The sequence below is a fragment of the Tamandua tetradactyla genome, chromosome 17 (assembly GCF_023851605.1).
Source record: "Tamandua tetradactyla isolate mTamTet1 chromosome 17, mTamTet1.pri, whole genome shotgun sequence".
Classification (NCBI taxonomy): Eukaryota; Metazoa; Chordata; class Mammalia; order Pilosa; family Myrmecophagidae; genus Tamandua; species Tamandua tetradactyla.
Window position 1 is genome coordinate 66,252,728 of NC_135343.1, and position 144,179 is coordinate 66,396,906.

The following is a 144,179-nucleotide window of genomic DNA, read 5'->3' on the forward strand; positions in this document are numbered from 1 at the left end:
CCCATTATCTGTCTTCCTCAGATGTATATTAGTTCTTCTCTCTGTGCACCTCCCTATATCCTCTATGTCTGTGAGGTTTTTTTCCATATTTTTTTCCCAGTATTATATTTTTGGAATGCTTCTTCTGCTATAAATTTTCTACTTCTCTCAATAGCCTACATTCAGTTTTCAATTTTGGTTTTCCTTATATAACATCTAGAAACTTTGATTTGGTTATGTTTCAGAGTATAAAGTCATCATTAAAATTTAGCTTTCTCTCTATATATATTATCATATTTGTTATTCATTCCTTTAAGTAAACTCTGTGATAGTTTCAAAATCTGAAGTATAAGGAGAAATACTGTTGTCATTTTCACTATCATTCATGCTGTACATGTACCTTCAGAATTTCCCACCTGGATGGGCTCTGGGCTCTCATTGCCATCACGTTTGCATGGATCTGGAGTCCAGGCACATATTTGCAGTGTCCTTAAGATGTTTTCAGGACAATGCTCCTTGCTATTAAAATATTTTCAGTTACTGGTAATCCTATATCCTTCCAGATCATGAATTTCATTAAGGAGATACACACATTCAATATGAGGTTCTTATTTTGATTGTCCTGTATTGTTGATTGCATCTTGTGTAACAAGAGAATGTTATCCATTTTGAATATATTTTTATTTTGAAATTAATTATTGCAGATTCCATTTTTGAAATTGATTACTACATGTTTCATGGTGAATAAGTCACATTTTCTCTGATGATATTTTTGGCATACAACATTATGTCCTTCCACAATCCACAATGCAATTTCCTTGTATGAACACTACCTGCTTTGCACAAGTCCCTATGGCACTGCCCAGCTGCTCATAGGTTTCTGAGCTGGCTCTGTGCATTGGTGATGTGAAAAGGGCTACAATTGACAGGGCAAAGGAACTGATCATGTCAAATACTACCTCTTTCTGATTTTGCTGCTCTGGGACTCTTGTTGAAGGTGTAAAATGAGCTCAATCAAACAAGATTTGAATCTTTCTAGATCAGGAAAAACTACTTTAGAAGCACACTGAAATAGCTGTAATTCCTGAACCATTACATTCAATATTACATTCAATATTGAATGTAATAGTCCTCTGAGATATGTATAACCACAAGGAAACAAAGAGGGGACAAACTGTTTTTGAATTTGTTGGCATAATCTGTGCATCTGTGTTAATGGTTCATTCTGATTGCAGGTGACCCAGGGGAACATGTGAAGTCTGAGTCTCCAGTCTCCCTGGCTGTGTGTCCACTTCTGAGTTTAGACATCAGCACCATGTCCAGCCCCAGTATTTTATCCAGTCTCAACCACAAGAACTTCTTAGCCTAGTCCCAGCATGTGTTAGTTTGCAAGTTCCCATAATGAGATATACCAGAACTAGAATGGCTTTTTAAAAAGAGAATTTAAAAAGTTACAGTTTTACAGTTCTAAACCATAAAAAATCCAAGCTAAGGCCTCCAAGGAAAGATACCTTTGTTCAAGGAAGGCTGATGGATCAGGAACACATCTGTCCACTTGTCATTCACATGGCTTGCATCTGCTGGGCTCCATTGCTTTCAGTGTCTCTTCCTGTGGTAAAGGGGGATGTCCTCATTTTGCTTCTCCAGGGCTGGTTGTCATCTCTTGGCTTCCCTTATCTTTCTCCAGGGGCTGGCTTCTTAACACCTCATGGTGATGTCTGTAGGCTCCAAGCATCTCCAAATATTCGTGTCTGTGTTCTCCATGTGTCAGCTTCTGTGTCAGTTCTGGGCTCTGTTGGCTCTGAGGGCTCTGTTCTCCAAAATGTTTCCTCTTTTAAAGGTTTCCAGTGAAATAATCAAGACCCACCTCTAATGGGTGGAGTGACATCACCATCTAATGAAAAGTTTACACCCACAATTGGGTATGCCACATTTCCATGGAGATAATCTAATCAAATTCCAATCTGCAATATTGAAACAGGATTAACAGAAACAGCTGCTCCTACAAGATTGGATCAGGAATAAAACATGGCTTTTCTTGGGTTCATAAGACTTTTAAACCTGTATACAGCAGAAGCCAGGACAGTTCCCCAACTGCTCATCTCCTTGGCATGTCCTATTTACCTGGAGTCCCAGACAGTTCCTCATCAGTTGATAACAACAGACTTCCTTCTCAGCATTAGTGGGCTCCAGGCTGAAGACGGGCAGATTACTCTGTCTGAAGTATTATGACTTTCCTTCCATTGTGATTCACTGTTGAATAGAGTATTCTCCTCTGTGCTGCTTGTCAGTGAGTCTCTTATGAAATAGCTGTTTCCTGGATTTACCTACCTCCTCTATCTTCCTCAGAGATTGCCTAGTGATTTTTTTCAAGAAGGTTTTTAGGGTCTAGAAGATAGTAGGGGATATGGTCTCTTTATTCCTTTTTTGTGGTGGTCAAGTAGGATAATGGTGTAAAGATCTCTATTTTCATTTCCTACTGCTCCTTTAAAAATTCCCACAAACATTAGAAATGTCTCATTTACAGTTCTGCCAATCATTTGAGCAAAATGGATCTCACTCAGCTAAAATCACTGTGTTGCACTGTCCCCTTGTGGTAACCTCAGGGGAGAAGCTTCCTCTTGCCCTTGCTAGCTTGTCGTGACCTCCCAATTCCCTGGCTGTCGCACCCCTTCATTGTTCTTCATGGTAATCAACACTTCATCTCCTGACCCTGCTTCTGTCTTCACATGTTTCTCTGACCACAGTCCTGAGAGGTTGTTTCCCTTTTAAGTCCTCATCTATTTTCCCAGGGGCACCTAGATAATGCAGGGTAATTTCCCATCTCAGCATCTGTGTACATCCTCTTTGCCACATTTGGTAGCAGGATGCAGTCTTTTCTTCAGTGATTATTAATCTGATTTCTTAATCCTTCCTTTTCCTTACATCATCAGTTCCATTGTCAGTACATTCTCTCCAGATGGATACACATGACTGAAGTAAGCAAAGCTCACACGGCACCGACTGGTTAGAGGTGCAGCGAGATTTATACACTGATGAATCAATATTAAACTTTCCTATTCTAATTCTTTCTCAATCTCCTACTCTTCCACTGTTCTCCATCATTTTCTTCAACATCAAAGTTTTTTTAAGATATAGTCCACACCACTTCAGGTTAAATATCCCCACCACTGACTCTGTCCTGCCTCTCACCCATCCTCCCTCTGGGACCCTCTTTCTAGCCAGGACTGTCTGCTCATTATTTTCTGATCATAGTTGTTTCTAGTCAGGCTCAGTTTCTTTGCTCAATTCTGCCTTTTCTTCTAAAAAGGAAAGAAAGCAAAACCAAAATGCTAGGAAGTCATTTATCTCATTTATAATCCTTCTAAGGACCTTTCTCTAATTTTTTAAACTTAAGTATCTGCAAATGCTGTTTTAGAGATGTTATGTACCCCAATAAAGGCCATATTCTTTTAATTCATTCTTGTGGGGTTAGACCTATTGCACATTGGGCTTTTTGGTTAGGATATTTCAGTTGAGATGAGACACAGTCCTTTCAAGGTGGGTCGTATTCCTTCATTGGAGTTCTTTACAAGATGTTAAAAGGTATGTGTGCTGGTTTGAGTCTGTCTTGGACCACAGAAAAGCCATGTGCTTTAATCCTCATTTAATATTATTGATTGGTAGCTATTGGATAGTTCACATATAGATGTGTCTCCAATCACTCAAAGAGCCTTGCTTACTGGAGCCCTTTAAGAGGGAACTATATTGGAAAACCCTTTAGAGCTGATGCAGCCAGAGACCTTTGAAGATGAAGAAGGAAAATGCACCCATGAGAGCTTCATGAAACAAGAAGCATGAAGAGAAAGCTAGCAGATGTGGCCCTGTGTGCCTTTCCAGTTGAAAGAGAAACTGTGGTTGTCATTGACCTGCTTAAAGCAGGGTATCTTCTCTGGATGCTTTAGATTGGACACTGTTACAGGCTTGCTGTAATTTGGACATTTTCACAGCCTTGGAACATGTAAACTTGTACCTTAATGATCAATTCCCCTTTGTAAAAGTTGTTCTGTTTCTGGTATATCATATTCAGTAGCTTGCAATCTACAGAGCAGGGAAAGAAGGAGAACAAAGATACATTTTGGATGCAGCCATTGAAACCAGTGTCAGTAACGAAGGACAAAGAGACATCACCATATGTGGTGTCATGTGACAGAGAAACTCTGGATGACAGCACCCTTTCCTCAGAGAGGATTTCTTCCTCTTGATGTCTTAATTTGTACATTTTCATGGCCTTGAAACTGTAAATTTGTAACCTAATCATACCTGAAATGAAACTAAACCTATTTCTGGTATATGGCACTCTGATGTCTTTAGAAAACCAAAATACCATAAATGAATACACATTGTTCCCTAAAGTATGAAATTTATTTTGTACTGTTCTGACCATTGCTTGTTCTGGGAACTTTGTTATTTTACTACTCTATGACTTGTTTTCACATACATATAATGGCTGAAATAATTTTTTAATGGAAATAAATCTATTTTATAGAATTGTCATGAGGCCCAATAAACCAATACATGTGAATGCATCAAGCACTTCCTTGCACCTGGACCACATTTGGGTGCTGCCATTATTTCCATGCTGCACATGTGCCTCTTTTTCCTCACTCTATTATATCTCCAATTTTTACCAAAATATAACTATATCCTCCAACCTCAGAGTCCTCTGGTTACTACCTAACATTTGTGTTGCCACATGTTGCTTGAACAGTGGACACTGTGGTGTTTTTCCACACACTGCACCTCACAGTGAATTCAGCCATGGATTTTTAATTTCTGTATTGAATAGTCATGCTTCAATCATTAGCCAAGTTGCCAATACTTTAATATATAGGTAATTATGTTAATGACTAATATCTATGATATGATTCAAATACTTCCTTTAATAGTCACTTAAATCAAGTGAAATAATGTTTATTGTTGTCCCCAATATTGCTGGGAACTGCTTATGTGCTGTAGAGTTCATTTTAAATGCTCACTAACTGGTGAGACAGGATATAAAAAAAAATCTTTAGGTTTTACTGAAATGCAGATACACAAACCCCCATTCTGGGAATTTGAAACTGTTTCTATTGTACCTCAACAGTCATATTTTGAATGTTTCAAATCAAATTCTAATATGCAGCTCATCTGGGAAACGATGATTCTTGCAGAAGATGTGTCCTTGTGTCATTTCATTTGATGGGTGAATTTTTTCCTAAATAGGGTAACTTTTGTCTTTATGCCATTCTGAAACAGTGCTGTCTTTATAGTTTTTCTGAGATAACTGTCCAGTTGAGCATGTTTCTGTTTTTAAAAATTTTCCCTTAAAGTGTCACTAATCGCTGCACTTGAAAATCATGGGGGATTTCAAAACATTTCATTTAATAATATTTTACTCTTTCTGTCTGATACAATTAGTTAGGGAATCAAAGTTTGGTGAAGAGATCACTCTCTAAAATGCAGCTCAATCTGAGGAGAACTGCAATCATATTTCTTCTGTTGCTCACCATTTCCCTTTATATTTTGGGACAGCCAGATCCTTCTGCTTGATGCATCTGTCCCTGCAGCCTCTTGGCACACTGTCCACGTGTGCTTTGGTCTGTGCTGTGCACTCCTTGGTGCATGAAGTGAGCAGTTACACTCAACAATGGGTACAGTGTTAATGTTGGAAATTATAAGTTATTTATTTGAAAAAAACATTTTTATTGGAAAAAAATGCTCAGGAGTCCTGATAGAAACTTTGCAAGTAATAGAGGACAGTTTGTTTTTTACTACAGTGGTTTATTTTCTTCCATTTAATATAGGTGTATATTGTGACAATATTGTTTCATAATAGTTTGTTTTTAAATTTTATGGCACCTTTTTAGGATGCAATACAGTAAACCAATAAAATTGAGTGCAAAACAAACAATCACTTGCCGAATTTTTCTTTCTCAATAAGTCCTAGATGACAAATGTGTAACTTACATAAAACATTTGCTGTTGTTTACCATATATATGTCTTGGGGCTGAACACATGAAAACTAGAAATTGTTCACCTGTTAAAAGATGTTTACATCCATTTCTTAAGGAAAGATTTATTTAAACAATGCTGGTCCAACAGCAATTTGCCAATTATATCTCCTGAAGAGTTAAATTTCACTCTGACGTGTGGTTTTTCTTTAGATACTCTGAGGTTTCTTCTAAATTTGTTTTCCTTATCTTCGATTCCATGTTTTCTTGGGCAAATATGAAATTTAAACTGGCACATCTTTAGCTTGGCATGATTAACAGAAAAATAATTTTGCAAACAATTTAATAGTGCCTATTTTATATGAATAAACTCACATGATTCAAAACAACATATTTCAATTCCAATAATGATTTGAATTTTCTTCATCAAATTTATAATATCAAAGAAAAACTTCTGGAATAGATCATAACATTATGCAGGAAAAGAAGAAATTAAAGAAGAACTCCAGCAATGACTTAAACTTTCAAATTCCATAACTGCATTCTGGAATGTTTGGGCAGATAATTCAATTAGATCCTCCTTCACTTTTGTTAAATGCAAAACATTGGGCACAACAGGACTGTTTCCACCTGTGAATTTATTCATTTTCTTAATGTCCATCCAAAGGGAGTGAGAATCATCCCTTCATTTGATGCTGCAGAGGTTCTGGTTCCCAAGGAAATATCTGTGGTGAGATGAGTGCTGGAACCTAGTTCTGTATTAAAGAAACAAAGGTTGACAATTAACATGGAGATGGAAGGAGTGTCAGCAGCACAACTGGGCTGTTCTTCCCCTTACCCATTTTAGGAAAGAGTTTGCACAAGACAAAATGATCTGAAATTTAATTGCATTAAAGCTCTTTATGGACATGAACCTCTGAGATAACTTTGGTGTCACCCAGAGGGACATTTACCCAGGTTTGAGAGGGTTGCTCTGAGTGATTGAGTGAGGAAAATCAAGTGTCAAAGAAGAATATTTTGCAAATACTGTCAGGTCTCACTTGCAAGGAGAGACTGAATATCTAGAACAGTAGCTACAATGTCACTCCAGATGGGATCTCACTTTTAGGAAAGGTTACCTTACATTATGTCATTTATGACATACTCCCCTGGCCCCATTCAATATTCACTCAGCTATACTAAGGAATCCTAACCTGTGCTTCTAAAATTGCTTTAATTTTAGAATAACTTAATTTTTTTTTTGTAAAGAGGCAAAAATTGTACAATGTTCCTATACATGCTCAACCACTTGCCCCTAAATTTCATATTACATAATAACGGCACATTTATCAAACTAAGAAATTTACATTGGCACACTCATATTCACTAAAATCAACACTTTATTCAGGCTAACCTTTGTTTTCTCATGCCCTTTTCCTTTTGTAGGATCCAATCCAGGACACCACATTGCACATGCTTTCCATGAATTTGTTACAGAAAATTATGATCTTTAGAGAAGAATGTCATGGTCGCTGCTAATGTGCTCTAATTTTACATGAATTGAATAAAATTGTATTCTTCACATCAACATTTTATGAGTTTGTCCACCAAAAAAAATCATTATTTCATGATTACTGATGAACTTTTGCCTCTATGTTAACAGTCATCTAACTCATTACATTCACTCATTCTTACAAAGAAGTAGTTGGGCATCTTCATCTCCCTCCTACAGTGAGGAAAGAGAATACCACACACCGTGAACAGTTATTTGAGCAACTAACACATGGTAAAGGTGGCTGCATGTGACTCTTTCCTTACCACTCACTCAGTCTGATGATATATCTGCAACAGGGACCCTGTGTTGAGTGTTCCAGGTAAGAGCATGAGGCAGTGTGAGCTGTGCCAAATAAATGGATAAGGTTGGGTCAAGTAGAATTTTATCTGTAATTTGGAGAGTAGTCTCATGTTAATCTTGGCAGTATCTAGTAAATAACCTGTCTAGAATTACACATTCTAAAAGAAATTGAAGAATAGTAGTGTTTATCAAGATGAAGACAAACTACAAACACTTATATAATGCCCCAGAGTGAAGGAAACATCCATATCAGTGTATCTGACACTTTCTCACACTTAATAAATCCACTTTTTAAAAGCCAAATCCATATCTGGTACATTCATTCTGACAGTATTAACGAGCTGAGACACATGCTGAAATGATTTGGCAGAATCACTTCTTTAGGTGGTAGGACTGAGATCCTTTTTCCTCTTCCTGAAGATATACCAATAATTTTATGAACAAAAATAAAGTGAGAAAAGGGCATAATGGAAGAATATCTGACAACTGAGAGGTAATTAATAATGTGTGACATGTATAATATGAATACCAAATCGACAAGGAAGAAAATGAGAGAAGAAATATTTGATGAAATAATGGCTGAAAAATTGTCCAAAATTAGTGAAAAACATGAGGCTTCAGATCTACGAGCTCAGAGAATACCAGGAAGCATAAATGTCCCTCATGTACAGCCATGTATATTACATTTGAACTGCAAAAAAAATCAAAAACAAAGAGAAGATTTTAAAAAGACAAAAGGACAAAGAAATCCTACCTTGACAGAAACAGAGATACTATTACATTGGGCATCTATTCATAATCCATGCAAGCATGAAGAGTTGAGTGAAATATTTAATGTAAGAAAAAAAACACCCATACAAATTTGGGATTCTAGATCCAGAACTACCCTTTAAACTGACAGAGAAATAAAGACTATCTCAGAAAAACAAACCCTGGGCAGCATTTGCAATTTTTTTCTTGCAAGAAATGGTAAACAAAGTTATTGAGAGAGAAAGGAAATGATAGAAGTTGGAAATGCAGATGTATCTAGAGAAAGGAAAAGCATTTGAGAATGAATAAATATAGGTAAAGTAGAATCTCTTATGTTTCTTGTCCTTAATTGATATAGCAGATAACAGTTTTAAAATTATTTTTCATAATAAATATTATTTATTTAATAATGTTTTATTATTTTTAATAATAGCAACACTATTTTGGATAATTCATGGCTAAGTGACTTGAAACAATGTTGTATTATAAAATAATAAAGCAAAACAAGAAAATAATGTTACAATAGCTAGGGGGAAAAATTGGGAGGACTCATGTTACCTGCACTACATGTGAAGTGCAAAAGTGTAGTCTAAAAAGACATATAGATAAGTTGTAAAGTCGAAGGCAACTGGTAAAATAATTTTAAAAAGAATGTAATCGCTACATATAAAGATAAGGCAAAATCAAATTATTTATATCACCAAAAGAAAACTAGAGAAGGCAAGAAAATAATGGAAAAATAAAGCACAATGAAATAAAAGCAAAAGATAAAATGTACAGGAGCAATGAATATAAAACAGCAATATCTCTTACAGTTTCTTCTTTGATGGAAAATTGTTTAAGAGCATGTTGTGGACCCTCCATATATTAGTGAAGTTTCCTGTTCTTCAACTGTTATTGATTTCCTCCTTCATTCCAATATGATCAGAGAAAGCACTTTCTACAATGTCAATAGTTTCAAATTTATTAAGACCTGTTTGTCCCCCAGCATGTGGTCTATCTTGGAGAATTTTCCATGAGCACTTAGAAGAATGTTTATAGTGCTGTTTTTGGATTCAATGTTCTCTATATGTCTGCTAGATCTAACTTATTTATCATATTATTTAGGTTCACTTTATCCTTCTTGATCCTCTTTAGATGCTCTAATGCAGAGAGTGGTGCATTGACATTTCCCTCTATTATTGTAGAGAAACCTATTTCTCAACTTCAGTTTTGCCATGTGTTCTAGATTGCTAGCTGCTGGAATGCAATATACCAGAAATGGAATGGCTTTCTAAAGGGGAATTTAATAAGTTGTGAGTTTACAGCTCTAAGGCCAAGAAAGTCCCAATTAGAATAAGTCTATAGAAATGTCCATCCAAAGGCATCCATCCAAGTAAAGATAACTTGGTTCAAGAAGGCCAATGAAGTTCAGGGTTTCTCTCAAGTGGAAGGGCATGTGGTGAACACAGTCAGGGTTTCTCTCTCATCTTGTAGAGCACGTGGCAAATGCAGTGTCACCTGCTAACTTCTTCTCCTGTCTTCCTGTTTCATGAATCTCCACAGGAGGTGTTTTCCTCCCTTATCTCCAAAGGTCACTGGCTGGTGGACTCCGCTTTGTGGTGTTACAGCATTCTCTGCTCTCTCTGAATCTCTCCTTACCCAAAATGCTTCCTCTTTTATAGGACTCAAGTAATTAATCAAGACCCACCCAAATGGGTGGAGACATGTCTCCAGCTAATCCAGTTTAACAAGCACTCTTGATCAAATCACATCTCCAGGGAGATGATCTAATTACAGTTTTAAACATTCAATACTGAGTAGGGATTAGAATAAATTACTGCCTTTACAAAATGGGATTAGGATTAAAACGTGGCTTTTCTAGGGTACATACATCATTTCAAACCAGTACACCGTGGTTTGGCTCATGAATTTGGGCCACCTTGATAAGGTATATACGTATTTATGAATGCTATTCCTTCCTAATGAAGTTTACCTTCACTTTCCCTATTAGTAAGTTAGGAAATTTCCCTATTAGTAAGTTTCCCTTTACTAATATATATAATGTCCTTTTTTTAATCCCTTAAAGCATATTTTTGCATTTAAAGTTTATTTTTTTCTGGTATTAGTATAGCTTCCCCAGCTTTTATTTCATTACCGCTTGTGTGGAATATCATTTTCTGTCCTTATACTTTCAATTTATTTTTATCCTTTTCTCTAAAATGAGTTACTTTTTAAAAGCCTATAGTTTGATCATATATTTTATCTATCATGCCAATATGTGTTTTTTTCTTGAGGAGTTTAATCCATTAGCGTTCAAGGTTATTACTGTGAAAGTCATCCTTACTTCATCTATTTTATCCTTTGACTTTAAATTGTCAGATCTATTACTTATCTCTCTGTTTATTCTTTGTTTAAGATAATAAAAGGTGTGCAGGTTTTAATCTGTTATGTACCCCAGCAAAGTTATGCTCTTTTAATCTGTTATTGTGTGTGGGACATTCTTGATTAGATTGTCTCCATGGGAATAGGACCCACGCAATTCAAAGTTGTTATTAGTCATCTTTTTTGAAGTCTTTTAAGAGAGGATAAAAGGCACAGATATTTTGGAGAGAGCTCAAATACAGAAATGCCCAGGGAGACACAAGCAAGGACACAAAGAAACTCAGAGAGAAGAGCCAGCAGACATCACCATGTGCCTTCAAATGTGACAGAAATATAGATGCCATAGTCCTTCTTCAGAGTCAGGGTGTCTTTGTCTGGATGTTTTCATTTGAACATTCTTTCATGTTTAGAATGTAAGGTTGTAACTTAATAAATCCCCTTGGTAAGAGCCAATCCATTTCTTGTATATTGCATTCTGGAAGCTTTAGCAAACTGAAAGAGTTGGGCATCTTTGATTTGCATATTTTTGCCTTTTATGTGGATGGGAAATTTTTAGCCAAATGTTCACAGTATTCTTCCTTGCCCTTTACCCTTCTCCCCTCCTTCTGGGACACCTATGATGCAAACATTTATATGCTGTGCTTTGGCAATCATTTCCCTGAGGCCCAGATGAAATTTTTCCATATTTTACTCCAGTTTATCTTCTACATGTTTACATTGTTATGTCCTCTAATTCACTGATCCTTTCTTCTGCCTCTTCAAAATCTGCAGTTGTGCTTCTAGAATATTTTTAAATTCATCTATAGTATCATCCATTTCCATAAATCTGCTATGTTATGCATTCTTTAGAATTTTTCTTTATGTTCTTGTAGTGCCATCTTGATATCCTTTATCTTTTTAAAGTCTTACTGAAATTAATGAAGAGTTTTGCATAAATATGTTTATTAGATGTTCTAAATTCTTTACTTTCTCTAATTTTTAAATTCGATCCTTGGTGTGGCCATATCTTCTTGTTTGTTATTGTGCCTTGTAATTTGTCATGGTTTCTGAACATCTGATTATCTTGAAAGATTTGTCTTGAAAGTGATTTTTCCTGTCTTGTCTAAAATTTTGTTTTTGATTGGGTTCCTGTTGAAGGTTTACTTTTGCTGTATGTTGCTGCCTAACCAGAGCCATGGTCCCATGCAGGGAGTTCAGCCCCCTTCCAAAAGGCCCTAGAGAAAGGTACAGGAAAGCAGCTCCTCAGACTGCACTTCCCCAGCCTTTTAAGCAGATGGTGCTCTTTGGTCACCTTTCCCCCACAGCCCTTCATAAGTACATTTTGCTTCCTGTTCTCTGGCCCCTCTGTTTTTAATATATATGGGAATAATTGTCTCACAATGCTTAGAGTGCCTGTCCAGAATGGACTAAGGCTGTGGGTCTCTGCCATCTTATTTTATTTAGTGGCCAATATATGTGTTAGGATTCTTCCTTCTCTCCTTATTTTACTGAAAGAAGGGGACTCCATGTCCCTCTTACATCACTTCAGCCCACCAGTCTAGAACTAGACACACCCTGGGATTCTTATTGTAAGGAAATACAGTTTGCATACACTTTTGAGATAAACAAGTCCAAAATCAAGGCATCAGCAAGGCACTGCTTTCTCCACAAAAGGATCTGGTACCCCTGTACTGGCTTCCAGCATCCCTTGACCCTTGACCCCCCCTCACATGCAGTACACACAGCCACATCTTCTATCTCTTCTGTCTTATGTTGTCTTCCAATGTCTTGCTGCTCTCTGGTGTTTCCCCTACATCTGAATTTCATTCTGTTTATAAACAACTCCAGTTAATCATGATTAAACCCAAATTGTTTCATTTGCCCATGTCTTAGCTAAAAGTCACATCTTTAAAAAGCTGGTTCATATGTGTTTACATGCAAAGGATGATTCAGATAATGAACAAAGGACAAGGCTTGGTTCTCTATTTTTTTTACAGGGAGTTTCATTATTAGGAGTGCAATGGTATCATTTATTGTTTCCTTTCTTTACAAATATTTTTACACTTTTATCATTTCCTTTAATTAAATATGGGAAATTTGAAAATCAGAAATCTAATGGAACTCCTCTGTTGTCTGTGACTCTGTAGTTACTCAGGTTTTGCATGCTCAGGTTCTCTTATTTTTCTAGATGTGAGTAGTCTCTGAAACCTTGCTGATTTTGACAATTCAAAGATTATTTATAGGAGTAGTTGAGACTTTTGAGTGGAGTGCTGTCCTCAAGACAGGTTTTAGATTTGTTTCTGCCAAGTGCTATGGACTCTACCAAATAGAGTTTAATCTAAATTCAGGGTCTGGAATTTCCAGACCCACCTGTCTGGGTTGTGGATTCAATGCAGGGGCTGCTGTTCATTCACCCTCTCTAACTCCCAGCATCCTAGTTTGTTCCAGATCTCACCTCCTTCTCCCCTGCAGATGGACTGCCAAGGTAATCCCAGGTTAAGGGAGGACTGGTCTACCTGAGAAATTTCAAACCTGATGAACTTTAGGAGCCCACTTGTGCCTTGCTGACCTTTGTCAGAAGCTATAATGCAAGTTCAAGGTTTTGCAATATATTCTGGAACAAAGCACCTTCAATGTTAATACATTCCTTGTCTATAGGACATCCAAAACATCACACTATCTTTTCAGGTCTTAGCTGTTTTGAGATGGTATGGATATTAAGATATGGATGTCTTAAAAATAGAGGCTCTTCATAAATCATCTTATTTGTTGTAGCATGTTAAATAAAAAAGGCATTGATTTTGAAAATCTAATATATGTTTCAACTTCTGAACATTTATTGGAAATTTAGGTCCTGATTTCTATTTCTCTCAGTGTTACACAGTCGTATTGTCTGCAATGGTGTCTTTGAATCTTCCTTTACCTTTTATACATCCACAGCTCATTGTTCATGCAATTTGCTTCTGTAATCACTCTCTGCATTGTAATATACCCCTCTGGGCCCTAGGTAGCTGCCAGAGCTTTACCAATGTGCCCTTTTGCCTGCAATGTGATCTGAGCAGGGACTAACAGCAGAAAGATGATGTCACAGATGCAGATCCTCAATTTTGTTGCTGATTCCAAGGTGAGAAGCTTAAACCCTTTCCCTCATCCAGATTATTATCTTTGGGGATTAGGAAAACTGATATTAGATAAAGAGTGCAATAGTGGATTCTAATGATTTTAAAAATGATATTGTAAAAATATATTTTAAAATTTTTTGAACATAATACATTTATATAAGATTTTTGTCCAAACTGATTCCACATGTCAACACTGGTCTCATTTTCTGTGTCTCTTGGATAAAAGCTCTATATAGCCAGACCACTTCATAGAGCTTAGTTCAGAAGATCTACTGTACCTGGATCCAGCAAAACATGAACAGGCCCCTAAGCTCTCAGCTCCTGAGCACTCACCTGGCTGAATGGGTGAGTGGTTCCCCACCAATTCAGTGGCAGGGGGTCAGCTACTCATTTCACTGTCTGCATCAACAGGCTCAAGGGTCAAGGTGTGGTAGACAGTTTCTCTCTCAGTTACATGACAGCTGTCCTCCCACAGAGCTTGGCCTTGAGCACAAATCCCTCTACTTCTTACTCTATGCTTCCTCTCAACACAGGCCTGGATATGCACAAATCATCAGTTTAGCAGAGAGTGTGTGTACACTGGCAATTAAGGCACAAAATGTCTTTTGGATCCCCTGTTGTGGGAAGCCACTGTAGAAAAATGCAGTAAAACTCTCGATATTTCTTTTTATGGTAGGTGAAACAAAAGACCAAAAACCTATTGGCTCAAACATTAGAAACTCATCATTATACATTCCTGGAAGTAAGAAGCCCATAAAAGAGTCTCACTGATTAAAACTCAAAATGCCAACATGGCTGCATTACACACTGGGAGCTCTTGTGGGAAATATATTTCCTTGACTTTTGGTCTCCCTCACTGAGACCCCCTTCCTCCCACATTCAAATGGAGCAACTTTGCTTTTCTGTGACACCTCTTACATAGTTACATCTTCCATTCATCACAGTCCTGCAAATCTACTGTTTTGGTGAATGCAAAACTTTCAGCACTACAGAACAGTTTCCAGCCTTTGCAGTCATTCATCTTAATGTTGACACTAGTGGGAATGTGAGAATTCCCTTCATTTAGTGCTACAGAGGTTTGGATCCCATGAAAATGCCTATGATGAGTTGGATGGCAGCTTTTTTAAAAAAATTACATTAGAAGATGGTTAATGTGATCTTGGAAGTGGGGAAAGAGAATCAGCAGCTCAATTTGAGTGTTCTTGGTCTAATCCATTTTAGGGAAGACTTAAGCAGAATTTGAAGATGTAGCAAGTAATTGTATTACAGCTTGTCGTGCCCATGAACCTCTGGGAAAACCTTTGCATCCACCCATGGTGACACATTCATTGGTTTGAATTGTTCTGTTCTAAGGGATATGTGTTTGGACCAAAGGATCCAAGGAGTTGAGGAAAAGCAGGGGTGAAAGAAGCATGTTTTTCAAGTAGTGTCCAGCTCTCACTTGCAAATGAGATGTTGAATGTCAGAGCAAGAGCTATGATGTCACTCCTGATGGGGTCTAGGTTTTGGGAATGTTACCTTACACTTCATCATCCTTGGGAACACTCACTTAACAACAGTATAGTCTCACAGCTTTTCTGAATTGTCATTCTTATTTCTCTAAAGAAAATTTTGAAATCATTTCAGATTTATACAAAAGTTACAGAGAAAGTACAGAGAATTCCTGTGCACCCTCACCCTCTTCCTCCTGATGCTGTCATCTTACATCATCCTGCTTCATTTGCACAACTGAGCTTTTATATTGCTGAAATATTAACTGGACCCCAGGCTTCATTTGGGTTCAACCATTTTTTTTCAAATATTCTTTTCCTGTTCTAAGAACTAACCAGCACCACATGTTCTATGTGCTTTCCATGAATTTCTTACTGGAATGTTGGGTATCTTTTACAAAACAACATCGTGGTTACTGCTATTTGAAATTAATAATCAAGTATTTTATTCTATACATGAGTACTCTGTATTTTTCCACCAATCTCATTATTTTAATATGAACAATTATTTTTTGCCTCTTTAGTAACAATGTTAAATCATCACATGTACTCATTCATCTGAAAATGTAACTGGGCCCTTTCATAAGGGCACAGCAGGTACAATGGGAATGCACATTACATGGACCATGACAATTGCTTGAGAATGCTGATGCATATTAAAGCTGGCTGCGTATGAATTGACCCTCACAACTCACTTAGCCTGATGTCATATCTGCAAGAGGAAGATGTGTGTGTGCTGCGTGCACCCAGGTAAGGACATGGGGTAGGGAGAGCAAACGCACAGGCAGCAGAGAGGTTCAGGTCCTCTAGGGAGTCCCCAGATCACTCTACTCTATGGCAGATTCCTGTCCAGAATTTCTTCAATTCTCTGAGAACATGGCCTTATCATCAAAGAAGACATGGATTCTGAACATCTTTAAAAGCTAATTCTGTTCTTCTTTCTGTTTTCATAGCACAGTATTCAGCCCTGATTCTGGGGATGGGGTCAAATGACAGAAAATCTGCTGTAGGTAAAAGGGACATAGCGCACTCATTGTACTAGAAGGAAAATGAGTCAAAATATCACTCAACAATGAAGTAAATGCGATGACAGTTTCTTCTCTCTGGATTCAGGAATTTCCTTTTAATATGAGATCAACTGATAAACACATACTAGTCTTTATCAGTTAATAACCAGTGAGGAGTTCATTAGTTCTCAGTGCTGTAGGTCAGGAGTCTGACTGAGCACAGTGTGAAGGATTCTCTGCTCAGGGCCTTAGGAGGATAAAATCAAGGAGTCACTGAGGGTCTGTTATTTCCAGAGCCTGGAGTTCTCTTCCAAGCTGATGTGGTTGAACAGAATCAGTTCCCTGGGTGGTAGGATTGAGATCCTATTCCTTGCTGGCTGTGTGTCCTCATCTCCTGGAGGCTGCACTCATTCCTTGCCACATGGCCCCTCAATCTCCACAGCCAACATCAGATAGTTTCTGCCATGTCACATCCTAATTATCTATGAGTTATACTGAATTCTTATTCTCTGGCCAGCACAGCAATATTTAAAGGGCTCCTGCAAAATGGTCAGGCCCTTTTGAATAATCTTCCTTCATAATGTCAACAGATTTCATTTCATCTCCAATTAAAGTCCACAGATTTCTTTGAATATGAAAAATGACTTCACATCAGAATATAAGTATTGTTTGGAGAACTGGGATAGGGATTGTGCATGCCAACAGACAGGAAACTTATTGGGCCCTCTTAAAATTCAACTTACCACTATGCTCTTTTTACAAAATATTGTTTTCCTCCAATTTTTTTTGGCAGTGGTGAGTTTGGGGAAATTTAAATTTAAAAATCATTATATTATTTTAGACAAGAGAATAGAAGTGATAGCTTCCCAGCCACCACAGAAAAGATAAGGATTCTGCATTTCCCCCTTCATTGCAGTGTTAATGCACATAAAATGACCTAGAAAGAAGCTGCTGAAAAAAATAATAAATTATGACTCACAATTCATGGATTTTTCTCTGCTCTTAAGATAGACCCTCAGCTTTCATCCAGTCTTTAACGTTCCCGTAGGATCAGACCCTTGTCTGCTTTTCACAGTTTTATTTGTCTTTCATAATCATCCAAGATCACACCCTGTGCATTTTTGAAAGTGTCCTTCCCTGAGCTTTGCAGGCCAACTCCCTACTTCATTCATGTGTGAGTTCACCTGTCCACTCTTAAAGAGGACATTTCTACACACAATGATTGATGTGGGCTCCTCATGTCATTTGTATGACACAACCTGATTCATCATCACGTCATCTATGACTATCCCACGTTTTTAATATACGTCAGCATAGGAAGGACATTCTACGGTATTGAAGCAGGAAACCTGTCAATTACAAAGTAGAAACATAAATAAAAAATACATGTGTATTAACTTCATGGAAAAGCAGGAAAAATACCATGGGGGATGAAGGCAAACATGAAGAAGGTCCTGGCATCTTCAAAACCAATGCATGTGGGGGACCAAGAATACAGGGGACCTTTGACTGAGTAGGAATGTCTTCCTGGTGGTTTGGGTCTTTGCCACCCCATTCCTGAATGTCTGGGAATGGCACCCCTACATAAGTTACTGTGCTATAAGGATACAAAATATGGGAAAATAAATGTATTATTGATTAGAATTGGAATAATGCATGCCTTACGATGTTCTACAATAAGGGAACGTTTTTAGAGGCAGAAGAGTGGTTGCTTTGCAGGAAAAGTGGAAGTCATGATAAAGGATTGATTATGTTATATACAAAATTGTTAATTGGTCTCAATGTTTTCTCTTTTCCTCTGATTTATGGAGAGGGGTGTCCTGTGCAATGGACCTGGATGCACCTTGCCCCTCTTGTCCCTTATTAGCAGCTTTACTACAGGGGCAAATCTCAGGGAAGCAGGATAGGAGAGACTGCAGAAATATTTTTTGCTTATTGTCTGTCTCTCCTAAGCAATATAAAGGTTCAAATGGTGGGGTTTTCCTGTCAGGAGGAATGCTGCTTTCGGGGCACCTGGGTAAGTTTGTCCTCCAGAACAACTACTAAATAACCAGAAACAGTACAGAAAAGGTCCTGGAGCCATGATAGTGACTGGACACACAGCATACCCCAGTCTGGACCAGCTGGACCGGCTGCCAGTCTCTGGAACAGTGAGTTCCACAAGCTGCGGCAGCCAGAGCCCGGCACCCCTCCCCCACAGGTGGCTTCCCAGAGGGAACGGAAAGAGACTCTAACAGTAGCAGGGATTGAGTCCAACCAAACACCAATTGTGGCATTAATAAACAAATTCTGACTACTAAAAATAGGCCCCCAGCTCAGGCGAAACTGGTCAAGGCGGAGGTCGCTTATTGGGCTAACTGAAAAAGAGGAAAGGGGATGAAACAGGTTTTTGTGGCTGTTTCTATGGAGGCTTGGCTGCCTCTGGATTCAGTGGTGGGACTACTCGGGCTGCAACTGCCCTAGGAATAGGCAGAAACAGACTGCTGCCAGGGCTATCTCCCAAGTGTGTATTCCCCAGGGGAAGGGTGAAGCCCAACTTAGGTGGAATCCCTCTCTCAAGGAATTCAGACCCCAGGGCTAGGCAATTTGAAGCCATTAAAACCAGAGTAAAACCTCTCCTCTGTCTTCACCACGCCCCCAGCAGGGAGAGCCTTCCAAAGTTAAAGGAGCCACAACATCTTTTGCTGGTGGGACCCGCAGACAGACAAGCACCACATCCTGGGCAGGATAAGAAAAACAGAGCCCAGAGACTCCACAGGAAAGTCTTTCAACCTGCTGGGTCTCACCCTCAGGGAAAACTGAATCAGGTGACTCCTTCCCCCTGATAGGAGGCCAGTTTAGTCCGGGAAAACTCAGCTGGAGTCTGTAATATCTATGTAGACCTTCCTAAGGGTGGGGAGGGAAAAGGCACCTTACAAGCAGGACAAGAAACAAGGAAATAAGAACTGAAAAATTGCCCTCTGTTAAACAAAACTTAAGCTGGAGGCCCAGAAAAAGCTGAACTGAAGGTCAAAGAACAGATAGACAACAAACTCATCTAGCAAGAAAACCCTAGGTAAGATAAGTGAAAGCAATCTCCAGAATAAACTAATTAAGGTAATTAAATGCCCAGATGCCTGCAAAAAATAACAAATCACACCAGGAAAATTGAAGATATGGCCCAGTCAAAGGAACAAACCAATAGTTCAAATGAGATACAGGAGCTGAAACAACTAATTCAGAATATATGAACAGAGATGGAAAACCTCATCAAAAACCAAATCAGGGACTTCCGGAGAAGATGGCGGCTTAGTAAGACGTGCGGGTCTTAGATCCTCCTCCAGAAAAGCAACTAAAGAAACAGAAACAATACGAAACAGCTCCCGGAGTCACGACAGAGACCAAAAAAGACAGCGTACCCCATTCTGGAACGGCTGAACGGGTAGGGAGAATCCACTGCTGTGAGATACCCGAGGGGTGCACGTTTTCCCGGCTGGGGTGGCTGGCGTCTGGGGTCCCCTCCACGCACGTGGCTCCCCGGTCTGACTGGGAACATTGGATAGCGGGGCCCTCCCGTCACGCTTGGCGTCTCGGGCCAGCTGGGCAATTTGGACCAGCACTCCCCCAAGCCACGGCCAGCGACCCCCGCCTCCACGCGCGGTTTCCCGGGCCGACTGCCCCGCAGACAAACGACCGCCACGAGCGCCACCTACTGGGCAGGAAAAGAAAAACAGAGCCCAGAGATTCCACAGAAAAACCTTTCAACCAGCTGGGTCCCGCACCCAGGGAGATCTGATCAAATGCCCAGACACCAGCAGAAAATAATGGATTACGCTCGGAAAATTGAAGATATGGCCCAGTCAAAGGAACAAACCAATAGTTCAAATGAGATACAGGAGCTGAGACAACTAATGCTGAATATACGAACAGAAATGGAAAAAATCTTCAAAAACCAAATCAATAAATTGATGGAGGACATGAAGAAGATATGGGCTGAACAAAAAGAAGAAATAGAAAATCTGAAAAAACAAATCACAGAACTTGTGGGAGTGAAGGACAAAGAAGAAAAAATGGAAAAAACAATGGATACCTACAATGGTAGATCTAAAGAGACAGAAGCTACAATTAGTGAACTGGAGGATGGAAGAACTGAATTCCAAAAAGAAACAGAAACTATAGGGAAAAGAATGGAAAAACTTGAGCAGGGAATCAGGGAACTGAATGACAATATGAAGCGCACAAATATACGTGTTGTGGGTGTCCCAGAAGGAGAAGAGAAGGGAAAAGGAGGAGAAAAACTAATGGAAGAAATTATCACTGAAAATTTCCCAACTCTTATGAAAGACCTAAATATACAGATCCAAGAAGTGCAGCGCACCCCAAAGAGAATAGACCCAAATAGGCGTTCTCCAAGACATTTACTAGTTAGAATGTCCGAGGTCAAAGAGAAAGAGAGGATCTTGAAAGCAGCAAGAGAAAAACAATCTGTCACATACAAGGGAAACCCAATAAGACTATGTGTAGATTTCTCAGCAGAAACCATGGAAGCTAGAAGACAGTGGGATGATATATTTAAATCACTAAAAGAGAAAAACTGCCAACCAAGACTCCTATATCCAGCAAAATTGTCCTTCAAAAATGAAGGAGAAATTAAAACATTTATAGACAAAAAGTCACTGAGAGAATTTGTGACCAAAAGACCAGCTCTGCAAGAAATACTAAAGGGAGCACTAGAGTCAGATATGAAAAGACAGAAAAGAGAGGTATGGAGTAAAGTGTAGAAAGAAGGAAAATCAGATATGATATATATAATACAAAAGCCAAAATGTTAGAGGAAAATATTATCCAAACAGTAATAACACTAAAAGTTAATGGACTGAATTTCCCAATCAAAAGACATAGAATGGCAGAATGGATTACGACCCAGCAATACCACTGCTAGGTATCTACTCAAAGGACTTAGGGGCAAAGACACAGACGGACATTTGCACACCAGTGTTTATAGCAGTATTATCTACAACTTCAAAGAGATGGAAATAGCCAAAATGCCCATCAACAGACGAGTGGCTAAACAAACTGTGGCGTATACCTACGATGGAATATTATGCAGCTTTAAGACAGACTAAACTTATGAAGCATGTAATAACATAGATGGACCTAGAGAACATTATGCTGAGTGAGTCTAGCCAAAAACTAAAGGACAAATACTGTATGGTCCCACTGATGTGAACCGACATTCGAGAATCAGCTTGGACTATATCATTGGTAACAGAGACCAGCAGGAGTTAGAAACAGGGTAAGATAATGGGTAATTGGAGCTGAAGGGATACAGACTGTGCAACAGGACTAGATACAAAAACTCAAAAATGGACAGCACAATAATACCTAAGTGTAATGTAACTATGTTGGAACACTGAATGAAGCTGCACCTGAAATATGGTTTTTTGTTTGTTTGTTTGTGTGTTTGTATCTTTTGTTTTTGTTTTTTCTTTTTCCTTTTTATATATATATATATTATTAGTATTATTATTTTAATTCTCTTCTCTATATTAACATTCTATATCTTTTTCTGCTGTTTTGCTAGTTCTTTTCCTAAATCGATGCAAATGTACTAAGAAATGATGATCATACATCTATGTGATGATACTAAGAATTACTGAGTGCATGTGTAGAATGGAATGATTTCTAAATGTTGTGTTAATTTCTTTTCTTTTTTTTGATTAATAAAAAAATAAAAAAAAAAAACCAAATCAATGAATTGAGGGAGGACATGAAGAAGGTAAGGAATGAACAAAAAGAAGAAATGGAAAGTCTGAAAAAACAGATCACAGAAATTATGGGAATGAAAGATAAAGTAGAAGAGATGAAAAAAACAATGGAAACCTACAATGGTAGATTTCAAGAAACAGAGGTTAGGATTAGTGAACTGGAGGATGGAACATCTGAAATCCAAAAAAAAACAGAAACTATAGGGAAAAGAATGGAAAAATATGAGCAGGGACTCAGGGAATTGAATGATAATATGAAGCACACAAATATGCATGTTGTGGGTGTCCCAGAAGGAGAACAGAAGGGAAAAGGAGCAGAAAAACTAATGGAAGAAATTGTCACTGAAATTTTCCCAACTCTTATGAAAGACCTAAAATTACAGATCCAAGAAGTGCAGCACACTCCAAAGAGAATAGATCCAAATAGATGTTCTCCAAGACACTTACTAGTCAGAATGTCAGAGGTCAAACAGAAAGAGAGGATCTTGAAAGCAGCAAGAGAAAAACAATCCATCACATACAAGGGAAACTGAATAAGACTATGTGTAGATTTCTCAGCAGAAACCATGGAGGCAAGAAGACAGTGGAATGATATATTTAAATTACTAAAAGAGAAAAACTGCCAACCAAGACTCCTATATCCAGCAAAATTGTCCTTCAAAAATGAGGGAGAAATTAAAACATTTTCAGACAAAAAGTCACTGAGAGAATTTGTGACCAAGAGACCAGCTCTGCAAGAAATACTAAAGGGAGCACTAGAGACAGATACAAAAAGACAGAAGAGAGAGGTGTGGAGAAGAGTGTAGAAAGAAGGAAAATTAGATATGACATATAAAATACAAAAGGCAAAATGGTAGAGGAAAGTACTACACGAACAGTAATAAAACTAAATGTTAATGGACTGAACTCCCCAATCAAAAGACATAGACTGGCAGAATGGATTAAAAAACAGGATCCTTCCATATGCTGTCTACAGGAAACATATCTTAGACTCAAAGATAAATATAGGTTGAAAGTGAAAGGTTGGGAAAAGATATTTCATGCAAATAACAACCAGAAAAGAGCAGGAGTAGCTATACTAATATCCAACAAATTAGACTTCAAATGTAAAACAGTTAAAAGAGACAAAGAAGGATACTATCTACTAATAAAAGGAACAATTCAACAAGAAGACATAACAATCATAAATATTTATGCACCGAACCAGAATGCCCCAAAATACGTGAGGAATACACTGCAATTACTGAAAAGGGAAATAGACACATCTACCATAATAGTTGGAGACTTCAATTCCCCACTCTCATCAATGGACAGAACATCTAGACAGAGGATCAATAAAGAAACAGAGAATTTGAATATTACAATAAATGAGCTAGACTTAACACACATTTATAGGACATTACACCCCACAACAGCAGGATACACATTTTTCTCAGGTGCTCGTGGATCATTCTCAAAGATAGACCATATGCTGTGTCACAAAGCAAGTCTCAACAAATTTAAAAAGACTGAAATCATACACAACACTTTCTCAGATCATAAGGGAATGAAGTTGGAAATCAATAATAGGCAGAGTGCCAGAAAATTCACAAATACGTGGAGGCTCAACAACACACTCTTAAACAATGAGTGGGTCAAGGAAGAAATTACAAGAGAAATCATTAAATATCTTGAGGTGAATGAAAATGAAAATACAACATACCAAAACCTATGGGACGCAGCAAAGGCAGTACTAAGAGGGAAATTTATTGCCCTAAATGCCTATATCAAAAAAGAAGAAAGGGCAAAAATACAGGAATTAACTGTCCAATTGGAAGAACTGGAGAAAGAACAGCAAACTAACCACAAAGCAAGCAAAAGGAAAGAAATAGCAAAGATTAGAGCAGAAATAAATGAAATTGAGAACATGAAAACAATTGAGAAAATCAATAAGACCAGAAGTTGGTTCTATGAGAAAATCAATAAGATTGATGGGCCCTTAGCAAGATTGACAAAAAGAAGAAGAGAGAGGGTGCAAATAAATAAGATCAGAAATGGAAGAAGAGACAAAATCACTGACCTCACAGAAATAAAGGAGGTAATAACAGGATACTATGAACAACTTTATGCTAATAAATACAACAATGTAGATGAAATGGACAAGTTCCTAGAAAGGCATGAACAACAAACTTTGACTCAAGAAGAAATAGATGACTTCAACAAAGCAATCACAAGTAAAGAAATTGAATCAGTCATTCAAAAGCTTCCCAAAAAGAAAAATCCAGGGCAGATGGCTTCACATGTGAGTTCTACCAAACATTCCAGAAAGAATTAGTACCAACCCTGCTAAAACTCTTCAAAAAAATTGAAGTGGAGGGAAAGCTACCTAATTCATTCTATGAAGCCAACATCACCCTCATACCAAAACCAGGCAAAGATATTACAAAAAAAGAAAACTACAGACCAATCTCTCTAATGAATACAGATGCAAAGATCCTCAACAAAATTCTAGCAAATCGAATCCAGCAACACATTAAAAGAATTATACATCATGACCAAGTAGGATTCATCCCAGATATGCAAGAATGATTCAACATTAGAAAATCAATAAATGCAATACACCATATCAGCAAATCAAAGCAGAAAAATCATACGATCATCTCAATTGATGCAGAGAAGGCATTTGAAAAGATTCAACAACCTTTCCTGTTGAAAACATTTCATAGGTTAGGAATACAAGGGAACTTCCTTAAAATGATAAAGGGAATATATGAAAAACCCATAGCTAATATCATCCTCAATGGGAAAAAATGGGAAAATTTCCCCCTAAGATCAGGAACAAGACAAGGATGTCCACTATCACCACTGTTATTCAACATCATGTTGGAAGTTCTAGCCAGAGCAATTAGGCAAGAAAAAGAAATACAAGGCATCAAAATTGGAAAGGAAGAAATAAAACTATCACTGTTTGCAGATGATATGATACTATACATCGAAAACCCTGAAAAATCCACAGCAAAACTTCTAGAGCTAATAAACGAGTACAGCAAAGTGGCAGGTTACAAGATCAACATTCAAAAATCTGTAGTGTTTCTATACACTAGTAATGAACAAGCGGAGGGGGAAATCAAGAAACGAATTCCATTTACAATTGCAACTAAAAGAATAAAATACTTAGGAATAAATATAATTAAAGAGACAAAAGACCTATACAAAGAAAACTACAAGAAACTGTTAAAAGAAATCACAGAAGACCTAAATAGATGGAAGGGTATACCGTGTTCATGGATTGGAAGACTAAATATAGTTAAGATATCAATTCCACCTAAATTGATTTACAGAGTCAACGCAATACCAATCAAAATCCCAACAACTTACTTCTCAGAAATAGAAAAACCAATAAGCAAATTTATCTGGAAGGACAGGGTGCCCCGAATTGCTAAAAGTATCTTGCTGGAAAAAAAAACGAAGCTGGAATTCTCTTGGTGCCTGAATTTAAGGCATATTATGAAGACACAGTGCTCAAAACAGCATGGTACTGGCATAAAGATCGATATACTGACCAATGGAATCGAATAGACTACTCATATATAGACCCTCTCATCTATGGACATTTGATCTTTGATAAGGCAGTCAAGCCAACTCACCTGGGACAGAACAGTCTCTTCAATAAATGGTGCCTAGAGAACTGGATATCCATATGCAAAAGAATGAAAGAGGACCCGTATCTCACACCCTATACAAAAGTTGACTCAAAATGGTCAAAGATCTAAACATCAGGTCTAAGACCATAAAACAGTTAGAGGAAAATGTAGGAAAATATCTTATAAATCTTATAATTAGTGGCAGTTTTATAGGCCTTACACCTAAAGCAAAAGCACTGAAGAAAGAAAGAAAGAAATGGGAGCTCCTCAAAATTAAACACTTTTGTGCATCAAAGAACTTCATCAAGAAAGTAAAAAGAGCCTACACAATGGGAGACAATATTTGGAAATGACATATCAGATAAAGGTCTCGTATCCAGAATTTAGAAAGAGATTGTTCATCTCAACAACAAAAAGACAGCCAATCCAATTACAAAATGGGAAAAAGACTTGAACAGACACTTCTCAGAAGAGGAAATACAAATGGCCAAAAGGCACATGAAGAGATGCTCAATGTCCCTGGCCATTAGAGAAATGCAAATCAAAACCACAATGAGATATCATCTCACACCCACCAGAATGGCCATTATCAACAAAATAGAAAATGGCAAGTGCTGGAGAGGATGTGGAGAAAGAGGCACACTTATTCATTGTTGGTGGGAAGGTCAAATGGTGCAACCACCGTGGAAGGCAGTTTGAAGGTTCCTTAAAAAGCTGAATATAGAATTGCCATATGACCCAGCAATACCATTCCTAGGTATCTACTCAGAGGACATAAAGGCAAAGACACAAATGGACATTTGCACACCAATGTTTATAGCAGCATTATTTACAATTGCAAGGAGATGGAAACAGCCAAAATATCCATCAACAGATGAGTGGCTAAACAAACTGTGGTATATACATATGATGGAATATTATGCAGCTCTAAGACAGAATAAACTTATTAAGTATGTAACAACATGGATGGACCTTGAGAACATTATGCTGAGTGAGACTAGCCAAAAACTAAAGGACAAATACTGTATGGTCTCATTGCTATGAACTGGCATTGGTGAATAAACTTGGAATATTTTGTTCTTAACAGAGACCATCAGGAGATAGAAATAGGGTAAGATATTGGGTAATTGGAGCTGAAGGAATACAGAATGTGCAACAGGACTGGATACAAAAACTCAGAAACAGACAGCACAATACCACCTAAGTAATATAATTATGTTAAAACACTGAATGAAGCTGCATGTGAGAATGATAGAGGGAGGAGGGCTGGGGAAATAAATGAAATCAGAAAGAAAGACAGATGTTAAAGATTGAAATGGTATAATCTAAGAATGTCTAGAGTGTATAATAATAGTGAAATGTACAAGATACAATTTTAAAAATGTTTTTGCATGAGGAAGAACAAAGGAATGTCATTATTGCAGGGTGCTGAAATAGATGGCAATTAACATTTTAAAATGTCACCTTCTGTGTGAGACTAAAGCAAGAAATGTTTGTTACAAAATTTATATTTTGACTAGTGCATTTCCTAATATAACTTATGTAGATAGTTTGATTGTATGCCATAAGTACTTGGAATCTCAGGTAGGACATGAGATTTTGTTGGTTTGTCCAGAGTGATACCCTGATGAATCCCAGAGTGATTCGATCAGTGAATGGAAAAATATTTGCAAAGTCCCCTTTGGGGAATGGTGAGAACGGGGAGAAATTCAACTTCCCCAAGTTGAATTCTTGATATTCTCACAAGCAGTGTGGACAAACACAGCTATAGGCTGAGCCCCCAGTCTTGGGGTTTGTTCACATGAAACTTAAACCCACAAAGGATAGGTCAAGTCTACTTAAAATCTAGGCCTAAGAGTTATCCCCAAGAGAGCCTCTTTTGTTGCTCAGATGTGGCCCCTCTCTGCAGTCAACACAACGAGCAGTCTCACCACCCTCCCCCTCTCTACGTGGGACATGATTCCCAGGGGTGTGGACCTTCTTGGCAACGTGGGAAAGAGATCTTGAAATGAACGGAGACTCAGCATCAAGGGATTGAGAAAAACCCTAGAATGACCTGAGACTTAGCATCAGGGATTGTGAAAACCTTCTCAACCAAAAGGGGGAAGAGGGAAATGAGACAAAGTGTCAATGGCGGAGAGATTCCAAACAGAGTTGAGAGGTTATCCTGGAGGTTATTCTTATGCATCAAGTAAATATCATCTTGTTATTCAAGATGTAATGGAGAGGCTGGATGGAACTGCCTGAAAATGTAGAGCTGTGTTCCAGTAGCCATGTTTCTTGAGGATGATTGAATAATGATACAGCTGTCACAATGTGACTGTGTGATTGTGAAAACCTTGTGTCTGATGCTCCTTTTATCTTCCTTGTCAACAAAGGAGTAGAGCATATGGAATAAAAATGAATAATAGGGGGAACAAATGCTAAAATAAATTTAGTTTAAATACTAGTGATCAATGAAAGCAAGGGGTAAGGGGTATGGTAGGTATAATCTTTTTTTTTCTTTCTTGTGTTCATTTTATTTCTTTTTCTATTGTCTTTTTATTTCTTTTTCTGAATTAATGCAAATGTTCTAAGAAATGATGAATATGCAACTAAGTGATGATATTGTGAATTACTGATTATGTAAGTTGTTTTATTTTGTTTCTTTATTTTTTTAATTAATAAATAAATTTTTTTAAAAGTAAGAATGCTGCTATTATGTCAACATGTCAGGTCTGGTGGAACAAAATATTCAAACCTTAAACAAACTAAAAGAGGATCTCTACCACAGAAAACAAGAAACCAACTCTGCCTTAGACTGCTTTTCTTCTCCCCTGGTGACATGGCTCCTCCAGCTACTAGGACCAGTTATCCAAATGTGTCTCTTTTTTCTTCTAGCTCCCTGTCTCCTCAACTTCCTACAGGGATGCATGAAGGAACTGTCACAGGTAGCAGTCAGCCAAATGTGCCTGCATCATTGCAACCACCTACCCTCCTCACCAGATTCCTATAGCTCACCTCCTAACCTCTCCTGACCATGACAACCCCAGTCTATCACCCCATGTTGCCCCAGTACAGCAGGAAGTAGTCAGAAGAATCTCAACACCCTATTATCACAAAAAGTCTGGAATTTTAGGTCAGCGGAATGAGGAAGGGCACTGCAACTTGAGCTGCGGAGGCTGTGTCGCCCCTCTCAACATGACTTCTAGGACTAATGAACCACCCCTTCTGGACGTCACCTGATCCCCATCCTTAAAAAGCTGCCCACGGAAAAGCCTGCATGGAACTCACCTCTGTCTGTCTTGGATTCAGTGAGCTCTTCCTGGGAGCACAGCTCATCTGGGAAATAGTGAAAATCCTTGCAGATGATGTGCCCTTGAATCATTTACACTTTGTGGATGAATTCATCCCAATCAAGGGTAACTTTTTCTTCACGCCATTCTGAAACAGTGCTGGTCATATAAATTTACTGAGAGTACCATCCAGGTAAGCATTTGTCTCAGTTTTTTTGTTAAATTCTCTTTTAAAATGTCAGTAATAGCTGCATTTAAATAATTCATGTCAGATTTAAAGATATGTTATTTATTATTGTTTTACTCTCAGCGTCTGATAAATTTATGAGATCCAAGTGTGGTGAAGAGATCAAACTCTCAAAACATAGCTCAATCTGAGAGAGAATGTGATTATCCTTCTTTTCTTCTTGGCCATTTTCCTTTTCATCACGGGACAGCCAAGTCCTCCTGCTTGAGCATCTGTCCCTGCAACCTCTTGGCACACTGTCCAATTGTGCTTTGGTCTATGCTGTGTACTGTTAGGTGCCTGAAGTGGCCAGTTGCCACTCAGTGGCTGAATATTTAATGTTGGAAATTATCAGTTATTTACTTGATATTTCTTCATGCCATTTGATATTTCTTCATGAATTTATCAGTAAATATTTTTTGGAGAAAATGATCAGTAGTCCTGCAGTACAACTGTACAAGTAATAAAGGACAGTTTGTTATCTAATTACAGTACTTTCTTATTCCATTTAGTGTATGGTATATGGTGTAACTATATTATTGTTTTGTAACAGTTTTTTTTTAATTTAATGGCACCCTTTTGGAGAGCAAAAAGCTAAACAAATAAAACTGAATGCTAAGCAAAAAATCACCTACTGAATTTTTCTTTATCAATAAGAACAAGATGATAAATGTGTTACTTACTTAAAACATTTGCTATTTACCATCTGTCTTGGTACTGGACACATGAAAACTAGAAGGTCTTCATCTGTGCAAGGATGTTTACATGCATTTCTCAAGGAAAGATGTGTTTTAAGAACACTGGTCCCAGCAGCAATTTGCCATTTTTATCTGCTGAATACTTAAGTATCACTCTGAAGTATGATTTTTCCTTTGGATAAAATGAGGGTTTTTCTAAATTTATTTTCTATATCTTTGATTTCAAGTTTTCTTTGGAAAATAAGAAATGTAAAGTAACACATCTTTTGCTTGGCTTCCTTAGCAGAGAAACAATTTTGCAAAGAGTACAATAGTGTCTGTATTATATGAGTAAACTCATATACTTCAAAATAACATATTTTAACTACATAATGATTTGAGTTTTCTTCATCAAATTTTTAGTATTGAAGAAGAGCTTCTTGACTGGATAGTGTTAGTTGGGTAGGAAAAGAAGAAATTAAGCAAGAACTCCTGCAATGACTTAATCTTCAAATTCCACAATTGCATTCTGGAATATTTGGGCTGACAATTCAAGTAGATCCTATTTTACTTTTGTTCAGTGAAACATTGGGCACCACAGGACTTTTGCCTGTATCTGCCATTATTTAATCTCTAATGTCCTTCTTGGTGGCAGTGTTAATGTCCCTGCATTTGATGCTGCAGAGGTTCTGATTCCCAAGGAAATGTCTGTGGTGAGGTGAGTGCTGGAATTTTTTTACTAAAGCACAAATCCAGAAAAATTACCTAAACTTGAAGGTAGGAAAGGAGTGGCAGCAGCACAACTAGACATTACTTCTCCTTATCTATTTTAGGAAAGAGTTTTGCACAAGAGACAAGATTATAGGAATTGAATTGTTTTGAAGGTCTTTATACACATGAATCTCTGAGAAAATCTTTGTGTCACCCAGGGGCACACTTATCCAGCTTTGTGAGGGCTGCTCTAGTGATGTTTGCTTGGACAAAAATTTCTAATGAGGCAAATTGTACATCAAAGAAGCATATTTTGGAAATACTGTCAGGTCTCACTTGCAAGGGGAGATGCTAAATGTCTAGTATAAGAGTTACAATGTCATTCTAGAAGGGGGAACAATGATCTTACATTGGCAATCATGACAGACTCCCTTGGACACATCCAATATTCAGTCAGTTATACTGAGGAATCCTACGTGCTTTTAAAAATAAGTGTTAATTTTGGAATAAATTTTGTTTTTTTTTCCTGTAAAAATGCAAAAATAGTACAATGTTCCTATACAAACTCAACTACTTGCCACTAAAGGTAACATGTTATGTGATCATGCAACATTTATCAAATGAAGAAATTTACATGGCAGAGTCATATTAAATGAAATGCAGACTTTAATCATACTAATCACTTCTTTTCTCATGTCCTTTTCCTTTTCTAGGATCTAATCCAGGGCACCACATTCAACTTGGTTTTCATGAATTAGTTACAGAAAAATTTTGTGATCTTTACAAAAGAATGTCATGGTCACTGCTAATGCAGTGCTCCAATATTACATGAATGGCATAATGTTTTATTCTATCCATGAGTATTTTATGAATTTGTCCACCAACATCATTATTTCAATGCTACCAATGGGCATATGCCTCTATGATAACAATTATCAAACTCATCACATTCATTCATTTATACAGAAGAGGGAGTTGGTCACCTTCATGGGGCCCTGGAGACAAGTGAGGAAAGGAGATCCCAGAGACCCTGAATGGGTATCTGAGAACCCTGATGCATGGTAAAGGTGGCTGCATGTGAATGGGCCCTAACCCCTCACAGTCTAATGACATGTTTGCAAAAGGGAACCATATACTGAGTGTTCCAAGTAACAGCATGTGGCAGTGTGAGCTGTCAAGCAAATGTATAAGGGGGTGTCAGGTAGAATTTTATCTCTAATTAAGAGATTGTTCCCATGTTAACAGAGGATGTATCCAGTAATAAACCTATGTTTAAAATTATACATACTAAAAGAAATTGAAGAATAATAGTTTTGTTTTTTTTTCTTTCTTTGAGATGAAGTGAAAAATACAAGCAGTTATATGATGCTACAGTTAGAAAGAAACATCCACATTGGTGCATCTGACATTTCTGCACAATTAAGCAGTATGTTTCTGGTATGCTTGTGATGTCCCCAGCTCACTCCTCTCTCTAGAAGAGAGCCCTGCTGGTGACTATTTGCTTCCTCAGAGGACATGGCTATGAGGACAATCAGGTACAGACCATCACCGTCTTAAAAGTTAATTCTGCTCTAGTTTTTATAGCGCAGTATTCAATCCTGATTGTGTGATGTGGACACCCATTAAGAAAATATTTGTGGGTGAAATGGACAGATAACACATTGCTTAGGAGATAGAAGTGCCATCAAAATCTTGATCGGGGCTAAATGTGATGATTATTTCTTCTCTCTGAATTTATAATTCTTCTTATAGCATGAGGTACATTAATAAAACAAATTTCTATCATGTAATAAGCAACTAGCAATATTTTAGCTCACAGTGTTACAGGTCAGGAGACTGCCTGGATAAACTGTGGAAGGTTCTCTGCTCAGGGTCTAACAAGCCTAAAATTAAGGAGTCAGTAGAGCTGCAATCTTTCCAGACCTGAGAGCATTGAGGCAGCAAAACCCTTCCTGAACACAGAGGAGGAAGGGCCACCATCTGTCTTTGGGGCAAACTCATCCATTCCACATGCACAGGAGGATCCATTTTCCTTGCCCAAGACACATGGAGATACAGGCAGAATTACCCTAGTGATAAGCAAGGACCACAGGAATAGCCAGGACCTGGAGAGAACCAAGGGAAAGAAATAGACAATATCCCAGAATTGTCTCTAGAGTAGCTAAGTGAGATGTTTGGAGAGAAAATTACTGGCTTTCCTCTGAGAAGGTATCCTCATTTTGGTTCTTTAATTTGGACATGCTCATGGTATTAAGATTCTAACTTGAATCATAATTAATTCCCATTATTAAAGTCAATCCATTTGTGGTATATTGCATTCTGACAGCATTAGCAAGTTGAAACCCAAGCTGACATGGTTTGATGGAAAAACTGAAGTATTTTAAGTATTTGACATTATTCTAACAAATTTAACTTTGATGGTAATTATATGTGGTAAAATATTTGTTTAAAATAGTGATTTAAGTATGAAAAATATGAAAGATATATTTTATTAAAATGAATAACTGTTACAAAATGAGAAAAAATATTAGACAAAGCCTAAACTAATATAATAATTGTTAAGAGTTTGTAAAAATGGAAATTATGTTCAAAATCAAAAGAGATTTAATGAGTCTAAAATGACATTTTCTTGGACTCTTAGCCTATTCTAATGAAAAGATATAAAAAAAATTTTAAATAATTAGTGTAAAAAGCAAAAAGTCTGTGTTTTATCAAAATATCTTAATATTAACTTTTATCATGTTATTATCTGTATAAAAAATACTAATATTCTCCTGGATATCATTATACTGGCAAGAAACTGTTTCTTTTCTTGCCCTAAACCAGGGGGCTTAATCTATTAATCTAAGTAATAGTGCTGTAAATGAATCTATTACTTGCTAAACAATATTCAAATCATATAAATACCTAAATTCCTTTAAGCCAAAACATTTTAATGCTTTGTCCAGTGTTTATATATACAATTATATATATAAATTATATATAATTTAGTTTATACATATGTATAAACTAAATTTATCCCAAAATAACCATGGCTTATGTTGGGAGCAAATAAAATTTGAGGGCTAAATGCAAGGAAAAAATATACTTGTGGAATTTGTTCTATTCACCTGATGTTACCATTACATGCAACTGATGTTGCTATCACATGACCTTGGTAAGAAACAATTAAAATGTGCACTCTAGCAGGGAGGACTGGCTATCCTCCTGGAAGGAAGTGTACTTTAATAAAGATATCTAGGTCCCAGGAAGCTCCTCTTGGTCCCTAGCCAGTTCCCAGTGGACCCAACTGGGCCCAATCATGTAAGCAGGTTAGAATTTGGCCACTATTATGGGAAAATATCATAAAAACTACATGTAATAAATTTAAAATTACCAAAAACACACAGCCAATTACATAAAATCCTCATTCCTGCATTCCTTTTCAATCAATCAAATGAATTCATTTTACAAAATCTCATCATTTACTATAGGCTTAGGTTTGGGGTTGTTTATACCCTTTCTCCTCAGCTGTGTCAAACAACAAATGTTCAAAGTAGCAAGTCACACCACTAAGCAAAGCCATGCTAACAATATGGTCCTGGCAAGAGCCCTTGGCTCCCTCCCAAATCAAAGTCAGAGAGATTGACTGGTAGCCAATGATGGGTAAGACCCTTCCTTCAGAGCTTAAGGGCAACATAAGACAGGTATAGTCACCTCGACTTATAAAATAAAAAAGAGGAAATGTAGGAGATAGGATTAAAATAAGACCTTCGGAACTAGTTGGGAGCAGATGGAATTAAGGTGGTGTCGACAGTAAACTGTGGAGACTGTAATCTGCTTTATGTTATCTGATTTATGTAAGACAGTCTAGGAGGAAGAGAAGGTTTGTTTACTCCAAATGGTTATCTTAAGTATGAAGGAAGAGCACTGAAAGATAAGAACTCTGTTTCCCCAGGAAATGCATGCATACCTTTTGTCACCCTGTAGTATATAAGCAGGATCTTGTTAAGAATAAAGTTGTCTGTTGTTTGTTAAAGTTAAACTTCAGACAACCTGAACCCTTCTGTCTTTTATTTCCTTTCCTTTCTTTCTTTCTTTCTTTCTTTCTTTCTTTCTTCCTTTCTTTTTTTCTTCCTTCCTTCCTTCCTTCCTTCCTTCCTTCCTTCTTTCCTTCCTTCCTTCCTTTCATTCTTTCTTTCTTTCTTTCTTTTTTCTTCCTTCCTTCCTTCTTTCCTTCCTTCCTTCCTTCTTTCCTTCTTTCCTTCCTTTCATTTTCTTTCTTTCTTTCTTTCTTTCTTTCTTTCTTTCTTTCTTTCTTTCTTTCTTTCTTTCTTTCTTTCTTTCTTTCTTTCTTTCTTTCTTTCTTTCTTTCTCTCTCTCTCTGTCTCTCTTTCTTTCTCTCTTTCTTTCTTTTTCTGTTTCTCATCATTTCTTAATATCCTTTGAGTCCCATTTCATAGTAAGCAACAACCACACTTTCAGCCTTGAGCCTGATGATGCTGAGACTGTAATGTGTTGCTGACCTAGTGCCACTGCATCGTGGGGAACCCCATTCAGCCAGGTGGACACCCAGGAGTTGGCAGTTTAGGGGCCTGTCTTTGTTCTATTGCTACCAAGCAAAGTAGATCTTCTGGATGAAGCTCTACAAAATGCTCTGGCTATATAGTACTTTTCTCCAGGAGACCAGAAGATGAGCCCATAGTTGACAAATGAAATCATTTAGTCAAATATTGATATAAATGCATTATTTTGGAAAAAATTAAAAACATGTTTTACAGCATCATTTTTAAAATCATTAGAATTCATTATTTCACTCTTCATCTAATATTAATTTTCTAAATCGTCAAAGATAATAATCTGGATGAATGAAAGTGCTGAAGTTCTCACCTGGGAATCCAAGCAACAGCACTTGAGGATCTGGGTCTGTGACAACATCATTCAGCTGTTGCCCTATTAGTCCCTGCTGAGGTCACATTACAGCAAAAGGGCCCATTTGTAAAACCGTAGCAGCTGCCTAGGGTGCAAAGTTGTCTATACAATGCAGAAAGCACTTACAGAAGCAAATTGAATGAGCTGAATTGTGGATGCATAAAAGGTAAAGAAAGAGCTAAAGACATCATCATTGCAGATAATATGACTCTGTGACACTGAAAGACACAGAAATCAGTGTCTAAAATTTCCAATAAATGTTCAGAAGTTGAAATATCAAATAGATTTGCAAAATCAATAGTTTTATTAAACACTCTACATCCAAAAAGATGGCCTATGAAGAGCCTCTATTTTTAGTTCATCTATATCTTAATATTTACACCATCTTCAAACAGTTATTTTAAAACATATACTATGATATGTCTTAAAGGACACCAGAAAATGTCATTAACCACAACCATGAATTAAGTGGATCCTATGTCCATGGAAACAACTTAATCAAAACATCCTACCTGTTAGGTCGGGGGAACGGGGAAGGGCACTGCAACTGGAGCTGCGGAGGCTGTGTTGCCCCTCCCAACATGGCTTCTGGAACAGCCCTTTCCGGACACCTTACTTCCGGAACTGATGAACCACCCCTTCTGGACACCTGACTTCTGGAGAACCACTCCTTCTGGATGTTACCTGATCCCCTTGCTTAAAAACTGCCCATGTCATCACCCAGGTGCTGACTCACCTCCCTCCATCTTGGGTTTGGTGAGCTCTGCCCGGGAGCACAGAAATAAACCCACCCACTTTAAATTTCCCAGTCTATCTTCCTTCTTTCTCACCCTCTCACCTCCTAAACCATCTTGGGTTCAGTGAGCTCTGCCCAGGAGTGCAGAAATAAGCCTGCCTGCTTTAAATTTCCCAGTCTACCTTCTTTCTCACCCTTTCACCTCCTAAACCTTTCAATAGGAACTTCTGTGAGAAGCTGCCAAGCAAGAGTTCTTGAATTCCCACCATTTTTACAAGGCTGTGACTTCACTGAAGCCAGGCCTGGACAGAAGGAGGCAGGTAGAGAGAGGCCTTGATTAAAGGGCTGCAGGGCTGTTCCCAGGTTTCAGCACCAAGGTGAAAGGTTTAGGAAGCGAGAAGGTGAGAAAGAAGGAAGGTAGACCGGAAAATTTTAAATGGGTGGGTTTATTTCTGTGCTCCTGGGCAGCCCTTACCGAAACCAAGATGGAGGGAGGTGAGTCAGTGCCTGGGTGATGATGTGGGCAGTTTTTAATCAAGGGGTCAGGTGATGTCCAGAATGGGTGGTTCTCCAGAAGTCAGGTGTCCAGAAGGGATGGTTCATCAGTTCTGGAAGTCAGGTGTCTGGAAGGGGTTGTTCCAGAAGCCATGTTGGGAGTGGCGACACAGTCTCTGCAGCTCCAGTTGCAGTGCCCTTCCCTGTTCCCCCAACTTAACACTACCAACAATAGTGGGTTGGAAGAGGGTAGCTTTTCTGAGGTACATAACAGATTCAAACCAGCACACGTTTTTATCTTAAAAAATGGATAAATAGAGAGGTAAGTGATAGATGTGACAAATGCCCAATGATAAAAGGGTTGAACTACTGATGACTCACAGGAATAATGCTGACCATTAGTGGATTAAACTCTTCAAGAAAAAGACACATATTGGCATAATGGATAAAATATAAGATCCAACTACAGGCTGTTTAAAAGTGACTCCTTTTAGATGAAAGGATACAAATAAAAGTGTAAGGACAGAAAATGTTATTCTACATAAACAGTAATGAAATAAAAGCTGGGAAAGGTATACTAATTTCAGAAAAAATAGACTTTAAATGCAAAAGTGCTATAAGGTATAAAGAAGGAAACTATGTATTAATAAAAAGGACATTTCACCAGGAAGAAATAGAAACCATAAGTATGTATATACCTAATCAAGGTGGCCCAAGTTCTTGAGACAAATGCTGGCAAAGCTGAAGTTGAGAAACAGGTTTCTCTACAATAATAGAGGGAAACATCAATGCACCACTCTCTGCAATAGTGCATCTAAACAGAGGATCAATAAGGACAAAGAACTTAAATAATATGATAAATAAACTAGGTCTAACAGACATATATAGAACATTAAGACCAAAAACAGCACTATAAAGATTCTTCTAAGTGCCCAATGGGAAATTCTCTAGGATAGACCACATGCTTCAGTACAAACAGGTCTTAATATATTTAAAAAGATTGAAATTGTAGGAAGTGTTTCTCTGATCAAATGAAGTGAATCAGGAAATCAATAACAACTGGAGAACTGGAAAACACTAATATATAGAGGTTAAACTGGGTGCTCTTAGAAAATATTGCATCAAAGAAAAATTTAAAGAGAAATTATGATTTGTATTCATTTTTCCAGTCCTTTTGTTTTTTGTTTTTATTTTATTTTGTTTTATTTCTCCATGATTTTTCTGGCTTTCTCTGGTTTTCTTTTGGTGTCGTACTTAATTTGATTTTCTCTTATCTATATGCATAGCATTAAATTCTTTTTAAAATTATTTTAATGGCTGCCCTAGACTTTACAATATATATTTACAACTTATCTATATGCATTTTCAACCTACACTGTCACATTTCACATGTACTACAGGTAACATAAGAGTCATTCCAATTCTTCCCCCTATCTCTTATAGCACTGTTGTCATGTATTCCTTTATTATTTTATAGTACAACAGCGAGTCATGTCATTTAACCATAAATTATCCAAAATAATAATGCTATTATTAATAACAAAGAGTTATCTACTGTATCAGTCAAAATAATAAACAGAGATGATGTATTTTGCCTACATTTATTCCTTCTCAAATATTTTTCCTTTCTCTAGATAAATCTGAGTTTCCATCCTGTATCATTTCTTTTCTCTCTGAGCAAGTGTGTTTAACATTTCTTACAAGAAAAAAATTGCAAATGCCTCACATTTTGTTTGTCTGAGACATTATTTCTCCTTCAATTTTAAGGGTGATTCTGGATGCAGAATACTAGATTATGGGTGTTTTTTTCTTACATTAATTATTTCACCCACCTCTTCTTTCTTGCATGGTTTATGAATAGATGTTGAATGTAATAATTACCCTTGTTTCTCTAAAGGTAGGATATTTCATTCCTCTGGCCTCTCTCAAAATTTTCTCTTTGTTTTTGATCCTTGACAGTTTGAATATCATATACATGGCTTTATTTGAGGGGAAATTATCTTTCCTGGTGTTCTCTGAGCTCTCTCAACATGAGGTTTCATGTTTTTCACTAGTTTTGGACAATTTTCAGCCATTATTTAATCAAATATTTCTTTTGTCAATTTCTTTCTTGTCCCTTGCTATTCATATTTGCATGTCACACAATTTAATTGCATTAAAGTCATCAGATATTCTTCCACTATTCTCTTTTCTCACTTTATTTTAAGATTAGGTAGATCCATTGCTATATCCTCAATGAGAGGAAAATGGATGTCAGTCCTATCACCTAGTTTCAAATGCGTATTTGAAACACCTCTATATAGTTTTTAACAAGAATTTTCAGTTTTAACGTTCTGAATATATATATATATATTTAAAATATGAATAGGAGCTAAACTCATGGCCAGTTTCTAAACTGCTGCCTGTCAAGTATCTAATTTAACAAAAGGAGATAGGGCTGCCATTCCCATTCTGTGTCACAGGATTTTATTTGTAGCATTGGTATAAATTTCAGTAGAATAATTATTCAGATTAAACCGAGGTAACTTAACAGAACACTTTGAGTCAGAACTGCAATCCTGAATTGTATACCCCTTAGGGGACCAATCTGTTGCAATTCTATAGGCAACATTAATGAATACTGACTTTTGTTTGGCATGGCATTGTTCTTATTGAATATTTTCTGACTCAGGTGTACATGAATTTTTATATAAAAGCAGCTCATTAAGAACAAGCTCAGAAACTAAATATCTTGCTCTGCTAAAGGAATGGTAAAGAAGCAATTTTTAAAATCTATTATAATAATAAAGAAGTTTTTAGAAATTATAACTGGTGTGGGTGAGTCAGGTTGTAATGACTCCATAGGTTGAATTACAGTATTACTTTTATTAAATCAGTTAACATTCTCCATTTTCCTGATTCTTTCTTATAATAAATATTGGAGAATTCTGAGGACTATGAGATTCTTCTAAATGTCCTGCTTTAAACTGTTCTTAAACTAACTGAGTTAGAGCCTCTAACTTTTCTATAGATAAGGACCACTGCTCAACCCACAAAGGCTCATTTGTAGTATTTGTAGTGGACATCCCTGGAACATCTCCTCACTTTATGCTTTAAGAGTTCCCTTATTAGAGTCCTGTCTGGGCACCAATTGCCAAGTCCAGCTCAAGCAACTGTACAAACAAGGTCAGAAGGGGCAGTGGGAGATTGAGAAAAAACACAACTCAGAGTTGAACAGAAAGCCCAGGCTAGGTGGTTCATTGCTTGACTGAGCACAGTGACCAAATAGAAACAGGAATATCTGCCTCCTTTCATTATGCTCACTGCAAAGCCTTCATAACCAATTTCCATTACTTAAGATTTAAAACATTATAGCCTTAAGGCTGAAGCCAATAACAATGTTTTTGAATGAGATCAAATAAGCTTAATAATTCAGATGTTTTAACAGGCACCCCAGTAGCTTCTAACGATGTTTTCAACACACACACATACTCCTCCAGCTGCCTATTGTGATTACCCATTACCCTGATGCTCCAAGGAAAATGTTTACTTTACCAGTATGACTTGAGTCCTCTTCTATTGGCTGGACACACATCTCTCTAATGAGACTTTTCCTTGGTTCCTTAATATTGTCTTGGAGTCTTCTTCCTCGAGCCCCACGTTGGGTGCCATATGTTGCTTCCTATGAAATGGAGCTTGAAGGATATTAAGGAATGATGAGAAAGAAAGACACAGATGGGTTCAGGGGGTCTGAAGCTTAAATTTAACAAACAACAGAAAACTTTATTCTTAACCAGATCCTGCTTATATACTGCAGGGTGACAAAAGGTGTGCATGCATTTCCTGGGGGAACAAAGTGCTTATCTTTCAGTGCTCTTCCTTCATACTTAAGATAATCATTTGGGGTAAGCAAGCATTCTCTTACTCCTAGACTGCCTTACATAAATCAGTTAACATAAAGCAGATTACAATCTCCACAGTTTACTGTGGACACCACCTTAATGGCATCTGCTCCCAACTTGCTCTGCAGGTTTTATCTTAATCCTATCTACTACATGTGGTGAATGACTTCTCTCTCAGTTACATTACAGCTGTCCTCTCACAGCACTTCAGCCTTGAGCACAAATCTTTCTAGTTCTTACTCGATGTGTCCTCCCCACTCAAGCCTGGATTTTCACAACTTGTCAGATTCCCAGAGAGGATGTTTATCCTGACAAGTAGGGGCAAAATGACTATTGGAGCTACTGTTTTTGAAGTCAGCATAGGAAAATGCAGTAAAGATCTCTTATTTGTTTTCTATGGAAGCTGGAAAAAAAAGATACAAACTTAATGGCTCAAATGTTAGAAACTCATCATTTACACTCCTGGAAGTAAGACACTCATAAAAGCATCTCACTGCTGAAAAATCAAAATGCTGGCATGGCTGCATTCCATACTGGAGATGCTTGTAAAGAATATATTTCTTTGACTTTTGGGGCTCCCACACTGAAATCCCCTTACTCCCATCTCAAATAGAGAAAATCTGAATTTCTCTGATGTCTCTTCCACGGTTTCATCTCCTTCTCATCACAACCTGTGGGATTGCAATTTTTGGAACTTGTGCAAATAGATTTAGTTCATGCAGATAATTGAGGATAATTTCCTCAATTCAAGGTCTATATCTTAATCACATCTCCAAAGTTCCTTTTCCCATGTAAAATAACATATGCATGTGTTCCAGGGATTGTGGTGTTAACACCTTGAGATAGTTTGGACATCTACCTATCACCTCTCTCTATGTAGCCTCTGTTATATTATCAGGAGATTACTGGATCACCAAAAAACTGCCTTTTCAATAGAGATCGATGCTCATGACTGAACAAGCAAAGCTGCAGCTCTGCCCTCTGCTGTGTAAGATCAGAGAGTTTTCTCCCCTGATGTGTCAACTACCAGTTCCCTGTGCCTTCTTGACATAAACATTCCTATGGCAATTCCCCTCAGTGCCCTTCATGTCCTCTGTGATCATCTCCCCTCCTGGCCATCACCCTCCAGATCAATATCAAGATAGAACTCTGGTCTTCTCAGGTCAAAATTCCCACCAGAGACTTTGTCTTGTCCACCTCATTGTTGAATGCCTGGGAATAGCACCTAAACCTAACATACTGGGTTCATATGGAGAGAGCTAAGGAAAAATGAATGCATTATTAATTAGAACTGGAACAGTATCTGCCTTACCATGTGCCACATTAAGGACAACTTTTCGGTGGCAGAAGGGTGTGGCTTTGCAGGAAAAGTGGAAATTATGAAACAGGAGAGATTATGTTGCATATAAGATTGTTAAACTTTCTCAAATTTTATCTCTTCCTCTGACTCTGTCCATGATGAGGGATGACCATGAAATGGACCTGGATGCACCTTTCCCCACTTGTCCTGTATCAACAGCTTTGCAGCAGGGGGGAAATCTCAGAGAAGCTGGATATGAGAGGCTGAAGATATGTCCCTGTTCATTGTCTGTCTCTCCCAGATAAATGAAAGATTTTTTTAAGAGGTCAGGGGTTCTGTTTCATTTTCTCATAATTTAATGTCCTAGGTGTAGAAAGGTTCATATTGCTATTTCCAGAATTCTACACGTTTTTTTTATTTTTGGAAGGAGTAAGTACAGAACCTATCTGACCTTGGGAAGAGGGGCTATTTTCCCTATTACCACGAGATGGCACAGTTCCCCTTAGACTGGGAATTTCTTAATTTGTGATTTGAAAACTTGTGGTCTAATGGGCAGTGCCAAGGGAAACTTTTATATCTCTGTTGACTCATTTTCGGAGACATTATTTGGGTTGAGAGCAATATCAGAAGTCTGGTTGAAGGCATATTGAGGTGACTTTGAGATGTAGAAAAAGAACTTCTTATACATATTTAAAGTTCAGAATAGGCTGAGATAGACACATAATTTGTGCACTCATTCTACCCAATGATATCAATATATTCCACATGTTTCCTGGTACTATATTTTAAAAGTTAATTTACATTCAGATACTTTATACTCACTGATACATATATTGTATTAAAGATTAATTTTAGGTACAGAAGATGATTGCAGCTAATTTGAAGCATAAAGTTCATACTAAAGTATTTAATATTTCATAATTTTGCTAAAGTTCATTGAAAAGCATAGTTTGCAGTTGATTTCTGGGACTTTTGCAGGACTACACTCACATTTCCTGTGGTAATGTTCTTTTGTCATCTTCATTCCATTATCTGTCTTGACAGCTCACTGCACAGCGCATTTCCCTTTATACCCTGTGCTGATTTGCATAGACTCCTGGGGACTTGGCTGCTGCTCAGACTCTATTAATGGGAATTCCCTGGAGACAGGGCCTGAGTGCACCAGACAGTGAGCAAGATGCTGTCACAGTCCCAACTCCTCTTGCCTTCCCAAATCCTAACAAACCATTTATTCTATTACTAATAAAAAGTGGGGAATGGCGGTGATGGTTCTAACCCAACCTCTGGGACCAACCTATACTCCAATAGCTTACCTCTCCAAACAGATGGACCCTACTGCCCGCGGCTGGCTTCCCTGTCTCCAGGCATTAGCTGTAGCGGCAACCCTGACCCTGAAGCTCTGAAACTCAGCCTGGGTAAACCTCTCCAAGTTCTGTCCCCCCACCATCTGCAAGACCTCTTATCCCATAAGTCTCTGTACTCTTCGTTCTCTCTAACCAGCCTACTCTTCCAGGGAACATGCAGACCTCCTTGCACAAGGAGGTTTTACAACACCAGAGGGCTGGATTTTCCTCAATAACAAGGTGGCTCTCCCAACTGATCAGGCTCGTAATATTCTTTATCAGATACACTCATCACTGCATATCAGACCCAGAGCCCTCACACGGTTCCTCCAGCCTTTATTCCACCACCCGTCCTTGACTAACCTCATAACTGCGGTTTATTCCTCTTGTCCCACTTGCCAAATGACAAGTCCGCAGGGAGGGTTGTGCCCTACTTTCCCAACTCACCAGCTAAGGGGCCACCTTCCTGGACAGGACTGGCAACTCGATTTCACACACATGCCCACCCATAAAAAACTATGGTACCTCCTAACTATGGTTGACACTTTAACAGGCTAAATAAAAGCTTTCCGCACTACATGGGAAACTGCTGACATGGTGGCAGATATCCTTCTAAAACAAATTATTCCCCATTTTGGACTACCTACCTCCATCCAATCTGATAATGGCCCAGCTTTTATTTCTCAGCTGGTTCAACAAACCTCATCAGCCTTGAGAATACAGTGGAAGCTGCATGTTCCTTACCGACCTCAACTTCTGGTAAGGTAAAATGAGCCAACGGTCTTATCAAAACTCAACTAACCAAGTTGCCCATTGAGCTATGACAATCCTGGGTTGACCTCCTTCCTCTAGCCCTCACCCAACTACGTGCCACTCCATGGGCACCTACTTTTCTAAGTCCTTTAGAGCTTATGTATGACTGCCCATACCTACTTAATCACCAGTTGCTGGTGCAGCTTCCTCCTTTAAGCTCTTACCTGGCATATCTCTCTTTAATCAGGCAATTACTGTGGGAACACGCTGACTGATTCCTGCCACAACCAGGGGAAACTGATCCTGCCAATTCCCCCTACAATCTTCAACTGGGGAATGAGGTACTCCTCAAACAGCTGCAGCCCGGACCACTCCAACCACGGTGGACTGGCCCACACATAGCGGTCCTTACCACTCCTACAGCTGTAAAACTACTGGGGGACTCTTCTTGGCATCACCTATCTCAGGTCAAATTATATAAGCAGGATGAGCCCTCCTACACCTGCCAGCCTCTGGGGCCCCCTCGGGTCCATATCACTCATGCTGCTCACCCTCCTAACTCCCACTAAAAGCAAATCCTATGTCTTGGAATTCCAAATCAGGAAAAACCTTTGCCCAAAATGGAAAAGCCACCACTCATGTAATTGGCACAGCAAACTGCACATTAACAGGTTGTAGCCAAACTGTAACCATTCCTATTACTCCAAAATCAGTTAAAAAGGGCCCAAGGCCTTATGCCTGCTTTCCATATGCCCAAACCAAAAGCTAGTGCACAATGAAGCACCTCATAAGGGTACGTTTTACATCAGATCCCAGCAATTTTACTCTTCAAAATTGACAGGCCTTAAACCTGCTGACAGCCAAAAAAGGAGGGACATGTATATTCCTCCAAAAAAAATATTGCTATTACATCAATGAATCGGGCCTGGTAGAGCAAAACATTAAAACCCTAAACAAGCTAAAAGAAATTTTCTATCACAGGAAACAAGAAACCTCTGGCCTAAACTGGTTCTCCTCTCCACTAGCGGCATGGCTTCTCCCACTGCTAAGACCAATTATCTTAATTTGTCTCTTTTTTCTCCTAGCTCCTTGCCTCCTTAACTTCCTCCAAGGTCATATAAGAGAACTATCTCGAGTAGCAGTCAACCAAATGCTTCTGCATCACCTCCTGCCAACCTCACCAGACTCCTGCATCCAGCCTCTCCTCTCTCTTGACCCTAACAATTTCAGCCCATAGTCCCACACCATCCCACTGCAGCAGAAGTAACTAGAAAGATCTTGACACCCTACTATCACAAAAAGGCTGGACTGTTAGGTTGGGGAAATAAGGGAGGGCTCTATGGCTGGAATCATGAAGTCACTCCAGAATGGGAGGTGAACCTCTACAATCAAGGTCTTTGCACCACAAACATTTATTCATGGACATCTAACCACCCACTGCTCAACCCACTAGCATAATAATCCTTTGTTTAATGTGCCACCCCTTTCATGTCATCACCTAACCCCTGCCCTTAAAAACTCCACTTGCCAAAGCCCATGAGCAGCCCCACCTCACTCCCTCTTGGGTTCAGTGAGCTCTGCCCAGGAGTGCAGCCCAATAAAGCATGCTCAATGCTCATTTGCAATCCTTTCATCTACTTTCCCTTCTGTCAAACACCTCATATCTTAAAACCTTTCAAATTCTACTTACCTCGATGCTTTTGATCTTTTGTCAGGTATTGCTTTTCCCCAATTTTAATTTTGGTAGTGGAGAGTTTTGTGAAATTTAAAAAAAAAAAAAACATCATGTGATTTTAGAGGAGAAGATAGAAGGACTCACTTCCAGCTGGCCAGAATGGATAATGATTAAGCACTTCCCAATTCCTTAGAATGTCAATACACATAAAATGACCTAGAAAGTATCTATTTAAAAAAATAATTAATTCTGAGTCATGTTCCATGGACTCTCATGGCACTTAATCTGAATCTCAGCTTTCATCAAGTCTTTTAATTTCCCCTAGGATCAGGCCATTGTCTGCTTTTCACAGTTTTATTTGTCTTTCTTAATCATCCATGGTCACGTCCTGTGTAATTTGGACATGTTCTTCTTTGAGCTTTGCAGGCCAACTCCCTACTTCATTCATGCACAAGGTCAACTATTCACTCTTCAAAGAGGATGTCTCCACACACAGTGTTTTAGGTGGAACCCCCTGACTCATTCATTTGTATAACACAAACTGTTTCATCCCCATGGTGTCCATGACTTTCTCAAGTTCTTTAATATATGTAAGCATAGGAAAGATACTGCATTATATTGAAGCATTAAGATTCTCAGTTGCAAAGTAGAAATTTAAATTAAGAACATATGCATATTACCTTCATGGAAAAGCAGAAAAGAAATATGGGAGATGAGAGAAACATGAAGAAAGTACTGGCATCTTCAAACCCATATATATGGTGGACCAAAGACATGGGGGACCTTTGACTGATTAGAAATGTATTCCTGGTGGTTTGAGTCTGTGCCACCCCATTACTGAAGTCTTAGAAATGGCACCCTCACCTAACATAATGGGCTCATAAGAAGACAGATTATGGAAAAATAATGGTAAAATTAATTAGAATTGGAACAATACATGCCTTAGGATGCTCCACATTAAGGGAAATTTCTTGGAGGCAGAAGGGTGGTTGCTTTGCAGGAAAAGTGGAAATTGTGAAACAGAAGGGATTATGATATATACAAAATTGTTCAATTGTCTCAATTTTTTCTTTCTTTGACTCTGTTCTAGGTGAGGGAGGTTGTATGCAATAGACCTTGCTGCACCTTGTCCCACTTGTCCTGCATTAACAGCTTTGCTATGGGGTGCAAATCTCTGAGAAGTAGGATAGGAGAAGCTGTGGAAATATGCTTTGTTTCTTGTCTTTCTCTCCCAGATAATAGAAAGGTTCAAGAGGTCATGGGTTCTGTTTCATTTATTCATGATCTAATGTCCTGGGCCTGGAAGGGTTTGCATTTGTATTTGTATAATTCTAAAAATATTTTTGGATTGGGTAGGAATAAATGACAAATCTGCTCTGAGACCTTGGGAGGTGGAGATATTTTACCTATCACCACTAGGTGTAGGGGTGGATACTTCCTTTGTGATATGAGAAACTGGTGAACATAAAGGGCAGTGCCAAGCGTAACTTGTAAGTATCTGGTGACTCATTTTCAGGGATGATATTTGGGTTGAGAGCAGTATCAGTGGTCTGGTTTTGTACATACTGAGGTGATTTGATGTTAAAGGAGTAGTTCAAATACATATTAAAAATTCAGAATAGACTGAGATAGTTGCAAAATTTGTGCAGTGCATCCTCATTCTATACAATTATATGAATGTATTTCACACAGTTTCTGCCACAATATTTTTAAAGGTCAATTAAGTTCAGAAATTTTACATTCACAGACAAATATACTCTATTTCAAAATTAAGCATACAAGATGATGAATGGTAGTTTGAAGCATAAAGTTCATAGCAAAATATTTTAAATTTGGCAATTTGGTTAAAGTTTGTTGAAAATATAGTGTTCAGTTGATTTCTAGGACATTTGCAGGACTATACACATTTCCCATGGAAATGTTATTTTGTCTCCTTCCTTCCATTATCTGTCTTCACAGCTCACTGTGCAGCACATTTCCCTTTATACCCTGTTGTGATTTGCATAGACTCCTGGGGACTTGGCTGCTGCTCAGACTCTATTAATGGGGATTCCCTGGAGACAGGGCCTGAGTGCACCAGACGGTGAGCAAGATGCTGTCACAGTCCCAACTCCTCATCCTCCTGGGGCTCTGGGTCTCAGGTGAGAGCTTCAGAAGAGCAATGTCTTTATAAAGCTGGAGAGATGGTTTTCACATGCAGAGTGGACAGACTGTTCCATCTCAAACAGATTTGATTATAAAAAATGATAAATGAGGAAACCTACATTTGGATACAAATTTTATATACTTGTGATTTATTGTGTGATCTTGTTCTTTTCTGTCTCTAGGTGCCAGTGGGGACATCGTGATGACCCAGTCCCCAGTCTCTGCAACTGTGACTCCAGGGGACACCATCACCATGAGCTGCAAGGCCAGTCAGAGTCTTTAATCTGATATCTTCCAGCTGAACTATTTAGCTTGGTACCAGCAGAAACCAGGACAGGATCCCAAACTGCTCATCTATGGTGCATCCACCCGGGCATCTGGGGTCCCCAACAAATTCAGTGGTAATGGGACTGGGAAAGATTTCTCTCTCAGCATCAGTGGAGCCCAGGCTGAAGATGTGGCCACTTATTACTGTCAGCAACATTACAGTTATCCTCCCACAGTGCTTCAGCCTCGAACATAAACCTCCTCTCCCAGCTGTGGGGCACTGAGTCCTGCAGCAGCAGCCTCTCCCCCTCCTCCTGCCTCTTCATATTGTAACTTTCTGCCTCATAGTTAATTATTATTCTTGTTTTACTGTTTCCTTCAATGGGCTCTGTCTTTCCTTCAAGCCTTCCTTGTCCTTATTACTGAAGTAGTTATACTCTACCTCCTTTTTAACTGCCCTTTTCTTTCACTGTTTCTCTTTCCTTTACTCATTCCTTTAAAGACAATTCTGTAGTTCTAACCATTTGGTTGGGAATATATTCCTTTGAGATAATGGGGCTGACTGGAGCCTGTAAGGGCAGAGAGACAGGAGGAGGGAGAAAAGGAGCTGCCTAGTTAGGAGTCTCTCAGGGGGGAAATATAAGGGAGAATTCCTGGCACATTGGTATTTGGAATAGTTAGGGTCTGAACATGCCATGTTTTCTGTCTATTCCCTGCAGTTCAAGCTGTTCTCTGCTCTCCCACACCTGGTTTCAAGGTGGTGAGGAGGGGCAGGGAGTGGGAAAGGGGCACGGTGCTGGCAGCTTGGTCAATAGATGGAAAACAATCATTATCCACAATGAAACACTGTTTTCATAGTTGACAGCACTAGATGTCCATCAAGTTTCTTTCCCTTCAGTATTTATTTTATATTAACATCTTTACACTTCCATTAAAGCTAGAATACTTACATACTTGCATTAAACAAATCATTATTGTATTTTAGTGTTATATTTGTGAATGAATTTGTTATAGATAATGCTTTTCTTTATTGATTTCTCTTTTCATTTTGCAATTACATTAATTCTGAGAGTCCACTGCATTTGCTTTATAATAATGTTAATAAGCAATTAAAAACATGGTTCTGTCTCTCAGAGTTTAAGTGTGAAGGGGTAACAGATATTGATTAAAGAATGTCAGAAAATGCAAAATTTAATATAGGATATTTATTGTACCTGGCCAGCAAGTAGTAGTGCCTTTTACAGTTGTGTGTGTGTGCGTGTGTGTGTGTGTGTGTATGTGTTGCTTAATGCAGGGGAAAGGTTTGGTAGGTTTTTAAGCAGAGAGATGGCATGACCAAATTTGCCTTTTAAAAAGATCACTCTAATTTTACCTGAGTTGACTTAAAAAATAAAATAGACAAGAATAGATGTAAGAAGACCAGTAACAAATCTATTTCAGGAATCCAGGAGAGAGATGTTGATGGCTTTCTCAAAAGTCATGGCAGTGGAGATAGGAAGATGTGGGTGGATTGGGAAATAAGTGGTTGTAAGATTGACAGGAGGTGGATGTGAGTGCTGAGGTAAAGAGTGTTGTCGAGGATGACTCCACTGATTCTGGCTTAGACAACAGGATGTGTGCTGCTCCTTCCCTTGGGTGGAATTGGGTGGGGTTGGCTTGTGTGGAGGTGTAAAGATCATGAGATAGGTTCCAGAGATACTGAGCTGGAAGTGCCATAGAAAGAGTTAAGAATGTTAAGAGTTTAGAATTCAGAAGAGAAGTTTGAATGGCAAATATAAATAAATTAGAACAAGATACAACTGTTCTATCAACTAATATGAACTTTAATAGAATTAAAGCTTTCCTATATTCAGTTTATTTTTGTTTATTAATTTACTCAACAAATATTAACTTAAAAAATACTCTTTCAAATGCAGTGCTGGGTACTTTGAAGATATTATTCTTCATATGTATCAATAAATGTGTGAAATAATATGTATGATAAATATATATTTAATATTTAATACTTCATTTTGAAACATGGCAATGAAAATTGCATAAAACACACACACGTACCTATTTTTCATTAACAACAACCTAGCAGTCCCCAGAAACTCATCATAACTTGGCACATTTCTGCCCCATATTCTCATGAAATCCACCCCTCCCTTACCAACCATAAACCATTCTTGATTTCTCTGAATCTCACAGAATCACTTCCTTGATTCACATTTTAAAATTCCAGATAGGCATCACTAAACCATATAGTTTTGCTTGTTACGGAACTTTATACAAATAGAATCATCCTGCACACACTATTTTGTTGCTAGCATATTTCATTCCGTATTTATAGAACATCTAGTTTTTTGTATGCATCTGCAATTAATTCACCTTCATTGCTGAATAGAATTTCACTGTGTGAATCTACCAAAACATATGAAATCAACTCTGTTTTAAACAATTTTCTTCACACCCATACATTCCATGGCCTTGAAGTTCCCTTCAATGAGGTCACTGTGGGCTCCAGGCCTGTTGCCTGCACCTGTGTCCCCACTCCCTCTGCACACCTGCACTCTGTCCCTACCTGTGGCTCTCCTGTGCCCCTCCCATGCCTGGGGGTTCCTTCCTGTTGCAAGAGATTGCAGACAGCTCTGGCCTGTGTAATCCGGGGAACTTCCCTGCAATTCAGGGGATTGAAACGGCACCTTCTCCAAGAAGGTCTAAAAACCATTCTTGGGGAGGGACCCCTACTTCCCTGTGTTTCCATCAGGGGTGTTCCTTTAACCTTAGGGTGCCACGTGGCATTCTCTTACATCTCATAAGTACTCCTCTATCATAGTTAAATAATTCTTTCCCATCTGTTGATGTTCTTCCAAAATCTTTCTTCTTTTCTCAGGATCCACTGCTTCTAGTTGTTTAAATTTTGTGGTGACTTTATTGTTATCTGTGGAACATTCTTTCTGGTTCTGTCTGGTAGGAGTTTACTGGTGCTTTTCAGAAGTGGTGCATAGACATGAAATTACTATTTTAAAAGTATATAGATATTTTTAAATCTCCTTTTACTATTGACCTCTAGCTTAACTGCCTGTAGGTCAGAGCACTCAGTATTTTGAAATGTGTTCATGTTTGTTTTCTTTCTTTGCCTATAAGCTTTTTTTCCTTTTTGAGTGCATGGTCCAGGAAATGAGCCTGGGTCTCCCGCATGGAAGGCAGGCAGGAACTCTAACAGCCACACTCCCCATGCACCCCTGTGAGCACTTTTTAAGGTGGTTCCATGTGTGGCTTGAAGTGAATGTGTAAATCAGTTAATGTTTTCATAATTTTTCCAGCTTGTTCTTCAGATTTTCCTATTTTTGCTAATTTTTCCTGGTTGTTTTATAGTGCTGAAAGTGGGGATCTGACATACCACCTTTATCTTTGTGTATTTATGCTTGTTCTCCTTACAATTGTTTGCTTTTTGGTGTCTACATTTGAGGTTATTAGATGAGTAAAATTTTTTCTTCAGGGTGAATTAAAACAACCATCAATGTGAAGTGTGCTACCTAGTAATGATTTTTGCATTAAAGCATATGCATATATATATGCTTTATTATATTATTACAACTGCCCTTTTGTGGTTAAGTTTTTAATTTTATAAGTATATATATATATATATATGGTTATATGACTTTCCATTATTTTCTTTTGAGTTTTCTATAGATTTATGCTGCTTTAGATGTGTCTCCTTTTAAGTACTATGATTATGGGTGAGCGTGGTTCATAAAATGTGATAAACTTTGTATTTTAGTTGCAGAATCTGATATGTAAGATAATTACTAACATATTAGTTATTTCCTACCTTGCTTTTGTGTTGAATGGATAATTTTTATTATCCCTTCTGCTTCTTTTGTAGTGCCCTATATATAATCTGCTTTTAATTCTTTTAGTGATTATTCAACAAATTATACCACACATAACAACATTAATGTCTAAAATTAATTAAAATCTTTGTGCTAGTTTGAAACTGTCATGCACCCTAGAACAGCGATTCTTTTATTCTGATTCAGTATTGCTTGGTGGGATCTTCAGACTAAATTGTTTCCATGGAGACATGACTCACCCAGTTGTGGGTGGGACCATTTAAACAGGTAGTTTCCCCAGAGATGTGTCTCCACCATTCAAGGCAGGACAGCTGGTAATTAAGCCAAGAGCACCTGAATGCATTTCCACCTGGCTTTGTTAAGCAGCATCAAAATTACCCTGCTTCCTGGCCACTTGTTTTAGATGATACGTGGAAGTCCTTGGGTCATAATGAAGAAGCACAATTAGCCAACCAAGCTTGAGGGCAGAAAAGGACAGCTATGTTGACTTAAAGAACATGGTGGAGGAAAGGGGAGAATAAATGTGGTCGAATATCTCAAGCTTACCTAAACTTGGCCCCTATTGGTTAAGGGGGTAACAGCCATGGATGGCTCATGGATTCCTGCTTTTATTGTGTCTCAGATGTGAGAGAAAACCTTTACCTGCAGATACTGGGGATTCCAAGTTTCAAACCAAATGGAGCAAAAAGCAGAAGTACCAGGGCCAGGCCTTTTGGAGAAACTGAGTGCAGATTCGATCATCCAAACTCTGTGGAGATACAAACCTTGCTAATAATTATGAAGCTTGAGATAGCAAAGCAATGTTTGGGGAAGAATTAGCAGAGGCCATTCAGAGAAGCTGAGGGCAGCTCTTACCACCCCATCCATAGGGAGCTGCAGGCTTAGAACCAGGTTACAAGGAAGGCAGGGCTAGCTGGGGTGGTCACTCAAGAGGACTGCTTATCCCTAGGCAAAAATGATGGGACACCAAGCACAACTTATTTCATGCCACCATAGAGGATTGCTGCACTGAAAGGGAACTGTGATTTTTCTGTGAAAGTATATGTTTTCCTATTTGTCTTTGATATTGTGCAGTTTTCTGAGATGTGTCCAGTATGGAGTCCTATTTATTAATTTGACTTTGTATGATGGGCACTTGTGTTTGTGAATTGGTTTCTTTCACAAGCTCTGGCTAATTCTTAACCCTTATTTGTTGAAATATGCATCTGCCCATTATCTGCCTTCCTCAGATGGATATTAGTTCTTCCCATTGTACATCTCTCTGGATCCTCTATATCTGTGGGTTTTTTGTCCATCTTTTTCTTTCTCAGCATTGTATTTTGGAAAGTTTCTTATGCTTTGGTTTCTAGCTCTGTAAATTTTCTACTGCTGTCAATTACCTTCATTCAGCTTCAATTTTGGTTTTCCTTATCCATGATCTGGAAACTTTGGTTTGGTTCTGTTTAAGAGTGTAATATCTTCCTTAAGATTTAGTTCTCTGCATACACACTATCATGTTTGTTATCCATTCCTTTAAAAAGTTCTGATACTTACAAAATCTGAAACCATAAGAGAGTGCTGATTTCAAATCACTTCTGATTCATGCTGCACATGTGCCTTCAGAATTTCCCACCTGGAGGTGCTATGGGTTTTCACTGTTATGGCCTGTGCATGGATCTGGCACCCAAGGCACATGCTGGCAGTGTCCTTAGATGTCTTCAGGACAGTGTCTCTTTGGTACCAAAATGTTTCCAGTTAGAGGCAATCAGATATCATTTCAGATCATGGATTTTCTTAGGGAAATAGACATATTTAATATGAGGTTCTTGTTTAAATTGCCCTACATTGTTAATTGCAACTTGTGTAACAAGAGAATATTATACATTTTGAATATATATTTACTTTAAAATACATTATTGAAAATTCCTTTTTCGAAATTGGTTACTACATGTTTCATGGTCAAAAAAGATGCATTTTGTGTGACGATAATTTGGGACTTCACATTATATCCATCCACAATCTGCTATGCAATTTGAGTCTGTGACCACTGCCTGCCTTGCACAGGTCCCTCTGGTACTGCCCAGCTGCACATAGACTTCCAGCTGGGCTCTGTGCCTTGGTGACAGGAAAAGAGCTGTGACTGGCAGGGCAAAGGAGACTGGTAATGGCACATCCCTACCTCTTTCTGCTGCTGCTGCTGCACTGGAACTCTGGTGGAAGGTGTAAAAGAACTTCAACCAAACAAGGTTTAAATCTCTGTAGACTAGGGAAAACTATTTTAAATACACACTGAAATAGCCATAATTTCATTCAAGATATATTAGAAGCCATATTAAATATAATGGGTCTCTGAGGTATGTTGTAGTCACAAGAAAACAAAATGTGGACAAGCTGTTTTTGAATTTGTTCTCATCATCTGTGCTTCTGTGTTAATCATTCATTCTAATTGCAGGTGTCTGAGGGGAACCTGTGAAGACTGAGTCTCTAGTCTCCCTGGCTGACGCACCAGGTTGAGGGTCACCATAAATTGCAAATCCAGCCCTCGTATTTTATCCAGTCTCAACCACAGGAACCAGCCTGCTACCAGCATGTGTTAGTTTGTGAGATGCCAGAACATGATATACAAGGCCTGGAGTGGTTTTTAAAAGTGGAATTGTGCTCACTTCGGCAGCACATACACTAAAATTGGAGGAATATGGAGAAGATTTGTTTGGCCCCTGTGCAAGGATGGCACACAAATTCATGAAGCATTTCATAATAAAAAGAAAAAGAAAAGAAAAGAAAAAAAATAAGTGGAATTTAACAAGTTAAATTCAGGAACCCCTCTGTCAGCTGGAAAGACATGTGGCTGGCATGAGAGTTTATCCCTTTCTCCTGGGCTCTATTGCTTTTGGCCTCTGTTCTTATGTGGCTCCTCAGTTTGCTTCTCTAGGGCTGGCTTCCTCTTTTTGCTTCCTTTGGCTCTCTCTAGGTTCTCTCTTGCTTACCATCTCATGCTAGGCTCCAACATCTCCAAACATCCATGTCTCTATTCTCCAAGTGTCAGCATCTCTTTCAACCTGGGGCACTGTTGGCTCTGAGGCTTTGATCATTTCTGTCTCTCTTCAAAATGTCCTCTCTATTAAAGGATTCAGTAAAATGATCAAGATGCACATGAAATGGGTGGAGTCATGTCTCCATCTAATGAAAAGATAGGCCTACAATTGGGTGTGCCACATCTTGTGGAGATAATCTAATCAAAAGATTCCAACCTACTGTATAGAATCAAGGCTGCTCCCAGATGATGGGGTCAGGATTAAAACATGTCTTTTATGGGGTTCATAATAGTTTCAATCTGGCACACAGCAGAAGCCAGGACAGTCCCCTAACTGCTCATCACCTTGGCATCCACAGGACACCTGGCATCCCTGACAGGTCCTTGTCAGCTGATCACAACAGGCTGTCCTCTCAGCATCAGCGGGCTTATGGCTGAAAATAGGCAGATTACTTCTGTCAGAAATATTATGCCTTTCCCCCATTATGGTTCATTGTTGAATGCAACCTCATCCTCTGGGCTGATTTTTGGTCAATCTGTTATGCAATTGCTGCTCCCTATTCCCTCAACCCTAGAAATACCTACCTGTTCTATCTTCCTGGGAGGTTGTCTCCTGATTTCTTTTCTAGAAGGTTTTTTGGGGTCCAGGGGACATTTAAAGGGTCCGGTCTCTTTAATCATTTTAGTGATGGTCACTGTGGGAAAATGCAATAAAGATCACTGTTTTGGTTTCCTATTACTCCTGGAACAATTCCCACAAATGTTAGAAATGTCTCATTTACAATTCTGCCAATCGTTAGAGCAAAATGGATCTCATCAGCTAAAATCCTGGTGTGACAATGTTCCCTTGTGGTAGCCTGAGGGGAGAACCTGCTTCTTGCCCTCTCCAGCTTGTAGAGACCTCACAACTCCCCAGCCCATGCCTCCTTTATTGCTCTTTATAGTAATCAACACTTCATCTCCTGACCCTGATTCTGTTGTCACATGTCTCTGTCTGAGAGGTTCATTCCTTATAAGGGCTCATATGTTTTCACAGGGGCACCCAGATAATCCAGGATATTTTCCAATCTCATCATCTGTGTACTTCATAATATTTTCAAAGTCCTTTTTACCATATATGGTAAGATTTTGTAGGCTCAAGTATTAGGTTAAGAACATCTTTGGGGGTTATTAATGTGACTGCTGAAACTTTCTTTGTTGTTCACACTGTCAGGGTCATTGTCAGTAAGTTCTGTACAATGCATCACCATACTGCTGTGCCCTCCCTGTGCCCTGCATCCTGGTTCACATCCATCCCTGAGGTACAAGGCTTTAAACTATTGAAGGAAGTCAACTTCCAAAGAAAACCAATCAAAGTATTTATATTCCATGAAGACAAGAAAAGAACATTAAACATATCATGATGCAGAAAGCTATATCCCACCCTAACAAGCAAATTAAAACACCAGAGGAAACACAGACATTGGGACAACTAATCAAAATGTTCATATAAGTCTACAAAATAAAATCAATGGGATGGCTAATGACATAAAGGAGATCAAGGAGACTCTGGAGGGGGTAAAAAGGAATTTGAAAGAATAAGTAAAAAAATAGCAGATATTACAGAGATGAAAGATGCAACAGATCCAAAAAGAAACATACTAGAGACACACAAAAACAGATATGAAGAGGCAGAAGAAAGAATAAGTGAACTAGCGAACAGAACAATTGATTTCAATTGTTTGCTAAACATTCAAAACAGTAAATGGCAAAATGATGGAGAATTTTGAATTGGATCTCAGGGAAATGATGGACATAACAAAGTGCACAAATATAAGAATCATTGGTGTCCCAGAAGGAGAAGAGAAGGGTAAAGCTGTAGGAAGAGCACTTGAGGGTATAATGGGGGAAATCTTCCCAATCCTTATGAATGACATAAATATAGAAGACAAAGAAGCTCAATGAACACCAGATAGGATAAATTGAAATAAGCCTTTCCCAATATACATACTAATCACTCTGTCAAATGTTGAGGAGAAGCAAAATATCCTGAAAGCAGTAAGAGAAAAACAGTCTACTACATACAAGAGAAACCAGATAAGACTGAGTTTAGATGACTCAACTGGCATGATGGAGGTGAGAAGGCAGTGGTATGATGTATTTAAGATCCTAAAAGAGAAAAGTTTGGGCTAAGAATTATTTACCTACCCAAATTGTTTTTCAAAACTAAGGGAGAGATTAAAATTTTCACAGACAAAAAGATCCTGAAAGAATTTGTCAAAAACAGACCAGCCCTACAAATATTATTAGAGGAGTTCAGCCAGTTACAAAAAAAATAAAATAAAAAGAAATGAGATGGACATTTGGAGAAGGAAACAGAATTGAAGGTATCACTAAGGGTAACTTAAAGGATTAAGAGAGAAAGAGAGAAAAGAATATACAGACCTGACAAACAAAATTCAAACATAAGATGATAGATTCAAGAAACGTAATTTCAGTAATAACTTTGAATGTTAACAGACTAAACTTACCAATGAAATGATACAGATTGGTGGAATGGATTAAACTATGTGTTGCTTACAAGAAACTTATCTTAAACACAAGGAGGCAAATACATTGAAAGTGAAAAGATGGAAAAAGATGTTCCATTTAAATTATAACTAAAACAATGGCAGAATAGCCATACTGATATCCAATAAAATAGACTTTAAATATAAAGACATCATAAGAGACAAAGAAGAACACTATATACTAATACAAGGGATAATTCACTGAAGAGAAATAACCATAACAAGTGTTCATGACATCAATCAGGGCCTCCAAAGTACAGGAGACATTGTTAAAACTGAAGGGCGTGACGGATGTTTTAACAATAATAGTGTGAGATTTGAATACACCTCTCTCCTCTCTATATAGAACAACCAGACAGGAGATCAGCAAGGATATAGGGCAGTTAAACAACTTGATAAATGAATTAGACCTAACAGACATATGCAGGTCATTACACCCAGAACACAAAGATTTACATTTTCTTCTAGCACTCATAGAACATTCTCCAGGAAGCATTGATAGATCATAGGCTAGGGCACAAAACAGTCTTTATAAATTTAAAAAACACTAAAATAATTTTAAAACTTTCTCTGCTCACAAAAGGAATGAAGCACGGTCTCAATAACTACAAAGGAATGAGAACATACGCAAATATATGGAAATCAATTAGCACCCTCTTACACAACCAGTGGGTCAAAGAAGAAATGGCTAGAGAACTCAGTAGCTATCTGGAGATGAAAGAAAATGAGAATACAACATGTCAGAACTTGTGGGATGTGTCAAAGGGTGTACTCAGAGGGAAATTTATTGTCCTAAATGCCTATTTCAAAAAACAAGGGAGAGCAAAAATCAAGGACTTCACTGCTCACCTGGGGGAACTTGAGGAAGAAGAGCAAACTAATGCTAAAGCAAATAGAAGCTAAATAACAAAGATTAAAGCACAGTTAAGTGATTTAGAGAACATTTTAATACCAAAACTGGGTTTAGATGCTATAAGCAAGAAAAACTACAGACCAATCTGCCTAATGTACATAGACACAAACATTCTAAACAAATCATTAGCAAATCAAATCCAACATCTCATTAAGAAAATTATACATTGCAACTGATTGGGATTTGTACCAGGAATATAAAGATGATTCAACAAAAGAAAATTAATTAATGTAATACTGCATGTCAACAAATCACAAAGGAAAAATCACATGATCATATTGTTTGAGGGTGAAAAAGCATTCCACAAAAATCAACATCCATTTCTGATAAGCAACCTTCAAAATACAGGATTCAAAGATAACTGCCTGAATATGATAAAGGGCATATATGAGAATCAACAGCCTGCATTGTACTCAATGGAGGGGAACTGAAAGCTTTCCCCCCAAAATAAGGAATGAGACCAAGACACCTGCTGTCACCCCTGCTTTTCAATATTGTGCTTGAAGTGCTAGCTAGATCAATCAGGAAGGACAGAGAAATAAAAGACATCAAAATTGGAAAGGAAGAAATAAAACTCTCATTATTTGCAGATGACATCATATTATACTTGGAAAATCCTGAAAAATCTACAACAAAGTTACTTAACTAGGAAACATATTCAGCAAGGTGGCAGTATATAAAATTTATGTGAAAAATTACTAACATTTCTATATACAAGCAATGACCTAGCTGAGGAGTCAGTTACAGAAAAAAATCCATTCAAAATAGCAACTAAAAGAATCAAATATTTAGGAATGAACTTAACTAGAGATGTAAAGGACTTGTACACAGAAAACTACATAACATTTGATTTGCTAAAAGAAATTGTAGAAGACCTAAATAGATGAAAAGACATTCCCTGCTCATGGATAGAAAGGTTAAACATCATTAAGATGTCCATTCTACCCAAATTGATCTACAGATTCAACACAGTTCCTAACAAAATTCCAACAAGTTACTTTGAAGACTTGTGAAAGTGAGTTATCAAATTTATCTGGAAAGAAAGGAGACCCTAAATATTTAAAAATATTTTAAAAAGAAGAATGAAGTGGGTTGGTTAACACTTCTTAACTTTAAAGCTTATTATTAAACCACCGTGATCAAAACAGCATGGTACTCACACAAAGATAGAAATATTGACCAATGGAATCAAATTGAGAGTGCAGAAATAGACCACAAATCTATGATCAATTGGTTTTTGATAAGGTTCTGAAATCCACTGAATTGGGACAAAACAGTGTTTTTAACAAATGTGTATGGCAGCACTGGATATCAATAGCCAAAAGAATGAAAGAAGACCCATACCTTATGTCCCACACAAAAATTAACTCAAAATGGATCAAACACCTAAATATAAGAACTAGCACCATAAAGCTTCTGGAAGAAAATGTGGGGAAACATCTTCAAGACCTAGTAATAGAAGTTAGCTTCCTAAAGTTTACACCCAAAGCATAAGCAGGAAAAAAAATAGATAAATGGGAACTCCTCAAAATAAAATGCTTCTGTACCTCCAAAGAATTTGTCAAAAGGGTGAGGAAGCAGCCAACTCAATGGGAGAAAATATTTTGAAATCACATATCTGACAAAGTTTGATATCCTGCATATACAAATAAATCATACAACTTAACAACAAAAGAGCAAACAACCCAATTATAAAATGGGTTAAAGATATGAATAGGCACTATTCTGAAGAGAAAATATGGATGGCTCAAAAACACAAGAAGCTATGCTCATTTTCATTAGCTATAAGGGAAATGCAGATCAAGACTACAATGAGATGCCACCTCACACCTATTAGAATAGCTGCTATTAAACAAACAGTGAACTGTATATGTTGGAGCAGAAGTGAAAAAATTGGAACACTTATGCACTGCTGGTGGGAATTTATAATGGTATAGCTGATACAGAACACAGTTTGGCAGTTCCTTAGGAAACTAAATATCAAACAGCCCTATGGCCCAGGAATAGCACTACTTGGTATATAACCAGAAGAGCTGAAAACAATGACACAAACCTAGACATTTGCACACTGATGTTCATAGCACCATATTTCACAAATTGCCAGAAGATGGAAACATTCCAAGTTCCCATTGACAGATGAGTGGATTAACAAAATGTGGTATATACATATGATGGAATTTTATGTAGCATTAAAATGAAATGACATCCTGAAGTCCATGACAAATGGATGTGCCTTGAGGACATAATGCTGAGTCAATTAAGCCAGACACAAAAGGATAGATACTATATGACTCCATTTTTATGACCATGGTAAAGGTCAAATTAGAACTTTATGCTACAGAATATAAGTGACTTAGAGATACATAGAAGCTAGAGATGGGTGAACAGTTAGCTAATGAGGGTGTTCCTGTTTGCTAGCTGCTGGAATGCAACATACCAGAAATGGAATGGCTTTTAAAAGGGGAATTAACAAGATGCTTGTTTAAAGTTCTAAGGCCTAGAAAATAACCTATGGAAATGTCCAATCAAAGGTATCCATCAAGGGAAAGATACCTTCGTTCAAGAAGGTCTATGATGTTCTGGGTTTCTCTCTAAAGTGAGAAGGCACATGGGGAACATAGTCTGTTTCTCTCTTAACTGGAAGGGCACATGGCAAACATGGCATCATCTGCTGGCTTCTTCTCCTGGCTTCCTGTCTCATGAAACTCCTTGGGAGGCATTATCCTTCTTCATCTCCAAAGGTCACTGGCTCGTGGACTCTCTGCTTCATGGTGCTGCATCATTCTCTGTTCTCTCTGAATCTCCCATCCTCCAAAATGTTTCCTCCTTTATAGTTTCAAAAACTAATCAAGACCCACCCAAATGGGTGGAGACACATCTCCCCTAATCCAGTTTAACAACCACCCTTGATCAGGATACACCTCCAGGGAGATGATCTAATTACAGATTCGAACATACATTATTGACTAGGAATTATTCTGTCATTACAAAGTGGTATTTTGATTAAAACATGGCTTTTCTAGGGTCCATATATCCTTTCAAAACAGCACAGAGGGTAAACTCAAATATGAGGGAATAGATGAAAGTACAGGTGGTTCTCTAGGGGTTCTGTAAGTAATATTACCCTATTGAAGGAGAACAAGGTTTAAAGGGGTTGTATAGACTTGTGCGTCCCACTGATTAACATGAGAAATATACTTTAGTTCTGAAAGAACTACTTCAAATGTCTGATTCATGTACAAAGAGTGTTTAAGTCCAGAGTTCAGGTGGAAAACTGCAATTGCATGTGATGGGCTGTGTTTCAACATGCTGATGAAAGCATCAGCAGTACCACAGCAATGGTAGGGGCAAATAATAGGGTGAGTGGCAAGAATGAACCCTATATCATGAGGGGTGTTCACAGGTTTTCTTTCTCTGGGGAACAACAAAATTGAGAGTGTTGATGGACTATGGACTTTAGACACTATACAGGATGCCTAATGAATTCAGGCAGTTGAAGGATGAACTGACTGAGAAGTAGATTGGCTATGATGATGTATACATATGATTGAATATTGTGCTGCTTTAAAAAGGAACACAGTTATGAGGCATGCAGTTATGTCAATGAACCTGTAGGACATTTGGTAAGATAAAATGTGGCAGAAACTAAAGAACAATCATTGAATGGTCTCCTTTGGAAAATACTAGGAAGAAAACAGAAGCCTAGATTAAGCTCTTATAGAAGACACATTGAGTCCAAAGAGGTAATTATTATTTCTGGGTTTTGAAAGACTGTATTATCTTTATCTACAACTTGGTATTGAGAGATAAGAGGAAAGTTGATCAGGTCAGGGTTAAAGTATTTGAGAACACAGGAATAAGGAAGACATTATTTATATTTTAGAACCACGCCTACTCTCTGAGAGCAAAGGAAGAAAGGTTTATTTTGTCTGGAACCAAATTTTCTGAAGCACTTAATCTAACACAACCTTATGGATATCTCATTGAACAATTGAAACACAGGGAGCCCAGAATAAGAATGAGGGCCTTTAATCCTGTACATTGTAATGTAATGCCTGCATACATCCTAGAATATATTAAGCAGAAAATCAAAAAGTATTGGCAAAGTCCCTTGAGAGATGGGAGAAAAAATATGGAACTATTACACTTTACCACCAGGGAATCCCCTGATACTGTGTCAAACATTAGGGACACCCAAAGCAATAGGCCAAGCCCTTGGTCTTGAGGCTTAAACTTGTGAAGCTTATGTAGGTAGTGGAGAAGCTTAGCCTACCTATAGGTCTGCCTAAGAGTGCTATCTGGAGGACCTGCTTAGTTGCTCAAATGTGGCCTCACTCTCTCTTCTTTGCTTTGCATGTATGTTATATTATACAGTAAAAATATGTAAAAAAAATTGGAAGTGCATATTCTAGTCATTCAGCATAGTAGCAAAATCTCAATTTTGCTGACATTAGCTAGGTGCAATTATTAACAGCAAAATTTTCACCAGATAGATACTAAATTTAAGCAGGAAGACAAAAACAATCATCAATGAAAACTAGACCAAAGATTTAAATTGGAAATTTCATAACTGAACTGTGGACTATTTGGACAAAAAATTAATTAGATTCTCCTTCCATTTTGTTGAAGGTAAAACATTGGTCACCACAGAAGTGTTTTCAGATTTGAGAGTCAGTTATTCTTAATGTTGACGCTAGTGGGAATGTGAGAGTCCCCTTCATTTGTCACTACAGAGGTTTGGATCCCAAGGAAATGCCTATGCTGAGTTGAGTGGTACTATTTTTTTCTTAACTAAAAGCAAAAAATTAAATTAAATTAAATCTGAGCAGAAAATGTTGAATATGATGTTGGTAGTGGGAAAAAAGAATCAGCAGGATAACTTGATTGATCTTGGACTGATCCACTTAAGAAAGATGGAGCAGAACACAGAGATGTAGAAAATAAGTGCATTACAGCCGGTCAAGCCCATGAACCTCTGGGAAATCCTTTGCATCCACCCATGGTGACACAAACCCTGGTTTGAATATTTCTGCCCTAAAGGATGTATTTTAGACCAAAAGATTCAATGAGATGAGGAAAATCAGGGGTCAAAGAAACACATTTTCCAAGTAATGTCCAGCTTTCACTTTCATTTGAGATGCTGAATGTCAGGGTGAGATCACTGATGTCACTCCAGATGGAATGTGACTTTTGGGAATGGTAACTTACACTAGGTCATCTTTAGCACCCCTCACTTGGTAACACCACAGTCTCACTCAGATCTTCCCAAGCAGCGTACCATTTTTTTATAATGTTTTTTTTTTCTTTTGGTGTAATTTTAGATTTATAGAACATTTGCAGAGACAGTACAGAGAATTCCTGTGCATCCTCACCCACTTCCTCTTGATGCTAATATCTCACATAATCATGGTTCATTTGCAAAACTGAGCTATTTATACTGGTAAAATAATAATTGGAATCCTGACTTTATTCAGGTTTAACCATTTGTTTTCTAATGTATTTTTCCTGTTCTAGGAGCCAAACCAGCACATGTCGTATAAGCTTCCCATGAATTTGTTACAAGAATGTTGTATGATTTTACAGAAGAACATCCTGATCTCTACTAATGCAATGCCCCTATTTGAAATCAGTAGCACAGTATTTTATTCTGTACATGAATATTTTATGTGTTTTTCAACCAATCTCATTATTTCAATATGAAAATTTAGTTTTTGCCTCTTTAGTAACAATTTTTTAAATCATCACATGCACTCATTCATCCAAAAATGAAAATTAGCTCCTTCATTTCAGGACTGCAGCTACAATGGGGAATGAAAATTACATAGACCACAATTGTTTGAGACTCTGATGCATGTTAAAGCTGCTGCATGTGAATCAACCCTTTCAACTCACTTAGCCTGAAGTTATATCTGCAACAGGGACACGTGTGCCGAGTGTTCCCAGGTAAGGGCATGAGGCAGTGAGAGCAAATGCACAGGCAACAGAGAGGTTCAGGTCTTCTAGGGATGTCCCCAGGTCACTCCCCTCTATGACAGATTCCTGCTCAGAATTCCTTCAACTCTGTGAGAATGTGGTTCTTATAGTCAAAGAAGGGACAGATTCTGACCATCTTTAAATCTAATTCTGTTCTTCTTTTGGTTTTCATAGCACAATATTCAGCCCTGAATTTGTTGATATGGTCTGATAACAGGAAATGATCTGTGGTGAAAAGAGGTGTAAAATACATTCATTCTACTGGAGGAGGGAGGAGTCAATGTCACACAGCAAAGAAGTAAGTGAGACACTTTCTTCTCTCTGGAGTCAGGAATCCCGATTTAACATGAGATTGATTGGTAAACCCATGTTAGTTTTTTTTATTGGTTAATAACCAGTGGGCAGTTCATTAGTTCTCAGTGCTGTAGATCAGGAGTCTGGCTGAGCACAATGTGAAGGGTTCTCTGCTCAAGGACTTAGGAGGATAAAATCAAGGAGTCAGTGAGGCTCTGTTCTTTCCAGAGCTTGGAGTTTTCTTCGAAGCTGATGTGGTTGGACAGAATCAGCTCCCTGGGTCATGGTTTTGTGATCCTATTCCCTTGCTGTCTGTGCCTCTCATCTCCTAGAGGCTGCCCTCATTCCCTGCCAACATGGCCCCTCAACCTTGATAGCCAATATTGGATAGTTTCTACCATGTCAAATCCTAACTATCTGTGAGCTTTACTGAGTTCTTAGTCCCTGAGCAGTACAAAAATATTTAAAGGCTCCCTGTGAAATAGTCAGGCCCACTTGAATAACCTACCCATCTAAATGTCAATAGTTTTTATTTCATATGCAAATAAAGTCCACAAAATCTCTTCACAGCTGAATATACTTAGTGTTTGAAGAATTGGGATACAGTTTGTACATGCCAGCACTCAGGAAACTTGAGGACCCTCTTAGAACTCTACTTACCACAATGTTCTTTTTACCAAGTATTGTTTCAACCTAATTTTATTTTTGGCAGTGGGGATTTGGTGAAATTTAAATTTAAAAATCACTATATGACTTTAGAGGAGAGTATAGAATTACTAATTTCCCAGCTGGCACAGAAAGCATAATCATTCCACACTTCCCATTTCCTTGCAGTACTAATGCACATAAAATGACCTAGAGAGTGTCTGCCAAAAAAAAATTAATTTGGACTCATGCTCCATGGATTCTCCCTGCACTTAATCTAATCCCTCAGCCTTCACCCTCTTTATGGTTCCTCTAGGATCAGACCCTTGTCTGCTTTTCACAGTTTCATTTGTCTTTTGTAATCATCCAAGACCACATCCTTTGTATTTTTGGAAGTGTTCTTCCTTGAATTTTGCAGGCCAACTCCCTACTTCATTCATGCATGAGGTCAACTGTCCATATTCAAACAGGACATTTCCATGCACAATGTTTCATGTGGTCCCCTCTCCCTCAGTCAATTGCATGACAGAACCTGTTTCATCTCATGTCATCATGTTCTTTAATATATGTCAGCATAGTAAGGACATTCTACTGTGTTGAAGCAGGAAACCTGACAGTTATGAAGTAAATTTCAAATTAAGTGAATATAAATATTAACTTCATGGAACAGCAGAAAAAAAACATGGAGATAAGGGCAAACATGAATTAAGTGCTGGCATCTTCAAAACCTATATATGTGGTGGACCAAGAACACGGTGGACCTTTGACTGAGTAGGAATGTCTTCCTGCTGGTTTGGGTCTGTGCCACCCCATTCCTGGATTCCTGGAAATGCCACCCTCACCAACATAATGGGCTCACAGGGAGACAAGCTATGGAAAAGTAAATGCATTATTAATGAGAATTGGAACAATACATGCCTTAGGATATTCCACATTATGGAAACTTCTTGGTGGCAGCAGGGTTTTTGCTTTGCAGGAAAAATGGAAATCATGATACAGGACAGATTATGCTATGTACATAATTGTTAAACTGTCTCATTTTTTTCAGTCTTCCCCTGATTCTGTTCATGGTGAGGGATGTCTTATGCAATGGACTTGGGTTCACCTTGCCCCATTTGTCCTGTATTAACAGCTTTGCTACAAGAAGTAAATCACAGAAAAGCAGGATAGGAGAGGCTGCAAAAATATTGTTTATTGTCTGCCTCTCCCAGATAACTGAAAGGTTCAAGGGGTCAGGAGTTCTGTTTCACATATTCCATAACCTAATGTTCTGGGGCTGGAAGGGTTTCTATTAGCATTTGTATAATTCTATAAATATTTTTGGTTTTGGTAAGAATAAATGCAAATCTGCTCTGATACTTTGGGATGTGGAGCTATTTAATCTATTACCACTAGGTGGGGCAGTTAGCCCTTAGGTGTGTGAAGTAGTCACAGGATAGTGAATACCTTATTTGAGATACTGGTTTGAGGAATGGTGATTTGAGAAACTGGTGGACCTGAAAGGTGGTGCCAAGGGCAACCTGTAAGTATCTGGTGACTCATTTTCAGAGACATTATTTGGGTTCAGAGCAGTATCAGTGGTCTGGTTTGAGATATCTTCAGGATATTTGAGATGTCAAAGAACTTCAAATATATATTTAAAATTCAGAATAGACTGAGATAGACACATAATCTGTGCACTAAATTCTCATTCTATCCAATTACATGAATGTATCACACACAGTTTCTGGTACCATATTTTTAAAATGTCAATTAAATCAGAGATATTGCACTCACAGACAAATATATTCTATTACAAAATTAAGCATACAAGATGATTATTGGTAGTGTGAATCATAATGTTGATAATAACATATTTAAAATTTGTCAGTTTTCTAAAGTTTGTTGAAAAAAGTAGTTTTTAGTTGATTTCTGGGATGTTTGCAGGACCAACTCACATTTCCTGTGGTAGCGTTATTTTGTCCCCTTCCTTCCATTATCTGTCTTCACAGCTCTCTGCATAGCATGTTTCCTTTTATACCCTGTGCTGATTTGCATAGACTCCTGGGGACTTGGCAGCTGCTCAGACTCTATTAATGGGGATTCCCTGGAGACAGGGCCTGAGTGCACCAGACGGTGAGCAAGATGCTATCACATTCCCAACTCCTCATCCTCCTGGGGCTCTGGGTCTCAGGTGAGAGCTTCAGAAGAGCAATTTCTTTATACAGCTGGAGAGATGGTTTTCACATGCAGAGTGTACAGACTGTTCCATCTCAAACAGATCTGATTATACATGATAAATGAGGAAACCTACATGTGAATATACATTTTATATACTTGTGATTTATTGCATGATCTTGTTCTTTTCTGCCTGCAGGTGCCAGTGGGGACATTGTGATGACCCAGTCTCCAGTCTCTGTGGCTGTGACTCCAGGGGAGACCATCACCATGAACTGCAAGGCCAGCCAGAGTGTTAGCAACTACTTAGCCTGGTACCAGCAGAAACCAGGACAGGCTCCCAAACTGCTCATCTACTTAGCATCCAACCGAGCATCTGGGGTCCCCGAACGATTCAGTGGCAGTAGGTCAGGGACAGATTTCTCTCTCACCATCAGCAGAGCCCAGGCTGAAGATGTGGCCACTTATTACTGTCAGAGCAGTTACAACTATCTTCCCACAGTGCTTCAGTCTCGAACACAAACCTCCTCTCCCAGCTGTGGGGCACTGAGTTCTGCAGCAGCAGCTTCTCCCTTCCTCCCTTCCTCTTCATATTGAAATTTTCTGCCTGGTAGTTAGTTAGTCTTCCTGTTTTACTTCGTCCTTCAATGAACTCTGTATTTCCTTGAAGCCTTCTTCATCCTTGTTACTGAAGCATTTACTCTATCTCCTTTCTTTCTGCCCTTTTCCTTCACTTTCTCTTTCCTTTACTCATTCCTTCAAAGACATTTCTGTAGTTCTAACCACTTGTTGGGACTAGTTTCCTTTGAGGTACTGAGGCTGCCTGAAGCCTGTAAGGGCAGAGAGACAGGAGGGGATAGAGAAGGAGACGCCTAGTTAGGAGTCTCTCAGGGGGGAAATGTAAGGGGGAATTCCTGGCACATTGGTATTTAGAATAGTTAGGGTCTGAATGTGCCATGTTTTCTGTCTATTCCCTGCAGTTCAAGTTGTTCTTCTCTACTCTCCCTGGTGTGAAGGTGGTGAGGAGGAGGGTCAGTGTGAAAGGGGAATGAAGGAGTGAGGCTGGCAATTTGGTTAAGGATGGGGAACAGTCTTTGTCAACAATAAGACAGTGTTTTCATATTTAACAGCACTAGATATCCATCAAGTTTCTTTCCCTTGGGTATTTATTTTATACTAATGTCTTTATACTTCCATTAAATTTACAATATTTTATATGTTTGCATGCACAATTCATTATTCTATTTTAGTGTTATGTTTGTGAATGGATTTGTTATAGTTAATCCTTTTCTTCATTAATTTCTCCTTCATTTTGCAGTTGTTAAATTCTGAGAGTCTGCTATATTTGCTTTGTAATGATTGTATTAAGGAATTAAAGACATGCATCTGCCTCTTGGGTTTAAGTTTGAAGGTGTTTTACTTTACTAGCTGCCAGAATAAAACACACCAGAAATGGGTTGACTTTTAATAAAAGGTCAAATTTTTTAATTTATTAAGAGCATGTAGTTCTTCAGAGGAAAGGGAGCAGACTTTCATCTGAGGTTCTTTCTTACATGGGAAGGCACAAGGTGATCTCTGCTGGCCTTATTTCCAGGTTTCTGGAAACAACTTTCCCCGAGGTGATTCTTTTCTGCATCTCCAAAGTCCTGGGCTGAGATGCGAGTCTGAGATGAGGTATGCTGAGCAGCTTGTGCTTTGGGTATAAAGTTTTATGGTGCTACCTCCTATTCCTAGGTCTTGAATTTGTTTTCCTACCTTTTCTTCTAGAGCTCTCATTGTACTAGTTCTTGTATTTAGGTGCTTGATCCACTTTAAATGAATTTTTGTATAGGGTGTAAGGTAAGTGTCCTTTTTCACTCTTTTGGCTACTGGTATCCATTTTGCTCAAGCTGCCAAGTTGACAAGGGTGAACTGTCATGGTCAGGTACCTACCTCTCTCTGATGTTGCTGCTCTGGGACTCTGGTGGAAGGTGTAAAAGAACCTCAAGCAAACAAGGTTTGAATCTTTGTAGATTAGGAAAAACTACTTTAGATACACATGGAAATAGCTGTAATTTCCAGATAGCATTATATAGAATCTTGAATGAAATAGGTCTCTGAGGTATGTATAATCACAAGGAAACAGTGTGGACAAGCTGCTTTTGAATTTGTTGGCATAATCCATGCATCTGTGTTATTTGTTCATTCTAATTGCAGGTGCCTATCGGGACCATGTGACGACTGAGTCTCCAGTCTCCTTGGCTGTGGCTCCAGGTCTGAGGGTCACCTTCAGCTGCAAGTCCAGCCCTAGTATTTTATGGGGTCTCAGTCAGAAGAACTACTTAGCCTGGTACTGGCATATGTTAGTTTGCAAGCTGCTAGAGTGTGATATACCGGAACTGGAATGGCTTTTAAAAAGGAGAATTTAATGTTACAATTTTACAGTTCTGAACTATAAAAATGTGCAAACTAAGGCCTCCAAGGAAAGATACCTTAATTTAAGGAAGCTGATGGGTCAGGAGCACCTCTGTCAGCTGGGTAGTCACATGGCTGGCATCTTTTGTTCCCTTGCTCCTGGGCTCCATTGATTTCAGCCTCTCTTCCTGTATGGGCTCCTCACTTTGCTTCTCCAGGGCTGGATTTCATCCTTTGGCTTCCCTTGACTCTCCTAGGGTCTGGTTTGTTTAACATCTAATGGTGACACTTCCTAGGCTCCAAACATCTCCAAACATTCATGTCTCTGCTCTCCCAGTGTCAGCATCTGTGTCAGCTCAAGACTCTGTCAGCTCTGAGGCTCCTGTCAATTCTGACTCTCTCCAAAATATTTCCTTTTAAAGGAGTCCAGTAAAATAATTGATACCCTCCTGAAATGGGTGGAGTCACGTCTTCCTCTTATCAAAAGTCACTCCAACAATTGAGTGTCTCACAATTCATGGAGATAATCTTATCAAAAGATTCCAACCTACAATTTGAATCAGCTTTAATAGCAATGGCTGCTCCCATCAGATTGGAATAAGATTCAAACATGGCTTTTCTGGGGATCAGGATACTTTCATACTGGCACTCAACAGAAGCCAGGACATGCCCTAAACTGCACATTACCTCTAATTCACTGGACATTTGGCATCCCTGACAGGTCCCTGGCAGTTGATAACAGCAGACATCCTTCTCAGCATCATTGGGCTCCAGGCTGAAGACAGATTACTTCTGTCTGAAGTATTATGACTTTCCTGTTGTGATTCACTGTTGAATACAACCTCCTCCTCTCTGCTGCTTGTCAGTGAGTCACTTATGAAGTAGCTGTTTCCTCTTCACACAACCCCAGATGTACCTGCCTCCTCTATCTGCTTTGGCATTTGCCTCCTGATTTCTTTTCAAGGAGGTTTTCAGGATCCAGAGGACATTTAAGTGGTCCAGTTTATTTAGTCCATTTTTGTGATGATCACTGTGGGAAAATGCAGTAAAGATCCTTGTTTTAGTTTCCTATTGCTCTTGTAACAACTCCCACAAACACTAGAAATGTCTCATTTACAGTTCTGCAAATCATTAGAGCAAAATGGATCTCATTCAGCTACAATCCTTGTGTGGCAGTGTCCCCTTGTGTTAACCTCAATGGGTGAATCTGTTTATTACCTTTTCCACTTTTAGAGACCTGCCAATTCCCTGGCTGGTGCCCCCTTCACAGTTCTTCACAGAAATGAGCACTTCATCTCCTGACCTTGCTTCTGTTGTCACATGTTTCCCTGACCACAGGCCTGAGAGGTTCTTTCCTTTTTTTTTCTCAAAGGTAGGCACCAAGAATGGAACCCTGATCTCCAGCATGGCAGTTAAGAATTCTGCCACCTAGCCACTGTCACACCACCTGGTTGTTTTCTTTTAAGGGCTCATATGTTTTCACAGGGGGCACCCAGATAATCCAGGGTAATTTGCCATCTCAGCATCTACATACTGCTTGATATTTTCAAAGTCCTTTTTGCTATATAGAGGAACAGATTGCAGACTCAAAATTAGTTTTGTGAATGTCTTTGGGGTTATTAATCTGACTCACAAAACCCTCTGCATTTCTCACATGGTCAGGACCATTGTCAGTAAGTTCTGTACAGATGGATGCACATGACTGAAGCAAGCAAAGTCCATGCAGCCCTGACTTGTTTGAGACCCAATGAGATTTATACTCTGAGGAATCAATACTAAACCTTCCTGTTTAAATTCTTTCTCAATTTCTTTCCCATTTTTCTGTGTTATTTTCTCCCACATCAAAGGATTTTCAAGATATAATCCTGGCCACTTCAGATTAAAAATCCCCACCACTGACTATGTACAGCTTCCCACTGTTCCTTCCTACTGGACCCTCTTTCCAGCCAGGACTTTCTGCTCATCATTTCCAGACTGTAGTTCTTTGTGGTATTACTTAGTTCCTTTGCTCAATTCTGTCTTTTCTTCTAAAAACAGAAGAAAGCAAAACCAAAAGGAAGGAAAGTCATTTCTCTCATTCATACTCCTAAAGACCATTCTCTAATTCACTAAACCTAAGTACCCACATGTGCTATTTTAGAGGTCTTATGTACCCCCCCCAAAAAAATGCAGTGTTCTTTTAAGTCAGACTTGTGCTGATAGACCTAATATGGGTTGGAAACTGTTGTTAGAATATATCAATTGAGCTGTGAAGGTGGGTCTTAATCATTCACAGGAGTCCTTTATAAGAGGTTAAAAGATATGTGTGCCACTTTGAATCTATCAGGGACCCCAGAAAAGCCATGTCCTTTAATTTTCATTTGATATTATGAAATGGGAATTTTATGATTTTTCCCATGGAATGTGTCTCCACCCATTCAAAATGGGGTTGCTTACTAGAGCCCTTTAAAAGGGAACTATTTTGGAAAGGGCTTTAGAGCCCATACAGTCAGAGACCTTTGGAGAGCTTCATGAAACCAGAAGCCTGGAGTGAAAGCTAGCAGATGTCTCCATGTTTCTGTTTGTCTTTCCTGCTGGGAAAGAGACTGAGGACATAATCAATATTCTTAAACCAAGGAATCTTTCCCTGGATGCCTTACATTGGATGCTTCTAATCTTAGACAACCTTGCTTTAATTTGGACATTTTCACAGCCTTAGAACATGTAGATTTGCAACTTAATACAAAATTCCTGTTTGTAAAAGCCTTTCTGTCTCTGGTATATTACATCCTAGCAGTTTGCAAACTTGAACATCAGGTGAATCAGGAGAATAGAGACAGAAATATCCAGTTATATTTTGGATACCATCATTGAAACCAGGACCAGTAGAGCAGGACAAACAGATATCACATGTGTTGTGTCTTGTGACAGAGAAACCCTGAATGCCAGCAGCATTTCCTCAGAGAGGATTTCTTCCTCTTGATGTTTTAATTTTGACATTTTCCTGAGCTAGGAACTGTAATTTTGTAATCAAATAAACCTGAAACAAAATTAACCTATTTCTCTTATATGACATTCTGGCAGCTTTAGAAAACCAAAATACCATAAATGAGTATAACATGACCTTCATCCTTAAGATATGAAATTTGTTTTATACTGTTTTGACCCTTGCTAGCTCTGGGAACTTTGTTTACTACTCTGTGGCTGGGTTTTCACACATGTTCAATGGCTGAAATAATTGCTTCTATTTTGTAGGAATGTCATGAGGCACAATAAGCCAATACTTGCAAATGCTTATAGCAATTCCTTGCCCCTGGACCACATGTGGGCACTGCCATCTTTCTCATGCTGCACAAGTGCCTCTTTCTTCTCAGTCTACTGTAGCTGCAATTTTTATCAAAACATAAATATATCCTCCAACTTCTAGAGTCCTCTGGTTACTGCATATCATTTTTATTACTGCATTTTTCTTGAACACTCAGCACCTTGGTGCTTTTCCTCTCACTCCACATCACACTGAATTCAGCCATGGATTATTAATTCCTACACTGAACAGTCATGTTCAGTCATTAGCTGGGTTGTCCATACTTTAATATTTGAATAATTATGATAATCACTAATTTTTAAAATACGTTTCAAATGTCTGCTTTCACCCTCATATAAACCAGGTGAAATTAGTTTTATTCTTATTCCCCATGTTGCTGGTGTGTGGTAGAGTTGGTTTCTAAATGCCTGTTCACTGACTGCTGAGACAGGCTACAAAAACACAATCTTAGGATTTCACTAAAGTACTGATTCTGAAATCTCAATTTGTGGAACTTGGAACTATTTGTCTAGTTGTGAAAGAGTCATATTTACAACAAGTTTCCCACCTGATTCTGATCTGCAGCTCATCTTGGAAACAGAGACAATCTTTGCAGATAATGTGTCCTTGAGTTATTTACACTTTTTGGATGAATTCATTCCTTTTGAGGGCGATTTTTTTTCTTCGTGCCATTCTGAACAGTGCTTTTGTCATATAAATTTGCAGAGTACCATCCACCTAAGCATTTGTCTCAGTTTTTTTAATTTTCTATTAAAGTGTCAGTAATAGCTGCATTTAAACAAATCATGTCAGATTTAAAGATATTTTATTTATTAATGATTTACTCTCAGCATCTGATACAATTACTTTATGAGATCTAAGTGTGGTGAAGAGATTAAATTCTCAAAAACATAGCTCAATCTGAGAGAGAATATGATCATCTTTCGTTTGCTCCTCGCCCTTTCCCTTTACACCTTGGGGCAGCCGAATCCTCCTGGTTGGTGCATCTGTCCCTGCAGGCTCTTGGCACCCTGCCCAATTGAGCTTTGCTCTGGGCTGTGCACTCTTTAGTGCACGAAGTGACCAGGTGCACTCAGTGGCTGCAGTGTTAGTGTTGGAAGCTGCCAGTTATTTATTTGAGAAATATTTTTGGAGTAAATGCTCAGGAGTCCTGCTGCACAAGTGTACAAGTAACAGAGGACAGTTTGTTATCTTACTATAGGGGTTTCTTTTCTTCCATTTAGTGTAGGTGTATGTTGTGATGATATTACTGTTTGATTACAGTTTGTTTTTAAATTTCATGGCACCATTTGCCGGCACAAGAAGGTAGATAAATAAAAGTGAGTGCTAAACAAAAAATCATCTACTGAATTTTTGTTTCTCAATAAAGACAAGATGATAAATGTGCTACTTACATGAAACACTTGCTATTTACCGTATGTCTTGGGACACATGGAAACTAGAAGTTATTCACCTGTGCAAGGATGTTTACATGCATTTCTCAAAAGAAGAACTGTTTTAACAACACTGGCCCCAACAGCAATTTGCCATTTTTATCGCTTAAAAATTAAGTATCACTCTGAAGCATGGTTTTTCCTTAGATAAAATGAGGGTTCTTCTAAATGTATTTTCTATATCTTTGATTCTATGTTTTGTTGGACAAATAAGGTACATAAAGTTCCACATCTTTTGCTTGGCTTCCTTAGCAGAGAAACAATTTTTGCAAAGAGTACAACAATATCTATATTATATGAATAAACTCATATACTTCAAAAAAACATATTTTAACTCTAATGATTTGAATTTTCTTAATGAAATTTTTAGTATGGAAGAAGAGCTTCTGGACTGGATAGTGTTACTTGGGTAGGAAAAGAAGAAATTGAGCAAGAACTCCTGCAATGACTTAATTTTCAAATTCCACAATTGCATTCTGGAATGAAACACTGGGCACCACAAGACTGTTGCCCATCTCTGGTGTCATTCTATTTGTAACGTCCATCCTGGTGGCAGTGTGAATGTCCCTGGAATTGATGCTGCAGGGGTTCTGGTTCCCAAGGAACTGTCTATGGTGAAGTAAGTGATGGAATTTTTTTATTACTAAAGCACAAATCCAGAAAAATTACCTAACTTGAAGGTAGGAAAGGAGTGTCAGCAACACAACTGGACCATTCTTCTCATTATCTATTTTAGGAAAGAGTTTTGCACAAGACACCAAATTATGGGAATTGAATTGTTTTAAACCTCTTTTGCACATGAAGCTCTGATAAAATCTTGGTGTCACCCAGGGGCACACTTATCCAAGTTTGAGAGGGTTGCTCTAGGTGATGTTTGCTTGGACAAAAGGGTCTAATGAGGTGAGAAAAATTAGGTTCCAAAGAAGCATATATTGCAAATACTGTTAAGTCTCACTTACAAGGGGAGATGCTGAATGTCTAGTATAAGAGCTATAATGTCACTCCAGAAGGGGGAAGGAAGATCTTACATTGTCATTCATGACAGACTCCCTTAGTCACATCCAATATTCATTCAAATATACTAAGGAATCTTTCCATGTGCTTGTAAAAATAAGTTTTAGTTATGGAATACATTTTGTTTTTTTTTCTGCAAAGATGCAGAAATAGTACAATATTCCTGTACAAACTCAACCACTTGCCCCTAAAGGTAACATGTTATGTGATCATCCCACACTTATCAAACTAAGAGATTTACATGGGAGAGTCATATTAAATAAAATCCACACTTTAATCATACTAATCACTTATTTTCTCATGTAATTTTCCTTTTCTAAGATCTAATCCAAGGCACCACGTTCAATTTGGTTTTCATGAATTAATTACAGAAAAATTATGTGATCTTTACAAAAGAACGTCATGGTCACTGCTAATGCAGTGCTCCAATTTTACATGAATAGTATAACATTTTATTCTATCCATGAGTATTTTATGAGTTTGTCCATGAATCTCATCATTTCAGTGTTACTGAGGAGCATTTGTCTGTTTGTTAACAATTATCAAACTCATCATATTCATTGATTTATACAGAAGAGGGAGTTGGTCACCTTCATGGGGCCCTGGAGCCAAGTGAGGAAAGGAGATCCCAGAGACCATGACGGTTATGTGAGAACCCTGATGCATGGTAAAGGTGGCTGCATGTGCATGGCCCTTACATCTCAGTCTGATGACATCTGCAACAGGGACACTTGTACTGAGTGTCCCAAATAAGAACATGTGGCAGTATGAGCTGCCAAGTAAATGTAAAAGGAGGTGTCAGGTAGAATTTTATCTCGAATTAAGAGATTGTTCCCATGTTAACAGAGGATGTATCCAGTAATAAATCTAAATTTAGAATTATACATTCTAAAAGAAATTGAAGAACAATAGTTTGTTTTTCTTGAGATGAAGACAAAAAACAAACAGTTATGTGATGCCCCAGGTGGAAGGAAACTTCCACACTGGGACATCTGACATTTCTGTGCAATTAAGCAGTATGTTTCAGGTCTGCTTGGGATGTCCCCAGCTCACTCCCATCTCTAAAAGAGAGCCCTGCTGAGGACTGTTACCTTCCTCAGGGGGTATGGACATGAGGACAATCAGGAACAGACCATGACCATCTTAAAAGTTAATTCTGCTTTAATTTTTATAGCACAGTATTCAATCCACATTGTGTGAAGTGGAAACCCATTAGGAAAATCTTTGTGGGTGAAATGGACAGATAAGACTTTGCTTCAGGAGATAGAAGTACCGTCAGAATCTTGCCCAGGGAATACATGGGATGATGATTACTTCTCTCTGAATGTATAATTCTTCTTTTAACATGAGGAACATTAATGAACAAATTTTCTATCATGTAATAACCAACTAGCAATGTATTAGCTCACAGTGTTACAGGTCAGGGGGCTGCCTGGATACACTGTGGAAGGTTCTCTGCTCAGGGTCTAACAAGGCTAAAATCAAGGAGTCAGTAGAGCTACAATCTTTCCAGACCTGAGAGCATTGAGGCAGCAAAACCCTTCCTGAACACTGAGGAGGAAGGTCTGCACTCTGCTTTTAGGACAAACTCATCCTTTCCACATACATGGAGGGATCCACTCTCCTTGCCTGAGACACATGGAGATACAGGCAGAATTACCCCAGTGATAAACAAGGACTCACATGAATATCCAGGACCTGGAGAGAACCAAAGTAAACAAAGAGGCCAAATCCCATAATTGGCTCCAGGGGAGCTAAATGAAAGTCTACAGATGTTTGGAGAGAAAGCTACTGGCTTTCCTCTGAGAGGATGTCCTCATTTGGGTTCATTAACTTGGACACTTTCATGGTCTTAAGATTCTAATTTGTAACATAATAAATTGCCTTTATTAAAGCCAATCCATTTCTGGTGTTTTGCATTCTGACAGCAGTAGCAAGTTGAAACCAAGCTGACATGGTTGGATGGAATCAGTTCCTTAGGTGATAGGACTGACATTCACTTTCTTCTTTCTGAGGATGTAGCAACGGATCTATCTAATCTTAAAAATAAAGTGAGAAAAGAGAATAATGGAAGAATATCTGACAAATGTAATGCAATTAAAATGTGTGACATGCAAATATGGATACCAAGGGCAAGAAAGAAATATTTGATGAAATAATAGCTGAAAATTGTCCAAAATTATTGGAAAACATGAGACCCCATATCTAGGGAGCACAGAGAACACCAGTAAAGATAAATTCCCCTCAAATACAGCTATGTGTATTATATTCAAACTGCAGAGGATCAAAAAAAAAAAAACAGTGAAATTTGGAAGAGGCCAGAGGAATGAAATATCCTACCTTTAGAGAAAAAAGGGTAATTATGATATTTGACATCTATGCATAAACCATGCAAGCAAGAAGAGGTGAGTGAGATATTTAATGTAAGAAAAAATCACCCATAAAATCTGGGATTCTGCATCCAGAACTGCCCTTAAAATTGAAGGAGAAATAGTGTCTCAGACAACAAAATGTGGGGGCATTTGCAATTTTCTCTTGTTAGAAATGTTAAACACACTTGCTCAGAGAGAAAGGAAATGATATAGATTGACAATGCAGATTTATCTAGGGAAAGGGAAAGCATTTGAGAGGAAATAAATCTAGGTAAAATAGAATCTTTTCTGTTTCTTTTTTTGACTGATGTAGTGGACAACACTTTGTTCTTAATACTAGTAATACTATTTTGGATAATTTATGGTTAAGTGACATGACACTATGTTCTATTGTAAAACAATAAAGCAATACATGACAACAATGCTATCAGAGGTACGGGGAAAAATTGGAACAACTCTTATGTTATATGCAGTACGTGTGAAGTGTGACAGTGTAGGTTGAAAATGCATATAGATAAGTAGTAAATATATATTGTAAAGTCTAGGACAACCATTAAAATAAATTTAAAAAGAATTTAATGCTATGCATATAGATAAGAGAAAATCAAATTATATATGACGCCAAAAGAAAACCATAGAAAGCAAGAAAATCATGGAGAAGTAAAACAAAATAAAAACAAAAAATGAAAGGAACAGTAACAATAAATACAAAACATAATTTCTCTTTCAATTTTTCTTTGATGAAAAATTATTTCAGAACATACAGTTCAACCTCCATATATTAGGGATATTTCCAGATCTATAGTTGTACATGATTTCCTGATTCACTTCATTATGATCAGAGAAAGCACATTCTACAATTTCAATCTTTTCAAATATTTTAAGCCCTGTTTGTACCCCAGCATGTGGTCTATCCTGGACAATTTTCCATGAGCACTTAGAAGAATGTTTATAGTGGTGTTTTTGGACTTAATGTTCTATATATATCTGTTAGACTTAGTTTATTTGTCATATCATTTAGATTCTCTTTGTCCTTGTTGATCATCTGTTTAGATGCACTATTGCAAAGAGTGGTGTGTTGAAGTCTCCTGCCAAGATTGTAGAGAAACCAATCTCTCAACTTCAGTTTTCCCAGGGTTCGTCTCAAGAATTTGGGCCACCTTGATTAGGTATATACATACTTATGATTTCTATTTCTTCCTGGTGGATTGTCCCTTTTATTAATACATAGTTTCCTTCTTTATACCTTATAGAACTTTTGCATTTAATGTGATTTTTTTCTGGTATTAGTAGCCAGCTGTCCAAGCTTTTATTTCATTACTGCTTGTGTGGAATATCATTTTTCTGTCCTTACACTTTTAACTTATTTGTATCCTTTTGTCTAAAGGAGTCACTTTTTAAAAGCCAGTAGTTGGACCTTATATTTTATCCATTATGCCAAAAGTGTCTTTTTCTTGAGGAGTTTAATCCATTAACAGTCAACGTTAATACAGTGAGTCGTCCTTAGTTCAACTCTTTTATCCTTTGGAGTGTATTTGTCAGATCTATTACTTATCTCCCTATTTATCTGTTTTTAAGATAAAAAGGTGTGCATGTTTGAATCTGTTATGTACCCCAGAAAAGCTACACTCTTCTAATCCATTATTGTGGGTTTTGATTAGGTTGTTTTCATCAGCATAGGATCCACCCAATTCCTGGTTGTGGTTAATAACATTTTCTGGAGTCCTTTAGAGAGGATAAAAGGCTGAAACTTTTTGGAGAGAGCTCAGATGCAGAAATGTTCAAGGAGGTACAAGCAAGGACACATAGAAAGTCAGAGAGAGAAGAGCCAGCAGACATCACTGTGTGCCTTCCCATGTCACAGAGAAACACAGATGCCATTGGTCTTTCCTCAGAGTCAGGGTATGTTGTCTTTGTCTGGACACCTTCGTTTGAACATTGCTTTTGGTTTAGAAGTGTAATCATTGTTTTAAGTTTAGAACTGCAATCATTTCCCTGAGACCCAGTTCAAAATTTTCCACATTTTTCTCCACTTTTTCTTTTGCATGTTTAAGTTGCTATGTCCTCTACTTCACTGATCCTTTCTTTGGCCACTTCACATTGCCAGTTGTCCTTTTAGAATATTTTTAAATTCATCCATAGTATCTTTCATTTCCATAAACCTGCTATTTTTATGTATTTTTTTAAATTCATCTTTATGCTCTCCTTGGGCTTGTTGATATACTTTATCTTTTTAACATTACTGAAATTAATTAGGAGTTTTGCATGAACATAATTGATTAGATGTTCTAAATACTTTATTTCCTTTAACATTTTAATTTGATCATTTGTGTGGCCATGTCTTCTTGTTTGTTAATGTCGCTTGTAATTTTTCAGTGTTTCTGGACACTTGATTATCTTGATAATTTTATCTTGAAAATCATTTTTCCTCCCTTGTCTAAGATTCTGTTTTTGATTGGGTTCAAGTTGATGATTTCATTTTGTTGTATTTCACAGCCTAACCAGAGCCATGGTCCCATGCAGGGAGTGCAGCCCCCTTCCAAAACGACCTAGATAAAGGGACAGGAAAGCAGCTGCTCAGAATGCCCTTCCCCAACCTTCTAAGCAGATGGTGCTCTTTGGTCACCTGTTCCCCACAGCCCTGAGTAGGTACATTATGCTTTCTGTTCTCTGATCCCTTTATTTTTAATGCATATAGGGATAACTGCCCGCAACACTGAGTGTGCCTGTCCAGAAGGGACTAAGGCTGTGGGTCCCTGCCATCTTGTTTTATTTAGCAGCCAATATGTGTGTAAGAATGGTCTCCTCCCTCCCTCTTTTCTTGCAGGGAGGGGACTCCACACCTCTCCCAGACCACTGCAGCCCACCAGTCTAAAACCAGGCACACCCTGGGATTCTTGCTATAAGGAAATACCATTTCCTACACTGTTGAGATAAGCTAGTCCAAAATCAAGTCATCAGCAAGGTGCTGCTTTCTCCACAAAGGATGTGGTATACTGGGGCTGACTGCCAGCATCCGTTGGCTCTCGACTCCCCCCTCCAGGGCAATGCACCCAGTAACACCTTCTATTTCTTTTGCATTCTGTTGTCTTCCAACATCTTGCTGCTGTCTGGATTTTCCTATAAATCTGAATTTCATTCAGTTTATAAAACACTCTAGTTAATCATGATTAAAACCTGAATTGATTCAGTTACCCATGCCTTAACCAAAAGTCACATCTTTAAAAAGCCTGTTAACATGGGTTCACATGGAAGTGATGATTCAGGTAATGAACAAAGGAAAAGGCTTGGTTCTGTATTTTTTTGAAGGGAGGTTCTTTATTGAGAGTGCAATGCTATCATTTACAGTTTCCTTTCTTTATGAAGATTTTCACGTTTTTATCATTCCCTTAAAAAAAAATTTGGACATTTGTAAAGCTGAGGTCTAATGAGACATATCTGCTGCTGTAACTCTGTAATTACTCATGTTTTTCACATTTAGGATCTCTTACTTTGAAGATGTTGAGAAGTCTCTGACATCTTGCTAATATTGTCAGCTCTAAAATTACTTAAGAGAATACTTGAGAGTTTTGATTGGAGTGCTCTTCTCAAGAGAAATTTTAAATGTATTTCTGCTAAGTGCTTTTGGATGCTACCAAATGGAGTTCAAAGCAAATTAAAGCTCCAAAATTCCAGACCCATCCACCTGGGTGGGTCTACTTCCCAGCATCTGACATGAGAGAAAGGTTTGTTCTAGATCTCATTTGCTGCTCCCCTGAGGATGGATTCCCCAGGGAAATCTCAGGTTAAGGGAGGACTGGTCTACCTGAGAATGTTCCAACCTGGTGAACTTTACAGCCCACTTCTGCCCCTCTGGTCTTGGCCAGACTCCAAAATTCAAGTTAAATGTTTTGTAGCATATTCCTGAACAAGTCACTTCTAATACTAATACATTCCTTGTCTACAGGACATCCAAAATATCATATTATCTTTTTAAGATAACTGTTCTAGGATGGTATAGATATTAAGATAGAGATGGACTGAAAATAGAGGCTCTTCATAGCCCATAATTTTGGATGTAGTGTGTTTCATAAAAACTATTGATTTTGCAAATCTATTTCATATTTCAACTTATGAACATTTCTTGGAAATTTTAGACACTGATTTCTGTGTCTTTCACTGTCACAGAGTTGTATTATCTGCAATGATGATATCTTTAGCTCTTTCTTTACCTTTTATGCATCCACAACACATAGCTCATTCAATTTGCTTCTGTAATTGCTCTCTGCATTGTATAGACCCTCTGCATCCTAGGCAGCTGCCAGTGCTGCATATGGGCCTGTTCTAGTTTGCTAGCTGCTGGAATGCAACACACCAGAGATGGATTGGCTTTTAATAAAAGGGGGTTATTTTGTTGGGTCTTCAGAGGAAAGGCAGCTAACTTTCCACTGAGGTTCTTTCTTTCATGGAAGGCACAAGATGGTCTCTGCTGGTCTTCTCTCCAGGCCCCTGGGTTTCAACAACTTTCCCCAGGGTGACTTCTTTCTGCATTTCCAAAGGCCTGGGCTGAGCTGCTAGTGCTGAGATGAGGAATGCTGAGCTGCTTAGCAGTGCTACATTGCGATCTCTCATTTAAGCACCAGCCAATTAGGTCAAATGCCACTCACTGCAGCAGACACACCTCCTAGCTGACTGCAGATGTAATTAGCAACAGATGAGGTTCACGTACCATTGGCTTATGTCTGCAGCAACAAGACTAGGTATGCTCACCTGGCCAAGTTGACAACTGAATCTAACTAACACAGGGCCCTTTTGCTGCAATGCGACCTCAGCAGGGACTAATAGGGCAAAAGCTGAATCATGATGCCACAGACCCAGATCATCAGATGCTGTTGCTTGGATTCCCAGGTGAGAACTTAAGCACTTTCATTCATCCAGATTATTATCTTTGAGGATTAAGAAAATTAGTATTAGGTGAAGAGTAAAGTAATGAATTCTAATGATTTTAAAAATGATGTTGTAAAAAATGTTTTTAAATATTTTTGAAAGTAATGCATTTATATAAGGTATTTGTCTGAACTGATTTTGTTTGTCAACTATGGTCTCATCTTCTGCTCTCCTGGAGAAAAGCACTATATACCCAGAGCATTTCATAAAGCTTCATCCAGAAGATCTACTTGGCCTGGTAGCAGCAGAACAAAGACAAGTCCCTCAACTGCCAACTCCCGGGTGTCCACTTGGCTGGATGGGGTTCCCCACTGATGCAGTGGCAGTAGGTCAGCTACACATTCCAGTCTCAGCATCACCAGGCTCAAGGCTGAAGATGTGGTGGACTACATCTCTCTCAGTTACTTTATAGCTGTCCTCTCACAGCACTTCAGCCTTGAGCGTGAATCTCTCTAGTTCTCATTCGAAGTGTCCTCCCCACTCAGGCCTGGATTTTTACAACTTGTCAATTTCACAAAAAGGAGGTTTATCCTGAAAATTAAAGATAAAATGACTTTTGGATCTCCTGTTGTTGAAGTCAGTGTAGGAAAATGCAGTAAAGATCTCATATTTGTTTTCTATGGGAGCTGAAACAAAATACCACAAACTAATTGGCTCAAACATTAGAAACTCATCATTTATACTCCTGGAATTTAGAAGTTCATAAAAGGATCTCAGTGATGAAAAATAAAAATGTTGGCATGGCTGCATTCCATATGGAGGTTTTTGTAAAGAATATATTTCTTTGACTTCAGAGGCTCCCACACTGAGACCCCTTACTCCCACCTCAAATAGAGCAAATTTGAATTTCTATGGTGCCTCTTCAACAGTTTCATCTTCTTCCCATCACAACCTGTGGGATTGCAATGTTTTGGACTCATGCAAATAGATTTAGTTCATGTAGATAATCTAGGATAATTTCCTCAATTCAAGGTCTATATCTTAACCATATCTCCAAAGTTCCTTTTGCCACATAAAGTAACATGCACATTTTCCAGGGATTATGGTGTTTACAACTTTAGAGGGACTGGACATCTACCTATCACCTCTCTCCATGTAGCCTCTGTTATATTATCAGATTTCTGGATCACCAGAAACTGCCTTTTCCATAGAGATAGATGCTCATGACTGAACAATCAAAGCTGCAGCTCTGCCCTCTGCTATTAAGATCAGAGAGTTTTCTCCCCTGATGTGTCAACTACCAGTTCCTGTGCCTTCATGACTTAAATGTTCTTATATTAACTCCCCTCAGTGTCCTTCATGTCATCTGCAATTACCTCCCCTCCTGGCCGTCATCCTCCAGATCCATATCAAGATATAACTCTGGTCTTCTCATGTCAGAATTCACACCAGAGACCTTGTCTGCCTGTCTCCCTCCTTCCCTACTGCAACCTCGGTTCCAGCCAGACCTTTCTGCTCAGGGTTTTCTGCTTGGGCTTGTACAGTCCTATCCTGATCTTTTGACTTCTGTTTTCTTTGGAAAACAAAAAATATCTTTGAAAGATAGAAATGTATTACTGTCAGTCATTCTCTTCCTATTAAAGGCTATTCCTCAATTCTCTAACCCTAATTAGAAATGTATGCAAATTCCCCCATGACTTAGTTCCTTCAGGTATCAATTTATTTTTTTTTACATCTCTGATACTTCCTTGCTGTGTGTCCTTGAGTAAATGACCTAACTTCTAGTGGAAAGTTTTTTGAGACATATTATGGATATAAGAATTACACCTATTTTGTAGGATATTTTGAGGCAAAATGATTCACGACACATAAAATGCTTTGACCAGCACCTGATGTATAGAAAATACTTGGGCACAACCTTTAATAGCATTTTCATGTTTAATTCAAAAAATGCCTTTGATTCTCCATTATTCATTAAGTTTTAATGATTATATTATATTTCTATGGCTGCTTAAACAAATTACAAGAAAATTGGTGACCTAAAATAACAAAAATCAGCTCTCTAACAAGTTTGGAAGCTGAAAAATTGAAATCAGCATCACTAGTCTGAAATCAAGGTGTCTCTAAGGCCACACTCCTTTGGGATGCTCCCGGGGAGAACATATTCCTCACCTCCATCAACTGATTGTGGCTGCAGAGCCCCTTGTGGTTTCATTTTTTTACTACGTTTTTTCAATCTTCAAGACCAACATCTTCAAATTTCATTATGTTCTGCCCTTCCATTCCCTTCCCTTCTGAGATTTTGTAACATCTATGGGAGCCAAGATTTAGACACCTTTATTTCAGACTAGTGATGCTGATTTCAATTTTTCAGCTTCCAAACTGAATCCAAGCTTCCAAAGCCAAGATTTAGGAACAAATATTTTCAGACTATTATTCAGTCTCCAGTGTGTACCCGGAAGCCCCAAATGTATTCATTTATCAAACATGCAAAATACATTCTCCTCTCAAACATGCTCAAACATCTAAACCCGTTGAAGCCACAGTGCAATTCCAAACCTCATTTAAATAGCATCAGCTCAAAATTCTCAAATCATCATCTATATCACCTATATCAAGTATCAAGTAGGTCAACTACTTACTCTTCAGAGGGGACATTTCCACACATTTTATATAAGTCCCTGACACCATCATTCACATGACAGAACCTGTTTCATCACCATGTTGTCCATGACAATCTCGAGGTTTTCAATGCATGCAGACACAGGAAGGAGCCTCCATTGTCCTGAGGCAAGAAAATGGTCAATTACAAAGTAGGCATTTAAATTAAGAAGAGATGTATATTAACTTCATGGAAAAGCAGCAAACATAAACCATGGGGGATGAGGGCAAACATGAAGCAAGTACTGGCATCTTCAAAACCCATATATGCAGTGAACCAAGAACACAGTGGACCTTTGACTGAGTAGGAATGTCCTCCTGGTGGTTTGGGTCTTTGCCACCCCATTCCTAAATGCCTGGGAATGGCACCCCCACCTAAGGTAATGGGTTCATAAGGAGACAAACTTGGAAGTACAAATGTATTTTCACTTAGAACTGGAACAATATCTGCCTTCATATGTTCTTCATTAAGGGACACTTCTTGGGGGCAGAAGGGTGGTTGCTTTGCAGGAAAAGTGCAAATTATGAGAGAGGAGGGACCATGTACAAAATTGTTATTCTGTCTCGAATTTTATCTCTTCCTCTGACTCTGTTCATGTTGAGTGATGTCCCATGAATGGACCTGGATGCAGTTTGCCCACTTGTCCTGTATTAGCAGCTTTGCTGCTGTGGGGAAATGTCAGAGAAGCAGGATAGGAAAAACTGCAAAAATGTCCTTTGTTTATTGTCTGTCTCTCCCAGATAAATGAAAGGTTAAGAGGTCAGAGGTTCTGTTCCATTTTTTCATAACCTAATGTCCTAGGCCTAGAAAGATTCTTATTGTTATTTGTATAATTCTACAGAATTTTTATAAATTTTTTGTCAGAGTAAATAAAGAACCTGCTCTGAGATTTTGGGAGTTGAAGCTATTTTTCCTATTACCAATAGGTGGGGAGGTTGCAGCTTGGTCTGTGAATGTCTTCCTTTGTGATTTGAAAACTCGTAGTCTAATGGGCAGTGCCAAGGGTAACTTTTACATGCCTGGTGACTCATTTTTGGAGACATTATTTGGGTTGAGAGCAGTATCAGAGGTCTGGCTGTGGACATATTGAGGTGACTTTGAGATGTAAAAAAGAACTTCATATACATATTAAAAGTTCAGAATATGCTGAGATAGACACATAATTTGTGCACTATGTCCTCTTTCTATCCTATAATATACATTCCACATAGTTCCTGCTACCATATTTTAAAAGTTAATTTACATTCAGAAACTTTACACTCACTGATATATAAATTCTATTACAAAATTAATTTTAGGTACACAAGATGATTCTAGATAGTTTGAAGCATAAAGTGGGTAATAAAATAATTTAAATTTCATAATTTTGGTAAAGTTTGTTGAAAAGTGTAGTTCACACTTGATTTCTGGTAATTTTGCAGAACTACACTCACATTTCCTGTGCTAATGTTATTTTTGAGTCTCTTTCTTTCCATCATCTGTCTTCACAGCTCACTGCACAGGGCATTTCTCTGTATACCTTGTGCTGATTTGCATAGAGTCCTGGGGACTTCGCTGCTGCTCAGACTCTATTAATGGGGATTCCCTGGAGAGGAGGCCTGAGTGCACCAGACAGTGAGCAAGATGCTGTCACAGTCCCAACTCCTCATCCTCCTGGGGCTCTGGGTCTCAGGTGAGAGCTTCAGAAGAGCAATGTCTTATAAAGCTGGAGAGATGGTTTTCCCATGCAGAGTGTACAGACTGTTCCCTCTCAAAGAGATCTGATTATATATGATTAATGAGGAAACCTACATGTGAATATACATTTTATATACCTGTGATTTACTGTGTGATCTTATTCTTTCCTGATGGCAGGTGCCAGTGGGGACATCGTGATGACCCAGTCTCCAGTCCCTATGGCTGTGACCCCAGGAAAGACTGTCACATGAAGCACAAGGCCAGCCAGAGTCTTTTATCCAGCACTGGCCAGAAGCACTACTTAGCCTGGTACCAGCAGAAACCGGGACAGTCTCCCAAACTGCTTATCTACTATGCATCCACCCAGGTATCTGGTGTCCCCGACTGATTCAGTGGCGGTGGGTCTGGGACAGATTTCTCTCTCAGCATCAGTGGAGCCCAGGCTGAAGATGTGGCCAGTTATTACTGTCAATAAGATAAGAGCTCTCCTCCCACAGTACTTCAGCCTTGAACACAAACCTCCTCTCCCAGCTGTGGGGCACTGAGTCCTACAGCAGCAGCTGCTCCCCCTCCTCCTGCCTCTTCATATTGAAACTTCCTACCAGCAGTTTGTCTTTCTGACTTACTTTTTGCCTTCAATGGACTCTGTCTTCAAACCTTCTTTGTCCTTGTTACTGAAGTAGTTATACTCTACCTCCTTTCTAACTGCCCTTTTCCTTCACTTTTTCCCCTTCCTTTATTTATTCCTTCAAAGGCAATTATGAAGTTCTAACCACTTGGTTTGGAAATTTTTTTCATTTGAAGTTCTGAGGTTGCCTGGAGCCTGTAAGAGCAGAGAGACAGGAGGGGATAGAGAAGGAGTTGCCTAATTAGGAGTCTCTCAGGGGGGAAATGTAAGGGGGACTTCCCAGCACATTGGTATTTAGAATAGTTAGGGTCTGAATGTGCCATGTTTTCCATCTGTTCCCTGCAGTTCAAGTTGTCCTTCTCTGCTCTCCCTGGTGTGAAGGTGGTGAGGAGGAGGGAGTCAGTGTGGAAGGGGCACGGAGGAGTGAGGCTGGTATTTTGGTTGAGATGGAAACAGTCTTTGTCAACAATGAGACACTGTTTGCATATGTGACAGCACTAGGTGTCCACCAAGTTTCTTTCCCCTGGGTATTTATTTCATGCTAACTTGTTTACACTTCCATTAAAGCTGGAATGCTTAACATAGTTTAGTGAATTTATTATAGTTAAGGCTTTTCTTCATAAATTTCTCTTCTCAGTTTTCATTTATTAAATAAATCCTAATTGAGAGTCTATTATCTGATAAATACCTTTATGGGTATTTGCTTTATAATAATGGTAATAAGTAATTTTAAAAAATGTCCTTCTCTCAGAGTTTAAGTTGGATGGGGTAGCAGATATTGATGAAAGAAAATCAGGAAATGCAAAATTTAATGTAAGGTACGCATGTTTGAGGCCAATAAGGAAGTACCTTCTATGTTTCTGCATGTGTGTGTGTGTCTGTGTGTTTTTGTGTCCTGTACAGCAGAGTCACATTTCATTTTTTTCCACATGAGTATCCCTTTTTCTGCATGAATATCCCTTTATTGCAGCATGATTTCTTTTTTCTTAATTAAAAAATTAACTAACAGAACATTTAGAAATCATTCCATTCTACATATACAATCAGTAATTCTTAATATCATCACATACTTGCATATTCATCATTTCTTAGTACATTTGCATCGATTTAGAAAAAGAAATAAAAAGACAACAGAATAAGAAATAAAAAAAAATAGAGAGAGAAAAAAAACCTATACCTCACATGCAGCTTCATTCAATGTTTTAACATAATTGCATTACAATTAGGTAGTATTGTGCTGTCCATTTCTGAGTTTTTGTATCCAGTCCTGTTGCACAGTCTTTATCCCTTCAGCTCCAATTACCCATTATCTTACCCTATTTCTACCTCCTGGTGGTCTCTGTTACCAATGACATATTTCAAGTTTATTCTCGAATGTCGGTTCATATCAGTGGGACCGTACAGTATTTGTCCTTTAGTTTTTGGCTAGTCTCACTCAGCATAATGTTCTCTAGGTTCATCCATGTTATTACATGCTTCATAAGTTTATTCTGTCTTAGAGCTGCATAATATTCCATCGTATGTATATACCACAGTTTGTTTAGCCACTCGTCTGTTGATGGACATTTTGGCTGTTTCCATCTTTTTGCAATTGTAAATAATGCTGCTATAAGCATTGGTGTGCAAATGTCCATTTGTGTCTTTGCCCTTAGGTCCTCTGCGTAGATACCTAGAAATGGTATTGCTGGGTCATATGGCAATTCTATATTCAGCTTTTTGAGGAACCGCCAAAGTGCCTTCCACAATGGTTGCACCAATTGACATTCCCACCAACAGTGGATAAGTGTGCCTCTTTCTCCACATCCTGTCCAGCACTTGTCATTTTCTGTTTTGTTGATAATGGCCATTCTGGTGGGTGTGAGATGATATCTCATTGTGGTTTTGATTTGCATTTCTCTAATGACCAGGGACATTGAGCATCTCTTCATGTGCCTTTTGGCCATTTGTATTTCCTCTTCTGAGAAGTGTCTGTTCAAGTCTTTTTCCCATTTTGTAATTGGGTTGGCTGTCTTTTTGTTGTTGAGTTGAACAATCTCTTTATAAATTCTGGATACTAGACCTTTATCTGATATGTCGTTTCCAAATATTGTCTCCCATTGTGTAGGCTGTCTTTCTACTTTCTTGATGAAGTTCTTTGATGCACAAAAGTGTTTAATTTTGAGGAGCTCCCATTTATTTATTTCTTTCTTCAGTGCTCTTGCTTTAGGTGTAAGGCCCATAAAACCGCCTCGAATTATAAGATTCATAAGATATCTCCCTACATTTTCCTCTAACTGTTTTATGGTCTTTGACCTAATGTTTAGATCTTTGATCCATTTTGAGTTAACTTTTGTATAGGGTGTGAGATACGGGTCCTCTTTCATTCTTTTGCATACAGATATCCAGTTCTCTAGGCACCATTTATTGAAGAGACTGTTCTGTCCCAGGTGAGTTGGCTTGACTGCCTTATTAAAGATCAAATGTCCATAGATGAAAGGGTCCATATCTGAGCACTCTATTAGATTCCATTGGTCGATATATCTATCTTTATGCCAGTACCATGCTGTTTTGACCACTGTGGCTTCATAATATGCCTTAAAGTCAGGCAGCGTGAGACCTCCAGCTTTGTTTTTTTTCCTCAAGATACTTTTAGCAATTCGGGGCACCCTGTCCTTCCAGATAAATTTGCTTATTGGTTTTTCTATTTCTGAAAAATAAGTTGTTGGGATTTTGATTGGTATTGCGTTGAATCTGTAAATCAATTTAGGTAGGATTGACATCTTAACTATATTTAGTCTTCCAATCCATGAACATGGTATGCCCTTCCATCTATTTAGGTCTTCTGTGATTTCTTTTAACAGTTTTTTGTAGTTTTCTTTGTATAGGTCTTTTGCCTCTTTAGTTAAATTTATTCCTAAGTATTTTATTCTTTTAGTTGCAATTGTAAATGGAATTCATTTCTTGATTTCCCCCTCAGCTTGTTCATTGTTAGTGTATAGGAACACTACAGATTTTTGAATGTTGATCTTGTAACCTGCTACTTTGTTGTACTCGTTTATTAGCTGTAGTAGTTTTGTTGTGGATTTTTCCGGGTTTTCAACATATAGTATCATATCGTCTACAAACAGTGATAGTTTTACTTCTTCCTTTCCAATTTTGATGCCTTGTGTTTCTTTTTCTTGTCTAATTACTCTGGCTAGAACCTCCAACACGATGTTGAATAATATTGGTGATAATGGACATCCTTGTCTTGTTCCTGATCTTAGGGGGAAATTTTTCAATTTTTCCCCATTGAGGATGATATTAGCTGTGGGTTTTTCATATATTCCCTCTATCATTTTAAGGAAGTTCCCTTGTATTCCTATCTTTTGAAGTGTTCAAAAGATAGGAATATCTTTTGATATTCCTATCTTTTGAACTGTAGTGTTCCTAAACAGGAAAGGATGTTGAATCTTGTCAAATGCCTTCTCTGCATCAATTGAGATGATCATGTGATTTTTCTGCTTTGATTTGTTGATATGGTGTATTACATTAATTGATTTTCTTATGTTGAACCATCCTTGCATACCTGGGATGAATCCTACGTGGTCATGATGTATAATTCTTTTAACGTGTAGTTGGATTTGATTTGCTAGAATTTTCTTGAGGATTTTTGCATCTATATTCATTAGAGAGATTGGTCTGTAGTTTTCTTTTTTTGTTATATCTTTGCCTGGTTTTGGTATGAGGGTGATGTTGGCTTCATAGAATGAATTAGGTAGCTTTCCCTCCACTTCGATTTTTTTGAAGAGTTTGAGGAGAGTTGGTACTAATTCTTTCTGGAATGTTTGATAGAATTCACATGTGAAGCCGTCTGGTCCTGGACTTTTCTTTTTAGGAAGCTTTTGAATGACTGATTCAATTTCTTTACTTGTGATTGGTTTGTTGAGGTCGTGTATTTCTTCTTGAGTCAAAGTTGGTTGTTCATGCCTTTCCAGGAACCCATCCATTTCATCTAAATTGTTGTATTTATTAGCATAAAGTTATTCATAGTATCCTGTTATTACCTCCTTTATTTCTGTGAGGTCAGTGGTTATGTCTCCTCTTCCATTTCTGCTCTGGGTCTCTTGTTGAAAGTGTAAAAGGGGCTGAATCAAACAAGATCCAAATTTTTGTAGATTAAGAAGTACTACTTTAGATAAACACTGAAATAGCTGTAATTTCCAGAAATATTACAGGCAATATTGAATGTAACATGCCTCTGAGATAAGTATAACCACAAGGAAACAAAGAGTGGGCAAGCTGTTTTTGAATTTGTTGGCATAAACCATGTATCAGTGTTAATGGTTCATTCTGATTTCAGGTGACCCCGGGGGAACTTGTGAAGTCTGAGTCTCCAGCCTCCCTAGTTGTGTTTCCATGTCTGAGTTTAAACATCAGTGCCATGTCCAGCCATAGTATTTTATGCAGTCTCAACCACAAGAACTACTTAGCCTGGTTCCAACATGTCTTAGTTTGCAAGTCCCCAGAATGATATATATACCAGACTGGAACAGCTTTTAAAAAAGGGAATTTAATAAGTTACAATTTTACAGTTCTAAACTTTTAAAATGTCCAAGCTAAGACCTTCAAGGAAAGATGTCTTAGTTCAAAGAAGGCTCATGGATCAGGAACACCTCTGTCCACTTGGCAGTCACATGCTGGCATCTGCTGATCCCTCACTTTGTTTCTCCAGGGCAGGCTGTCATCTCTTGGCTTCCCTCTGTTCTCCAAGTTTCAGCATCTGTGTCAGCTCTGGGCTCTGTTAACTCTGAGGTTTCTGTAATTTCTGACCATCTTCAAAATGCTTCCTCCTTTAAAGGATTTCAGTAAAATAAACAAGACCCACCTGAAATGGGTGGGGTCACATCACCATCCAATCAAATGTTTACACCTGCCATTGGGCATGCAGATTTATACAGAGATAATCTAATCAGATTCCAATTGCAATTTTGAATCAGGAATAACAGAAACAGCTGCTCCCACAAGATTGGATCAAAATTCAAGCATGACTTTTCTGGGGTTCATAATACTTTCAAAATGGGACACAGCAGAAGCCAGAACAGTCCCCTAACTGCTCACCTGCTTGTCAGCTACCGGTTACCTGGAATCCTTGCCACATCCTTAGTAGTTGATCACAGCATACTTCCCTCGCTGCATCAGTGTGTTCCAGGCTGAAGATCAGTGGTTTACTTCTGTCATAAGTATTATGACTTTCCTCTTATTGCAATTCACAGTTGAATACAACCTCCTCCTCTGTGCTGCTTGTCAGTGAGTCTCTTATGAAGTAGCTGTTTCCTGGATTTACCTACCTCCTCTATCTTCCTCAGAGATTGTCTACTGATTTCTTTCCAAGAAGGTTTTCAGGGTCTAGGAGATAGCTAGGGAATCTAGTCTCTTTATTCCCTTTTTATGATAGTTACTGTGGGAAAAATCAGTAAAAATCTCTGTTTTAGTTTCCTATTGCTCCTATAACATTTCCCAAAAATGTTAGAAATGTCTCATTTACATTTCTGCAAATCAGAGCAAAGGATCTCACTCATCTAAAATCACTGTGCAACAGTGTCCCCTTGTGGTAGCCTCAGGGAAGAAGCTGTTTCATGCCTTTTCTAACTTGTAGAGACAGGCCAATCCCCTGGCAGTTGCTCCCCTTCACTGTTCTTCATAGTAATCAACACTTCATCTCCTGACCATGCTTATGTTGTCACATGTTTCTCTGACCGCAGACCTGAAAGGTTCTTTCCTTTTAAGGGCTCACATGCTTTCACAGGGGCACCCAGATAATCCAGGGTAGCTTCCCATCTCAGCATCTGTGTACTTCACGATAGTTTCAAAATCCTTTTTGCCACACTAGGTAGCAGGATGCAGTCCCCTATTTGGAGATTATTAATCTGACTCCTTCAACCTTCTTGTTCTTTATATTGTCAGTTCCATTGTAGGTGCATTCTCTCCAGATGGATGCACGTGACTGAAGCAAGCAGAGCCCATGCAGCCCTGACTGGTTAGAGGTGCAATAAGATTTATACACTGATGAATCAATATAAAAATTTCTTATTCTAATTCTTTCTCAATCCACTTTCCAAACTCTTCCACTGTTCTCTGTCATTTTCTTCCAAATGAAAGGCTTTATAAAATATAATCCTCACCACTTCTGGATAAAAATCCCCACCACTGACTCTGCATTGCCTCTCACCCTCCCTCCCTCCTGGACCCTTTTTCTGGCCAGGACTTTCTGCTCATCATTTTCTATCTTAGTTATTTGTAGTCAGACTGAGTTTCTTTGCTCAATTCTGCCTTTTCGTTTAAAAGCAAAAGAAAGCAAAACCAAAATGATAGAAAGTCATTTCTCTCATTCATACTCCTACAGACCTTTCTCTAATTCTCTAAACCTAAGTATCTGCAGGTGTTGTTTGAGAGATGTTATGTACCTCAATAAAGGCCATGTTCTTTCAATTCATTCTTGTGGGGTTAGGTCTGTTGTGAGTTGGGTTTTTTGTTAGGATATTTCATTTGAGATGAGACACAGCCCATTCAAAGTGGGCCTTATTCCTTCACTGGAGTCTTTATGAGTGGTTAAAAGGTAGCTATGCCAGTTTGAGACTGTCGTGGACCCCAGAGAAGCCATGTGGTTTAATCCTCATTCAATATTGTTGGATGGGAGCTGTTGGATTGTTCACATAGAGATGTGTCTCCAAACATTCGATGTGGCTGGCTTACTGGAGCCCTTTAAAAGGGAATTATATTGGAAACCTTTTTACAGCTGATGCATCCAGAGACCTTTGGAGATGAAGAAGGAAAATGCACCCATAAGAGCTTCATGAAACAAGAAGCTTGGAGAGAAAGCTAGCAGACGTGGCCATGTGTGCCTTTCCAATTGAGAGAGAAACTCTGGCTGTCACTGATCTTCTTAAACTAAGGTACCTTTCCCTGGATGCCTTAGATTGGAGACTTCTATAGGCTTGATGTAATTTGGACATTTTCACAGCCTTAGAACATGCAAAATTGCACCTTAATGATAAATTCCCCTTTGTAAAAGTTGTTCTGCTTCTGGTAAATCATATTCCAGTTGCAATCTAGACAGCAGGTGAAGAAGGAGAACAAAAGGAAAAACATGCAGATACATTTTGGCAACAGCCATTAAAACCAGAGTCAGTAGCAAAGGACAAAGAGACATCACCATATGTGGTCTGATGTGACAGAGTAACTCTGGATGCCAGCAGGCTTTCCTCAGAGAGGATTTCTCCTTCTTAATGCCTTAATTTGGACATTTTCATGGCCTTGAAACTGTAAGTTTGTAACCTAATCATACCTGAAATGAAACTCAATCCATTTCTGGTATATGGTGCTCTGGTGTCTTTAGAAAACCAAAATACCATAAATGAGTATACACTTATCCCAAAAGTATGCAATTTATTTTGTACTGTTCTGACCCTTGTTTCTTCTGGAAACTTAGTTATTTCACTACTCTATGACTAGTTTCCACATATGTATAATGGTTGAAATATTTTTTTTAGAGAAACAATCTATTTTATAGAATTATCAGGAGGCACAATAGGCCAATACATGCAAATTGCCTTGAGCAATTCCTTGCACCTGGACCACACGTGGGCACTGCCATCATTTCCATGCTGCACAAGTGCCTCTTTCTTCTCACTCTAATATATCTTCAATTTTTATCAAAATGTAAATATATCCTCCAACCTCAGAGTCCTCTGGTTACTGCCTAACATTTTTATTTCCATATGTTGCTTGAACAGTGGACATTGTGTTATTTTCCCACTCACCTCACCTCACAGTGAATTCAGCCATGGTGTCTTAATTTCTGTATTGAATAGTCATGCTTCAATCATTAGCCAGGTTGTCAGTACTTGAATATATAGATAATTATGTTAATGACTAATACCTATGTTATGTTTCTAATACCTCCTTTAATATTCATTTAAATCAGGTGAAATAATGTTTTATTGTTTTCCTTGATGTTTTTGGGAACTGCTTATGTGCTGTTGAGTTGGTTTCTAAATGCTCATTCACTGCCTGGTGAGACAGGCTACAAAAAAATTTTTTTAGATTTTACTGAAATACAGATACACAAATTCCAATTCTGGGAATTTCGAACTGTTTGTATTGTACCTAAACTGTCATATTTTCGATGTTTCCAATCTGATTCTAATATGTAGCTCATCTGGGAAAAAATGACCAACCTTGCAGAAGATGCATCCTTGTGTCATTTACTCTTTGTGGATGAATTTTTTCCTTAGTAGGGTAATTTTCCTCTTTATGCCATTCTGAAACAGTGCTGTCTATACACTTTTACTGAGATGACTATCCAGTTGAGCATGTTTCAGTTAAACATTTTCTCTTTAAGTGTCACTAATTGCTGCATTTGAAAAAATCATAGGGGATTTACAAACACTTCATTTGTTAATATTTTACTCTCTGCTTCTGATACAATTAGTTTCAGAATCCAAGTGCGGTGAAGAGATCACTCTCTAAACTGCAGCTCAATCTGAAATAGACCTGCAATAATATTTCTTTTGTTCCTGACCATTTCCCTTTTCATCTTGAGCCAGCCAGATCCTCCTGCTTGATGCATCTGTCCCTGCAGCCTCTTGGCACACTGTCCACATGTGCTTTGGTCTGTGCTGTGCACTCCTCGGTGCACAAAGTGGCCAGTTGCACTCAGTGAGTGCAGCATTACTTTTGGAAATTGTCAGTTATTTATTTGAAAAACTTTTTTTGGGAAAATATACTCAAGAGTCCTGCTGTACAACAGTAATAGAAGACAGTTTGTTTTTTACTACAGTGGTTTCTTTTCTTCCATTTAGTGTAGGTGTATATTGTGACAATATTGTTTCATAACAGTTTGTTTTTAAATTTTGTGGCAATTTTTAGGGTGCAATACAGTAACCCAATAAAAGTGAGTACAAAACAAACAATCACCTACTGAATTTTTCTTTCTCAATAAGAACAAAATAATAAATGTGTTACATAAAACACTTGCCACTATTTACTATATATATGTCTTGGGGGTGAGAACACATGAAAACTGTAAGTCATTCATCCATGGAAAGATTTTTTCTTAGTGAAAGATTTATTTTAACAATGCTGGGTGCAGCAGCAATTTGCCATTTTTATCTGCTGAATAGTTAAATATCATTCTACAGTATGGTTTTTCCTTAGAAAAAAATGAGGGTTCTTCTAAATTTATTTTCAATATCTTTCATTTCATGTTTTCTTGAGGAAATAAGATATGTAAAGTGACATGTTTTTGCTTGGCTTCCTTAGCAGAGAAACAATTTCACAGAGTACAATAATGTCTATATTATATGAATAAGCTCATATGTTTCAAAAGAACATATTTTTACTCCATAATGATTTGAGTTTTCTTCATCAAATTTTTAGTATCGAAGAAGAGGTTATGGACTGAATAGTGTTAGTTGGGAAGGAAAAGAGGAAATTAAGCAAGAACTCCTGCAATGACTTAATTTTCAAATTCCACAATTGCATTCTGGAATATTTGGGCTGACAATTCAATTAGATCCTCCTTTACTTTGGTGAGTGAAACACTGGGCAACACAGGACTGTTGCCTGTCTCTGCCATCATTTAAATTCTAATGTCCATCTTGGAATTCCAATAACACTTCTTAGAAGTGTTATTAAGGACAATTGTATGATAAAGTCAGTTATATGCGGTGACATTTCCAGAAAAAGAAAAAAAATAACTCATTCATTAAATATGTGTTTCCTTTTGCACACGATACAATCACTTGCCTCATACTAGGTTCTTAGAAGTTATGCGGAAACACTGAATGCATATACTGAGCATATACTGTCCCTGCCTTTGATGCTGCAGAGGTTCTGGTTCCCAAAGAAATGTCTATGGTGAGGTGAGTGTTGGAATATTTTTATTACTAAAACACAAATCCAGAAAAATTACCTAACTTGAAGGTAGGAAAGGGGTGTCAGCAGCACAACTAAACACTTCTTCTCCTTATCTATTTTAGGAAAGAGTTTTGCACAAGTCACAAAATTATAGGAATTGAACTGCTTTAAAGCTCTTTATGCACTTGAAGCTCTGAGAAAATCTTGGTGTCACCCAGGGGCACATTTATACAGGTTTAAGAGGGCTACTCTAGGTGATGTTTGCTTGAACAAAGAGTCTAATGAGGCAAATCAGGCATCAAAGAAGCATATTTTTCAAATACTGTCAGGTCTCACCTGCATGGGGAGATGCTGAATGTCTAGTATAAGAGCTATAATGTCCTTCCAGAAGGGGGAAGGATGATCTCACATTGTCATTCATGACAGATTCCCTTGATCACATCCAATATCCATTCAAATATACTATGGAATCTTTCCATGCAATTTTAAAAATAAGTTTTAAGTTTGGAATAAATTTCATATTTTTTCTGTAAAGATGCACATATAGTACAATGTTCCTATACAAACTCAACCACTTGCCCCTAAGATAACATGGTATGTGATCATGCCACATTTATCAAACTAAGAAATTTACATGGGAGAGTCATATTAAATAAAATCCAGACTTTAATCATTTCTTTTCTCATGTCCTTTTCCTTTTCTAAGACCTAATCCAGGGCAACACATTCAACTTTGCTTTCATGAATTGGTTACAGAAAAATTATGTGACCTTTACAAAAGAATGGCATGGTCATTGCTAATGCAGTGCTCCAATCTTACATGAATAGCATAATGTTTTATTCTATCCATGAGTATTTTATGAGTTTGTCCACCAATCTCATTATTTCAATGTTACTGATGAGCATATGCCTCTATGGTAACAATTATCAAACTCATCACCTTCATTCATTTATACAGAAGAGGTAGTTGGTCACCTTCATGGGGCCATGGAGTCAAGTGAGGAAAGGAGATCCCAGAGACCGTGAATGGGTATCTGAGAACTTGATGCATGGTAAAGGTGGCTGCATGTGAATGGGCCCTTCCGCCTCACTCAGTCTGATGACATGTCTGCAACAGGGAACCTTGTACTGAGTATCCCAAGTAAGAGCATGTGGGAGTGTGAGCTGCCAATAAATGTATAAGGGCGTGTCAGGTAGAATTTTATCTCTAATTAAGAGGTTGTTCCCATATTGACAGAGGATGTATCCAGTAATAGACTTAAGTTTAGAATTACACATTCTAAAAGAAATTGAAGAATAATAGTTTTTTGATTTTCTTTTTTTCAGATGAAAACAAAAATACAAACAGTTATATGATGCCCCAGTTAGAAGGAAACATCCACATTGATACATCTGACATTGCTGTACAATTAAGCAGTATGTTTCAGGTCTTCTTGGGATGTCCCCAGCTCATTCTTGTCACTAAAAGAGAGCCCTGCTGAGGACTGTTTCCTCCCTCAGAGGACATGTCCATGAGGACAATCAGGGACAGACCACGGCTGTCTTAAAAGTTAATTCTGCTTTAATTTTTATAGCACAGTATTCAATCCAGATTGTGTGAAATGGAAGCCCATTAGGAAAATCTTTGTGGATGAAATGGACAGATAACACATTGCTTTGGGAGCAGAAGTGCCATCAGGATCTTGACCAGGGACTAAATGGGAAGATTATTTCTTCTCTCTGACTTTATAATTCTTCTTATAGAATGAAGTACATTAATAAACCAATTCTCTATCATGTACTTACCATCTAGCAATATATTAACTCACAGTGTTACAGGTCAGGAGGCTGCCTGGATACACTGTGGAAGGTTCTCTGCTCAGCGTCTAACAAGACTAAAATCAAGGAGTCAGTAGAGCTACAATCCCTTCACACCTGAGAGCATTGAGGCAACAAATCCCTTCCTGAACACTGAGGATGAAGGTTCACACTCTGCCTTTGGGGCAAACTCATACCTTCCACATACATGGGAGGATCCACTCTCCTTGCCTGAGACACATGGAGATACAGGCAGAATTACCCTAGTGATAAGCAAGGACCATAGGAATAGCCAGGATCTGGAGAGAACCAAGGGAATATAAGAGACCTAATGCCAGAACTGGCTCCAGAGGAGCTAAGTGAGAGTCCACACATGTTTGGAGAAAAAGCTACTGGCTTTCCTCTGAGAAGTATACTCATTTTGGTTCTCTAATTTGGACATTTTCATGTATTGTGTTACAAGTTAAGATTTCAACTTGTAACACAATAAATCCCCTTTATTAAAGCCAATCCTTTTATGGTATGCTGCATTCTGACAGCATTAGCAGGTTGAAACCCAAGGTGACATGATTTGATGGAATCAGTTCCTTAGGTGGTAGGACTGACATCCATTTTCCTCTTACAGAGCATATAGTAATGGATCCACCTAATCTTAAAAATAAAGTGAGAAAAGAGAATAATGGAAGAATTTCTGACAACTGTAATGCAACTTAAATGTGGGGCATGCAAATATGTATACCGAGGGACAAGAAAGAAATTGACAGAACAAATATTTGATGAAATAATGGCTGAAAATTGTCCAAAATTAGTGAAAAACTTGAGACTTCATGTCTAGGGAGCTCAGAGAACACCAGGAAAGATAAATTTTCCTCAAATACAGCCATGTGTATTACATTCAAACTGCAGAGTATCAAAAACAAAAAGAAACATTTGAAAGAGGCCAGAGGAATGAAATATCTTACCTTTAGAGAAACAAGGGTAATTATTACATTGGACGTCTATTCATAAACCATGCAAGCAAGAATAGGTGGGTGAAATATTTAACGTAAGAAAAAACACCCACATCTAGGAACCTACATCAGAACTACCCTTAAACTTGAAGGAAAAATAAGGAGTGTCTCAGACAAACAAATGTGAGGCATTTGCAATTTTTTCTTGTGAGAAATGTTAAACACACTTATTCAGAGAGAAAGGAAATGATATAGGTTGGAAACTCAGATTTATCTATAGAAAGGAAAAGTATTTGAGAAGGAATATATGCAGGAGAAGTAGAATCTTTTCTGTTTCTTTCTTTAACTGACATATTAGATAACAGTTTGTTCTTAATAATAGCAATACTGTTTTGGATAATTTATGCTTAAGTGACATGATACTATAAAATCATATGGCGGTACATGGCAACAGTGTTATAAGAGATGGGGGGAAGAATTGGAATGACTCTGATGTAACCTGCAGTACACGTGGAGTGTGACGGTGTAGATTGAAACTGCATACAGGTAAGTTGTAAGTATATATTGTAAAATCTAGGACAACCAGTAAAATAATTTCAAAAAGAATTTAGCACTATGCATATAGATAAGGTAAAATCAAATTATATGTGACACCAAAAGAAAACCAGAGAAAGCAAGAAAATTATGGAGAAATAAGATAAAATAAAATAAAAACAAAAAATAAAAGGAACAGGAACAATGAATACAAAACATAATTTCTCTTTCAATTTTTTGTTTGATGCAATATTTTTTAAGCACATGCAGTTTAACCTCCATATATTAGGGATATTTCCACTTCTCCAGTTGTTATTGATTTCCTGCTTTGCTTCATTATGATCAGAGAAAGCACTTTCTACTATTTCAATCTTTTCAAATATATTAAAACTTGTGTGTACCCCAGCATGTGGTCTATGCTGGAGAAGTTTCCATGAGGACCTAGAAGAATATTTATAGTGCTGTTTTGGATTTAATGTTCTATATATGTCTGTTAGATCTAGTTTATTTATCATATTATTTAGGTTCTCTTTGTCTTTGTTGATCCTCTGTTTAGATGCTCAATTGCAGAGATGGGTGAGTTGAAGTCTCCCACCATAATTGTAGAGGAACCTATTTCTCAACTTTAGTTTTGCCACAGTTCATCTCAAGAATTTGGGCCAACTTGATTAGGTATATACATATGTATGATTGCTATTTCTTCCTGGTGAATTGTTCCTTTAATATACCTTATAGCACTTTTGCATTTAAAGTCAATTTTTTTCTGGTATTAGTATAACTTTGCCAGCTTTTATTTCATTACTGCTTGTGTGGAATGTCATTTTCCATCCTTACACTTTTAACTTATGTGTATCCATTTGTCTAAAATGAGTTGCGTGTAAAAAGCCTATAGCTGGGTCTTGTATTTTATCCATTATATCAATATATGTTTTTTCTTGAGGTGTTTAATCCATTAACAGTCAACGTTATTACTGTAAGTCATCCTTAGTTCAACCCTTTTATCATTTGGCATTTATTCATCTGATCTATTACTTATCTGTCCATTTATCCATTTTTAAGATAAAACGATGTGCATGTTTGAATCTATTATGTACCCCAAAAAGCTACATTCTTCTTATCCATTATTGTTGGTATAATGTTTTGATCAGGTTGTTTTCATGGACATAGGATTCACCCAATTCATTGTTGTAGTTAATGACATTTCTGGAGTCCTTTAAGAGACAATAAAAGGCAGAAATATTTTGGAGAGAGCTCAGATGCAGAGATGTTCAAAGAGGCACAAGCAAGGACACATAGAAAGTCAGAGAGAGAAGAGCCAGCAGACATCACTGTGTGCCTTCCCATGTCATAGAGAAATGCAAACGCCATCAGCATTTCTTCAGAGTCAGGGTATGGTGTCTTTGTCTGGATACCATCAACTGGACATTGTTTTAAGTTTAGAACTGTAAGTTTCTACTTAAGAAATCCTCTTGCTAAGAGCCAATCCATTTCTGGTATGTGGCATTTGGGAAGATTTAGCAAACTGAAAGGTTTTCTGGAAGTCAGGTGTTCGGAAGGGGTGGTTCATCAGTTCTGGAAGACAGGTGTCCAGAAAGGGCAGTTCCAGAAGCCATGTTGGGAGGGGCGACACAGCCTCCACAGCTCCAGTTGCAGTGCCCTTCCCCATTTCCTAGACCTAACATTCAGATTGGTAATTGTGCTTCTAAAATATTTTTAAATACATCTACAGTATTTTCATTTCCAATAAACCTGCTACATTTTGTATTTTGTCGAATCCTTCCTTATGTTCTCATAGTGCCTACTTGGTATCCTTTACCTTTAAAATGTTATGGAAATTAATTAGGAATTTTGCTTGAACATAAATGATTTGATATTCTAAATTCTTTAGTTCCTTTAACTCTTTAATCTGATTATTTGTGTGGCCATATCTTCTTGTTTATTAATGTACATTGTAATTTTTCATGGTTTGTGGACATCTGATTACCTTGATAAGTTTATCTTGGAAGTTATTTTCCCTGTCTTGTCTAAGGTTTTGTGTTTTATTGGCTTCCTGTTGAAGGTTTCCTTTTGCGCTATTTAACAGCCTAACCAGAGCTATGGTCCCATGCAGGGAGGGCAGCCCACTTCCAAAATGCCTTAGAAAAAGGGACAGGAAAGTAGCTCCTCATACTGCACTTCCCCAAGCTCCTAAGCAGTTGGTGCTCTTTAGTCACTTGCTGTTTACAGCCTTGCATAGATATGTTTTGTTTTCTGCTCTCTGACCCCCTAGTTTTTACTGTATATGGCAATAACTGTCCCGCAATACTTGGGGTGCCTGTCCAAAAGGGAATAATGCTGTGGATCCCTACCATCTTATTTATTTAGCACCCAATATTCGTATCAAGACTGTTCCCTCCCTCCCTCTCTTCCTGAGGGGAGGGGGCTGCATGCCTCACCCAGACCATTGCAGCCCACCAGTCTAGAACCAGGCACACCCTGGGATTTTTTGCTATAAGGAAATACAGTTTTCCTACACTTTTGAGATAAGCTAGTCCAGATTCAAGACATCAGCAAAGTGCTGCTTTCTCCACAAAGGATGTGGTACCTTGGGGCTGGCTGCCAGCATCCCTTGGCTCTTGACTCCCCCCTCCCAGGGCAATGCACACAGCCACATCTTCTATCTCTTCTGGGTTCCATTGCCTTCCAACATCTTGCTGCTCTCTGGCTTTTCCTCTGCATCTGAATTTCATTGTTTACAAAAAACTCCAGTTAATCCTGATTAAAACCCAAATTGATTCACTTTCCCACGTCTTAACTAAAAGCCACATCTTTAAAAGGCCTGTTAACATGGATTCACATACAAGTGATGATTCAGATAATGAGCAAAGAAAAAGCTTGGCTCTGTATTTTTTTGGAGGGATGTTCTTTATTGAGAGTGCAATGTTCTCATTTACAGATTCCTTTCTTTATGAAGACTTTCACATTTTTATCCTTTCCTTTAAATTTTTTTGGAAATTTGGGAAGATGAAGTCTGATGGGACTTATCTGCTGTTGTGAATCTGTAATTACTCATGTGTTTCCTGTTTAGGATCTCTTTCTTTTGAAGATGTTGAGAAGTATCTGACATCTTGCTAATACTGACAGTTCAAAAATTACTTATGAGAATACTTGAGAGTTTTGATTGGAGTGCTCTCCTCAGAAGTTTTAAACTTATTTCTGCTAAGTGCTTGTGGATGCTACCAAATAGAGTTCAAACCAGGTTCAAATTCAAAAAGTCCAGACCCACCCACCTTGGTGGATGTAATTCCTAGCATCTGACATGGAGAAAGCTTTGTTCCAGATCTCATTAGCTGCTCCCCTGAGGATGGAGGCCCAAGGGAATCCCAGGTTAAGGGAGGACTGGTCTACCTGACAACTTTCCAACCTGGTGGACTTTAGAGCTCACTTCTGCCACTCTGGCCTTTGCCAGACTTGAAAACGCAAGGTCAAGGTTTTGCAACATACCTGCACAAATCACCTTCAATATGAATACATTCCTTGTCTATAGGACATCCAAAATATCATACCATATTTTTTAAGATAACTGTCTAAAAAGGTAAAGATATTAAGATATAGATGAACTAAAAATACAGGCCCTTTATAGACCATCTTTTTGGACATAGTGTGTTTAATAAAAACTATTGATCTTGCAAATCTATTTTATATTTCAACTTCTGAGACTTTATTGGAAATTTTAGACACTGATTTCTGTGTCTCTCAGTGTCACAGAGTCATATTATCTGCAATGATGGGGTCTTTAGCTCTTTCTTTACCTTTTATGCATCCACAATCCAGCTCATTCAGTTTGCTTCTGTAATTGTGCTCTGCATTGTATAGACCCTCTGCATCCTAGGCAGCTGCCAGGGCTGTAAATGGGCCCTTTTACTGCAATGTGACCTCACCAGGGACTAATAGGGCAACAGCTGAATGATGATGTCACAGACCCAGATCCTCACATGCTGTTGCTTGGATTCCCAGGTGAGAACTTAAGCACATTCATTCATCCTGATTATTATCTCTGAGGATTAGGAAAATTAATCTTAGATTAAGAGTGAAATAATTAATTCTAATGATTTTAAAAATGATGTTGCAAAACATATTTAAAAATTTTTTTCACAATAATGCATTTATATCAGATATTTGTCCAAACTGACTTTGTTTGTCAGCTGTGGTCTCATCTTCTGGTCTCCTGGAGAAAAGCTCTATATACCCAGAGCATTTCATAGAGCTTCATCCAGAAGATCTACTTTGCCTGGTAGCAGCAGAACAAAGACAAGTCCCTCAACTGCCAATTCCTGGGTGTCCACCTGGCTGAATGGGGTTCTCCACGATGCAGTGGCACTAGGTCAGCTACACATTCCAGTCTCTGCATCATCAGGCTCAAGGCTGAAGGTGTGGTGGATGACTTCTCTCTCAGTTACTTTACAGCTGTCTTCTCACAGCACTTCAGCCTTGAGCATGAATCTCTCTAGTTCTCACTTGATGTGTCCTCCCCAATCAGGCCTGGATTTTCACAACCAGTCAGATTCACCAAGAAGATGTTTATCCTGACAATTAAGAACAAAATAACTTTTGGATCTCCTATTGTTGAAGTCAGTGTAGGACAATGCAGTAAAGATCTCTTATTTGTTTTCTATGGGAGTTGAAACAAAATATCACAAATGTATTTGCTTAAATGTTAGAAACTCATCGTTTACACTCCTGGAAGTAAGAATCTCATAAAAGAATCTCAGTGATGAAAAATCAAAATGCTGGCATGGCTGCATTCCATACTGGAGATTCTTGCAAAGAATATATTTCTTTGCCTTTGAATCTTCCCCACTGAGACCCCCTTACACCCACCTCAAATAGATAAAATTTGAATTTCTATGGTGGGTCTTCCACAGTTTCACCTTCTTCTCATCACAACCTGTGGGATTACAATTTTTTGGACTTGTGTAAATAGATTTAGTTCACGAAGATAATCTAGGATAACTTCCTCAATTCAAGGTTTATATCTTAATCACATCTTCAGAATTGCTTTTGCCATGTAAAGTAACATATGCACATGTTTCAGGGATTAGAGTATTCACACCTTTAGAGAGTTTGTACATCTACCCATCACCTCTCTCCATGTAGCCTCTGTTATATTATAAGGAGATTACTGGATCACAAGAAACTGCCTTTTCCACAGAGATAGATGCTCATGACTGAACAATCAAAGCTGCAGCTCTGCCCTCTGCTATGTAAGATCAGAGAGTTTTCTCCCCTGATGTGTCAACTACCAGTTCCCTATGCCTTCTTGACATAAACTTTCCTATGGTAACTCCCCTCAGTGTCCTTCATGTCCTCTGAGATCACCTACCCTCCCGGCCATCACCCCTCAGATCCATATCAAGACATTACTCTGATCTTCTCAGGTCAAAATTCCCACTGGATACCTTGTATGCCTGTCTCCCTCCTTGCCTACTGCAGGTTCGGTTCCAGCCTGGCCCTTCTGCTCAGGGTTTTCTCCTTGCGCTTGTACAGTCCTGTCCCAAGTCTTTTCATTTCTGTTTTCTTTGGAAACCAAAAATATATTTGAAAGATAGAAATTTATTACTCTCAGTCATTCTCTTCCTATTAAAGGCCATTCTCCAATTCTCTAACCCTAATTAGAAATGTGAGCAAATTCCCCTATGGCTTTGTTTCTTCAGGCTTCATTTTTTTTTTACATCTCTGATACTTCCTTGCAATGTGTCCTTGAGTAAATGACCTAACTTCTAGTGGAAAGTTTGTTGAGATGTATTGTGAATATAAAAATTACATCTATTGTGTAGGATATTTTGAGGCAAAATGATTCATGACATATAAAATGCTTTGAACAGCACCTGATGTATAGAAAATACTTGGGTACAACCTTTAATAGCATTTTCATGTCTCATTCAAAATGTGCTTTTGATTCTCCATTATTCATTAAGTTTTAGTGATTAGATTATATTTCTGTGACTGCTTCAACAAATTACCAAAAACCTGCTCAATTAAAATAACAAAAATCAGCTCTCTCACGAGTTTGAAGGCTGAAACATTGAAATCAGTATCACTAGTCTGAAACCAAGGTGTCTCTAAGGCCACATTCCATTGGGATGCTTCTGGGGAGAACATATTCCTCACCTTCATCAACTGATTGAGGCTGAAGAACTCATTGTTGTTTTATTTTTTTTACTACATTTCTCCAATCTTCAAGCCCAGCATCTTCAAACTTCCTAATACTCTGCCCTTCCATTACCTTTCCTCTGAGATTTTGTAAAATTTATGGGTAGTAAGATTTAGGACCACATATTTTCAGGCTATTATTCAGTCTCCAATGTGTACCCTGCAGCCCCAAATTTATTCATTTATCACACATGCGAAATACATTCTCCCCATTCCAACAGCTCAAACATCTCAACCCACTGAAGCCTCAGTGCTATTCCAAATCCTCACCTAAATAGCATCAGCTCACAATTCTCAAATCATCAATATCAAGTATCAATGACACTCTGAGTAGGATTCATTTTCTAGTAAAATTCATCTCTATCTGTTGAACAAATAAATAGAAAACAAGTTTATTGATCCCATAATACTGGGGTGGGTGGATGCACAGTTGAAAAGTTGAAGATTCCCATTCCAAATGTGTTAATAATAGCTGCATTTAAGAACTCATGATGGTTGCAGTTACCTTTTATTTGGTCCTTTACTCTCAGCTTCTTTGCTGGTATTAGTTTTTGAGAGTCTTGTGTGGGAACAGAGCTCTCATCCTAACCATTAGTTACATTGGAGAGAGATCTATAAAATCCCTTCCTGCTTTCCTGGCCCTGCACCTTTACATAGTGGGATCACTGACTCCATGCAGCCTAAGGAAGTGGTGGGTGAAGTACTGGATGCATCTGTCCCTCCAGTCTGTTGGTGCAGCAGCTCATTGTGCTTTGGTCTGTGCTGTGTCCTCCTGGATGCACAAAGATGCCAGGTTGATCTTGGCCTGAACGGTAGAGAATTATAGGTGAATTAAGCATAAAATATTTGTTGGTTGAGAGATTCAGGAGCCCAGACCTGGAAATAAAAGAGAATAATATGAAGTCTCTGCTAAAGTGGTTTTGTCAATTAGCAAAATGTGTTGGTAAAAATAATTTTGTCACAAAGTGAGAATACCAAAAGTAAAGAAATTTTCTTTTAATTGATTTTGTTTGAGACACGTTCATGATTGTGTCCAAGCACCATGTACTCTTCTACAAACTCAATGAGAAACTGCAGTGGCCAAATTTACAATGATTTATATACATTATTGTGTTTAACTGCACATGTTAATATACACACAAGCACAAACACATGCACACACACAGTAACGGAATTGGAGCTTATACAGTGTTGATAGTAAATAAAAAGAAAGTCGTTTCGTACATACCTTGTCACTCTGCTGTCAATTATAGGTTGATTTCCAGAAATTTGAGCCATTATAGAATTACATATAGTGATGCATATTTCCTAATTGCCAATGAACATTTGGAAAGATAATCTGTAAATTTTTTTCGAATATTGTTCAAAATCACTTGGGAATGTAAATTCCAATTGTTCATGGAAGTAGCAAAATCTCAGTTTTGCTGACCTTAACTAGGTGCAATTATTCAAAGCAAAATTTTCACCAGATACATACTAAATGCAAGCAGGAAGACAAAAAAATTAAACAATGAAAAATAGACCAATGATTTGATTTTGAAATTCGTTACTAAATTCTGGAATATTTGAACCAACAATTCAACTGGATATTCCCATTTTGTGGAATGCGAAACATTGGGCACCATAGGAGTTTTTGCAGTCTTCAGAGTCATTCATTCTTCATGGTGACACTAGTGGGAATGTGAGATTCCCTTCATTTCAGAATACAGAGATTTGGATCCAAAGGAAATGCTTATGATGAGTTGAGTAGTAGCTTTTTTTTTTAAATTAAATCAGAAGAGAGTGATGTGATCTTGGATGTGGAAAAAAGAATCAGCAGCACAACTTGACTGATCTTAGACTAATCCTTTGAAGAAAGACTTTGAGCAGAAGACAAAGATGTAGAAAGTAACTGCATTAAAGCTTGTCATGCCCATGAACCTCTGGGAAAACCTTTGCATCCATCCATTGTGACACATACCCTGGTTAGAATAGTTCTGTTCTAAGGGATTGCATTTATACCAAATGTTCCAAAAAGTGAGGAAGATCAGGGGTCAAAGAAGGATGTTTTTCAAGTAGTGTCCAGCTCTCACTTGCAAAATAAAATGTTGAACATCAGAGCAAATCTATAATGTCACTCCAGCTCATGTCTGGCTTTTGAGGATTGTTAACACTTTATGTCACCTTCGGCAGACCTCATTCAGTGGCAGTATAGTCTCACTCAGCATTTCCCAAGCAGCAGGCCATGTTGTTGATTTTTTTCTATTAATTTTGTTTATTTATTTTGAAATAATTTCAGACATGTAGAAAAGTTGCAAAAATAGTATGGAGAATTCTTGTGCAGCCTCACCCACTTCCTCTTGATGCTAACTTCTTACATAATCATGGATAATTTTCAAAACTGCACCCTTTATATTGGTAAAATAATAATAACTGGACTCCAAACTATATTTGTGCTTAACAATTTTTTCTAATGTATTTTTCCTATTAAAAGATCCAGAGCAGCACAATATGTGGCATATGCTTTTCAGGAATTTGTTAAAAGAATGTGGAGTTTCTTACACAAGAACATATTGGTCACTGCTAATGCAATGCTCCCATTTGAAATGAATAGCAGAGTATTTTAAATCTATATATGAATATTCCATGTGTTTTCAAACAATCTCATTATTTTAGTATGAAAAATTAGTTTTCCCTTCTTTAGTAACAATTGGCTAAATCATCACATGCACTCATTCATCCTACAACATAATTGGGCACTTTCATCAGGCACTGCAGCTACAACGGGAATGAACATTACATTGACCACAGTTTTTGAGAATGCTGATGCATATTAAAGCTGTCTGTGTGTGAATCAACCTTTATAACTCACTTAGCCTGATTTTATATCTGCAACAGGAACACACGTGCCGAGTTTCCCAAGGTAAGGGCATGGGGCAGTGTGAGTAAATATATAGGCAGCAGAGTAGCTCAGTTCTTCAAGCAATGTTCCAATCTGTCCCTCTATGACAGATTCCATGTCTGGAATTCTATCAATGTGAAAGCATGATGATATATTCAAAGAAGGGACAGATTCTGACCACCCTTACAGCTAATTCTGTTCTTGTTTGTGTTTTCATAGCCCAGTATTCAACTTTTATTCTGTGGATGTGATCTAATGACAGGATAGCATTCATAGGTAACAGAGGTGTAAAACACACCCATTCTGGATGGAGGAGAGAGGAATCAGCATCACTCAACAGTAAAGCAAATGGGATGACAGTTTCTTCTCTCTGGGTTCAGGAATCTCCTTTAACATGAGATCGGTTGAAAAACACATATTACTATTTTTTAGCTAATAACCAGTGAGCAGTTCATTAGTTCTCAGTGCTGTAGAACAAGAGTCTGTCTGAGCACAGTGTGAAGGGTTCTCTGCTCAGGATCTTAGGATAAAATCAAGTAATCAGTGAGACTCTGTTCTTTCCAGAGCTTGGAGTTCTCTTCCAAGCTGATGTGGTTGGACAGAATCAGTTCCCTGGGTGGTAGGATTGAGATCCTATTCCTTGTTGGCTTGGTGTCCTCATCTCCTGCAGGCTGCCCTCATTCCTTGCCATGTGGCACCTCAACCTCCATAGTCAACATTGGATATTTTCTGCCATGTCACATCCTAATTATCTATGAATTTTGCTGAGTTCTTCATCTCTGGCCAGTACAGCAATATGTAAAGGGTTCTTGTAAAATGGTCAGGCCCATTTGAATAGTTTCCCCTTTTTAATGTCAGCAGATTTTATTTCATTTGCAATCAATGTCAAAAGGTTTCATTAAGTATGCAAAATCACTTCATAGAAGAATCTAAATAGTGTTTGAACATCTGGGACATGGTTTGTACTTGCTGGCAGCCAGGAAACTTCAGTACCCTCTTATATTCTACTTACCTCAATGCTCTTTTTATGTTTTATGAAGTATTGTTTTGCCCCAATTTTAATTTTTGGCAGTGAGGAGTTTGGGAAAACTTAAATTTAAAATGTCATGATATGGCTTTAGATAAGATGATAGCAGCTTTATCTTCCCAGCTGGCACAGAAAGGATAATGATTCCACAATACCCACTTCTTCACAGTGTTAATGCCCATAAAATGACATAGAAAATATCTGCTGAACAACTAATGAATTCTGGCTCATGTTCCATGGAATCTCACTGCCCTTAATCTAACCCCCCAGCTCTCATCCAGACTTTATTGGGTGCCTAGAATCAGGTCCTTGTCTGCTTTTCACATTTTTGACTTTCTTAATCATACAAGACCACATCATGTGCATTTTTGGAAGTGTTCTTCCCTGAGCATTGCAAGCCAAGTCTCTATTCATGCATGAGGTCAACTACCTACTCTTCAGAGAGAACGTTTCCATACATTTTATGTGGACCCCTGATGCCGTCATTCACATGACACAACCTGCGTCATCACCATGTTGTCTATGACAATCTCAAGTTATTTAATGCATGTAGGCACAGAAAGGAGCCTCTATTGTACTGAGGCAAGAAAATGGTCAATTGCAAAGTAGAAATTTAAATTAAGAATATATGCATATTACCTTCATGGAAAAGCACCAAAAATAAACCATGGGGGATGAAGGCAAACAAGAAGCAAGTACTGGGATCTTTAAAACCCATATATATGGTGGACCAAGAACATGGTGGACCTTTGACTGAGTAGGAATGTCTTCCTGGGGGGTTGTGTCTGGGCCACCCCATTGCTCAATGCCTGGAAATTGCACTTTCACTTGATGTACTGGGTTCATATGGAGACAGCTACTGAAAAATAAATGTATTATTAATTAGAACTGGAACAATATCTGCCTTAGTATGTACCACATTAAGTGAAGCTTCTTGGTGGCAGAAGGGGGGTTGCTTTGCAGAAAAAGTGGAAATTATGAAACAGGAGGGACTGTGTTGTGTATAAGATTGCTAAACTCTCTCAAATTTTATCTCTCCCTCTGACTCTGTTCATGATGAGAGATGACCATGAAATGGACCTGGATGCACCTCACCCCAGTTGTCCTGTATCAACAGCTTTGCGGCAGGGGGGATATCTCAGAGAAGCTAGATATGAGAGGCTGAGGATATGTCCCTTGTTCATTGTCTGTCTCTCCCAGATAAATGAAAGGTTAAGAGGTCAGCGGTTGTTTCATTTGCTCATAATTCAATGTCCTAAGTGCAGAAAGGTTCATATTATTATTTGTATAATTCTACACGTATATTTTATTTTTGGAAGGAGTAAGTAAAGAACCTACTCTGAGACCTTGGGAGGGGGGCTATTTTCCCTATTACCACAAGATGGCACAGTTCTTTTTAGGCTGTGAATCGTCATCTGTGATTTGAAAACTCAGGGTCTAATGGGCAGGGCCAGGGGTAATTCTTACGTGTCTGGTGACTCATTTTCAGAGATATTATTTGGGTTGAGAGCAGTATCAGAGATTGTGTTGTGGACACACTGAGGTGACATTGAGATGTCAAAAAAGAACTTCATATCCATATTTAAAGTTCAGAATAGGCTGAGATAGACACTTAATTTGTACACTACGTCCTCATTCTATCCCATGATATGAATATATTCCACATAGTTCCTGCTACCATATTTTAAAAGTTCAATTAGTTCAGAAACTTTACACTCACTGATACATATATTCTATTACAAAATTAATTTTAGGCACACAAGGTGATTACAGTTAGTTTGAAACTTAAAGTGGGTAGTAAAGTATTTTAAATTTCATAATTTTAATGCAGTTTGTTGAAAAGTATAGTTTGCAGTTGATTTCTGGGAAGTTTGCAGGACCACACTCACATTTACTGTGGTAATGTTATTTTGTCCCCTTCCTTCCGTTATCTGTCTTCACAGTTTACTGCACAGCACATTTCCCTTTATTCCCTGTGCTGATTTGCATAGACTCCTGGGGACTCGGTTGCTGCTCAGACTCTATTAATGGGGATTCCCTGGAGACAGGGCCTGAGTGCACGAGATGATGAACAAGATGCTGTCACAGTCCCAACTCCTCATCCTCCTGGGGCTCTGGGTCTCAGGTGAGGGCTTCAGAAGAGCAATGTCTTTATAAAGCTGGAGAGACTGTTTTCACATGCAGAGTGTACAGACTATTCCATCTCAAAATGATCTGATTATATATGATAAGTGAGGAAACCTACATGTGAATATACATTTTACATACCTGTGATTAATTGTGTGATCTTGTTCTTTTCTGCCTGCAGGTGCCAGTGGGGACATCGTGATGACCCAGTCTCCAGTCTCTGTGGCTGTGACTCCAGGGGAGACCATCACCATGAGCTGCAAGGCCAGCCAGAGTCTTTTTCACAGTTCCATCCAGAAGAACCTCTTAGCCTGGTACCAGCAGAAACCAGGACAGTCTCCCAAACTGCTCATCTACTTAGCATCCACACGGGCATCTGGAGTCCCCGACCGATTCAGTGGCAGTGGCTCTGGGAAAGATTTCTCTCTCACCATCAGTGGAGCCCAAGCTGAAGATGTGGCCACTTATTACTGTCAGCAAACCATCAGCTCTCCTCCCACAGTGCTTCAGCCTCGAACACAAACCTCTGCTCCCAGCTGTGGGGCACTGAGTCCTGCAGCAGCAACTGCTCCCCCTCCTCAAGCCTCTTCATATTGAAACTTTCTGCCTAGTAGTTAGTTTTCTTGTCCTACTTTTTCCTTCATTGGACTCTGTCTTTCCTTCAAGCGTTCCTTCTCTTTGTTACTGAAGTAGTTATACTCTACCTCCCTTCTAACTGCCTTTTTCCTTCACTTTTTTCCTTTCCTTTACTTACTCTTTCAAAGGCAATTCTGTAGTTCTTACAACTTGGTTTCAAAATTTTTTCCTTTGAGGTATTGGGGCTGCCTGGAGCCTGTAAGGGCAGAGATACAGGAGGAGGGAGAAAAGGAGCTGCCTAGTTAGGAGTCTCCCTGGGCAGTGGGGGGAATGTAAGGGGGAATTCCAGGTAAATTGGTATTTAGAATAGTTAGAGTTGGAATGTGCCATGTTTTCTGTCTATTCCCTGCAGTTCAGGTTGTTCTTCTCTGCTCTCCCTGGTGTGAAGGTGGTGAGGAGGAGGGAATCAGTGTGAAAGGGGCATGAAGGAGTGAGGCTGGTATTTTGGTTGAGATGGAAACAGTCTTTATCAACAATGAGACATTGTTTTCATATGTGACAGCACTAGGTGTCCACCAAGTTTCTTTCCCCTGGGTATTTATTTCATGCTAACATATTTACACTTCCATTAAAGCTGGAATGCTTAACGTCGATGCATTAAACAATTATATTTGTGCATGAATTTTTTATATTTGTGCATGAATTTGTTATAGTTAAGGCTTTTCTTCATTGATTTCTCTTTTCTTTTTCATTCATTAAATAAATTCTAACTGAGAATCTATTATATGCCAAATACACTTCTGGGTATGTGTTATAATAGTTGTAATAAGGAATTTAAAAATCAGTCTGTTTGTCAGAGTTAAGTTTGAAGGGGTAGCAGATATTGAAGAAAGAAAATTAGGAAATGAAAAATTTGATGTAAGATATGCATGTTTGAGGCCAATAAGGCTGTACCTTCTATGTTTGAGTGTGTGTGGGTGTCTGTGTCTGTGTGCTTCTGTATCCTGTAAGGCAGGGTCACATTTTATTCTTTTTCCAGGTGAGTATCCCTTTATTGCAGCATGATTTGTTGATTTTTTGTTTGCTTTTTTTTTTTTTTTTTTTGGAGAGTGCATGGGTTGGGTATCAAATCCGGGCCTGCCACACAGCAAGCGAGAATTCTACCATTGAACTACAATTGCACCCCAGGTTTCACAGGGCTTTTTATTATTTATTTTTATTTTTAATTTCATTTTTTTATTTATGAAAACAAACAATACACTTAGAATGACCAACAATGGGTACATTAGTTTGTTTAAACATAGGCATATTTACAGAAAATGCCATGCTTAACATAGGTCTTTAAGCAGCCAGATGGCATGAGAAATATGCCTTTTAAAAAGAACACTCTGGTTTTAGTGAAGTTAACTTATTATAAAAAATGTCAAGAATAGAAGTAATAAGACCAGTTAGGAAGTTATTTCAAGAATCCAGGAGAGAGATGTCGGTGGATTGATCTAAAGCCATGGTAGTGGAGACAGGAAGAAGTGAATGCATTGGGGAATATGTAGTTGTAAAATTGACAGGAGCTGGCTATGAGTGCTGCAGTAAAGAGTATTGCTGAGGATGACTCCACTGATTCTGGTGTAGACAATAGGATGTGTGTTGCCCCTTCCCTTGGGTCGCATTGGGTGGGGTTGGCTTGTGTGGAGGTGCAAAGCTCATGAGATAAGTGTCAGAGATACTGAGTGAGAAGTGCCATAGAGACACACAGGAATGAAGAATTTATAAATTTCTCACAGAAGAGAAGTTTGAATTGACAGTATAAATAAATTAGAACAAGATATAACTTCTATCAACTAACATGATTATTGATAGAATTAAAGCTTTTCTACATTCAGTTTATTTTTATTTTTTAATTTAGTCAACAAATTTTAATTGAAAAAAGACTGTCAAATACACTGTTGGGTGCTTTGATGATATTATTTTTCATATGTGTCAATAAATCTATGAAATTATATCTATGATTATATATTGAATATTTACAATTTTATTTTAAAGTATGTTAAAGAAAATTGCATAAAACACACACATCTACACATTTTTGATTAACAACAACCTAGCAGTCACCAAGATCTCACCATGACCTGGCATATTTCTGCCCAACATCCTACTGAAATCCACTCCTCCCTTACCAAACATAACTCTTCTTTTTTGATTTTTCTGAATCTCATAATAATCACTAACTTGAATCAAACTTTGAAATTCCACATGCACATCACAAAACCATATAGTTTGGCTTGTTATGGAGTTTTATATAAATGAAATCTTCCCCCAATGCACATTGTTTTGTTGCTAGTTTTTTCATTCAATGTTTATAGAACATCTCTTCTGTTGTATGCATCTGCAATTTATTCACTTTCATTGCTGAATAGAATTTCACTGTGTGAATCCACCAAAATTTATCCAATCAACTCTTTTTAAAATAGTTTTCTTCACACACTGTACATTCCATGGCTTTGAGGGTCCTTCTGATCAGGCCACTGTGGGCTCTAGGCCTGTTGCATGCACCTGTGTCCCCACTCCCTCTGCACACCTACACTCTGCCCCTACCTGTGTCTCTCCTGTGCCCCTCCCATGCCTGGAGGATTCCTTCCTGTTGCCCAGAGACTGCAGACAGCTCTGGTCTATGCAATCCAGCAAACTTCCATGCTATACAGAGGATGGAAATGACAACTTCTCCAACAAGGTCTAAAAGTCAATCTTGGGAAGGGACCCCACTTCCCTGTATTTCTCTCAGGGATGCGTTCTCTGCTCAGATGCCATGTGAAGTTCTCTTACATCTCAAAGTTGCATCTCTGTCATAGTTTAACAATTCTTTATATTAAACTTCCCTTTTCTAAACTGTTGACTCTCTTCCAGGATTTACCAGGCTTTGTTAAGATCCAGTGCTTCTATTATTTTGAATTTTGTGGTGAGTTTATTTTATCTATGGAACATTCTGTCTGGTAGGAGCTTACTTGTGTTTGTCAGATGTGGAACATAAATAAGAAATTACTATTTTAAAGATATATGGATATTTTAAAACCATGTTTTATTAGTGATCTGTAGCTTAGTTGCCTGAAAATAAGAAAATCTGTTTTGAAAGTGTCCAGTGTTCTGAAACATGCTCATATGTGTTTGCTTTCTCTACCTATGAGCATTTTTTAAATGTGGTTCCAGGTGTGATTGAAGTGAATGTGTCAATCTGTTAATGTTTTGATATTTCTTTTTGCTGGTTCTTCAGATTTTCTTATTTTTATACAATTTTCCTGTGTGTTTAATAAAGCTGAAACTAGGGATTAGTGATACTGCCTTTCCCATTGTACATTTTTGCTTTTTCTGTTTATAATTACTCATTTTTTGCTCTCTATATTTTGAGGTTTGTTTATTAGATGGGTAAAATTCAGTATTGTTAGATCTTCTTGGTGAGCTGAAACAGATGTCATCATGAAGTGCTTTACGTAGTGACAATTTTTGCTTTAAGGCATATGAATTTTGGATGTTATTATAACTGCCATAAACAGTTTTATTATTTTTTGTTAATGTTGCAATTTTGCACATATATATGTCATTTTTATTTCTTTTACTTTCAACCTTTCCAGGGAGGCTGTTTTAAATGAGAAGTCAGAGGACCCACAGACATCAGCCAGAACCAAACCAGGTGTGCTGGACCCAGCAGCCATTCTTGAGTCAAGGTATCTTTCTCATGATACCTTGGCATGGATATTTTTTATAGTCTTAGCATGTAAACTTGCAACTTAATGAATTGCTTCTTTAAGAGCCATTCTATTTCTGGTATAATTCATTCTGTCAGCACTTAACAAACTAATGCAATGTTCCACTGTCCTCATGGCTAAAGCAATATCCTTAGATCACTTAAATTCTCTTCAGTTCCCATACTGACTTAAACAATTTTGCCAGTTATTTTAAGTACATTGATTTACCTTTACCTTTCACTAAATATCACTATTACTGCTTATGCAATTAATATGCATTTTTATTAATCACTATCATGACTTTCTACTGGTCTTTGTTTTACAAAATTCCCCCATGAATAATTTTGATCAACTTAAGGATCCTTTAGAATTTCTCTGGAAAGTTTCTGATAGTAATGCATACTTTCACTTTTTGTTTGTCAAGAAATCTCCTCAGATAGCTGTTATTCTTACAGTATATATATATATATTAAATTTTTTGTGGTATAATATACCATATATACACAACAAAGAAAGAAAAAGGCAGTAGTTTTCAAAGCACTCTTCAACACATATTTACAGGACAGATTCAGGTTTTGTCATGGGCTACTATGTGATCCTCTCAGATTTTTCATCTAGCTGCTCCAGTATGTAGGAGGCTAGATGGAATAAATATCACAATACATGTTTTTTTCTTTTTTGTGTAAAATAACATATACACAAAAAAGCAATATATTTCAAAGCACAGCATCACAATTAGTTGTAGAACCAATTTCAGAGTTTGGCAGGGCTCACAATTCCACAATTTTGGGATTTTATTTCTAACTTCTCTAAGATACAGAAAAAAAACATATCAATTTAATGATTCAGCAATCATATACATTTGTTAAATCCTTTCTTCTCTGTATAACTCCAGCATCAACTTCGATCTTTATGTCTTCCTCTTAAGGGGTATTTGGGTTATGACCTTTCTAACTTTTTCACATTTGAAGGATCTGTCACTAATAGGGGGCAGTGAGAGGGAAGTAGCTTATGTTCTGGAGGATCTGCAGCCTTTAAATTTCAGGGCTTATCTGGTCCAGTGACCCATATAGAGGTTGTACCTTTCTAGAATGTTACTAAAGTGTATGAAATCTTTGTAGAATCTTATATGTTGCCCTAAGCGTTCTTTAGGATTGGCTGGAATGGTTTTGGTTAGGGTTTGGCAAGTTGTGGTAGGAAGCAATTGTTCAGCTGAAGTTTGCAAAACAGTAACCTTCAGAGTAGCCTCTCAACTCTATTTGAATACTCTCTGCCACTAATACTTTATTAGTTACAGTTCGTTCCCCCCTTTTGGTCTGGATAGAATGTTGATCCCACTGTTCCAGGTCAGACTCATCCCTGGGAGTCATCTCCCACACTGCCAGGGAGAATTTCACCCCTGGATACCATGACCCAGGTAGAGGGAGGGCAGTGATTTCACTTTCTTGCAGTATATTCTTATGTTTAGAATTCTTGACATGAAAATATTTTCTTCCCCTCTTTGAAGATAACACTTTATTGTCTTTAACATTCATTGTTCTGATGGAAAAAGTCAGCTCTCTAAGTGTGTTTTGAAAGTAATGTGAAAGTTCATTGGGTGTTGAGGCACAAATGCAGGTTGCCAGCCAGCTGCTGCTTCTCACTCCTTCTGAACAAATCCCTTGAGAATGCTTTTAATTTCTAGTCTGGTAATATTTATGGTTGCAAAATTTGTTTCTTGCACTCCAGGTTTTGCTAATCTTCTAGGTCATTAAGAAAAACATTTCTGGTCCCTCTGTCCTGTCACAGATTCTGCTGTCTTTCTCTCCAAGGTATCCTACTTAAGATCAGAGCAGGTAGGGCTCAGAGGTGTCACCCTCCAAGTGGCTGAACTGCTCTGCAAGGCTCCCAGACCCCATGCTCTTGAGAGCAGCTCTCCACCATGCTGACAGGATTTGGTGCTCAACCAAGCCCAGCCCCACAGCCTGGGTGTCTCACCTTTCTTCAGTAGGGTGGAAACTCCTTTACAGGTCTAAGGTGAAGCTGATACAAGGTGCTCAAGTCACTAGCATTTTCCCATGAGATCCTTGGCCACTGAGCATAAAGGATAGGAAACTTTAAACCCACAGGGTAGGGGAGGTGAGTGACCACAGTGCAGACAGCAGCAACAGAAAGATCTCAGATCTTAGTGGACCTTTGTTCATGGGGTGCCCTGTTACCTCAGCAGGAATATTCCCTTCCATATGGGCTCTGTCCAGATAAATGTTCCCCTTACTCAGGGATGTTGGTCTAGTTTGCTAACTGCTGGAATGCAATATACCAGAAATAGAATGGCTTTTAAAAAGGGGAATTTAATAAGTTGCTTATTTACAGTTCTAAGGCTGAGAAAATATCCCAATTATAACAAGTCAATAGAAATGTCCAATCTAAGACATCCAGGAAAAGATACTTTGGTTCAAGAAGGCCAGTGAAGTTGAGGGGTCCTCTCTCAAGTGAGAAGGCACATGGTGAACATGATCAGGGCTCCTTTCTAAGCTGGAAGGGCACATGGTGAACACAGCATCATATGCTAGGTTCTCTCCTGGCTTCCTGTTTCATGAAGCTTCCCGGGAGGCATTTCCTTCTTCATCTCCAAAGCACTGGCTGGTGGCCTCTCTGCTTCATGGTGCTGCAGCTTTCTCTGCTCTCTCTCTGAATTGCCTGGCTTTCTCTCATGTCATTCCCTTTTATAGGATGCCAGTAAACTAATCAAGACCCATCCAAATGGGTGGAGACACATCTCCAGTTAATTCAACTTAACAACCACACTTGATTATATCACATGTCCAGGGAAATGTTCTAATTATAGTTTCAAACACACAAGACTGAACAGGGATTATTCTGCCTTTACAAAATAGGATTTTGAAAAAAACATGGCTTTTCTAGAAGACATACATCCTTTCAAACCAGCACAGATATTATGAAAGCCTTGGAGAAATTCTGGAAGTCACAGCTCGGACAGGACAGTCAACATAGTCTCCTGTCTCAACACGTGCCATCTTCAGGCCTTGGGGTGTTTGTCAGCCACAGCCATAGGCAGGCCCATGAGTATTGCCTGGATGGCCTAAAACTGATAGTTCCAGAGCTACTCCTTCTGTGTATCCTCTATATCTCTTCAGAGCAAGAGCCAATTAATTTATGTTAAATTTGCCTTGGTCTCACCCAGTCCATTGCTCTCTTTCAAGGAGTTCCCCTCCTGCTCTTGATGAAAATCATCATTTCTATACACTACACTGAGACTCTATCTCCTGCTTGTGTTTTCTGCTGGAAGAATTCCCTTTATTATTTTTGAAGGACAAGATATTATTGACAAACTCTCTCAGCTTCTGTTTATACGTGACTATTTTAAGCTTTCCCCTGCTTTTTAAGGATCACTTTGTTTAATGATGGTTGACAAATTTTCTCTTTCACTAATGTAAACATATAAATGTACCACTGACTTCTTCTCTCAATGATTTCTGATGAAATGTCAGCATTTAGATATATGGTTTCTCTTATATGTAATGAATCACTTTTCTATTGCTGCTTTCAGGATTCTCTTCTCTTTGGCATTTTTATATCTGCTTAGTATTTGTGCAGGAGTGATGCAGATTTATTCTATTTTGGAGTATGTTGCTGCACTGGCTTGAATCTGTTATGTATCCCCAGTAAAGATGTGGTCTTCTAATCCATTATTCTTGGTGGTAAGGTTTTGTTTAAGTTGTTCAATGGAGATAGGACCCACCCAATTCAAGGCTGTTGTTAATAAACTTTACTGGAGTCCTTTAAGAGAGGATAAAATCAAGACATTTTGGAGAAATCTCAGATGCAGAAATGTCCAAGGAGACACAAGCAAGGACACATAGGAGCTCATGAAAAGAAGAGCCAGCAGACATCACCGTGTGACTTCCCATGTGACAGAAATACAGATACCATCCAATTTTCTTCAGAATCAGGGTGTCTTTGTTTGGCTGCCTTGAACTGGACATTGTTTTGGCTTTAGAACTGCAGGTTTGTAATGTAATAAATCCCCTTGCAAAGTGTCAATCCATTTCTAGTATCCTGTGCTCCAAGAGCTTTAGCAAACTGAAAGAATTAGGTGACTTTGATTTGCATGTTTTTGTCTTTTACATGGGTGGGAAGTATTTAGCCATCATGTTGGAAATATCCTTGCTGGCCCTTTGCCTGTCTCTCCTCCCTCTGGGACACCTATAATTCAAGTATTTGTATGCTTTGTTCTGTCAACCATTTCCCTGAGATCCAGCTCAAATATTTCCATATTTGTGTCCAGTGATTCTTTTGCATGTTTAAGATGCTATGTCCTCTAGTTCACTAATCCTTTCTTGTGGCTCTTCAAAACTGCTGTTGTGCTTCTAGAATATTCTTAAATTCTTCTACAGTACCTTTCATTTCTATAAAACTGCTATTATTGTGTATTCTTTAGAATTCTTCTTTATGATCTTCTTGTATCTTTTTGATATCCTTTATCTCTTTAATGGCTTTCAGAAATTAAGAGTTTTGCATGAACATATTTGATTAGATGTTCTAAATTCTTTATTTCCTTTAACTTTTTAATTTTATCATATGAGTTGCCATATCTTCTTGTTTGTTAATGTGCCTTGTAATTGTTTATGATTTCTGGACATCTAATTATCTTGACAAGATTACCTTGAAAGTCGGCTTCCCCCTTGTCATGGTTAGGGACAGGTGTCAACTTGGCCAAGTTGTGGTACCTGTTCATCTGATTGGGCAAGCGCTGGCCTGTCTGTTGCAATGAGGACATTTCATAGGATTAGGTCATGATCACGTCAGCTACATCCACAGCTGATTCCATTTGTAATCAGCCAAAGGGGAGTGTCTTCTGTAATTAGTGATGCTAAATCCAATCATGGGAAGCCTTTTAAGGAGGACTCAGAGGAGACAGGTTCCATTCCTGCTTTGGCTGGTGAGCCTCTCCTGTGGAGTTCGTCCAGGCCATCCATTGGAGTCATCAGCTTCGCAGCCTGCCCTGTGGATTTTGGACTCTGCGTTCCTACGGTCACGTGAGACACTTTCATAAATTTTATATTTGCAAGTGTTCCCTGTTGGTTCTGTTTCTCTAGAGAACCCTAACTAATACACCCCTCTTGCATAAGATTTGGTTTTTGATTAGGCTCATGTTGAAGGTTTCCTTTTGCTGTATTTTGCAGCCTAACCAGTGCCATGCTCCCGTGAATGGAGTGTAGTCCCCTTCCAAAATGCCATAGAGAAAGGGACAGGAAAGCAGCTTCTCAGACTGCACTTCCCCAGCCTTATAAGGAGATGGTGCTCTTTGGTCACCTGTCCCACACAGCCCTGCATAGGTACATTATGTTTTCTGCTCTCTGACCCTCTGTTTTTTTTATCATATGTGGGGATAAAATTGTCCCACAGTGCTGGGAGTGCCTGTCCACAAGGGTCTAGGGCTGTGGGTCCCTGCCATCTTATTTTATTTAGAGGCCAATGTGTGTGTCAGGACTGTTCCCTCCCTCCCTCTTTTACTGAAGGTAGGTGTCTCCATGTCTCCCCCAGACCACTGCAGCCCACCAGTCTAGAAGGAGGCAGACCCTGGGATTCTTGTGATAAGGAAATACCATTTGCCTACACTTTGGAGATAAGCAAGCCCAGAATCAAGGCATCAGCAAGGTGCTGCTTTCTCCACAAAGGATCTGGTATCCCTGTGCTGCTTGCCAGCAACGCTTGGCTTTTGAATCCCCCCTCACAGGCGAATGCACACAGCCACCCCTTCTGTCTCTGCTGGGTTCTGTTGTCTTCCAATGTCTTGCTGCTCTCTGGCTTTTCCCCTACATCTGAATTTCATTCAGTTTATAAACAACTCCAGTATCCCGATTAAAACCCAAATTGATTCAGTTCTCCATGCGTTAACTAAAAGTCATATCTTTAAAAAGTCTGTTGACATGGGTTCACATATAAGGAATGATTCAGATAATGAACAAAGGAAAAGGCTTGGCTCTGTATGTTTTTGGAGAGAGGTTCTTTAAGAGTGCAATACTGTCATTTAGTTTCTTTTCTTTACAAATATTTTCACATTTTTATAATTTTCTTAAATAAAATGTGGAAATTTGAAAATCTGAAGTCTAATGGGACTTACTTACAGTCTGTGATTCTGTAGTTCCTCATGTGTTTCATATTCAGGTTCCCTTATTTTTGGAGGTGTGAGAAGTCTCTGACATCTCCTCAGTTCAAGGTCACTCACATCTTCAAAGTTCCTTTTGCCATGTAAGGTAACATGTGCGCATATTCCAGAGATTATAGTGATGACACCTTTAGATAGGTTGGACATTTACCTATCATCTCTTTTCAATGTACCCTTGTTATACTTTCAGGAGATTTGTGGATCACAAGAAACTGCCTGTGACATAGAGATAGATGCTCATGAATGAAATAGCAAAGCTGTCACTCTGCCCTCTGCCATGCAAGGTCAGAGAGTTTTCTAACCTGTTGTATCAACTACCAATTACTTGTGCCTTCCTGACTTAAACCTACCTATGTTAACTCCCTCTCCATCTCCTTCAATTCCTCATCTTTTATCTCCCCTCCCTGGTATTATCCTCCAAATCCACTATCAAGATAAGAAGACAGATCTTCTCAGGTTCAAAATTTCCACCAGTGATCTTGTCTGCCTGTCTCCTGCCTTACCTACATGAACCTCAGTTTCAGCCAGGCCTTTCACCTGACGGTTTTCTGATTGTAGTTGTGTTGTGCACAACTGGGAACAAGGCTGCAAGCCTCCAGAAACATTATGTGGAAATAGATTAAACCAAGGTTCGGAAGTTTCAGGAAGGAGGTTTTATTTGTCTATGGCCATAGGGCTCACCCAAGTAGCCTCTGAGAGTCTGAGCCCCCAAAAGGTGTTGGCAGCACATCAAGCTACATGCTGATGTACAGAAGGGGAAGCAGCTCTACAGGAATTTGTCTCATCCTTTACGTGCAGTTTCAGACATTCCCAGGGCAAGTGAGACATCTCAAAGTGTGCATAGTCTGAGTAAACAGGGACCTGCCTGCTGTGAGTGGAAATGACTTGGGCAAGCAGGCGCTGCCTGCTACAGTTGTTTGGTCTTATCCCAATGCATTTTCTCATTCCTATGTTCTTTGAAACAAAAAATTGAAAGATAAAAAGTGATTACTCTCAGTCATTTTTTTCCTATTAAGGGCCATTCCCCAATTATCTAACCCTAATTATCAACGTTTGCAAATTCCCCACAGACTTTCTTCCATTAGGTACCCGGTTTTTTTACATACCTGAAATCTCCTTCCCATGTGTCCTTCAATAAATTATTTATCTTCTCTGTGGAAAGGTCTTTCAGATGTACAATGGATATAAATTTGCTGGTATTTTGTAGGATTTTTTGAGGCAAAATGTATCACCACACATAAAATACTTTGGGCAGCACCCAATACATAGAAAATACTTGATTATTGCCATTAGTAGCATTTTCATGTCTCAATCAAAAAATGCCTTTGATTCTCCATTAGTCACTAAGTTTTAATGATTAAATTACATTTCTGTGGCTGCTTTAATAAATTAGAAGACTCCTGATGATTTACAATAACAAAAATAAGCCCTCTAACAATATTGGAGGCTGGAAAATTGAGATCAGTATCACTAATCTGAAATCAAAGTATCTCTAAGGACACACTCTCATCAGATGGTTCTGGATAGAATATATTCCTCTACTCCATCAGTCATTGTGGATGCCAAAACCCCTTGTTTATTTGTTTGTTTTTTTCTACATTTATCCAGTATTCAAGTCCACCATCTTCAAATCCCTTTAGACTCTGCACTTTCATTTCCTTCCCCTCTGAGTTTTTGTGACACCCGTGGGTACCATATTCAGGACCAGGTATTTTCAAGCTATTATTCAGTCTCCAGTGTTTATGTTTCAGCCCCAATTTTATTCATTTTGCCATATGCAAAATACATTCTTCCCATGCCATCATCTCAAAGCACTGAAGCCTCGATGCAATTTCAAAACCTCATCTAAATCATCAATATCAAGTACAGGTGACACTGTTAGTAGAATCTATTTTCTGGCAAAATTCATCTCTATCTGTGGAAAAAAATAAGTAGAAAACAAATTTACTGTCTCCATAATACTATGGGGGTGCATGCATAGTAGAAAAGCTTAAGACATTCCCATTCCAAATTTTTAATAACAGCTACATTTAAGGAACTCATGATGGTTACAATTACAATTATTGGATTTGTACTCCCATCTTCTTCCCTGGTCTTAGTTTATGTGATTCTTATGTGGAAACACAACTCTAACTCTAACCATTAGTTAAACCTGAGAGAGAACTGTAAAACCCCTTCTTGCTTTCCTGGCTCTTTACCTTTACATCCTGGGAACATTCACTCCATGTAGTCTGAGGAAGTGATAGGTGAACTATTTGATGCATCTGTCCTTCCTGTCTGTTGGCACAGTGCGTTGGTCTGTGCTGTGTCCTCCTGGGGGCACAAAGATGAGAGATCAGCCTTGGTAGGATCAGTAGAAAATACTGGAAATTATAGGTGAGTTAAATATAAAATATTGGTTGAGAGACCAATATTGGTTGAGACACTCAGGAGTTCTGCTGTGGAATTAATAGAGCATAATGTAAAGTCTCCTGCTAAAGTGGTTTTATCATTTAGCTAAGTGTGGTGGTAAAAATAATTTTCTCAACAAATGAGAGAACCAAAGTTGAAGAAATTTTTTTTAATTGATTTGGGTTGACACATGTTTGTAATTGTATCTACACAACCTAGAATGTTCTACTAACTCAAAGAGAAACTGCAGTGGTCAAAATTTGCAATAATTTATATATGTATTATATGTGTTTAACCACACATGCTAATATACACATGTGCACAAACACATGCACACTCAGAGTGACTGAATAGGGACTTACACAGTATTGACAGTGAATAAGAACAGTGTAGTCCAGTCCACACCTTTTCACTTCCCTGTCAATTACAAATTAATTTTCAGAAATTATGAATCCTTGAAGAATTATATAAAACAACCTATGTATCCTAAATGCTAATGAACTTTTGGTAAGAAATTCTGTATTTTTTCAAAGATTATTCATAAACATTTTGAGTAAAATCATTTGAATAATTCAAAATCATTTGTATGGCGCCTTTCATTTGGCACTACAGAGCTTTGGGTCCCAAGGAAATGCCTATGATGAGATGAGTGGTAGCCTTACTATTTTTTTAATGAATGCTCCAGCAGTTTAATGTGACCTTGGAAGTGGGAGATGAGGGTCAGCAGAACAAGCTGACTGATTTTCACTGATCTATTTAGGAAAGACTTTGCACAGAACACAAAGATGTAGAAAGTAATTGCATTAAAGCTTGTCATGCCCATGAACCTCTGGGGAAACCTTTGCATCCCCCCATGGCCACACATACCCTGGTTTGAATAGTTCTGCTCTAAGGGATTTGTGTTTGGATCAAACAGTCCATTGAGGTGAGGAAAAATAAGGGTCAAAGAAACATGTTTTTCAAGTAGTGTCCTGCTCTCACTTGCAAGTGAAATGTTGAATGTCAGGGTAAGATCTCTTATGTCACTCCAGATGGGGTAGACTTTTTGGAATTGTTAACATGTTACATCGTCTTTGGCAGCCCTCACTAAGTAACACTATAGTCTCACTCAGCCCTTCCCAAGCATCATTCCATGTTTTTATAGTGCTTTTTTTTGGAGTAACTTTAGATTTATAGGAAACTGGCAGATGGTACAGAGAATTCCTACACACCTTCCCACCACTTCCTCTTGATGCTGACATCTTCTATAAACATGGATCATTTACAAAACTGAGCTATTTTTATTGGTAAAATAATATTAACTGGACTGCAGAATTTACTTAGGTTTAACCATTTTTTTCTAATGTATTTTTCCTTTTCCATGATCCAAACCAGCACCACATGTTGTATAAGCTTTCCATGAATTTGTTACAAGAATGTTGTCTGCCTTATACAGATCATGATCACTGCTAAAGCAATACTCCCATGTGAAATGCACAGCATAGTATTTTATTCTATATGTGAATATTCTATGTGCTTTTCTACCAATCTCATTATTTTAATGTGAACAATTCATTTTTGCCCCTTTAGTAGCAATCTTCTAAATCATCACATGCCCTCATTCAACCAAAACATAATTGGGCATTTTCATCAGGGCACTGCAGCTACAATGGGGAATGAGCATTAAATAAGCATTAAAATTGCTTGAGACTCTGATGCATGTTAAAGTTGCTGCATGTGAATCGACCCTTATAACTCACTTAGCCTGATGTTACATCTGCAACAGGAACACATGTGCTGAGTGTTCTCAGGTAAGGGCATGAGGTAGTGAGAGCAAATGCACAGGCAGCAGAGAAGTTCAGGTCTTCTAGGGATGTCCCCAGATCACTGCCCTGTATGACAGATTCCTGCCCAGAATTCCTTCAACTCTCTGAGAACATGGTTCTTATAGTCAAAGAAGGGACATATTTGGACCATCTTTAAATCTAATTCTGTTCTTCTTTTGGTTTTCATAGCACAATATTCAGCCCTGAAACTGTCTATGTGGTCTGATCACAGGAAATCATTTATGTTGAAAAGGGGTATAAAATACATTGATTCTGCTGGAGGAGACAGGAGTCAATATCACTCAGTAAAGAAGTAAATGAGATAACTTCTTCTCTCTGGAGTCAGGAATCCTTATTTAATATGAGATTGATTGATAAACCCATAATAGTTTTTTATCAGTTAATAACCAGTGAGCAGTTCATTAGTTCTCAGTGCTGTAGATCATGAGTCTGGCTGAGCACAGTGTGAAGTGTTCTCTGCTCAAGGACTTAGGAGGATAAAATCTAGGAGTCAGTGAGGCTCTGTTCTTTCCAGAGCTTGGAGTTCTCTTCCAAGCTGATGTGGTTGGACAGAATCAGCTGCCTGGGTGGTAGGATTGCAATCCTATTCCCTTGCTATCTGTGCCTCTCATCTCCTAGAGGCTGCCTTCATTCCCTGCCAACATGACTCCTCAACCTCGATAGCCAATATCAGATATTTTCTGCCATGTCAAACCCTAGCTATCTGTGAGCTTTACTGAGTTCTTAGTCTCTGAGAAGTACAAAAATATTTAAAGAGTTCCTGTGAAATAGTCAGGCCCACTTGAATGACCTACCAATCTTAATGTCAATTGTTTTTATTTCATATGCAAATAAAGTCCACAAAATCACTTCACAGCCAAATATAATTAGTGTTTGAAGAACTGGGATATGGTTTGTACATGCCAGCACTCAGGAAACTTGAGGGCCCTCTTAGAACTCTACCTACCACAATGCTCTTTTTACCAAGTATTGTTTCACACCAATTTTATTTTTGGCAGTGTGGAGTTTGGGGAAATTTAAATTAAAAAAATCACTATATAACTTTAGAGGAGAGAATAGAAGCACTAGTTTTCCAGCTGGCTCAGAAAGCATAATCATTCCACACTTCCCATTTCCATGCAGTATTAATGCACATAAAATGACCTAGAGAGTATCTGCTAAAAAAGATAATTAATGTGGACTCATGAGCCATGGATTCTCACTGCACTTAATCTAATCCCTCAGTTTTCATCCTCTTTAAGGTTCCCCTAAGAACAGGCCCTTTTCTGCTTTTCACAGTTTTATTTGTCTTTCGTAATCATCCAAGACCACATCCTGTGCATTTTTGGACATGTTCTTCCCTGAGCTTTGCAGGCCAACTCCCTGCTTCATTCATGCAGGAAGTCACTTGTCCATATTCAAACAGGACATTTCCATGTACAATGTTTCATGTGGCCCCCTCTGCCTCAGTCATTTGCATGACACAACCTGTTTCATCTCATGTCATCATGTTTTTTAATATATGTCAGCATAGGAAGGACATTCTACTGCATTGAAGCAGGAAACCTGACAATTACAAAGTAAAATTCAAATGAAGTATATATATGTTAACTTCATGGAACAGCAGGAAAAAAAAACATGGAGCTGAAGGCAAACATGCTGAGAGTACTGGCATCTCCAAAACTCATATATGTGGTGGACCAAGAACACGGTGGACCTTTGACTGAGTAGGAATGTCTTCTTGCTGGTTTGGGTCTGGGCCACCCCATTCCTGAATCCCTGGAAACGACACCCTCACCTAGTGTAATGGGCTTCTAGAGGGACAAACTATGGAAAAATAAATGTATTATTAATAAGAATTTGAACAATACATGCCTTAGGATATTCCACATTATGGAAATGTCTTGGGGGTAGAAGGGTGGTTGCTTTGCAGGAAAAGTGGAGATCCTGATACAGGAGGGATCATGCTATGTACATAATTGTTAAACTGTCTCAATTTTTTTCAGTCTTCCTCTGATTCTGTTCATGGTGAGGGGTGTCCTATGCAATGGACCTGGGTGCACCTTACCCCATCTGTCCTGTATTAGCAGCTTTGCTACAGAAGGTAAATCACAGAAAAGCAGGATAGGAGAGGCTGCAGAAGTGTCCTTAGTTTATTGTCTGCCTTTCCCAGATAACTGAAAGGTTCAAGAGGTCAGGAGTTCAGTTTCATTTATTCATAACACAATGCTCTGGGCCTGGAAGGGTTTGTATTGGTATTTCCATACTTCTATGAATATTTTTGGTTTCGATAAGAACAAATGCAAGTCTGTTCTGATACTTTGGGAGGTGGAGGTATTTAATCTATTACCACTAGGTGGGGCAGTTACCCCTTAGGTGTGTGAAATATTCACAAGATAGTGAATATTTTATTTGAGAAACTGATTTGAGGGATGGTGATTTGAGAAACTGGTGGACCAAAAGGGCAGTGCCAAGGGTAACTTGTAAGTATCTGGTGACTCATTTTCAGAGACATTATTTGGGTTCAGAGCAATATAAGTGGTCTGGTTTGAGATATCTTGAGGGGATTTGAGATGTCAAAGAACTCAAATCTGTATTTAAAATTCCGAATAGGCTGAGATAGACACATAATCTGTGTACTACATCCTCATTCTATCCAATTACATGAATGTATTACATGCCATTTCTGGTACCATAGTTTTAGAAGGTCAATTAACTCAGAGATTTTGCATTCACAGACAAATATATTCTATTACAAAATAAAGCATAACAGATGATTATTGGTAGTTTGAATCATAAAGTTGGTAATAAAATATTTTAAATTCGGCAGTTTTCTAAAGTTTGTTGAAAAAACTAGTTTTTAGTTGATTTCTCGGACATTTGCAGGACAAACTCACATTTCCTGTGGTAATGATATTTTGTCCCCTTCCTTCTGTTATTTGTCTTCACAGCTCATTGCACAGCAAGTTTCCCTTTGTACCCTGTGCTGATTTGCATAGACTCCTGGGGACTCGGCTACTGCTCAGACTCTATTAATGGGGATTCCCTGGAGATGGGATCTGAGTGCACCAGACGGTGAGCAAAATGCTGTCACACTCCCAACTCCTCATCCTCCTGGGGCTCTGGGTCTCAGGTGAGAGCTTCAGAAGAGCAATGTCTTTATAAAGCTGGAGAGATGGTTTTCACATGCAGAGTGTACAGACTGTTCCATCTCAAAATGATCTGATTATATATGATAAATGAGGAAACCAGCATTTGGATATATAGTTTATATACTTGTGATTTATTGCGTGATCTTGGTTTTTTCTGCCTGCAGGTGCCAGTGGGGACATCGTGATGACCCAGTCTCCAGCTTCTGTGGCTGTGACTCCAGGGGAGACCGTCACCATGAGCTGCAAGGCCAGCCAGAGTGTTAGCAACTACTTACACTGGTACCAGCAGAAACCCGGACAGGCTCCCAAACTGCTCATCTATGATGCATCCACCCGGGCATCTGGGGTCCCCGAGCGATTCAGTGGCAGTGGGTCTGGGACAGATTTCTCTCTCAGAATCAGTGGAGCCCAGGTTGAAGATGTGGCCAGTTATTATTGTCAGCATGGGTACGGCTCTCCTCCCACAGTGCTTCAGCCTCGAACACAAACCTCCTCTCCCAGCTGTGGGGCACTGAGTCCTACCGCAGCAGCTGCTCCCCCTCCTCCCGCCTCTTCATATTGAAACTTTCTGCCTGGTAGTTAGTTAGTCTTCCTGTTTTACTTTTTCCTTCAATGGACTCTGTCTTTCCTTGAAGCCTTCTTCATCCTTGTTACTGAAGCAGTTATACTCTATCTCCTTTCTAACTGCCCTTTTCCTTCACTTTCTCTTTCCTTTACTCATTCCTTCAAAGACATTTCTGTAGTTCTAACCACTTGTTGGGACTAGTTTCCTTTGAGGTACTGAGGCTGTCTGGAGCCTGTAAGGGTAGAGAGTCAGGAGGAGGGAGAAAAGGAGCTGCCTAGTTAGGAGTCTCTCAGGGGGGAAATGTAAGGGGGAATTCCTGGTACATTGATAGTTAGCATAGTTAGGATCTGAATGTGTCATGTTTTCCATCTATTCCCTGCAGTTCAAGTTGTTCTTCTCTGCTCTCCCTGGTGTGAAGGTGGTGAGGAAGGGGGAGTCAGTGTGAAAGGGGCATGAAGGAGTGAGGCTGGCAATTTGGTTAAGGTTGGGAAACAGTCTTTGTCAACAAGACAGTGTTTTCATATGTGACAGCACTAGGTGTCCATCAGGTTTCTTTCCCTTGGGTATTTATTTTATACTTATGTCTTTACACTTCCATTAAATCTAGAACATTTCACATGCTTTCATACACAATTCATTATTCTATCTTAGTGTTATATTTGTGAATGGATTTTTTATAATTACTGCATTTCTTCATTAATTTCTCTTTTATTTTGCAATTCTGAGAGTCTACTATATTTGTTTTATAATAATTGTATTAAGGAATTAAAGACATGTGTCTGCCTCTTGGGTTTAAGTTTGAAGGTGTTTTACTTTACTAGCTGCCAGAATGCAACACACCAGAAATGGGTTGACTCAATAAAAGTCAAATTTTTAAATTTATTAAGAGCATGTAGTTCTTCAGAGGAAAGGCAGTAACTTTCATCTGAGGTTCTTTCTTACACAGTAAGGCACAGAGCAATCTCTGCTGGCCTTTTCTCCAGGTTTCTGGGTTCGAACAACTTTCGCTGGGGTGATTCCTTTCTGCATCTCCAAAGGCCTGGGCTGAACTGTGAGTGCTGTGATGAGATATGCTGAGCAGCTTGTGGTTTGGGTGTAAAAAGTTTTAGGAAGCTGCCTCATATTCCTAGGACTTGAAGGTGTTTCCCTACATTTTCTATTACAGGCTTTATGGTACTAGTTCTTATTTTTAGGTGCTTGATCCACTTTGAATGAATTTTTGTATAGGGTGTAAGGTAAGTGTACTCTTTCACTCTTTTGGCTATTGGTATCCATTTTGCCCAAGCTGCCAAGTTGACAAGGGGTGAACTGTCATGGTCAGGTACCAACCTCTCTCTGATGTTGCTTCTCTGGGACTCTAGTAGAAGGTGTAAAAGAACCTCAAGCAAACAAGGTTTAAATGTGTGTAGATTAGTAAAAACTACTTTAGATACACATGGAACTAGCTGTAATTTCCAGATAGTATTATATACAATCTTGAATGAAATAGGTCTCTGAGGTATGTATAATTACAAAGAAACAGTGTGGACAAGCTGCTTTTGAATTTGTTGGCATAACCTGTGCATCTGTGTTATTTATTCATTCTAATTGCAGGTGCCTGAGGGGACCCTATGAAGACCGAGTCTCCAGTCTCCCTGGCTGGGGCTCCAGGTCTGAGGGTCACCTTCAGCCGCAAGTCCAGCCCTAGTATTTTATGGTGTCTCAGTCAGAAGAACTATTTAGCCTGGCACTGGCATATGCTAGTGTGCAAGCTGACAGAATGTGATATGCCAGAACTGGAACAGCTTTTAAAAAGGAGAATTTAATAAGTTACAATTTTACAGTTCTGAACTATAAAAACATGCAAACCAAGCCTCCAAGGAAAGACACCTTAATTTAAGGTAGCTGAGATGTCAGGAGCACCTCTGTCAGCTGGGTAGTCACATGGCTGGCATCTTTATTTCCCTTGCTCCTGGGCTCCATTGATTTCAGCCTCTCTTCCTGTGTGGGCTCCTCACTTTGCTTCTCCAGGGCTGGCGTTCATCCTTTGGCTTCCCTTGTCTCTCCTAGGGTCTGGTTTGTTTAACATCTCATGGTGATATTTCCTAGGCTCCAAACATCTCCAAACATCCATGTCTCTGCTCTCCCAGTGTCAGCGTCTGTGTCAGCTCAGGAATCTGTCGGCTCTGAGGCTTCTGTCAATTCTGACTCTCTCCAAAATATTTCCTTTTACAGGATTCCAGTAAAATATTGGAGACCCTCCTGAAATGGGTGGAGTCACATCTCCTTCTAATCAAAAGTCACTCCAGCAATTGGGTGTCTCACAATTCATGGAGATAATCTTATCAAAAGATCTCAACCTACAAGTTGAATCAGCTTTAATGGAAATGGCTGCTCCCATAAGATTTGAGTAGGATTCAAACATGGCTTTTATGGGCATCATAATACTTTCAAACTGACATACAGCAGAAGCCAGGACAGGCCCCAAACTGCTCATCACCTCATAATTCCCTGGACACTTGGCACCCCTGACAGGTCCCTGGCAGTTGATAACAACAGATATCCCTCTCAGCATCAGTGGGCACCAGGCTGAAGATGGGCAGATTACTTCTGTCAGAAGTATTATGACATTCCTGTTGTGATTCACTGTTTAATACAACCTCTTCCTCTGTGCTACTTGTCAGTGAGTCTCTTTTGTGTAGCTGTTTCCTTTTCACACAACCCCGGATTTACCTACCTCCTCTATCTGCTTTGGAGGTTGCCTCCTGATTTCTTTTCAAGGAGGTTTCCAGGGTCCAGAGAACATTTAAGAGGTCTGGTCTTTTTAATCCCTTTTTGTGTTGATCACTGTCAGAAACTGCAGTAAAGATCTTTGTTTTAGTTTCCTATTGCTGTTGTAACAACTCCCACAAACATTAGAAATGTCTCAATACAGTTCTGCAAATCATTAGAACAAAATGGAGTTCATTCAGCTAAAATCCTTGTATGGCAGTGTCCCCTTGTTGTAGCCTCAAGTGGTGAATCTGTTTATTACCTTTCCACTTTTAGAGGCATCTCAATTCCCTGGCAGGTGCCCCCTTCACTGTTCTTCATAGTAATGAACACTTCATCTTCCTGACCCTGCTTCCGTTGTCACGTGTTTCTCTGACCACAGTCCTGAGAGGTTTTTCCTTTTATTTTTTTCATGGGCAGGCACTGACAATGGAATCCCAGTCTCCGGCATGGCAGGTAAGAATTCTGCCACTGAGCCACTGTCGCACCACATGATTCTTTTCTTTTAACCGCTCATATGTTTTCACAGGAGCACCCAGATAATCCAGGGTAATTTCCCATCCTAGCATCTATGTACTTCTTGATATTTTCAAAGTCCTTTTTGCCACATTTGGTAACAGATTGCAAACTCAAAATTAGTTTTATGAGTGTCTTTGGGGGTTAATAATCTGACTCACAAAACCTTCTGCATTTCTCACATTGTCAGGACCATTGGCAGTAAGTTCTGTACAGATGGACACACATGACTGAAATAAGCAAAGTCCATGCAGCCCTGACTTGTTAGTGACCCAGTGAGATTTATACTCTGATGAATTGATATTAAACCTTCCTGTTTAATTCTTTCTCAATCTCTTTCTCCCCATTTTACCCTGTCACTTTCTCCCATATCAAAGGGTTTTCAAGATATAATCCTGGCAACTTCAGATTAAAAATACCCAGCACTGACTCTGAACAGATTCCCACTGTCCCTTCCTACTGGACCCTCTTTCCAGCCAAGACTTTCTGCTCATCATTTTCTGACTGTAGCTCTTTGTGGTCTTCCTTAGTTCCTTTGCTCAATTCTGTATTTTCTTCTAAAAACAAAAGAAAGCAAAACCAAAAAGATGGAAAGTCATTTCTCTCATTCATACTCCTTCAAAAGACCTTTCTCTAATTCACTAAACCTAGGTATCCATATATACTGTTTTAGAGCTGTTTTGTACCCCCCAAAATGCAGTATTCTTTTATGCATTCATGTGCTGATAAACCTAATATCGGTTGGAAACTGTCATTAGAATATTTCAATTGAACTGTGAAGGTGGGTCTTAATCCTTCATAGGAGTCTTTTATAAGAGCTTAAAAGTTATGTGTGCCACTTTGAATCTATCAGGGACCCCCGAAAAGCCATGTCCTTTAATTCTCATTCAATATTATGGAATGGGAGCTTTCTGAAATTTCATTCCTATCGAGGGTAATTGCTTCTATTTTGTAGGAATGGCGTGAGGCACAATAAGCCAATACTTGTAAACGCTTCTAGCAATTCCTTGCACCTGGACCACACATGGATACTGCCATCTGCCATCATTTCCATGCTGCACAAGTGCCTCTTTCTTCTCAGTCTACTGTAGCTGCAATTTTTATCAAAATATAAATATATCTTCCAACTTCAGAATCCTCTTGTTACTGCCTAACATTTTTGTTGCCATACTGTGCTTAAACAGTCAGCTTTTCGTGCTTTTCCACTCACCCCACCTCACATTGCATTCACCCATGTATTATTAATTTCTACATTGAACAGTCATGTTCAGTCATCAGCTGGGTTGTCCATACTTTAATATTGGATAATTATGATAATGACTAATTCTTAAAATATGTTTCAAACACCTGCTTTCATCCTCATATAAACCAGGTGAAATAAGTTTTATTGTTGTCCGTGATGTTGCTGGGAACTGCTTATGTGTGGTAGAGTTGGTTTCTAAATGCCTGTTCACTGACTGGTGAGACAGGCTACAAAAACAAAATCTTAAAATTTTGCTAAAATGCTGATTCCAAAATCCCAATTTGGGGAACTTGGAACTGTTTGTATAGTTGTGAAGGAGTCATATTTACAACAAGTTTCCCACCTGATTCTGATATGCAGCTCATCTGGGAAATAGTGACAATCTTTGCCGATGATGTGCCCTTGAATCATTTACTCTTTGTGGATGAATTCATTCCTATAGAGGGTAATTTTTTCTTCATGCCATTCTGAACAGCGCTTTTTCATATAATTTTACAAAGAGTTCCATCCAGCTAAGCATTTGTTAGGTTTTTTTTTATTTTCTCTTAAAGTGTCAGTAACAGCTGCATGTAAAGAAATCATGTCAGATTTAAAGATATTTTGTTTATTAACGATTTACTCTCAGCATCTGATACAATTACTTTGTGAAATCTAAGTGTGGTGAAGAGATTAAACTCACAAAAACATAACTCAATCTGAGAGACAATGTGACCATCTTTCTTTTGCTCCTGGCCCTTTCCCTTTTCACCTTGGGTTAGCCGGATCCTCCTGGTTGGTCTGTCTGTCCCTTTAGCCTCTTGGCACCCTGCCCAGTTGTGCTTTGCTCTGTATGGTGCACTCCTTGGTGCATGAAGTGGCCAGGTGCACTCAGTGGCTGCAGTGTTAGTGTTGGAAATTACCAGCTATTTATTTGAAGAATGTATTTCGGAGTAAATGCTTAGGAATCCTGCTGTACAACTGTACAAGTAACAGAGGACAGTGTATTATCTTACTATTGGGGTTTCTTTTCTTCCATTTAGTGTAGATGCATATTGTGACAATATTACTGTTTGTTTACAGTTTGTTTTTAAATTTCATGGCACCATTTGCGGAAGCAATAAGGTAAATAAATAAAAGTGAGTACTAAACAAAAAATCATCTACTGAATTTTTGTTTCTCAATAAGGACAAGATGATAAATGTGTTACTTACATGAAACACTTTCTATTTATCATCTGTCTTGGGACACATGGAAACTAGAAGTCATTCACCTGTGCAAGGATGTTTACATGCATTTCTCAGGGAAAGATTTGTTTTAAGAATACTGGACCCTACAGCAATTTGCCATTTTTGTCTGCTCAGTACTTAAGTATCACTCTGAAGCATGATTTTTCCTTAGATAAAATGAAGGTTCTTCTAAATTTATTTTCTGTATCTTTGATTCCATGTTTTGTTGGGGAAATAAGAAATGTAAAGTGACACATTGTTGCTTGGCTTCCTTAGCAGAGGAACAATTTTGCACAGAGTACAATAATGTCTATGTAATATAAATAAATTCATATACTTCAAAAGAACATATTTTAACACTAATGATTGAATTTTCTTAATGAAATTTTCAGTATTGAAGAAGCGCTTCTGGACTGGATAGTGTTACTTGGGTAGGAAAAGAAGAAATTGAGCAAGAACTCCTGCAATGACTTAATCTTCAAATTCCACAATTGTATTCTGGAATATTTGGGTGACAATTCAATTAGATCCTCCTTTACTGTTGTTGAATGAAACACTGGGCACCACAGGACTCTTGCCCATCTCTGGCATCATTTAATTTCTAATGTCCATCCTGGTGGCAGTGAGAATGTCCCTGCATTTGATGCTGCAGAAGTTCTAGTTCCCAAGGAAATGTCTAGGGTGAGGTGAGTGCTGGAATTTTTCTATTACTAAAGCACAAATCCAGAAAAATTACCTAACTTGAAGTTAGGAAAGGACAGTCAGCAACACAACTAGACAGTTCTTCTCCTTATGTATTGTAGGAAAGAGTTTTGCACAAGACACCAAATTATGGGAATTGAATTGCTTTAAAGCTCTTCATGCACATGAAGCTCTGAGAAAATCTTGGTGTCACCCGGGGGCACACTTATGCAGGTTTGAGAGGGCTGCTGTAGGTGATGTTTCTTTGGACAAAAGGGTCTAATGAGGTGAGAAAAATCAGGTCTCAAAGAAGCATATTTTGCAAATACTGTCAGGTCTCACCTGCAAGGGGAGGTGCTGAATGTTTAGTATAAGAGTTATAATGTCACTTCAGAAGGGGGAAGGATGATCTTACATTGTCATTCATGACAGACTCCCTTGGTCACATCCAATAGTCATTCAAATATATTAAGGAATCCTTCTATGTGCTTTTAAAAATAAGTTTTAGTTATGGAATAAATTTTGTTTTTTTTCTGTAAAGATGCAGAAATATAGTACAATGTTCCTATACAAACTCAACCACTTGCCCCTAAAGGTAGCATGTTATGTGATCATCCCACATTTATCAAACTAAGAGATTTACATGGGAGAGTAATATTAAATAAAATCCAGACTTTAATCATACTAATCATTTATTTTCTCATGTCCTTTTCTTTTTCTCAGATCTAATCCAGGGCACCATGTTCAACTTTTTTTTCATGAATTAGTTACAGAAAAATTATGTGATCTTTACAAAAGAATGTCATGGTCACTGCTAATGCACTGCTTCAATCTTACATGAATAGCATAATGTTTTATTTTATCCATGAGTATTTTATGAGTTTGTCCAACAATCTCATTGTTTCAATGTTACTGATGAACATATGCCTCTATGTTAACAATTATTGAACTCATCACATTCATTCATTTATACAGAAGAGGTAGTACGTCATCTTCATGGGGTCCTGGAGCCAAGTGAGGAAAGGAGATCCCAGAGACCATGAATGGGTATCTGAGAAGCCTGATGCATGGTAAAGGTGGCTGCATGTGAATAGGCCCTTACACCTCACTCTGTCTGATGACATGTTTGCAACAGGGACCCTTGTACTGAGAGCCCCAAGTAAGAGCATGTGGCAGTGTGAGCTGCCAAGTAAATGTATAAGGGGGTGTCAGGTAGAATTTTATCTCTGATTAAGAGATTGTTCCCATGTTAACAGAGGATATATCCAGTAATAAATCTAAGTTTAGAATTATACATTCTAAAAGAAATTGAAGAATAATGGTTTGTTTTTCTTGAGATGAAGACAAAAATACAAAAAGTTATGTGATGCCCCTGGTGGGAGGAAACATCCACATTGGTACATCTGACATTTCTGCACACTTAAGCAGTATGTTTCAGGTCTGCTTGGGATGTCCCCAGTTCACTCCCAACTCTAAAAGAGAGCCCTGTTGAGGACTGTTTCCTTCCTCAGAGGATATGGCTATGAGGACAATCAGGGACAGACCATGACCATCTTAAAAGTTAATTCTGCTTTAATTTTTATAGCACAGTATTCAATCCAGATTGTCTGAAGTGGAAACTCCTTAGGAAAATCTTTGTCGGTGAAATTGACAAACAACACATGACTTCAGGAGGCAGAAGTACCGTCAGAATTTTGTCCAGGAACTAAATGTAATGATGATTATTTTTTTCTGAATGTATAATTCTTCTTTTAACATAAGGTACATTAATAAACAAATTTTCTATCATGTAATAAGCAATGAGCAATATTAGCTCACAGTGTTACAGGTTAGGAGGCTGCCTGGATATGCTGTGGAAGGTTCTCTGCTCAGGGTCTAACAAGCCTAAAATCAAGGAGTCAGTAGAGTTACAATCTTTCTAGACCTGAGAGCATTGAGGCAGCAAAACCCTTCCTGAGCACTGAGGAGGAAGCTCCATGCTCTGCCTTTGGGGCAAACTCATCATTTCCACATACATGGGGGGATCCACTCTCCTTGTCTGAGACACATGGAGATACAGGCAGAATTACCCCAGCAATAAGAGAAGGACTCACAGAATAGCCACCCCTGGAGAGAACCAAAGTAAACTAAGAGGCCAAATCCCATAATTGGCTCCAGGGGAGCTAAGTGAGACTCTACAGATGTTCGGAGAGAAAGTTACTGGCTTTCCCCTGAGAAGTTATCCTCATTTTAGTTCTTTAACTTGGACATTTTCATGGTGTTAAGATTCTAACTTGTAACATAATAAATCCCCTTTATTAAAGCCAATCCATTTCTTGTATATTGCATTCTGACAGCAGTAGCAAGTTGAAACCCAAGCTGGCATGGTTTGATGGAATAAGTTCCTTAGGTGGTAGGACTGACATCCACTTTCCTCTTTCTGAGGATGTAGCAATGAATCTACCTCATCTTAAAAATAAAGTGAAAAAAAAAAGAGAAAAAAAATAAATAAAGTGAAAAAAAGAGAATAATGGAAGAATATCTGACAACTGTAATGCAATTAAAATGTGTGACATGCAAATATGGACACCAAGGGACAAGAAAGAAATTGACAGAAGAAATATTTCATGAAATAATGGCAGAAAATTGTCCAAAATTAGTGAAAAACATGAGACCGCATATCTAGGGAGATCAGAGAACTCCAGGAAAGATAAATTCCCCTCAAATATAGCCATGTGTATTATATTCAAACTGCAGAGGATCAGAAACAAAGAGAGAAATTTGAAAGAGGTCAGAGGAATGAAATATCCTACCTTTAGAGAAACAAGGGTAATTATGATATTGACGTCTATGCATAAACCATGCAAGCAAGAAGAGGTGAGTGAGATATTTAATGTAAGAAAAAAGTACCCATAAAATCTAGGATTCTGCATCCAGAACTACCCTTAAAATTGAAGGAGAAATAAAGAGTGTCTCAGACAACAAAATGTGGGGGCATTTGCTATTTTCTCTTGTTAGAAATGTTAAACATACATGCTCAGAGAGAAAGGAAATGATATAGGTTGGAAACTCAGATTTATCTAGAGAAAGGAAAAGCATTTGAGAGGGAATAAATGTAGGTAAAATAGAATCTTTTCAGTTTCTTTTTTTGACTGATGTAGTGGACAACACTTTGTTCTTAATAATAGCAATGCTATTTTGGATAATTTATGGTTAAGTGACATGACACTATGTTCTACTGTAAAACAATAAAGCAATACATGACAACAATGCTATAAGAGGTATGGGGAAAAACTGGAACAACTCTTATGTTACCTGCAGTACATGTGAAGTGTGACAGTGTAGGCTGAAAATGCATATAGATAAGTAGTAAATATATATAGTAAAGTCTAGGACAACCATTAAAATAATTTTAAAAAGAAATTAATGCTATGCATATAGATAAGAGAAAATCAAATTATATATGACACCAATAGAAAACCAGAGAAAGCAAGAAAGTCATGGAGAAATGAAAGAAAATAAAATAAAAACAAAAATTAAAAGGAACAGGAACAATGAATACAAAACATAATTTCTCTTTCAATTTTTTTGATGCAAATTTATTTCAGAACAAGTAGTTTAACCTCCATATATTAGTGATATTTCCAGATCTATAGTTGTACTTGATTTCCTGATTCACTTCATTATGATCAGAAAAGAACATTCTACAATTTCAATCTTTTCAAATATTTTAACCCCTGTTTGTACCCCAGCGTGTGGTCTATCCTGGAGAATTTTCCATGGGCACTTCGAAGAATGTTTACAGTGGTGTTTTTTGGACTTAATGTTCTATATATGTCTGTTAGACCTAGTCTATTTATCATATTATTTAGATTCTCTTTGTCCTTGTTGAGCCTCTGTTTAGATGCGCTATTGCAGAGAGTGGCGTGTTGAAGTCTCCCATTAGGATTGTAGAGAAAGGTATCTTTCAACTTCAGTTTTGCCAGGGTTTATCTCAAGAATTTGGGCCACCTTGATTAGGTATATACATATTTATGATTTCTATTTCTTCCTGGTGAATTTTATTTTTTATTAATACATAGTTTCCTTCTTTATACCTTATAGAAATTTTGCATTTAACGTCAATCTTTTCTGGTATTAGTACAGCTTTCCCAGCTTTTATTTCATTACTGCTTGTGTGAAATATCATTTTCTGTCCTTACACTTTTAACTTATTTGCATCCTTTTGTCTAAAGGAGTCACTTTTAAAAGGCCGGTAGTTAGACTTTGTATTTTATCCATTATGTCAACATATGCCTTTTTCTTGAGGAGTTTAATCCATTAACGGTCAACGTTAATACAGTGAGTCACCCTTAGTTCAACTCTTTTATCCTTTGGAGTGTATTTGTCAGATCTATTACTTATCTCTCTATTTATCCATTTTTAAGATAAAAAGGTGTGCATGTTTGAATCTGTTATGTACACCAGAAAAGCTACACTCTTCTAATCCATTACCATTGGTAGGATGTTTTGATTAGGTTGTTTTCATGGGCATAGGATCCACCCAATTCATGGTTGTGGTTAATGACATTTTCTGGAGTCCTTTAAGAGAGGATAAAAGGCAGGAACTTTTTGGAGAGAGCTCAGATGCAGAAATGGTCAAGGAGGCACAAGCAAGGACACACAGAAAGTCAGAGAGAGAAGAGCCAGCGGACAGCACTGTGTGCCTCCCCATGTCACAGAGAAATACAGATGCCATCGGCCTTTCCTCAGAGTCAGGGTATGTTGTCTTTGCCTGGATGCCTTCTACTGAACATTGTTTTGAGTTTAGAAGTATAATCATTGTTTTGAGTTTAGAACTGCAATCATTTCCCCGAGATCTAGTTCAAAGTTTTCCACATCTTTCTCCAGTTTTTCTTTTGCATGTTTAAGTTGCTACGTCTTCTACTTCACTGGTCCTTTCTTTGGCCCCTTGACATTGCCAGTTGTCCTTTTAGAATATTTTTATATTCATCCACAGTATCTTTCATTTCCATAAACCTTCTATTTTTATGTATTTTTTGAATTCTTCTTTATGCTCTTTTTGTGCTTATTGATATCCTTTATCTTTTTAACATTACTGAAATTAATTAGGAGTTTTGCATGAACATAATTGATTAGATGTTCTAAATTCTTTATTTCCTTTAACATTTTTATTTGATCATTTGTGTGACCATATCTTCTTGTTTGTTAATTTTGCTTGTAATTTCTCAGGGTTTCTGGACACCTGATTATCTTGATAAGTTTGTCTTGAAAATCAATTTTCCTCCCTTGTCTAAGATTCTGTTTTTGATTGGGTTCAAGTTGATGATTTCATTTTGCTGTATTTTGCAGCCTAACCAGAGCCATGGTCCCAAGCAGGGAGTGCAGCCCCCTTCCAAAGGCCCTAGAGAAAGGGACAGGAAAGCAGCTCCTCACACTGCTCTTCATTCTTTGGTCACCTGTTCCCCACAGCCCTGCATAGGTACATTATGTTTTCTGTTCTCTGATCCTTTTATTTTAATGCATAGAGGGATAACTGTCCCACAATGCTGAGGGTGACTGTCCAGCAGGGACTAAGGCTAAGGGTCCCTGCCATCTTTTTTTATTTAGCAGCCAATATGTGTGTAAGAACTGTCCCCTCCCTGCCTCTTTTCCTTCAGGGAGGGGACTCCATGCCTCTCCCATGCCACACCAGCCCACCAGTCTAGCACCACACCCTGGGATTCTTGCTGTGAGGAAATACCATTTGCCTACACTTTTGAGATGAGCTAGTCCAGAATCAAGGCATCAGCAAGTCACTGCTTTCTCCATAAAGGAGGTGGTATTCTGAGGCTCGATACCAACATCCCTTGGCTCTTGACTGCCAAAGGATGTGTTTAATAAAAACTATTGATTTTGCAAACCTATTTTATATTTCAACTTCTGAATATTTATTGGAAATTTTAGACACTGATTTCTGTGTCTTTCACTGTCACAGGGTTGTATTATATGCAATGATGATGTCTTTAGCTCTTTCTTTACCTT

The 144,179-nt window shown here is 38.3% G+C and overlaps 1 non-coding gene, 1 pseudogene and 1 gene segment (V, D, J or C); all 3 read left to right on the forward strand.

Moving 5' to 3' along the window:
• The first annotated feature begins 47,903 nt into the window (after positions 1–47,903).
• LOC143661224 (immunoglobulin kappa variable 3-11 pseudogene) lies at positions 47,904–68,243 on the forward strand (annotated as a pseudogene). Its single transcript, XR_013164459.1, has 2 exons — positions 47,904–47,992; positions 67,846–68,243. The product of XR_013164459.1 is annotated as an immunoglobulin kappa variable 3-11 pseudogene (transcript).
• On the forward strand, positions 54,737–54,843 carry LOC143661799 (U6 spliceosomal RNA). The gene has a single exon (XR_013164851.1). It is a non-coding gene; the product is annotated as a U6 spliceosomal RNA (small nuclear RNA).
• A 19,039-nt stretch (positions 68,244–87,282) lies between the features above and the next one.
• LOC143661343 (immunoglobulin kappa variable 4-1-like) lies at positions 87,283–115,012 on the forward strand. The segment is given in 2 exon segments: positions 87,283–87,363; positions 113,564–115,012. Coding segments are annotated over 2 exon segments (465 nt in total).
• Positions 115,013–144,179: the final 29,167 nt, after the last annotated feature.